The sequence below is a fragment of the Gorilla gorilla genome, chromosome 11 (genome assembly GCF_029281585.2).
Source record: "Gorilla gorilla gorilla isolate KB3781 chromosome 11, NHGRI_mGorGor1-v2.1_pri, whole genome shotgun sequence".
Taxonomy (NCBI): Eukaryota; Metazoa; Chordata; class Mammalia; order Primates; family Hominidae; genus Gorilla; species Gorilla gorilla.
The window spans coordinates 121,769,351-121,902,627 of NC_073235.2; the positions used below are offsets into that span (position 1 = coordinate 121,769,351).

General features: G+C 45.3%; 4 protein-coding genes across 10 annotated transcripts; 1 reads left to right on the forward strand and 3 right to left on the reverse strand.

The window, feature by feature from the left end:
* Nucleotides 1–2,504: 2,504 nt before the first annotated feature.
* On the reverse strand, nucleotides 2,505–87,696 carry NHEJ1 (non-homologous end joining factor 1). 3 transcript variants are annotated; one of them, XM_004033244.5, is made up of 8 exons: nucleotides 87,558–87,696; nucleotides 85,084–85,260; nucleotides 84,386–84,598; nucleotides 74,577–74,715; nucleotides 73,600–73,658; nucleotides 5,264–5,381; nucleotides 4,423–4,541; nucleotides 2,505–3,643 (listed from the first exon to the last, which is right to left on the reverse strand). In XM_004033244.5, the coding sequence occupies exons 2-8, from the start codon at nucleotides 85,258–85,260 to the stop codon at nucleotides 3,569–3,571; spliced, it is 900 nt and encodes a 299-aa protein (XP_004033292.1). In that variant the 5' UTR covers nucleotides 87,558–87,696; the 3' UTR covers nucleotides 2,505–3,568. The 3 variants fall into 3 exon arrangements, 2 of the variants coding, with proteins under 2 accessions (XP_004033292.1, XP_018877723.1); XM_019022178.4 differs by lacking the exon at nucleotides 87,558–87,696 and adding an exon at nucleotides 87,348–87,394; XR_010129709.1 differs by lacking the exon at nucleotides 2,505–3,643 and adding an exon at nucleotides 27,626–27,729 and having other exon boundaries at nucleotides 4,424–4,541.
* A 46-nt stretch (nucleotides 87,697–87,742) lies between these two features.
* SLC23A3 (solute carrier family 23 member 3) lies at nucleotides 87,743–98,565 on the reverse strand. 2 transcript variants are annotated; one of them, XM_004033241.4, is made up of 12 exons: nucleotides 96,643–98,565; nucleotides 96,341–96,498; nucleotides 96,129–96,226; nucleotides 95,849–95,922; nucleotides 95,472–95,653; nucleotides 95,015–95,138; nucleotides 94,750–94,864; nucleotides 91,973–92,226; nucleotides 91,049–91,154; nucleotides 90,226–90,393; nucleotides 89,137–89,232; nucleotides 87,743–89,042 (listed from the first exon to the last, which is right to left on the reverse strand). In XM_004033241.4, exons 1-12 carry the CDS (start codon nucleotides 96,802–96,804, stop codon nucleotides 88,747–88,749), a joined length of 1,833 nt encoding a protein of 610 aa, XP_004033289.1. In that variant the 5' UTR covers nucleotides 96,805–98,565; the 3' UTR covers nucleotides 87,743–88,746. The 2 variants fall into 2 exon arrangements, with proteins under 2 accessions (XP_004033289.1, XP_004033290.1); XM_004033242.4 differs by lacking the exon at nucleotides 91,973–92,226 and having other exon boundaries at nucleotides 87,850–89,042; nucleotides 94,750–94,798; nucleotides 95,015–95,107.
* A 138-nt stretch (nucleotides 98,566–98,703) lies between these two features.
* On the reverse strand, nucleotides 98,704–105,068 carry CNPPD1 (cyclin Pas1/PHO80 domain containing 1). 3 transcript variants are annotated; one of them, XM_019022181.3, is made up of 9 exons: nucleotides 104,922–105,068; nucleotides 103,556–103,643; nucleotides 103,020–103,128; nucleotides 102,387–102,468; nucleotides 101,786–101,906; nucleotides 101,576–101,704; nucleotides 100,944–101,005; nucleotides 100,148–100,265; nucleotides 98,704–99,926 (listed from the first exon to the last, which is right to left on the reverse strand). In XM_019022181.3, the coding sequence occupies exons 2-9, from the start codon at nucleotides 103,622–103,624 to the stop codon at nucleotides 99,384–99,386; spliced, it is 1,233 nt and encodes a 410-aa protein (XP_018877726.1). In that variant the 5' UTR covers nucleotides 103,625–103,643; nucleotides 104,922–105,068; the 3' UTR covers nucleotides 98,704–99,383. The 3 variants fall into 3 exon arrangements, with proteins under 3 accessions (XP_018877726.1, XP_004033288.1, XP_004033287.2); XM_004033240.3 differs by lacking the exon at nucleotides 104,922–105,068 and adding an exon at nucleotides 104,499–104,642; XM_004033239.4 differs by lacking the exon at nucleotides 104,922–105,068 and adding an exon at nucleotides 103,900–104,495.
* Nucleotides 105,069–105,146: 78 nt separating this feature from the next.
* RETREG2 (reticulophagy regulator family member 2) lies at nucleotides 105,147–111,561 on the forward strand. 2 transcript variants are annotated; one of them, XM_004033238.5, is made up of 9 exons: nucleotides 105,147–105,427; nucleotides 105,716–105,822; nucleotides 106,530–106,560; nucleotides 106,907–107,042; nucleotides 107,467–107,551; nucleotides 107,859–108,002; nucleotides 108,166–108,260; nucleotides 108,437–108,572; nucleotides 108,811–111,561. In XM_004033238.5, the coding sequence occupies exons 1-9, from the start codon at nucleotides 105,147–105,149 to the stop codon at nucleotides 109,425–109,427; spliced, it is 1,632 nt and encodes a 543-aa protein (XP_004033286.2). In that variant the 3' UTR covers nucleotides 109,428–111,561. The 2 variants fall into 2 exon arrangements, with proteins under 2 accessions (XP_004033286.2, XP_063551293.1); XM_063695223.1 differs by lacking the exons at nucleotides 105,147–105,427; nucleotides 105,716–105,822 and having other exon boundaries at nucleotides 106,543–106,560; nucleotides 106,995–107,042.
* The last annotated feature ends 21,716 nt before the right edge of the window (nucleotides 111,562–133,277 follow it).

The following is a 133,277-nucleotide window of genomic DNA, read 5'->3' on the forward strand; positions in this document are numbered from 1 at the left end:
AAATGAGAAACAGAATAAACAGAGAGAGGAAAATGCTCCTAGTGACAATGTAAGGAACGAAACCGGGAGGAGCAGCACAGCCTTTTCCATTCCCCACTCCTCCCGCCAGCTTTGTACAGAGTACACAAGGGGCCCCTGCTTATCTCCCAACAAACGTGGGCTAAGGAGGAGGTAAGGGCTTGGGAAAATGGGAGGTCTAAGTGAAAAGGAAGGAAAGAAAAGGGAGTCCAAATGTACCGCTGGATAAAAACGAGCAGCAGTAGGGCTGAGTATCAAGAGATGTGAGCATCTCTCCTTCCCCCAGTGCTCACCGTGGGTGCGCTGCACCAGGCATGTGGAAGGATTTTGGTCTCAACAGGCTAGACTCTTTCCAGTTCAGAGCATAGAAGCACAGATCTCACTCTTCGCCACCTTACACCATAGGAATTCGCTTCTCAGGAGTCAGGGAAAGATGGAGACTAGAAGCTTTCTTCCTGCCTTCTCAATAACTTTACTATCCCTTGGAAATCCTCCTTGATCTGGGAGACTGGCTGCCTGGTGACAAGAGAAGAGAATGACCCTAGTGATATCTTTTAGGACCCAGCCTGAGTTCTGCTTTTAAGGGTTGCTGGGGAAGCCCCCACTGAGGCATGAGAAAAGGAGGTGCTACCCAGCTAGAGTGGAAAGGGATGAGGCTTTCTCTCCAAGCAGTGAGCACGCCTGTCCTAGCTAACTATGGGGGACCAGCCAGCCGGCAAGGCCAAGTAGGCCTTGCAATCTAGGTGGCGCTATTTCTCTACTTTTTAGGTCAAGTTCCTGCAGGAACTTCCTCGAGGTCCCAAGTCCTGCTCCTGGTTTGCTGGCTTGCTCGTGTAAACCACCTTATATTATTTTTTTTTCTAAAAATACTCCAAAGCAATTGAAAGAGTCCCTTCTCCCACCAGCCAGCCCTGGCCCCAGCCCCAGCCCCGGGGAGCGGGCGGGTAGGTGGGGAGGTGGGCCACTGCTTTATTAAACACAGGGAAAACTAATATTTACGGAATAAAATTTATGGAGCAGCCACGAGAATTCGACCCTTTTATGTGCATGTAGAGTGGGGGTTGGGCCAGGCTGGGGGCCTCAGGGAGGGGCCCAAGCCAGGGGGCAGGGCTGGAATACAGCCTGGCTAGGCCAATTTGTCAAAGCAGGGATTTCCCTGGAGTTGCCTTAGGATGAATGATTCTCAACCACTACCCCTAGCTTTGGGGGGTAAGGGCTTCGGGGCAAGAATGCCTGTGGCAGGGCCTCTGGTAGCAATGTTTCTCTAACAACGTATTTAAGCAATACCCCCATGGAGACAGCAACCTTTGGGGATGATGGGGGCAGTGGATGGAAGGTTACTAGCTGTATTCTTACTTAACCTTTTTAGAAAGTCACACATTCTTTTTGAGAACATCAACAAAATTTTGCTCTTAAGATTTTACCTACAATTTTGAGGGATTCACAGGCCTCTGGCCCCGCTGTGATGAAAAATGTCTTGAGTCTGTGCTCTTACAGTACAGGGAATGCCCAGGGTGAAGAACCCGTATTTTCTCCAAGCTTGCAGGGGAAGCCTTTCCATTTTCCATGTGCCTTGTAGATACTGAAATCTGACTATCTAAATTATGCTGAAAAGAAACGAAAGATCGGCCAGGCACGGTGGCTCAAACGTGTAATCCCAGCACTTTGGGAGGCCGAGACAGGTAGATCACCTGAGGTCAGGAGTTCGAGACCAGCCTAGCCAACATGGTGAAACCCTGTCTCTTCAAAAAATACAAAAATTAGCCCGGCTTGGTGGCGGGCATCTAATCCCAGCTACTCGGGAGGCTGAGGCAGGAGAATCACTTGAACACAGGAGGTGGAGTTTGCAGTGAGCCAAAATTGTGCGATTGTACTCCAGCCTGGGCAACAAGAGCAAGACTCCATTTAAAAAAAAAAAAAAGTAACGAAAGAGCAAAGTAAGCCAGCTGATAGGCTGTTTTTATATAGTTCCCAATTCACTTCGATGACAGTCACTACCACACAGCACACTCTAGGGTCCTGTGGTCTGGGGGTAAAGAAAAGTTATCAGCAGTGACTGGGAATGAGCCTTGGTGGAGCTCTCAGACTCTGCTAGCAGGAAAAAGCATGAGGGTAAGTCCTGGAGTCCTCAAGAGCTCCTTCCTTGAAGAGCCCCTGGGGAGCAGAGCATCCTATTGAAAGGAGGCAAGGTCATGGGATAAGGAGGTTTACAGTGGGAGACTGGAAAGAAGAACCTAACGTCCTTTCTGGAAAATAAATGTTTTCATTAGTGTATATAATAATGCTGTTAAGAACTCAGCTGTCTGGGCTTAAATTCTGGCTGTCACTTATTAGCTGTATGACCTTTGATAAGTCACTTACTCACTTCAAGATCCAATTTCTTAATGGGTTAACAGCATCTTCCTCATATGATGCTATATGAGGATCAATGTCAAGTGCTCATTAGAGTAGCTGGTATACATTAACTGCTCAATAAATGTTAGCTATTTATTATTGTTGTTCTTATTATAATTAGTTTATTATTGTTTGATCATCTTCTCTCGAGACTTGACATCAGGACAGAAACACCAGTATATATACAGGATATTTGAATAAGGAGGCATTTAACCATCAAAAGTAAATAAACCAGAAATGGGATAGGTGTGGTGGCTCATGCCTGTAATCCCAGCACTTCGGGAGGTTGAGGTGGGCAGATCACTAGAGTCCAGGAGTTCAAGACCAGCCTGGGCAACATGGCAAAGCCTTGTCTCCACACACAAAAAAATACAAAAATTAGCTAGATGTGGTGGTGTGTGCCTTTAGTCCCAGTTATGCAGAAGGATGAGGCGGGAGGATCGATAAACTACCCCACGTGGTAGTTTAACCTGTTGCCTATACTTTGGAAACAAAGAGAAAAATGCATCCAAGTTTGGCAAAGGAAAGCATCAATCATCTATCTGTCTTGTGCCCACCATCAAGAGAGTTCTTGAGATCGAAGTTTCCAAATGGAGACTTAGCTCTGGCAACTGCAGAAAAGTTTACGAAGAATCTGAAGGACAGGAGTGATGGCTAGACTTCATCCAGAGACAACAATGGGGTGGGACCCAGTGAAGGAAGTGAATTGGGTTATGAGTTCCACAGCATAACTAATCCCAGAAGCAGGGACTGTGAGTGCTTTTTATTCCATGCAAAAGAGAGAAGTGGGTCTCTGAGGAGTATCTGGGGCTGGCTGGCTAGAGACGCTAGGGAAAGGTAGACAAGGCTTCCTGAGTGTGTGGTGCTTTCTTGCTGACTTGCCCTATATACCTAAAGTCCATGGTAGAAACCTGAACCTACAGAACCTCCACCAAAAGAGAGGAGAGCACGGGATTCTCAGAGAGTGGCTTCCACTTGAACAGGGAAGGCCAATTCCCTGTGGGCCTGTCAACATGAACTTCAGTTCTCTCGCCCTTACAGGAGGCCTCTGACTGTATCACTATTTTAGAAATACTGCTGCCATGTAAGCTTCTTTCAAGGTGAAGCTTGGAAGCTATTCTCCAAGTCCATCCTCAGCAGCTGAGGCCACAACAGATTAACTGAAGAGACCCCTTGGCTTCTTCCTCTTGACCTTTGACAGCTGAGGTCTCTGCAGAGGGCCTGAAGTACCCTAGAAAAAAGGGAACCCAAGTTAGTAGGGGTTTTGAAATAGTTCCACTGAAATTAGGAAAGGAATTTTCTTCCTCTCATGGCTCCTGATTAGGATGAGGCTTTTTTTTTTTTTTCACCCAGGCTGGAGTACATGGGCACAATCAGAGCTCACTGCAGCCTTGAACTCCTGGGCTCGAGCAATCCGCCTGTCTCAGCCTCCAAAGTAGCTGAGACCACAGGCACATGCTGCCATATCTGGCTAATTTTGTTTTTTGTAAAGATAGGGTTTCACTTTGCTGCCCAGGCTGGTATCAAACTCCTGGCTTCAAGTGATCCTCCTGCCTTGGCCTCCCACAGGTTGTGATAACAAGCATGAGCCACCATGCCCAGCTACAAAAAAGAGGCATTCAGGAAGTATCTGACATAGGTATTTTGAAGTCTATGTCAGACAGCAAATGCGATAGAAGACCCTAAGCAGGAGATGTAGATTCCCTTCTCCCCCAAGGAATAGCCTCGCTGACTATCACTGGTCATCACTGGCCATCACCGGAAGTGGGATAAGGTGAAAGAGGAGTCAAGGCACATCATTCGTACAAGACCTACAGAGAAGGGACACCAAGGGAAGATGTGCAAGACCATGACTCTCCATCTAGACACCTACAATTTGGAGACTGGTCACAAATATCCCTCAATATTTTTGAGGCAGTGCCAATGAAGCAGCAATTCCAGGGACCACTGGCTTGGGGGCTATAGGTGCCAACTCTCAGAACACCATCCAGGAAGCTGCTCATGACTCACCGTGGACTCTTTCTCAGGTGCTGAGAGGGTTGGGGCTGGGGAGACCAGTTGTTCTGGCTGGTTTACACATTGGCTATCGATTCCTTGCAGGGAAGCACTGTTTGAGGTATGAGGATCTCCTGAAATCAGAAAGATCAAGAGAAGATAGTGATAAATGCCTTCTTCTTACCAGGAAGATATTAGCATTCACCAAGCATTCTGATAAAGACCAGGGTTTGGTACAAATATATAAGCAGACGGAAGTAGCCACAAGTCCAACTTCCAGCTGACTTTCAGAAAGTCCTGTTTCTGCTATGAAGATTTCCCCAGGCCCACTTTCAGCAGGTAGGATGAGAGTTTCCTCGACTCAAAATAGCCAGCTGTTCTTCTACATATTCCCTGACATGTCTCAGGTATGGAGATTAATTTTTTTTTTTTAAAGAGATGAGGTTTTTGCTGTGTTGTCCAGGCTGGTCTCAAACTCCTGGCCTTTCCCACCTCGGCCTCCCGAAGTGCTGAGGTTACTGGTGTGAGCCGCTGCGCCCAGCCAGGGAAACTAATCTTTCTCCTGGTTCTTTTGCTAACCCTTCTAAGTACCTAGACCAGTGCTACCCAATCGAACTTTCTGCAATGATGGAAATGTTCTGTGTCTGCACTAACTTGGTAGCCACCAGCCACATGCGGCTACTAATCACTTGAAATGTGGCTACTGCAAAAAAGAAAATGCATTTTTAGTTTTATTTCATTTTTATTAATTTAAACTTAAATAGTTATATGTGGCTAGAAAACTATCATATTGGACAGCATAAACCTAGATCCTAATTGTATCCTCACACAGACCGGGTACCTCTGGAGTGCTCACCAGTGCCTTGATGCTTCTGTCCCACTTGGACCTCTTGTTTGGTGACTGCCATATACAGATTCTGCAGATTCATGACAAAGGGCTTTCCATCACCAATGCTGCATGCCTCTGGCAGTTTCTGTAAGAGAGAGGAGATACTGTCATTGGTTACACTGTATTGCTAGAGAAGCGATCTAATACCCCACATGCAGAACTGGCATCAACCCCAAATGAATTAATATAAAGCAGTTAGATCCAATAGGGGGCGTCCATATCCAAGCCTGGTGGCAACCAATACAAAGATTTCTTGGGACATCTCCTCTGAAGGGCAACTCCAAATGTATATCTTATTTCCCCTAATCCTTAGGTCTATTATGTTTTCCCATGAATACCCTATAGATTTCTAGGCTCTTTTTCCAAAGGGATGATTTCTTAGAAGGCTATTTTAGGAAATTATTTCCCCTAAATTTTCCCTGAGCTGAATAAATTACTATTTTCATTAAATTCATTCATAAACTAGAGAAAAATGATAAAATTCAGGATAAAGGAGAGAGAGCAAAATGGTAATGACAGACTGAGAGGCAAGAAACAATTATGGAGCTGTGATGTTCAGGCAGAGGAGACAGGAAAAACAAAGCTGACAAAGCTTTTGAGGCCCCCGGCCATTTTCCATTCCCCACTGCTGTCCCACCCTCCTTTACTATCACCCACATGCTCACAGTGGGCTAGCTGAGATTCCCCCAAGGGAGTGAAAACTGTTCTTGAGGGGTAAAAAAAACTGACTCTTTTAAAGTATAAAGCATGCACACACACACACACACACACACACACACACAGTACATAAATAGATTTTTAGGTATACCTGTGGCATTAAAATTTCCTGACAGGGAGTGATTAGGCAAAAAATGTCTTAAAAGGTTCCTTAGGGAAGTGATAATTTTTAAAAGGCTGAGAAACACTGCTATGATTACATTATATTTATCTGTTTCCTTCACTACAGAATGAACTGTGGACTTACATCCACAGCAAAATACTTTGCCTAGTTGTAGTTTCATACACTTGGCTGAACTGGGTTGAGGTAATGGCTGAAGACTGAACAAAGTGCGATAAAAATGAGATGAAAGAGTAGAGTATCTAGTGGTCCCAAACCTGGCTGCACTTCGGAATCTTGGAAAGGGCCCAGAACTATTTCACCTGTCCCTAGGCGTGCAAATCACCATGGTTCCCAGCCAAGTTAGCAGGTCCCCAAGAGCAGCCATGCCAGCAACTCACATGGGAACCAACCCAAGAATCCTGCATTGGCCCATACCTTGGATCAAGGGCACCTTTTTGTGCTGTAAGGGCATTCATTTCTGAAAGCCCTCTCATGGGAGAAGAATAGAAAAGAGAAAGTGTGAGAAGCAGGAAAGCAGGTGCTGAACCAGTCAGGATAGCTGAAAACCTTGTTGATTACCAGGAAATGTCACATACATTTCTACTCCAACCCTATCCCCATAAAGACTATATCAGGCCTGGACTTTCACTGGAAACCACAGGCAATGAATCAGAGCCCCGAGTCCAAACTTTGCCTCTAGCCAGTAATCACACTAGAGTCTAACAGCCCTCTGGCAGCATTCCCTGAGGAATGAACTGAAACAGGGAAGGTAAACTATCAGGCCACACCACCTCTACCCTACCTCACTCTCCTTCCTAAGTTCAGCTCTCTAACTCCCAAGACACCGCCTTCAAAAGAGGGTTCTCTCCTCCATAGCCAGAGAGCCCTGATGGTGGGGAGGCAAACAGCTGCCCTCCTTCCTTATATATTGACCTCTAGCATCTCCCTTCATACTACCCAAGAAATGAAGCCTCTCTTAGGGTCACTCATACATGACTTGGTAGGCACTGTGCTGTCTACACAAATGGGTTAGGCAGAATGAGGCAGAATGAGGCAGTCCAGAGTCATTTCCTCCTGCCCTTTCCATGGAATCAAACAGATTCATCAATTTTTCAGGGCGACCTTCACTCAGCTCAAGTATTTAACCTCAAAACGAAGTGCCAGAAATGCTGCACCTGGGTCTAAATGTGGAACCTAATCTAAGCCCTTCCGCTGTCCTTCCCCTTCTGAGAGAGATCTGGTCCTGCAGTTGCTGGCAAAGTTATTCCACCTGACTATCTAGTCTCAGAAAAGTCCTAGGAACAGCATATTGCTAGAATTGTCGAATACTTAATATATGCTAGACATGGCCGGGCATGGTGGCTCACACCTGTAATCCCAGCACTTTGGGAGGCCGAGGCGGGCGGATCACAACGTCAGGAGAACGAGACCATGGTGAAACCCCATCTCTACTAAAAAAGACAAAAAATTAGCCGGGCACGGTGGTGAGCGCCTGTAGTCCCAGCTGCTCGGGAGGCTGAGACAGCAGAACGGCGTGAACCTGGCAGGCGGAGCTTGCGGTGAGCTGAGATTGCGCCACTGCACTCCAGCCTGGGCGACAGAGCAAGACTCTGTCTTAAAAAAAAAAAAAAAAAAAAATATATATATATATATATATATATATATATATATATATATGCTTTTATATATATACGCTTATATATATGCTTTTATATATACGCTTATATATATGCTTATATATATATGCTAATATATATATATGCTAGACATTGCTCTAAGTACTTAAAATGTATTAAAACATTTTTGTGTTTTCTACTACTATTTCCCTGGCATCTAGAAGAACCCTGAGCTCACGGTAGAGGCTCAGTACTATGTGTGAATGAATGAGCATGGTAGGCACTAGCATGACCCCGTTTGGCTGAGATGGTCCCAGCTGGTAAGTGGTGGCACAGGGTTAGAGGCCGGGCAGTCTGGCTTCAGGGCCCACACATATAATTACTATCCTATTTACTTCCCTGAACAACAGAATTTTGGTCAAAAGAGCAATCCAGCTTCTCCCAGGATCACAACCTGCAATCCTTCACATCCCAGATCACCTGCCATCCAGCTGAGGAACAAGCTCCCCAAGGTGACAAGAAAAGGGAGCAGATAAAAAGGAGACAGGTGGACCAGATTGGACCCCTTGGGGGCTGACAGACCATACTCTTAATTCCATTCTAGCCATTCCCCATTATCACGGATTCCTTGGGTCTCATTCTCAGAATATACTAGGGAAGAGAGGTGGAGAGGCAGGAGCTTGGGAAAGAGAAACATTAGCTCCTGGGGCAGGACAATGGTAGTGGCTACCTGGGGCAGGCGGCAGAGATCAAACGGAGAATGCTGGAGTCAGGAGTAAGTAAAGTAAATAGTGCCCCCTGCTATAAGTGTGACTGAGCCAGGAGCACGATGTACCGGCCACAATGCGGGTCACTGCCCAAAGTGGGGAGGGAAAGAAGAGTCAGGTCAGCCTACCTGTAGAACGTGTTCACCTGATTAACCCAGAATCAATTCTAGTAAGCAAAAAAGTTACTGAGAGTCTACTATGTGCCAGGCATTACAGGATTCAAGGCAGGGGAAACAGATGCATCAATCCTTCCCTCATAACAGGTCTGAGTTAATACAAAGATAGTAACTCAGAGTCCCTACTTTGAAGAGTTCATATTTGCATGTGGGAGATAGGCAGACATATGTTGTTTTGTTTTATTTTTCAAGTGATTTGCTCTAACAGAATTCTCAACAAAGGGTAATAGGGAACCAGAGAAGAAGAAAGGGATGAATTTTGACACAAGAGTTCTGCAAAAAGCATCAGAGGTGGTGACATCAAGACAAACCTTGCAAAGTTAGACTTTGGATGTGCTGGAAGTAAGTGAAGCATAAAGGTGTGAAGACAGGGTATGTGGATGTGTCTCATGGGAAGCAAGACTAGAAGGCTAAGTTCACATTCACTAGTTTGCAAAGGACTTCATTTTCTGAATTAAGGTTATGCCCATGGGAATTTCTTTTTGTTTCATAAAGTGGCTTTCTCTACTCTACAACTGTTTGCCAAAGCTTCCTTGGCTCCAAACTAGTATTGATGGAACAATGAGGCATCCAGAGCTGCTTCCAGGCTTCCCTTTTTAGACTCTCTGTTACATTTACCTAAACTCTTAGTACTTCCTCATTACTTACTTATAGTAGTGTGATTTTTCAACAGCCACAAGAGCTATATTACTCTTCCATCTCCAATGCACTGGGACTTTGGACCCTGGTATACAGCCATATCAGAAACTTTAGGCAAACCAAAGTGACAGAAACCCTGTAGGACATTTTATTTCACCTTCTTGTCCCTATTGCAGCCCATCTTGGTTCTGAGGGTCCAACCTCCCCTCTTTAGAGGTAACTCTCATCTTCATGAGGTCTAAACTCACTCCCAGTGGTCCAGAAAGCCCAAGACTCTCTCAGGATTTGCTGGAGAGCTTCCAATTAGCATTTTCAACTACAAATACGTAATCTGCCTCTCCTCCCTGCCTCACCCCTCCTTTCCTCTGAGACTGTTTCAGAAAAGAAACTTCTAGAATCCTGGGTAAGAAAGGCTAGATCTGATCTACTGCTCACCCTATAAATATGGGCCCACAGTCTGAGGATACAGGTTTAATGAAGAAAAAGGGAAAATGAGCTAACTGGAGCTCTCCAGAATCAGCCTTTGAGCATGTCTTTGGTTCTGGCACCCGCCCCAGAAACTGGCACAGCCCCAAGACACTGGCACTGACCATCACAACATCACAAGGGCAGGGCCCACAACACGTGACTTCCCTAAGAGTAAGAATTCCGCTCCTCCCTCTTGCAATGTGGTAAACATTGCTGGTCTAGATACAAACTTCCTTCCCTTGGGAGCCCAGGTCTCCATTCAAAGGGAATCATGGCAATGTTCACCATCAGCTTCCCTTAGGAATAAGAGCATATTAGAAAACTCTTCTAAGGTCTCAAATGGCCAGGGGGTTTGCCAGAATAAAGAGAAAGGAACAAGAAACGTAATTTAGGAAGAAGACTCTAATGAGAAGGACTCAAGAAACATAACTCCCCCTTCGCCAATCCATTCATATTTAACAAATATTTGCTGATCATCTACTGTGGTGTTTGGGATTATTTAGATGCTGGGAATATGGTAGTGAACAAAAGAGATAAAATTCCCTGCCCTCTTGAAGTTTACATTCTAGAGGGGAGATCACCAACAAATATATAGCTAATTAAAATGTATACTCTGTGAAATGGTACTATTACCATCCAAATGAAATCCCTAAATCAAAGATAACCTGAAATGGCCCTGGGTCCATGACACAGACCCAACTGCAGTAGTAAAAGGCTGAGAGTCAGAAGGAAAGATGAACCCAACGTGCGAGGATAGTATCAAGGTTTAAAAAAGAAAGTCCAAAGTAGGTTCTCACTCAAAGAGGAAGAAGCAAGGCTATTCAGGAATTAGAAAAAAAATTACTAGAAAAAAAAAAAAGAAATACACTTTAAGTTCTGGCCTTAAGGTCTCAAAGATGTGGATTTGTACCTAAGGTGGTCTTCTATTTGCTAGCTGTGACACTGTGGGAAAGCCATCATACTTAATGGTTTATTTTAAGAGAGAGAGGAGGGAAAGGAGAGAGACATTGGGAGTCAGGCACTGAGGGATCAAGACAAACAACATTTACATCACTGAATGTGTGAAAGGATTAAATGAGAGAATCGAGTAAGTGCCCAAGAAATGTCTGTTCCTTCCCTTTGCAAGGCACACTGAGACTTCTCTTGCCTGGCCCTACTCCAATGAGTGCTAAGTGGACTCAAGAAGTGCCCTAATGATAAAGTACATAAAGAAACTAGGTCTGATCTAATTACAGATGGTTCCTGACTTAGGATTTTTCTATTTTACTGATGATGTGAAAGTGACAGGCATTCAATACACTCCTTGACCTATGATGGGGCTATCTCTGGATAGTCTCATAAGTCAAAAATGCACTTTCAACTCAGGATATTTTCTTTCTTTGCTTTTTTTTTTTTTGAGATTAAGTCTTGCTCTGTCTCCCAGGCTGGAGTGCAGTGGTACAGTCTCCGCTCACTGCAACCTCTCTCTACCAGGTTCAAGCGATTCTCCTGCCTCACCCTCCCGAGTAGCTGGGACCACAGGCACCTGCCACCACGCCTGGCTAATTTTTGTATTTTTAGTAGAGATGGGGCTGCACCATGTTGGCCAGGATGGTCTCAAACTCCTGACCTCAGGTGATCCACCCGCCTTGGCCTCCCAAAGTGCTGGGGTTACAGGCATGAGCCACCATGCTTGGTTCTGCTATTTTCAACTTAGGATGGATTTATTGGGATGCGGCCCCATCATAAGTTGAGGAGCATCTGTATTAACTTCTCTTCACTGGCGTCCCAAAGCATACTACTATCTAGTAATACAGTGACCAGTCAAGGTCCAGATCAGGGAGACACAGAAATCTACCCAGTAACCTGTGGGTAGTTCACTGTCCCCCATCACCACACTAGCCAACTCCTCGGTCTCTAGTAATGACTGAGGCAGCATGGCTTTTGCATCAGAAGGTCCTGGGTTTAAATCCTGGCTTTGCCAGTTACCAGGTGTGTTACTAACCCCTTTTAGCCTCTGTTCCCTTACCAGAAAAATGAGGAGACCAACAGCTACTTTGATGAGGCTGATGGAAGGATTCCATGGGATGATATGTTAAAGGGTGCCTACTCAGTAGGTATTGTCTTCCTACCTCCCCAAAATAGCCCCTGCTTCTCAAAGCTCTCCTTTACTCTCCAATTCTTCAGGACCTACCCAAGAAGCCAAGGTTTCATCTTCATTCTCTCCACCCTCTTTTTTGGGTGACAAGTATAACAGTGAAGAGTAAAGCTGCTACTCTCTCCAGAAGCACACAAAGCACAAACAGCTTGCTTCCAACAACATTTTAGCAAGACTATTCTGCACAGCCCAAATGATCCTGCAATGCTTGAACCAAGAACTCTCTCACCACCATTTCCTGCTTCCTAATGTGGCTTGTGCAAATGCTCTGCTATGTCATTTCCATTTTTAAGTAATATACACTCAATAAGGGCTATCTGGAAAACACAAAAATATGACCTGCAGATATAGGCCATAAAAATAGCTAACAGTCAAATGGTTTTTGATGGGATTAATTTCACAGTTTCCTCAGAGTCTGAGAGAAAAAACTACTAGGACAGAGAAAAGAGATAGGGTGGTGATATCTAGACTTTTAGAAGACAACTGTTTCATTCTCCTTTCTCCTCATTTCAAATTTTCCACAGCTCATCACTTGGATGAGCTACCTCTGAGTTTCAGGCAATATCCAACCCTGATACGGGGTCTCTCTCTTTGTCCTCACAGAATACCCCTCTATCAGTTCACTGATCAGAAACCTTGGTGATCTGGGAGAAAATATAGTACCCTAAATACACAAGGCACACTGCCCTTGAAGGTCCGAATGTGAAACTGAAGACAGAGCTAACACTGCCCTGTGTTTGGTCTGATTTAGCTTTGTTTGGGTCTGTGCCTGCAACAAGGTCTTCCCTGATCATTCTGCCCTGCTGCTGCCGACCTCGCCATGCTCTATGATTAGCCTCCAGCTCCTGAGCATCCACTCAGTGCTGGGCTATAAGGAAAAAGAACACAGAGAAACCCAAACTTAATCTTGTGTTTAGGGACCTTGCAAATTAATTAAATCATAGTCAACTCACCCCCACCCCCGCCACCTTTTAAAACAAGATGGGAGAATAGATGCAGCCATACAGTCATATACGCAAACATCTACGTATGCAATCTAGTCAAGTTACTGAATCACTTTCTTTGTGGCCTCCCTTCAAAATGAGATAATTTTGCTGCCTCTCTCTCACGATGCTGGACATGCAATGGAGTAAGATAGGTGCAGAGTTCAAAACAGTTTGAGACAAAGTCCAGGTCCTATGTATACTATTCAGATTTTTCTGATTCAGTCTGAGGTCTGGCTAGCTCTCTGGACTGCAGGGTCAGAAGAGGAGGGAGATGTGAAGAAAGACTATAAAAAGAGGTCCAAACAGAAGGCTTGAATAATATTAGTAAAAGTAACTTTGTAAATGCTTTCTATGTGCTAGGTACTAGGCTATGCATTTTGACACATTACTGCAATTAACCTCCACTGTTACCCTATCAGTTGGGCTCTAAAATCATTCTCACTTTATTTATTTTGGGGTTTTTTTCTTATTTACTTGTCATGACTTGAAGCCCAATCTCATTTTATATATAAGAAAACAAAGGCTTGAAGAGATTAAGTAACTTGACTAAGGTCACAGCAGAATGGGGAAACAGAAGGCCCAGGAAGTTGAACTCTAGAACCTACACTTGAATCTCTACACTATAATGCCTCTTACCAATGAGACATCCATTTCTCCCTCCCATCTCCTACCCCTGTAAGGAAGTTGGTCCCTGTTCTGAGGTCTAGTGGTACTAGAAGCTGGCTCTCACTTCCCTTCTTAAATCTCCAAAGAGCTCAAGAGGCTGAAAGAGGGAAAAGACAAAATGCCCTCTAGAAAAGGAAAGCCTTACTTCACCCCTTGAGTGTCATCCAAGTATACTGGAAAATAGGAAAAATGAATCTCTGGTATGGGAAGTCTCTAGACTTGAATCTCCTTTTAAAATAAGTACAGTCCCTCAGAGTCATAGCAGGAAGGCCCCTCAGCTCTGCCCCCAAAGAAAAATAATGGTAAAGGGAGTGGAAGTGAAGGTGGGGGCGGGGCAGCTGCTCTCATAAGAGCCCTTTGTGGTGGCTGCCTCTGAAAGGAGGTTTTGCTAGACAAGGTGGAACTTCTCAAGGTGACAAGCAAATGGTACAGACTGAGCTGTGACCCTCTGCTTGCTCTATAACCACCCCCTCCCCTTTGGAGGGCCAGAGCCTAAACTGTCCCTGGAGCCCCACCCAGCCCCAGCACAAACCATGGCTTTCTAGTCTGGAGGGCAACTAACGAGCAGCAGAGGGGCTCGGGGAACGCAAGTGGTTTCCTGGGGGGGACGGATCCTCAGAGCCCCTCAGAAAGTGTAGGAGCAACTCTCATTCCTTCTTTTCTCTACTCCCACTCCTCCAAGAAGAACAAGCAGCTCCTGTCAGCTCTGGCTCAGGGAAGGGGCTCCGACCAGCCTAGCAGGGGAACAAGCAGTTTGAACATTATTTTAGCACCTCTCTCAAATTCAGCCACCTCAACATCCTCTTCCCAAATGGAAGTGAAACAATGTGGTAGACACTGGAAAGAACAAAAGCATTAGATTTAATAACAAAAAGAAAATCACAGCTATAAGGCAGATAGTCTGGCTCTGAAAGCTCTTCATCCCTGCCCTGTGCTACTAGCACTGTGCAGGAGTGCAGATTCCTTTTTTTTTTTCCCTGACTTAGTGAGAAGAGAGGACAGTCAACTGGGTGTGTAGGGCACAAAGTTGATTTAGAGTACCCTGCAGTATTCTCTGTAGGACCTCCACCACCAAAAGGATTATCTTTCACTCCAGATTACACGCTTGACAGCTGGGAACACAGCCCACAGCAGCCAGGTTCTCATGGACTCCCTGCCCCCATCCCGCCTGCTGCCTGCCTCTCTGGAGGGTGACAGTGTCTTCTCTGCCCTGAGAAATCGTACTCTATAGGGTGATGCACCACCTCCCCCACCTGCCACACACACTCGAAATAAGGTACTGATCTTCATGACCTTGAGGAGGTAAAGATTTCTTAACAGGACACAAACCATAAAGGAAAAGATTGATAAATTGGACTAGATTAAAATTAAGAACTTCTGTTCATCTAAAGAGACACTTAAGAGAGCAAAAAAGCAAGCTATAATGTAGGAGAAAATACTTGCAATACATATAACCAACAAAGAACTCATTTCCAAAATATATTAAAAACTCTTAAAAATCAGTAAGAAAAAGACTTAGTCATACCTAAGGCTTAGTCATATTTAAATGGCTGATAATTACATAAAAATGTACAGAATCTCATTGAGAAAATTAAAACCACAACCGGATATCTCTACATATTCATCATAATGGCTAGAAGGAAAAAGGATGATAATATCAAGTGTTGACAAAGACACAGTACAACCAGAATTCTCCTAAACTGCTTGTGTGGTTATAAATTGATACAGTCATTTTGGAAAACAGTTTGGCAGTATCTATTAAATCTAAAAATATACACAACTATGACCTAGCCATTCCACTTCTATGTATTTCCCCAACACAAGTAGGTAAATAAGTTGTGGTATAGCTTTACAATAAAATATTATACAGAAGTGAAATGTTAGAAGTATGGCTACAAAGAGCAACATAGATGAATTTCATTAATATTTCGGGCCAGGTGAGTGGCTCACACCTCTAATCCCAGCACTTTGGGAGGCCGAGGCAGGAGGACTGCTTGAGCCCAGGAGTTCAAGGCTACAGTGAGCTCTGATCATGCCACTGCAAGCGAGCCTGGGCGACAGAGTGAGACCCTGTCTCAAGAAAAGAAAAAAAAAAAATTAACATTTTATTGAGTAAAAGAAGTCATACACAAAAGAGTATATAATATATTATTCCATTTCTATGAAGCTCAAAAACAAGCAAAATTAATGATCATATTAGAAGTCAGGATAGTGGTGTTACCCTTTGGAGGTGGTAGATATTGGTAGATAACAGGGGGGTACTTCTGAGTACTGGAAATTTTCTAGCTCTTGATTTGGGTGCTGGTTACACAGCTATGTTAATTTTGTAATAATTCTTGAAGCTGTACACTTCTGATATGGGCACTTTCCTACATGCATTTTATACTTCAGCTTTTTTTTGTTTGTTTTTTTTTTGAGATGGAGTCTCACTCTGTTGCCCAGGCTGGAGTGCGGTGGCGTGATCTCAGCTCACCGCAAGCTCCGCCTCCCAGGTTCATGCCATTCTCCTGCCTCAGCCTCCCGAGTAGCTGGGACTACAGGCGCCCACCACCACACCTGGCTAATTTTTTCTTTTTGTATTTTTTAGTAGAGACGGGGTTTCACTGTGTTAGCCAGGATGGTCTCGATCTCCTGACCTCGTGATCCGCCCGCCTCAGCCTCCCAAAGTGCTGGGATTACAGGCATGAGCCATTGCGCCCAGCCTATACTTCAATTTTAAAAGTTTATTAATAAAAGATGAATCACTATGGAAAACAGCGAGGTAGTTACTAAAAATGTTAAGCATAGAGTTACTATTTGACCCAGCAATTCTACTCCTAGGTACCTACCCAAGAGAACGGAAAACATAGTTAACACAAAAATGTGCACACAAATGTTCACAATAGCATTATTCATAAGAGCCAAAAAGTAGAGACAACCCAAAAGTCCATCAACAGATGAATGGATAAACAAAATGTGGTATATCTGTACAATGGTATATTGTTCTACCATAAGAAGGAATAAAGTACTGATATTCGCTTTAATACATGAACCTTGAGAACATAATGCTAAGTGAAAGAAGCCAGACACGAAAGACCACATACTGTATGATTCCATTTGTATGAAATATGCTGAATAGGCAAATCCATAAAGACAGAGAGTAGTGATTTCCAGGGGATAGGAGACAGGGTGAATGGAGAATGACTGCAAATAGGTATGGCATTTCTTTTTGGGGTGATGAAAATGTTCTGGAATTAGATAGCAGTTATGGTTGCATAACCTTGTGAATACACTAAAACCACTGAATTGTATATACTTTTGGTATATACTTTTTGGTATATTTCATGGTATGTGGATTATAGCTCTAATTTTAAAAACAAGTTTTAAAATAGATAAAGTCTCTATTCTCCCCATCTTTTTTGCCTATTCTCCACTCTATTTCCTCTTTTAGGAATAGATGCTTAGGCTCCCAAAAGGCTTGGACAACTTTTAAAGAACTTTAAGGCAGTCAGTGGAGCAGATACCTACCAGTGGCTGAGAGACTGGAGGTGGCATGGAATGTTGAAAGACCACAGGATCTAGAGTCAGACAGACCTGGTTTTGAAAATAAGTCCACCACTTACATGTTTGTTTTATGATCTTGATCTTGGCCAAGTGACTTAATTTTTTGAGCCTCAATTCTCTCTCCATGAAATGAGTAAAGGAATTCCCACTAATAAGGGCTGTCCAAGGATTGTTAAATGAGACAACGTAGGTAACATATTAATTCTGTTCCCTTGAGAGTTCCATGCACTCTCAACTGTTTGAAGGCAACTGGGAAAATCACTTTATTCCAGCAAAAACAGTGTGGGCTCTGGAGTTAAATTGCTTACACTCAAATCCCTGATCCACTACTTCATCTTCATCTCTAAGCCTTAGTTTCTTCAACTGTGGAATGGGAATGATATTACTGCCTGCACTATGGAGTTATTATGAGGATTAAATGAGATAATGCATGTAAAGTTCTCCCTATAGTGCCTGGCACATAGGAAGGGCTCAATAAATATTAACTGTTATTATTAATTCAATCATTAAACAAAATTGCCAAGGATACACTATAGCATGCTGTGTCCTAAGGATAAGACAGGGTTCACTGCCCTCAAGGAGCTCATAGTCTGGTTGAAGAGTGAGACACATAAACAAATAATTGTTCTTCACCTCTAGCCACACACGGGAGCCTTTGATTCCGAGTCAACAGCACTAGGTCTGAGGCCTTACTAAACAAAGCTGGATATGTAAGGAACGGCGTGGGGTGGGGACAGCAGTTAACAGACTAACCGTGAATCAACAGTAGGCCCTTCTTTTCCCACAAATAGCCTACAAAAATCTAGATTGGCATAATGACTTTCTCCTCTGAATTACTACTAAGGGGCCATCTGTGTCCCCCAACTTCTTCAAGTGACTGGTTTCTTCTCATCTTTCAAGTCTCAGTTTAAATGTCACTTCTTCTGGCCCCCTGACCATATCATCTGAAGTGCTTTTACAGCACTCTATTCATTTTCCTCAAGTGATTATACTTTTTATTTATTCATTCACTCATTTCCTGTCTTCCCCATTAGGCTGTGAGCCCCTAGAGTTCAGGGACCATTCATCTAGCAAATATAAGTATCTACTATGTGCCAGGCACTGAAGTATGTGCTAGGAATTCAGTTTGGGGGTAGAGACATGGCCACTGCCCTCATAGAGCTTACAGTCTGTATCTGTGGAAAAAGTTTTGGGATGCAGGTTTATCCCAATTCCAGCTGAGGACTCTCTTAGGACTAGCCCAGTTAGACAGGAGCCTTTGGCTGCCAATCTCTCACTGAGTTCAAAAAGCCAGAAGCTGAAACTTGGGCGACTTCTCAGTTCTTTTTTCCGCAGTCCTAGATTCCTGTGGAGTTTAAGCTAGGGTAAACAGCATAACCTCAGAGCCATTTCTGCAAGTTCTTTCCTTATAAAGCTATTTCTATCAGCATTCTAAGGGCAAGCATGGTCGGTATCAGGCAAGAAACACATTGGCCGGGGTGGAGGGTGGGGTAGGGCATGGGGATAGGGAGGCAAGAGTCTCCCTAAGTCCTGTAGAGATGAAATGACTGAACTGGAAGTGCTGAGCCCTCAGCGCCTTTCAAATTCTATGCCCTGAATTTCTCAGATGGCTCCTTCCCACAGTCTAAGCTTCTCTACCATTGAGTCTGACTTTGTCCTAAAGGCTACTTCCTGCTAAGCCAGCCTGAGGCCTAGCAATGTTGAATTCGACTCTAGGAAATATATTCTGCTGCAAACTCTGAGGAAACGCCAAGGGGACACTGTTTTCCAGGACTGGGAGATAACAAAATTCAAAGGATTGTTGAAAAAGCTTCTTTAAATTTGTTATTAAATGAACAAGGGTATGTGTATATATGAGGTATGTGTGTATATAAAATTAATGAATAAATCTTTGCTTAATAGCAGGAGATAATGTCCTGAGAGCAGAATCAGGGACAAAGTTTCAAGCCACATAAGCAAACAGACCTATTCATTCAAGAACTATTTACTTGACACCCTCTCTGAGCCAGATTATTCTAGGTACAAAGAAATAAATGACTGATTGTGGGTTTAGCAAAATATGTTCAGTTCTATGATACAGGTCTATGTACAGTCTGCTTTGAGAGAAGAGCAGACCAGCCTGGGCAACATAGTAAGACTCTGTCTCTATAAAAAATGAAAACTTAGCCAGGTGTAGTGTGTGGCACGTGCCTATGGTCCCAGCTACTCAGAGGCTAAGAAGGGAGGATTGCTTGAGCCTGGGAGTTCAAGGCTGCAGTGAGCTGTGATTGTGTCACTGCACTCCAGCCTGAGTGACAGAGTGAGACACTGCCTCAAAAAAAAAAAAAAAAATTATAGGATTACAAAGGAAACCAATTAACTGAAATGTTATTCAAATATTTTAAAATAAATCTGTAATATTATAACATATGAGCTTCTTTATTAACACATTAAATCATGAGATCTAGCAATGAGTCTAATAACCATAATTTCAAGTAGTAATCAGCAAAAGCTGTATTTCAAGATATCTGCAGCAGTATAAAATGATATGAAAGTATCTGTGATTTCTACTGGTGACAGATACTTCTAATATACAGTGTCTTTTGCTTACATTTACAATTGAAGGAAATGCTAAATTTCAGTTACAGGTTAACGAAATAAAGATGCAACTTTCCCTCTCATTCCATTCACGAAACCCTGAACTCACGAACCCAGGGTAAAAACCCCTGCTGTAAAGATGTAAAGGCTCTCATTGGGTAACAGTGGATGCATAATCAGAAAGACCATGTAGAGCCAGTTCAGAGTTAGCAGTAAGGGGAGCCAAAGCCACATGCCAGTCAATGGTCTGCAGGAGTAGAAACAAATTGGCTGTGGGGGGCAGAGATAAGAGATCTTGAGATCCCAGAGAAAGAAGCTGCCTGTCCAGTTTCTGTGAGGCATGGGTAGCCATCTGAAATTAGGTACCAAGAGACCTCCCTGTGCCTATTCAGTAAAACCCGTTTTTACTTAAGCTAATTAAGGGGATTTTTCTGCCTTACAATTAATTGCTGAGATAATACTTTAAACAAAAGTGCTCACTGAAACACGTTTGTAATAGACTATGTATATGTGTGTATATTAACAGCCTTCCAGATGAGAAATTCCTTAATTTATAATCGGTTCAGGGTATGTATACTCTAGATTCTGTAAAGCCCACAGCTGCTGATTTCCATAAACCTGCTGTAGAAGGTACCACTGTCGAATACCTTAGGGAGGAGGGAAAGCCACCTGTCCTCTACATAGAGGGCTACCCTGGCAGGCAGGGTGACTAATCAACAGGTAGACAGTGAACTCGTAGGAGCCAGAGGAAATGGAGCAGGATGAACAATCAGTAAAGAAGTCAGGGCACTATCTGAAACTGTGCATCTTTAGGTTTAAGGAGGCAAGGACAAGAGGGATATATAAATGGCCAGAAGAAGAATCCTAAGCTATCAGAGGTCCTCTTGCAAAATGTGTCTTAAACAGATTTTCGATATTACTGGCAGGGGAAAATTGAGAGGGATAAACTGTGCCCTGAACACAGAATGGTCAGTGCCTAAACTCCCACAAGACAGATGTAGATCTGGGGCCACTTCTGTGGAGAAGGGAACAGAATGACCTTCCAGGCCTCTCCAGCTGCTCTTCCCACTGTTTTTAATACCACTAAGGGCAAACAGGAAAGGAGAAGTGACTGGGAAAGGAACTGAATGTTACTATTAATTAAATGTTTAAAAATGCAGTTGAATAGTGGGTATATAGTGTTTGTTTTATTATATGTTCTTTTGTGTGTATTAAATATTTTATAGTAAAAATATTTTAAAAAGACACAGTGAAACCAAATCAAACCAAACACACAAATGGAAAATGAAATTACTTAACACAACATCAGCAGTGACTACCGAAGTCCAAGCACGGAACGTGCGTGGAGGAAATCTCCAGCCTGTGTCAATGCCTGGTCCCACTAGACTCCAAGTTTAAAGATGGGCAAGGATTCTGAGGAGAGGCTCTAGAGAAAAATTAGTCAGTTCTGGATACAAAGTCACTTTCCAGGAAATCAAGACTGGCAGGTTTTGAGGTGAGGAAGTCGAAGGGACAGAAGGTCAACTGCTAGGCTTGAGTTATCAGCCACCAGTTTAACTTAAAAGACTCATTCTCAACAGGGTACCTGCCTAACCCATGGCTGGGGTGGTGATGGAGGGATCTGATCTGATCTAAAATGTTAGGATGACCCTAACATCCAGTGCCTAGGGAAAATTAAGCAGGACTTACTAGCCATTAAAAAGATCCCAGAAAAAGATGGAGGGTAGGGAGAAAAAAACAACTGGAAATTAAGATATACTTCAATTCAGACCTCCCACTCAGAGCAGGAGTCTGGCAGTACTGTGGAAGCAGAGGTTGTGGCTGGGTGCTGGGAGAAGGGGACTGGAAAAAGAGAGAAGTATGAATCTGCAGAGGAGTCAAGACAGGCTTGATTTGGAAGAAGTTTTCCTAAATGGATATGATCAGGCTTGAGGCTAAGAGCTACTTCCTGAGACTTCTAGTTCCCCGGTTCAGAATTTCTTCATCCCTGTCCTCACTCCTGGCTATAGTCCAGGTACTCTAAAATGCCCAGATCATTTCTAGGTGTAGTACATCTCACACTCTTTTGGGTCTAGGTTTCACTAAGCAGGAGAGAATGCCCTGGTTACTTAATTTAGCATTTCCTAACTGATAATCTCTCCACTTCCTTGCAGGAAGTTATAGCTGTGGGTGTAGGATTCCCACTGAGTGTGCTAACCCCCTATCCTCAGGCTCACTTAGGAGGCACAAACAGGCAGCCCTGACACCAGGCTGACCCTACGCAACAGAACAGCACTCCAGGGTTCATCTCCAGGTGAGGGGATGAAGGAAAGACCAAATCTAGGCTCTGGTTACAGGGCATCTTGAACACCTGCTAATAATAAAACATTATCTGTCAAGGCCTTGACCCTCCAAACCACCAAAACAGAGGAAGAGGGTGGGAGAGGAATTTAGTCCCTCTGATTTTCACCCCAGGTAATAACAACACCCCACTCCATCCCAAAGGCCACTAGCCAGAGTAGAAGAGCACCTAGGAGGATCTAAAGAAAAGACTGACCAAGGTATGTGGAAGACTGTATTGGTCCCATCCTAGAAGGTGGGCAGTGGGTGTGGCTAAGGAAACACTCGGCTAAATCAGCTTTCTTCCTTTCCCACTTCCATTCAGCCTAACTACCGAGGTGGCTTTTGTAAGATCTGTGAGACAGTATGTCAGGGAAGACAATGGAAACAAAAGCTTACCATGATAAAAAGAGACCGATGCAGCGTGTAGAGTTCTAGGCCAATATGCCGGGTGTCCAGTTTTGATGGGTTTATCTTTTAACTGAGAGATGATAAATTATTTAGTTAGTAGTAGTCCTGACTGTTAAAAGATCTCACCATCAAGTTCTTAGCATGTGTTTCTGGGTGATATTGTACAATGCTTTAAACCTAATGGTCACTTAATAGCTGTCTCCTTCCCATATCATTCCCCATATAACTGAAACCTAAGTTAAAGACTCCTTAGCCTCTGCCAACTTCTTGTGGCCAGGCCTGGACTACTTCAAGGAAGCCCTTACCACAGGGATGAGAGCTCACAGCCAATGGGGAGAGCACCATCCATAGCAGGGATTAGTTTCTTGATTAAATTCTTAAGAGCCTAGGATCTAGTTCAGGGAGGAGGGGTATGGGTACTATTATAAATGCAATCAGAGAGCTAAGGGGCAGGTTTCAAAGTACACAGGAAATTCAAAACATTTTCCAGGAGGTAATGAGGAGGACTGAAAGCAGAAAACCAGATAAAAGCTGGCAAAGCAATAAATGTATCCATTTGACAACATCTGAATTGGGCCTAGGTAGAGAAGCTTTAAAAAAAAAACTGGCAAAGGGTAAGAGGCTTGATAAACCAAAATTTAGATTCAGGGAAAGAGGTGGAGACTCATATTAAGGGGCTCCTAGATACAAAGCATTCTACATCATCAAGAAACATTTCCTAAAACTCAACATCAAAGCCCAGAAATCAAGGAATCAAACTTAGAGAGGGCCACTTGGAGAAAGGATACATGGCTTTCTAAGATTTCCTTCTTTCTAAGTAATTCAAGGCAGGAGGAAAGTGAGAGGACCTATCTCTTGCTATTTACGTATTTTTTAATTCTTTGAATTTTTATTGTATAAAGTTGATAGAACTTTGCAAGACTAATCCCTCAGGAGAAGAATACTTGAGGACGCAGGAGAAAAAGAGTTGGCAATGACCTGGGAAAGATTCTGTAAACATAAAGTGCTGTAGAGATATATGAAATTACTACTCAATTGACTCAGATTTTCAGTCATTTTTGCTCCGCAATCATGCCTAAAAGTAGACAAGTATTAAATCAACAGGTATTTATTGAGGCCCTGCTATGTTCCAGGTACTGTTCTTGGCTACTGAGAAACAAAAGTCAACAGAACATACAAAAATCCCTGCCCTTGAGGAGCTTATATTATAGCAGTCAGACACCATCAATATTACAGTTATGTTAAGAAATGTTCAATGCAATGGGGGAAAAAAGAGTAGGGTAAAGGATTGGGAATGTAGGGATGAAAAGGTGGGATGCAATTTTAAATAAAGTGATCAGGGTAGGCTTTGATGAGATGACATTTAGCAAAGATTTGACAGTGTGGGAATTAGCCTATGGATATCTGGGGCACAAGTGTTGGGAGCAGAGGGCATAAGACAGGAGTGTGCCCAGGGTGTTAAACAAAACAGTAAGATGACCAATGTAGCTAGAGTGAAGTGAGGGAGACAAAGGAGGTAAGAGATGAGGTCAGAAAGATTATAGGGATCAGATAAGAAGAGGCCTTGTGAGCCACTGTGACAACTGTTTTTACTTAGAGTAAAATGGAATCCCTTGCAGAGTTCTGAGCAAGGAAGTGGCATGAACTGACTCAGAACTTTAAAGAATCACTCCAGCTTCCAGGTTCAGAAGAGATTATAGACAGTTCCTGGCTTATGATTTTTCTGGCTTTACAATGGTGTGAAAGTGATATGCATTCAGTAGATATTCAGGGATATTCAACATTTCATTATAAAATAGGCTTTGTGTTAGATGATTCTGCCCGACAGAAGGCTAATATAAGTGTTCTGAGCATGCTTAAGATAGGCTAAGCTACAATGTTCTGTAGGCTAAGTGTATTCAGTACATTTTCAACTTATGATATTTTAAACTTATGATGGGTTTATCAGGATGTAACCCCATCATAAGTCAAGGGACATCTGTATAGGAGAACAAGGATGGAAACCCAGAGACAACTGCAGTCCCCTAAGCAAGAAATGATGGTGGCTCAGACCAAGGTATTAGAGCAGAGGCAGATTCTGTATTTATTTTGAAAGAAGGGCCAATAGAATATCTTGATGGATTGGATGTGGGGTATGAGAGAAAGACAAGAGTCAAACATGACTCCAAGATTTATTTGTTTCAGACACAGAATCATGCTATATTGTTCATGCTGGATTCAAACTCCTGGGCTCAAGAGATCCTCCTATCTTGGCCTTCCAAGTAACTGGGACTACCCATGTGCTCCACTATGTCTGGCTCAACTCCAAGATTTTTAACCTGAGCAAGTCTGAAAGGATGAAGTTGCCATTAACCAAGGAGAAGGCTATGGGATGAGCAGGCTTGATGTGGGGGTTGGGGGTAGGGGAGAAGAAATGAGAAGTTCAATATGAATATGCTGAATTTGACCTATTAGACTTCCAGGTGGAAATGTTGAACAAGTAGTTGAATATACAAGTCTGGGGTTTGGGAGAAAGAACTGGGCTGAAGATACAGGGATAAAGATGATGTTTAAAGCCATGAGACTGAATGTGATCACCAACAGAGCAAATGTGGGTAGAGAATAGAAGAGGGCCAAGGACTGAGCCTTGGAGGTAGTGCAGAAGAGAAGAGATCAGCAAAGAAGATTGTGAAGAAGTAACTGATGAAGCAGAAAATAAAGCCAGGAAAGTGTATTGCTCTGGAAACCAAATTAAAGTATGTCGAGAAGGACTGGGCGACCAACTCTATCAAATGCTGTTTGACCAAATAAGATGAGAGATGAGAACTATTTGCTGGATTTTGCAATGAAAAAGTCATTAGTAACCTTTTCAAGAACAATTTCAATGGAGTGATGGGACCCAAAACCCCATTTAAATGGTTTTAAGACAGAACTGGAAGAAAAGGAAGGTAAGATCACAGTAAAAATAGACAACACTTGTAAGGAGTTTTGTAGTGAAGGGGAGTGAAGATGTAGGGTGGTAACTGGTGGGCAAACTGGGGTGTCAGAAGGATTTTTAAGGTGGAAGAATAATAGCACATTTGAATACTAATATAACAATCTTATAGAAAACAAAAACTTAGGGAGAGGAGAATTACCAGAGCAATTTCCTTGATAGGTGAGATAGAATCTAATGCACAAATAGAGAGACAGCCTTTAGACAGAGGCATGGCTACTTTATCTTTGCACACAGGTGGCAGTGTCTGAGGGTACATATGTTAGTAGGAAGTAGAAGTATGGTTTAAGTCTGCAAAAGTTCATTTCTGACTGATTCTTCTTTTTTAGGGAAATTTAATTGCCTGGCAGCATTAAGGCTGCATTTGAGAGGCAAGGTCAAGAACTTACATTGAAACTAGGCAGGCTGGGTGCAGTGGCTCACTCCTGTAATTCCACCACTTTGAGAGGCCGAGGTAGGAGGATTGCTTAAGCCCAGAAGTTCGAGACTAGCCTGGGCAACACAGCGAGACTCTGTCTCTAAAAAATTTTTTTAAATAAATAAATAAAATGAAGAAACTAGTCAGCATGGTTTTATGTTTTGCTTTCTGACTACATTTGACTGCATAGGTATGGAGGAGGTAGAAAGTTGAGTTTAACTATACACAAGAAATGGGCAATAAAATCAGAAGTGTGTGCAAGGGAGTGATTACAATTGACCATAGATGCTGGGTAAGGAAGGGAGGCAGAATATCACAGGAGTCAGGACAATGAAAAGGAAGGTAAGGTCAATGGGCTGGAGCTCTCTGTAGGATTAAAGGAATGTTGAGTCAAGGTAGAGGAAGAAAGCCGGCAAAACAGGATGGGGATGTGCTCGGAAAGTGGGATGTTTAAAACTGAGAATATGGAGGAGTGCAATGATTGGTGATTACAAGGCCTAGAGCGGACTCTAGAACAGAGCTTCTCAACAGTGGCACTACTGCCACTTTGCACTGGACAATTCCTCATGCTGGAGGGCTATCCTGTGCACTACAGGATGTTGAACAGTGTCCCTGGACTCTACTCACTGCACCAGATGCCAGTAGCACTTCTCAAGTTATGAGACCCAAAAATGTCTCTGGACCTTGCCAAATGTTCCCTGTGGGCAAAACCTCCCCTTGTTGAGAACCACTGCTCTAGGGTATGTCCAGAGAAGTCACTGAATGAGATACGGCAAGAGTCAACATAATTAGAGAAGTACTGGAGAAGGCAATAGTGAGTCAGGAGCTAAACTCCTCAAGAAATGAGTAGGAATTACTCAGAGTCAGTGCATTTCATAACAGTGAAGAGTCCTGGGTGATAGGTTCAGATGCATTGGACTCAAAGCTGGGCTTTTTAAAGAAGAGGGAGGGGACATGGTCAGAAACCAGCAATTAGAAATAAGGAAGACGTGCATCCCAGCTCCATACTCACTAGTAAGAGGACTATGAAAGAAGAAACAGCCACCGTGTGAGAGTGCGGCAGAAAAGACATGGGAAAAGGCAAAAAAGACATGGGAAAAGTCTTTAGGGGAAGGCCAGGTTTCTGATCAAGAAGGAGAAAGTAATGCTCGAGGAAGAGACTGAAGATAAAGAAGATTTTGCTGATTATAAACTATGAATTTCAGAAGGTACAATGGTAGGGCCCAGAAACCGGGGAAGGGTAGGAAAAGAGGACAGAATAGGGAAATGCAAGCTGTATTTCTGAAACTGGTAGGTGGCATCCAGTGGGAGGTCCACTGAGGGGAGGGGTGGTATAGTGGAGGCAGATCTTTAATACAGGAGAAGAAGGAAGCCTTCGGTTATTGTGGCAAGAAGGTGGACATAAAGTAAGAATCTTCTGGGAACATGGCACATGACATATTCACACAATAGTCAAGAATCACTCTGTAATTACCAACCCTAGGCTAGAACTAGTTTAGAACAAAAAGGATAGTTTTCTAAGCTTCAACAGCTTTAATATGAGGAAGTCGACCAAACAGATACAAATCTATCAGGACGTGAGAACAGGGTCTTTGAAGGTCCAGGAGCTAAGGAAACCTTTAAGAATGGTGAAACTTGGCTGTGCATGGTGGCTCACACCTGTAATTTCAGCACTTTGGGAGTCTGAGGCAGGTGGATTGTTTGAGGCCAGGAGTTCGAGACCAGCTTAGCCAACATGGCAAAACTCGATCTCTACTAAAATGCAAAAAAAAATAGCTGGGGATGGTAGTGCACACCTGTAATCCCACCTACTTGGGAGACTGAGGCATGAGAATCACTTGAATCCAGGAGTCAGAGGTTGCAGAGAGCTGAGATTGTGCCACTGAACTCCAGCCTGGGCGACAGAATAAGACTGTCTTTAAAAAAAAAAAAAGCAGCAATGAAATATGACTAAGAATCCAGAGAATCTGATCTAGTGCTTATACACTCTGGAAGAGAATTAGAATGCAGATTCCCACAGGGACCAAGAATCCCACCAAGCCAGACAGGGTTGAGGAAAGTAATCTGGACCCAGGAAGCTAACCAATTGAGCTAAGAAGTGGCAAAGAACTCTATCAACATAAAGAATTGGTGCTGGGAAAATTCATCCATTCATATTTCTTCCTCTATGGGCATTTTACAAAATTATTTTTTAAATACTAATCAATGTAAACACTATAGATGTATATAAATAAAAGACTTCTTCTCTTTAACTCCAATCCCCACTTCAGAGGAAACCACTGTGAACAATTTGATGTGTATCCTCCCAGACTTTTTTTCTATTTGGTATAAACATCCCAAATGGGATCACATTACATATATTCTTATGCATTTTGCCTTTTTTGCGTAACAGTGTATCATGGCCATCTTTTCAAGGCTATTTATTTTCTTATTTATTGGGGATGGAGTCTTGCTCTGTCGTCCAGGCTGGAGTGCAGTGGCACCATCTTGGCTCACTGCAAGCTCTGCCTCCTGGGTTCAAGCAATTATCGTGCCTCAGCCTCCTGAGTAGCTGGGATTACAGGCGCGTACCACCACATCTAGCTAATTTTTGTATTTTTAGTAGAGATGGCATTTTGCCATGTTGGCCAGGCTGGTCTCAAACTCCTGACCTCAGGTGATCTGCTTGCCTTGGCCTCCCAAAGTGCTGGAATTACAGGGGTGAGCCACCGCGCCCGGCCTATTTATTTATTTTTGTGACACAGGGTCTTGCTCTGCTGCCATGCTGAAGTGCAGTGGTGCGATCATAGCTCACTGCAGCTTCAAACTCCTGGGCTCAAGCAATCCTCCCACCTCAGCCTCTTGAGTAGCTGGGACTACAGGAACTTGCCACTGTGCTTGGCTTTTTAATTTTTTGTAGAGATGGAGTCTCGCTATGTTTCCCAGGCTGGTCTTGAACTCCGGGCCTCAAGTGATCTTCCCGCCTCGGCCTCCCAAAGTGCTGGGATTACAGGCCTCAGCCACCACACCCGAACTACCTCATTCTTTTTTTTTTTTTTTTTTTGAGACAGAGTCTTGCTCTGTCGCCAGGCTGGAGTGCAGTGGCGCGATCTCAGCTCACCGCAACCTCTGCCTCCCGGGTTCAAGCAATTCCCCTGCCTCAGCCTCCCAAGTAGCTGAGATTACAGGCATGTGCCACCACGTCCAGCTAATTTTTTGTATTTTAGTGGAGATGGCATTTCACCATGTTGGCCAAGATGGTCTCGATCTCCTGACCTCATGATCCACCCGCCTCGGCTTTCCAAAGTGCTGGAATTACAGGCGTAAGCCACCGCACCCGGCCCTCATTCTTTTTAATGGCTTCATTGTATTATATTATATGGATAAGCCGTAATTTAGTCATATTTCCATAATGATAGACTTTTAAACCGTTTCCAATTTTCTGTATTATAAACAATGCTGCTGGTGTTTTTGCATGTTTAATAATTTTATAGAGTACATTCCCACTGGCTAGATTAAACGATATATTTGACACTGCCAAAAAAACGCCCTCGAAAAATGTACCAATATATCTTCCAACCAAAATTGCATAAAGTACCCAATTCCTCAAACTCTAGTCAAAGCTGTAATAATCTTCATTTTTGCCAACTAATAGGAGAAGATCAACTCATTCTTGTTTTAATGTGAACTCTTTTTTTGGTTTTCTATATTTTAATGGCAGGGGATATTTCAGTTTAAGAATACTGAAAACTTGCTGGGTGCAGCGTGTGCCTGTAGTTCCAGATACCAGGAGGCTGAGGCAGGAGGATCGCTTGAGCCCAGGAGTTCTAGGCTGTAGTGCGCTATGCCACTCAGGTGTCCGCACTAAGTTCAGCATCAGTATGGTGACTCCTGGGAGCGGGCGACCACCAGATTGCCTAAGGAGGGGTGAACCAACCCAGGTTGTTAACAGAGCAGGTCAAAACTTCCATGCTGATCAGTAGTAGGATTGTGCCTGTGAATAGCTACTGCACTCTAGCCTGGGCAACATAAAAAAAAAAGGCTGGGCACAGTGGCTCATGCCTGTAATCCCAGCACTTTGGGAGGCCAACACAGGCAGATCACTTGAGGTCAGGAGTTCAAGATCAGCCTGGCCAACATGGTGAAACCCTGTCTCTACGAAAAATACAAAAATTAGCCGGGCGTGGTGGTGGGTGCCTGTAATCCCAGCTACTTGGGAGGATGAGGCAGGAGAATCTCTTGAACCTGGGAGGCAGAGGTTGCAATGAGCTGAGATCGCACCATTGCACTCTTTATTAAAAAAAGCAAAAACGGGAAAAAAAAACTGAAAACTGTTTTCAGATTAGGTTATATGCATAAACACTGAACCAAGAGGATACTATTTTTATTTATTTATTTATTTTTAACTTTTTTATTTTTTCTTTTTTCTTTGAGACAGAGTCTCGCTCTGTCGCCCAGGCTGGAATGCAGTGGCGCCATCTAGGCTCACTGCAACCTCTGCCTCCCGGGTTCAAGCAATTCTCCTGTCTCAGCCTCCCAAGTAGCTGGGACTACAGGCACACACCACAACACCTGGCTAATTTTCGTATTTTTAGTAGAGACGGGGTTTCACCATGTTGGCCAGGATGGTCTCCATCTCCTGACCTCAAGTGATCCGTCCGCCTCGGCCTCCCAAAGTGCTGGGATTACAGGCGTGAGCCACCGTGCCTGACCACCATTTTTTTAAAAAACAAAATGACTGCTAAATGGAAAGAAACCTAAGAATAACAACATTACACATATAACTAATACTTTCAAATGCTTCTAATGTGCCAGACACTATGAAAAGCACTCAAGTATATCTCACTGAGCTCTCACAACTCTAAAGAGAACATTATCCCTATTTTACACCAAAATAAACTGGAGCCAGGTAGGTTAAGTAAGTTTCTCAAAGTCACACAGCTAGTAACTAAGTAGAGCCAGGTTTCAACTCAGATCACCAGACTCTGGAGCCCCCATTTAGACCAAAGTCAGCTCAACTGAAGTCAAATAGCTAGTAAGTGGTACAGTCAGGATTCAAACCCAGGTTTGCCTAACTCTAGAGCACACATATGTAAGGTGTTTAATAGAATTTATATTATCTGTATGAATAACGTTATGATAGTGTTGGGAAGAATTTATTCTTACCCAAACATTTTTTTTGGTTCTGGTTTTTTTTTTTTTTTTTTTTGGTTTGTTTGTTTTGTTTTGTCTCAGGTTTAAAAAACAAAATGACATTGCCTTGGTTGAACAAAGTCAGGGTCACTGCACTGCATGAATCCAGGAGCATCCTACTTTATGAGAATGGAACTCACTGGAGCTGTGCCATGCACAACCTGCAGGGCCAAACATGGTGGCCCCAGGACCAGGTACAGACTGAAGGAAAAAGGGGATTTCTGCCTGCAACTATGCCAAAAGAGCTAAGGGAAACAGTGTGTCCCCTAGTGGTTGAGAACAGTATTGACAGCTGCAAATGTCTAGCTAGAGAGCTCCAGAACTGACAGAATTAGGGTAGTTGCTGCAGTGAGATCAGCACACATGAAAACTTTAATTGCTGCTCTCTCTACCCAGGGTGTTCCCTTACAAGAGGGTGCAAGATCTATCAAGGCTACTCTTTGAAGAATCAGAGGTTCCCTAGGAAACACAGAGGAATAGAGGAGAAGTATCACCCAAAACTTAAGTCTCAAGAATAAGATGCCTACATAATAAACGAAGAGAACAACTTTTACTACATGACAGAAGGTGGTAGAGAAAGAGGGATATACATAAATAGACTCAAGACTAGATAATCAATGCTGGAAACTTCGCAGTAATCTTCCAAAAGGCACCCCCCGACACACACAAAAAAGAACAAACCACTAGAAAATTAAGAAAACCTTGAAAATGTTCTCAAGAGGGAAAATGATGCTAAAAGAAACCCAGATGTGGTGAATATAAAATGAATGGAATTTTGGACTCATTCCTACTGTCAGCCTCTCTTAGAATTGAGGCAAAGGCAATTGCAGACTTGGGAAGAAAGGCTTAACTTGACCAAATTAAAATGGCCTAAAGCCATGAAGAGACCATGGGTAAAACAGAAACATACATCAGCTGGGGTGGAAGGCAAGAACTGAGATGTATCACAGGAACTCAGGGAAATGAAGAGGATTCACCAAGGTAAACCTGATTATAGTTGAGTGCTGTCACTGCTTGATTGAGAGGGGAATATTCTGGTTAAACATATCTTCTAGTTTAGTATTTACCATTTGTTCTGTAAGTAGATTACTAATTTTCAAATAATTAGAAAGTATATTATAAAATAAAAATAACACACCTCATAATCTTCCAGTAACATAGGGTGTTAATCATAAGTATCAACTGTCACTATAGTCTAAGGTTTGTGCAGAATCTGGTCTGTTATTGACTTGTCAAAGATATTTCTAAGAAGAAATATCTAGAAAGATGTAGGTGGCACCAGATTTCCACTGGCCAGACAGGAAAGAGACTTTTTTTAGTTCAAAGAACTTGTACAGTAAGACATGTGGTTAATTATAACAGCAATGGGACAGAAGGGAAACCCTGCCACATCCGTTTTGACAGCTCACTAGACTGCAAGCTCTATGAGAACAAGGACTTTGCTTCGGTCGCTGCTCTGCCACTGCCTCTAGAACAGTGACTGGCACATAGGAGGTGTTCACAAAGTATTTAAAGAAGAAATATTAACAAATGCTGTTCCATTTAATATGCCCTTTTCTCATTCTTTCAAGAAAACCTCTTGAAATAAAGAATGAATTCTGTTCATTCTGTCTAATACACTGTCTTCCTATCCTCTAATTAGGGAAATCTCATTTATGAAGGTCCAACTCAAATTTCTTCTCTTCCTTAAAGTCTTCCCTGATCCCTTTCTACTGCCTACAATCCTCCCTCCTTCAAATGGCCAGAATTAAATCTTCCTTATTCATTTTCCCATGGTACGTTACTTGGACCTATATTTGCTCTCATTTCGTTCTATACTGTATTTCAATTCAGTATTTACATGTCCAATTCTTCCATGGGGTTATAAGCTCCTTGAAGGCAAGGTTTCAGTTTCAGTTTTCCTTGAAGATCCATCTTCTAACATAATGCCTTGCAAATAGTAATTACTTAAATGTCTTTTAAGTTTAATAAAATAGAATTATATTCTTGGTGTTTAATAAGGCACCAGCATATACTAAGTGCTCACTAAACGTTCATTCCATGAATGAATGGAAAGAAAGGTAATACCAGCAAAACTAAGCTGCCTTAGATCCCAGGACTAGGAGGCATCATGCCTTGAAGACAGAGAAATGGTCTTTTTCTCTTGGGTCTAAGAAGACCTTGCCTGGCCCCTGCGCCCAATGTCAGGCACCCTGGCACCAAAACTGTAGAGATAAGTTTGAAGAAGTTCCAGGGAGGGTCACATAATTGACTTGGGGTGGGGGAGGAAAGGATAAAAAAGGAGCGATTAGGGGCTTAAGTTAGACAGATGGCCTAAGTGACGTCTGAGACTAGACATGATAACCTTCTGCTAACACTGGGAGAGTGTAAACACCCAAGAGGGGAGGAATTGTTTAGCCTGGTCCAGTGGGCTCAAAGTAGGAGAAAGGATGAGACAAGGGATGGGAGATCAAAGCCCTGTGACAGAAAGCCAAGCAAAAGAGACACTGCTCTCCTTGGACTCAGAGAAAACAAGGCCATATACATTTTCACAGATATCTACAAGTGTTATATCCTCATCTTCAGGCATAAAGGAGGCCTACAACAGATGGATTATTGAAACCTAATACAAAAAGCCTATGCTTGGAACAGAAAGCCCTTTTACCATTATGCAAAATGTAGCTCCATACTCAATGTTATTAAACAGTGCCCAAAAAACCCACAGATTCAGACTGTGCTCATCTTCAAGAGAAGATGAGAAAAGAAAAAGTACAGAGAGTCAGCAAAGCAGTGAACTGGAATCCCACAGTTTGGTAAAATGCATGAAATTTCTAACCTGTGTTCTCATTTGCTGTTTTCCATTTTACTCTAACAAAAACACCTCTCAAACTGGCATTTGCTGAAAAAATATTCATTTTTTCCTGTTTCCCATTCTACTCCAAGTCGGCCTACCTGCCTTCTAGTACACTTGAGTGGGCTTCAATGGTGCCCACAACATTGATAGCGAGTGCTGAGAGAGCGATATAGAAGATATGGTGTCCTGCTTCAACAAGCTTCTAATCTACTTGAAGAGAAAAAAGGTAAGTATGTAAAAACAGCAAGAAAATAACTGCAAAGAAACATATGATATATGCAAGAGAAAGGAGGATAAATGAGCTATATAACTGCTAATGATCTGTCAAATCAGGGGAAGATAACTGAACTGATCATTCAGGGAGGGCTTCCCAGCAGAAGTGAAATTTTCTTCCTAAAGAGGAAAAATAGAAATCGATTGATTGAAACCAATTTATGGTTTACAAAAGCTAGAAGGAACCTCAGGGTGTATCTGATCAAAATTGCTCGTCTGACAGATGAACCCCAGGGAGCATAATAATATGCCCAGGTGACAAATCAAAAAAGTGGAAGAACTGGAATTCAAATCAAAGTATTCTGATTTCAAAACCCAGGGCAGATGACAGGAACAAATGCAGAGAAGCAAGAAACAGCAATGTCTATCAGGAAGAAGGTAAGCAGACTGGCATCGTGGGGACAGAGGAACTGTTTCATAGAGTAAGGAGAAATAAGAAGCCCCAGGCTGCTCCCAAATAATCTTAGTTGCTCCATATGGACCCCATTTCTCTCTCTCTCTTCAGGAACATCCACCATACCTTAAATTAGTGGCATGTGCCCTGCAGGACTTATGTATTTCCCATACCACATGCCCTGCTCTGGGGCCTAATCTCCCTCTAAGGGCCACAATTCTCACTCCCAGAGTCCATACTGGTTCTAAGGGCCCTAGAAGCTCCAAGATACACATATGGCAAAACTAACCAAGAAGTTACTCCACATACGAACTTCTTGTTCTGCTTACAGCCCCACCCTCCTCCCTTGCCCCACCAACACTAGGAAACCAGATGTACAAATGGTTAACAGAGAAAAAAAAAAAATCCCACCCAGACCACTTGAAACGCGGCTAGTCTGGCTGGGCTTCGAGTCCGCTCAGCGACTGCGCCATGACTGCTATTTATAGCTTCTGGGTGCCCAGCCCAGCTTCCAGGTCACTAATTGTGGCCCAGCCCCGAGCCAACCCCCACACCTCCTCCCCTGCCCTGTAACACAGGGAACAAGAAGAAAATCTAGCTTTGTCCAGCCCAGGAAGAACAGCCAGGAGTGAGATCTGAATCCAAGACCCTGTATTATATGCCTTGTGAACAGTATCAAAACTGTCAGAAGGCTCTGCCCTCGTTCCACACATCTTAAAGAGCTGAGTGTCCCTCCTTCCACAGCAGCCTCCTTTCCTGAATTCTCTAAGTTCATCCAGAGTTGAATCCTGAGTTCAGTCTAATCCATCCAAATGCTAGAGAGTGAGAGACAGGTTTTGGCTATCAAGGACACCAGCCAACAGTTAAGTAAAGAGCATATGTCTTTGAGCAAGCATCTAAGCACCCTTGGATTCATGTGTTTGCCTTTTCCTAGGGTCTATTTGTTAGATTATCTGTCCATTTATTTGTGTTACTACTCTAGTCATCCACAAAAAAGTACCCAGGCAGGAGGCACGCTCAGAACTAAACTTCTAAAAATTCTTTTCTAGCACTTACCAAATACATTTTAAGTTCCACATATTCTTAGTTTCAGACAGAGGACCTGAATAAGATAGTTTTATGAGAGTGCTATAAATAATCCCTTCTGATTCCAAGATGCTATTATTTGAGTATTATTCTATAATACTGTTTTCCCCCTAGAGATACAGATTACTGAGATGGGCAATGACCCTTTTTTGGCATATGAGGCTTTGTGAAGTTATCCTGGGTGGGAAAAAAAAAAAGGTTTTTATAAGGTATAAGAGTTAATGGCAAAAAGACTCAGTGAAGCTTACTGTTAGTTCTATACCTGCGCTACAGTGGGGAAACCACCATGGGCCACATTCCCCTGTGAATTCTACATCTGAACCCTTGTTCCCATCCCAATTAAACTTAATCACTGTCAATGACATCTATATTCAGAACAAAGGATTGGGACTAGAGATGAAAGAAGAGTTAAGAGATTTAGAATTAGAGTGAGATATCTCTTTCTTTTTCCAGTGCCCCAGCACCTGAACTATGGTTACCATTCTCAGACAGAACAACAAGCCCCCAACCCTCTACATCCTTGACTGATGCTGCCTAAGACTACACATCTCAATGCCAGTCTTTTCCTTCTCATTTTGGGGTTCATTTGGGCAACTGGATAATATGCCAGGGATTCTGGTTATTGGAGCCAGAACCAGAATGCTGCTGTGCTATCTCATCATCACCCACAAATACCAATTCCCAGCCCCAAATGGTCCCAAATCTTTCCTCCCAAGACCACAAAGGATAAAAAAAAAGTTTCCAAATTAAAAAACTAAAACTGGCAACAAAGGTGCCCCATGGCAGTAACCTTTAAAACTGGCCATTAAAGTTTATAAGTCAGACGGGCACCAACGTGAAGGATCAAGAAGAGAAAAACAGCCCCCTCCCTTGGGGACCCGGAGCCACAGCCTTCCCCCTAAAGCCACAGAGCTGATGTCACAAGAAGCGCTTGCTGCATCAAGGGCTCTCTGTGTCCCAACTACAACCATTCACAATGCAGGCAGACTCTGCGTGCTGGAGGCGGGCTGGTGTCTGGCAGAGAATAAAGGAAAGGGGAGGGGCAAGGAGGCGTGGGCTGGGAGTATATATGAGGTAGGGAAAGGTGAGAAAGGAGAGAAAAACATCAAATCTCCTCCTAGCCCTCAGGACTGCCTGCAATTCACAGGCCAGGAGGAAACAGGCCCTGTCAGACTGCCTAAGATAGTGGTTCTCTTTTTCCACCTAACACATAAAAGGCATGCCACAGATTTTCATCAGTAATGACAGTATATTATGCAATAATCCTTAACTATCTTGGGGTGGATAGTTTTTTGATATGTGCATATCAAAAATTTTTTGGTAAGGGTATGAATAGTTTGAAAAGGCTTCCAAATAATTCTAACCATCTCCCCGATTGGGTATGTACCCCCTATGAAGAATCATGAGCTTGAAGAGCCTACTTTTCCTTCCCTCCCTTCCTTCCTTCCATGTATTCAACAAATACATTTTGAGAGCTTACATGTGCCAAGCATTGTTCTATTGACACTGGAGAGACAGCAATGAACACACAGACAAAAATCCCTGCCCTCATTGAGAATCCATGTCTTCACATGGGGTAAAATCAACGTAATTAAAAAGCAGAATCTAAGGGGTGCCCACTGCACCCTGTAATCCCAGCACTTTGGGATGCCAAGGCAAGAGGACTGCTTGAACCCAGGAGTTCAAAACCAGCCTGCGTAACATGGAAAAATCCCGTCTCTACAAAAAATATATATATATAAATTAGCCAGGTGTGGTAGGGTGCACCTGTAGTCCCAACTACTCGGGAGGCTAAGGTGAGAGGATCGTTTGAACCCCAGGAGGTTGAGGCTGCAGTGAGCTGTTTGCACCATTGCACTCCAGTCTGGGCAACAGAGTGAGATGCTGCCAAAAAAAAAAAAAAAAAAGTAGAAATGTGTGGTATATTGGGTTATGGTAAGTGCTATGGAGAAAAGTACAGCAGAGACAGAGACAGAAAGTGCTGGTGGGGTGGGGGTGGAGGTGGAGCTGAAATTTTAGATGGGGTGGCCGGGAAGTCCTCAATTAGAAGGTATCACTTGAAAAAAGACCTGAAGGAAGTGAAGGAATGAATCATGCAGATATCTGGGAAAGACCATTCTTAGCAGAGGGAATGGCAAGTGAGAAGGTCCTGAGGTGGGGCACCGGTCTCAGATGTTCAAGGAACAGGAAGGAGGCGGCCACCGTGGATGGAGTCCATATGCTACTGCTCATCACAGCGCTCCTCCTCCATTTCAGATCCTTTGGCTCTGAGGAGTCTGGGCTGACTGCATGTTGGACTGAACTGTCCAAGCCAGGAACATGCTCGCAAGCAGAAAGAACTTAAATAGCTTGGTGAAAAGGGACATGGGTAGATAAGATGAGCTTAGTTTTAAAGTATTTCTCTTTACTGAAACAGCTCAAAGTTCCTTTAAATAAAACATCACCCATCCTCACAAAATCCTTGTAAGGAACAAAGGTCATATTCCTTAACTAAGGACCAGAGGGGGGAAAATCATTTTAAAGATGATTTTAGAACTGGAATAGAATTTACTCGTGATACCCAGACCAATGCTCTATTATTCATAAAAGCATAGACTACTAAAAGGTGGAAGCCAGATTTACCTCACCCATTCTCCTCATTTACTCAAAAGGCAGCTGACAAAATTAGAACCCAGGTTTCTTGGATAAGGGGTTAACACTCCTTAAAAAGCAAAGTAGGGGGATGGTACAGCTTTTAAAAGAGGGGACCAGCTCTCAAATCCTGCATTCTAGAAACTCTCCTACAAGGGAAAGATATGGTGATGACATTAGCATTACAGAATACTAATAAACAGTCTTCTCTGTCCCCTGACCCCTAGAAAAAATCTAGTTATCCCACACGCTTGGCCCACTCCCCTTATCTAGATCCCTTTAGCCCCAAATGTCTTTCATGAGACAGTGTGGCCAAGCCAGTGGGCTGCAGGTTCTGAAGACCAGAATTAAGTCTACAGTGTGAATACAGACACACACACACACACACACACACACACACACACACACACACACACACACACAGAGAGAGAGATACATACAGTCAGTGGGAAGGAAGGGGAAAGGAAAGCACACACAACACAACACACCAGGGCAGCTGCAGAAAACAACTGCTTGTTAAGTTAAAATTAAACTCTGTACAAATATTGACCTTTGGAGGGGACAGAAACCGGTCCCATATTTACCAGCTTTATAAATGGGACTGACCACAGCTGCCCCACGCGCTTGGCCAGCATCATGGCAGGATGGGGCGAGGCCATGCTTTAGGGGTGGGGGGATGAATGAGAGGGGCAGGAGACATTTTACACACTCTCTTAAATGTAGTTACTACTGGTAGGTCAAAGTTCCCAAAAGCCTTAAAAGGGGAATTTCTAGGAAAGCAAATAAGGCAGTCTCTGAAAGTGGGGGTCAGAGAAATAGGAATAGAGTGGAAAAGGAAAGCTTCAGCAAGGAAAAATTGCTAAAAAGAATGAGAAATATAACAGAGATTGTAACTAAATGGTGAAAGCACTGGGGAGCTTATCCTTTTGAACCCTGGCCCTTGGTCAAAGCAAGAGTCATAAGGTAGAAGACCAGGTGACCAATTTAAGTAACCTAATGGAACAATTTAAACTGACCTGGTTTGAGTTTTGGCTCTGTTGCTTACTTGCTATGTTACCTTGGGAAACTCAAGGACCCCCAGTTTCCTCATCTATAAAATAGGGATAATAATACAAAAATATTGTCCTAATTCACAAAGACTAGGACCAACCATAAATATCACGCATATATAAATCATCATTATAATTAATTCTATTCCAGCTAACTGTGCCTTTTACACTCCAAACTGGCCAAGAAACTGCAGTCTCTCCAGGAACAAAGTCAAGGGCTAGAAAGGAGAGCTTGACCTTGCCTTGAACTTGTAAAAGTCTCCTAGGGGCACACACCTAGACCCTTCTCTTGTTGCAGGATAACAGGGAGGCCAACCTGCTGAAACAGGCCCCAAAAGTCATACTCAGGTTGCAAAAGGTCCAGATATGAAGGAGGAGAAAGGACTCATCAGTACTACTTCCCTGAAAGCTGATCTCTAGCAACCTGAAGTTTTTCAGGAACAAACATCACAGATGCTGGGCAACTTAGTTCTGTTCCAAACCCCTGAAACTTCGCCCTCTTTTACGCCCTCCTTTACACTCATGACTTTCACAATGAATAAGAGTAAGCAGAAAAAGACCGGATCCATCTCCATATGATAGGACATGTAACATGCACACACACACATACACGCACTGTGCCACCGAGAATCACAATTCTGAAAGTATTTCCAGTAAAAACACATGAAAAGATTTTGCTGAAATTAGTTGCCCAGATTTATAGAAAGCTCTTATGCCTTTATGTGGTATATTGTTTATGCTATACATCTTAAAATCATGGGGTAGGCAGGCAACTATCACGGCATATGAAAAAGGCAACGACTAAGTCAAAGTACTTTACCTCCTCAGTGCTAACCAACCATGTGTCACCAGCATCTCTCGACTCTGCTTCACTTGTTCAATGTTTTACCTTAATATATTACAGTTTATATTGTTAAACGTGTGTCATAAAATATAAACAATGTACAGCAGAACCAGGTCAGCAATTCAGGAAGAATTTCCAACGCTGCAGTCTCTGTGGTCACAGGGCAAGATGATTTGCATTTGGTGCACCAAATACGTGCTGAAGCACAAACTCAAAACAAATTGAGGAGGGAGAGATGGACAGGAATAGAAAAGGGGAGGAAAATGGAGAAACTATCCTCCAGGTAGGGACCAGCTTCCTTGAATTCTGATTCAATATATATATATATTTTTTGTAATCTGACATTTTTACCATCAAGAACTTATCTTAAAATGTAATCATTATTTATCTCTATAACCCGCTTTCTCTGGCTTTGTCCTTCTTCAGAGGCTCCAGATAAGTGATAAGCCTCCAAGTTTAGCCACTCAGAGCCTCCAAGGCTTTTGTTCTGACATAGAAAAGAGCCCTTACCTCAGTCCACTCTCATTTCTCTCCCCCTCCATAAGTCTTCGTGTCACCTTCTATAAACTATAGAGAAGTGGAGTTAGCTGGCCTTACCCGTATGAGCCTAAGATCCTTGGCAAACCTATTAAGCTACAGCCAGAACTGCTATCATTTCCAAGGTATTCCATACTTGGAATACCTTTCTAGAAAAGGGAGATTTATCATAATGATGACCATCACCCATTTAATACTCCAAAAAAAGTTCATCCCTCTCATTCTCAGCAACAACGCTCACAGGAGAAGCCCGAAACAGAACTCAGTCTATCACTCTTCAGGCCTCTTCCCACAATATTCTCATCCAAACAAAACTAATGCCTTAGACAGGGAGGTTTCTAGGCTAGGAAAGTGGGGCAGGGGCTGAAAACAAGCATCTTCCAAAGCAAAATATTCTTAGGGAGAAGTTCACGGCTTTGAGCATGTTAAGGAAATCTCTGAAAACACACACACACAAGCCCACAAGAGGACAAACAATTGTCATCCAGCAATTAGAAGTGACATGTCCAAGGACACTTTGCTTATGAAGGGGTCTCCTGACTCTCCACCCATAGCTCCATCTGTGAGACCCTGCTGATTACCTCCCAGACTAAATTCAGGCTGCCTACATTCAACTCGATTCAGCAAAATGCAACCCCACAGAGGATTTCTAGTTGAATATTGTTTGTTTCAGTGATCTCATAATCTCTCCTACCCAAACTGGTATATCAATCTCAGAGAAGTCCCTAAGCAGATCATGTGCCTGGACTGATTCCTTTTAGAATGTCTTGGCCTAAGCAAGCAAAATGTCATTCTCAGGGGCTTCCAGACAGAAGGGCACTCCAATATTGAAGATGACAGCAGCATAAGTACTCCACAGGCCTACAAGAGGTAATGCTTACACAGGCCTAAGAAATAGAAAATGGAAGCCAAGATCCCAGGAAAATGCTCTGATGCAGCCCAACAAGAAGGACGAGAAGGGGACTCTTACACAGAAACTGGGTAAGGCTGGGAGCAGACTGCAAGCACGAAGTGACCCACAGACCTGGAGACCAGTGCCCATCTAATTCTGTATCTGGGGCCCAGACATGGCAGAGGTTTCTGATTTTATAAGAACTATATCTGTAATCCAGAAACAACTAAATTTCAAGCATGCTAGGAAGCATCCCTCTACTGTAGTCTCTGAAGCCCCTAGAGAGGCAAATAAGGAAACATTGCTACCGGGTACCAGTGAGTGCTGCCGACTTACCAGGCCTAAGAAATGTCTGAACAGAGTCTTATTCAAGCCAAGGGAAAACGCTGTTAAAACACACAAAACTCCTTTGACTAATGTGAGAGGGGGAAAGAGCCTCTATAATTAACAGAAACTGTCACAGGCATTGGGGGCCTCCGACGTGTTCAATGCAAACCACTTGAAAAGACCCGGTCTTCTAGGAGGTTGGGGTTTGTGAGTGGGGCTCCAACAGACTGGGGACAGCTTTTCCAAAAGAATCCCACCGTATTTTAAAAAAAAGAAGAAGAAGAAGAAAGGGGGCAGGGGGAGGAAAAACCCAAACCTCAGCTTAATGTTTTTCCACCAGTGGAACTAAAAAGCAAAAAAGAAGAAGAAAAGTCCAAATGTAACCAGTTTTCAATTAGGGCCTAATTAGAAAGAAAAGTGGCCATGCTATTACAGATCTAGGAAGGAAGAAATGCAGTCAATGACTTTAGTTTGGGCTGAGCCATCCACTTGAAAGCTATGATGATTAGAGGGATAATTTATGGTGAGAGATGGTAGAGGGGAAGGGAAGAACAGAAGAAGAGAGCCTGGGGGGCTGACTGATCATGCAAGTCAAGAGCCTGAGCAAATAGTCAAAAATATGTATCGATCAGCCACAATCTGCAAAGCATTACACAAAGGGCTAGAAGGAGAAACAAAGATCACAACAGATATAACTCTGACCTAAAGAGGCTTATAAACACTGTCCCTGCAATAAGCACCCACCTCTTAACACTCAGCCACTGTATACACATGCACGAGTCTTCAGAGAAAATTCAACCTCAACTTCTTTTCATACACAAAGTCCACTCCGACAACTCGTGGGCTGTCTCCGCATTTTTCCCAGCTCCCTACTCGTTTGCAATTATGACATACAGAGACCCCATAAGAAAAAGATGTTATTACATCAAATATAATTCCTGGCCTGGCCCGGTGGCTCACACCTGTAATCCCAGCACTTTGGGAGGCCGAGGCGGGCAGATCACGAGGTCAAGAGATCGAGACCACTCTGGCCAACATGGTGAAACTCTGCCTCTACTAAAAATATAAAAATTCGCTGGGCGTGGGGGCGTGTGCCTGTAGTCCCAGCTACTCGGAGGGCTGAGGCAGGAGAATCACTTGAACCTGAGAGGCGGAGGTTGCAGTGAGCCCAGATCATACCATTGCACTCCAGCCTGGCAACAGAGCAAGACTCCAACTCAAACAACAACATCAAAAATATATAATTCCTGAATGAAGTGATTGGATTTGCCTCTGCCCTCAAAAGAAGCCAGTCAAGGCCTATGCCCTGGCTCAGGCAGGCTGAGACACTGCATCAAAACGGAGAATCTGAGAACAGCTGAAAGAGCATTTCTTGATTTCTTTTTTCTTTTTTTTAATTAAAAATAAAAGAGATCCAAGTAAGGTTTACACATTGCAATTGGTGGATATATCTCTTAGGATTTTTTTTTTTCTTTTTGAAACAGGGTCTCACTCTGTAGCCCAGGCTGGAGTGCAGTGACGTGAACACAGCTCACAGCAGCCTTGACCTCCCAGGCTCAAGCAATCCTTCCACCTCAGCCTCCTCAGTAGCTGGGACTACAGACATGCACCACCACACCTGGCTAATTTTTGTCTTTTTTTGTAGAGATGGGGTTTCGCCATGTCGCCCAGGCTGTCTCGAACTCCTGGGCTCAAGCGATCAGCCTGCCTTGGCCTCCCAAAGTACTGGGATTACAGGTGTAAGCTACCATACCCAGCCTTTCTGCTTTCTTTATGATCCCAAAGGATTCAGGTCCATTTTCTGTGTAAAGGCCATAATACATGAGAACAAGCGGAAAGAAACTGGGGATGGGCACCCTTGTATATGGCTATAGGAAGGAAAGGATCAGCTGGTTCCATTCCACATTTGCAATAAACAAACCAGTTTGATTGGGAGAGGCATGGAATACTTTCTTCCCCTTGCTCTGGGGTACCCTCTCCTTTGTTGATTTAGTTCAGGCAACTTGGAGGAGGGACAGGAAGGGCTAGGGCAAACATGTCACAGCCTGCAGTGAATAGAGCCAACAGAAAGGAGAGGCAAAGAACAGAGCTGAGAGGAGAGGAAAAGAGGAGAGGCCTCTCTTCCCATCCCACAACCTGGGCTCCATCCAACACAAAGTTAATTCCTAACCTCGGCTTCACCACCCTGCCCACTGCTTGCATGATTTATCCCCCTATCTGCCTGCATCGCCTTTACAAGCCTCCCAGCCCTGCAGACCATTATAAAAGCTGTCTGTGCTACTGGCTCGACCTGGCCTGGCCCAGGCTCCTGCCACGGTAACCCTTCTCCACCCCTTCATTTTACAAGCCTTCCACCATCATGGAAATCTGAAATCCCACGAAAGAACAGTAAACATCACAGGGAAAAGAAAATACCTAGCCAGGCTACTCTGGACAGCAGAGTCCCAAACAGACTGATGTCTCTAAGCCAGGGATGAAGGCCTCTAGGCAACAGTGAGCTACCTTCTTGCTTGGACTCACCTGGTCAGTAACAAAGAGATGCACACACAGATGCCAATCCTTCATGGGGCACAGCCAAGTATCCTGGTGCCCTGGGAGTTCCCAGGCTCAGAGAATCAGCCAGAATGTTGGGGAAACTCACAAGTAAACACAGGTGTCAGGTTCAGAGAACCATGTGGAAATGTGAAATTTTAAATAACAGAAAGAGACTAAACATTTTTCAAACCACGAACTCAGAATCAGCTCTGTCGCCTTCTTATGGGCTCCAAAGGGAAGTGACATGGTGTAGTGGAAAGAGCATAGGCTTTCAATTCAGCTGACTGGGTCTGAAAGCTGGCTTCATCACTTATTTATTAGCTGTGTGACTTTGGACAACTCATATTTTCTGACTCTCAGTTTTACTCTGTATCATAGAAAAATACCAACTTGTAAAAAGGTTGTGAAGATTAACAATAAGATTTATAGCCAGGATGCCTGGCATACAATAGGTACAAAAAGTTGTAGCTATTACTGTTATTTGGGATGTTAGACATCCTAAAATGGGGGTGTGGTAAGGATGGACAGGTCCTATTCCTTCTCCATGCAAATACAGCCTTTTTAATAGGTTTCCCCTTTATTCTATGCAGTTCCCTTTCTACACCAGATTCCACTGTTTGATCTCCTGGCCAGGGAAAGAGCCAAAGATAATTTCCTAGGGGAGTATTCTTTCCTACCCACTGCCATGAGGACCCCTGCCCCTTCATGACTTTGAACTCACATAACCTAGCTCTACTCCTGGCCCTTCTTACTAGGCCCCCATTGGCTTCTTCAGCCTCAGTTTATAAAGGCTCTTCTTCTTTCTCTTCAGACTCCTCAAGAGAACCTGCCAGCACCCAATGGATTTCATTCTTTTCACGAAATGTTGGGCTGCCCTATTACAACAGACCCTAAGCCAGAAGTGAGGGTTCATACCTTCCTGAACTAACATAGTGGAGAATGGACACTAAGGAATTCTCCAGTCTCTGGGGGTCCAAAATGCTCTGCCAAGGAGACTGAGTGTTCCCCAGAGCTCCGTTATTCACTTGGGGGTAGGCAGTGGGAAGATGGAGGGGGAGGGATGGGGAGGGCAGGAAGAGAAGAGAGCCTTGATTCAGGGGGCCAGACTGAGTCCGCTACAGGCCAGGCTCCGCTGAGGTTTCTCGGGTGAAACACGCCTCTGTGATGGCTGTGTCTGTAAAGCGGATGGAAATGCCCATAAAGCCGTATCAAACCCTGTGCAGAGAAGGACAGGGATATATATAGAACCAGGAACCAAAGGGGCCACAGGGGATTCAGGCGGACAGCTCCGCCCAGCCCTTAAACCCGCCCCAGGGAAGGGGGAGGCCCAAGGAACAAGCTGAAGGAATGAAGGCTGGAGACAGACCGGCGGGCTTACGAAGGGAGTGGGGAAATTAGGGGCGTCGGAGACAATGCTGGAAGAGAGCTAACGACTGAGCTGTGGGAATCAATGGCGGCTGGTGGGAGCTGGGGCTCGCTCCAGCACACAGACAGATGCTAAAGGGCAGACTCTGAGTTTCAGCAGATCCTGGGGGGACTTGAACCATCTGCTTTGGTGTCCCACAGTCTTGACAGTGCTCTGCTTCCTTCTCAGGACCAACAAACCTCTAACAAACCACTTTCCCTGTCTTCCTCTGCATCCCAACCAGTACCTGCAGTTTAGTCGAGGAGCCGAGGTTCTCCATGCCTCACTCCCTTAACCCCACTCCCAGTCTCCCGGAGAAATAAGAGTTGGGGGCAAGTGAAAAAAAGAAACCTATCTGTAAAGAAGTGCCCTGAAGCAAGAAAAGTATTTCAAGATGGAAATCTGTCAAAAGACAGAAACAAATTCACAGAAAAGAAAAAGAGGCTCACAGAATGAGACAATAGTGTAGAAACTATGGCATCTGGTGGAATTGGCCCTAAAGGAGTCTTGCCAGGGACAGAAAGTGAACAGTCTTCCACTCTGGATTGCTGGGATCCCCCTCTCCCCATCAACCTTCCTGTCAAATCAAGACGTTAAGGGTAGAGATTCCAGTGATGGGGAGCTAGAAGACATTAAGCCCACAATAATTTCTTACCTGAGCAACAGCCAGCGTAACCAATCCCCCACTCCCCCATCCCTATTTCAGAAGAGAATCCCTCCCCCTCACAAACCTGAGTCCTCCCCGCCACCCTGCCCCTGGCCCAGCACAAGTAGGACAATGTTTTGGCGCCACCTGCTGTCCTTTCCTGACAACTGAATAGAACAGATCTTTGAACTGAGTGGACCTCAAGCTACCTTCCTTAATTCACCATAAATCCTAAAGGAATTTAATCTAAGAGAAGAGAAACCATAATTTCTATTAAAGAGAGTATTCCTGTGGAGCACACTGGAGAAATCCAGTGCTCCAATCTTCTCCTGTTTCCTTGGACCCTAACTAGCCAGAACATTCTCATAGGATTTTTATATCCAGTCCTACAGCTCTTTGTGACGTTCCTTCTCCAAGAGTCTGGCCAATTTGAGAAAGACAAATACTCAACAAACCCTTTCTCTACTTAATAGAGTCCACATATTTTGAAATTACTATATCACACTGTTTTGGCTTTCTTGGTTTGGTGCAGAAATTCGAATTTAGCACCGATAGGACATGATCTAGCGTTTGTCATCAAACACTAATGAACGCAGTATCACCCAAAAAGCAATGACTTAGATATATTATGCTGCTGTATCATTCCTATGGTCTTCACTGTGGGCAAACATTCTAATATTTAGTAAGTTCATTGAGCAGTCACTTCATCTCACAAATATACTTTTTCATTCATTTAACAATTTCTACAGCCCCTATTATATGCCAGCCACAAACTGGAGGTACAGTGGTGAGTGAGTCACACAAGGTCCATACTCTCAGAAAGGCTACATTCTAGGATCATTTATCTGACTCAATAAGGTAGTGTAGCAATTTCTCGTTCATCTTAAAGAAAATCTAAGTGAATAGCAAAGATCAAGACAAAAATATAAACAGGCTTTGGAAAAAGGCAAAATGAAGAAATGTAAGAAGAAGGAATCAGAATAGGGGGCAATAAATGAGTATATAAAAAAGTGTTAATATTATTCTTTCTGGCTATGTTTTTTCCCTAAACCCCATTCCTGGACCTAACTCTAGGAACTGCATGCCAGTGTCCAAGGTCAGCTTCCTCAGACCTCAAGATTTACAGGTCTTTGTAGAAAGAATGAAGAAGAGGCGATATTTATTCAATACCTAGGATTGCTAGCTTAAATTATATGCAAGTATTTCCCCCAAATGTCAACTTGGGAAATATGTGGGGCTCCATCAAGTATACTGCCACTTGTAGAAGAGAGAAAAGTCTCTGATCGGCCCTAGTATGAGCCAATAAATCTAGGGAAATAGAGAGCCACCAAATCTTAGGACTAGCCATGTCCTCTCCTAACCTCGTCCTCTAATTGTTCCAAGCAGGACTCTACTATACTGATCATTATGTAAAGAATCTTAAGGAAACAGCTCAGGCACAGTGGCTCATGACTGTAATCCCAGCACTCTGGGAGGTTGAGGCGGGTGGATCACTTGAGGTCAGGAGTTCGAGACCAGCCTGACCAACATGGTGAAACCCCATGTCTACTAAAAATACAAAATTAGCCAGGCATCGTGGTGCATGCCTATAATCCCAGCTACGTGGGAGGCTAAGGCACCAGAATCACTTGAACCCAGGAGGCTGAGGTTGCAGTGAGCCAAGAATGCGCCATTGCACTCCAGCCTGGGCAACAAGAGCAAAACTCCGTCTCAAAAAAAAAAAAAAAGAAAGAAATCTAGGAAAGGAGTTCCCAAAGCTTCCCTAGTAACATAATCTAGTCAGCTAAAAATTCTCTCTACTTCAACTACATCCTTATAATTCAAGTTTATCCCTTCTTGTACTATCTTGAGCAAAATGCAGGAAAGCTATTTACTATCCTATATGTGTTAATTTTCCATATTTAAAAGAATGAACTACCATTCAATCTACTCTCTGAATTAAATAATTCCATTGTCCTTGGATTTTTCTTATTTATTCTATGTCCACCTCTTTTATTATTGTTCTGATTTTTTTCTATGGGCATTAAGGCCCCCGTGCATCTTTCACACGTGACATCAAAACCTCAAGAGCAGCTGGACACAGTGGCTCATACCTATAATCCTGGCACTTCGGAAGGCTGAGGCAGGTGGATCACTTAAGTCCAGGAGTTTGAGACCAGCCTGGGCAACATGGTGAAACCCCATCTCTACTAAAAATACAAAAAATCAGCTGGACATGCTCCTAGCTACTTGAGAGGTTGAGGTGGAAGGATCAGTTGAGCCTGGGAGGTCGAGGCTGCAGTGAGCCCTGATTGCACCACCACACTCCAGCCTGGGCAATAGACCCTATCTTAAAAAAAAAAAATTAAATTAATGAAAATTGTTTAAAAACCTGAAGAGCTCAACTAATGCTAAATACAATAGTAGGGTGGCTTGGGGTTTTCATGCTATTCTTTTAATTATAGTCTGGAATTATATTCATCTTTTTAAATACCCAAAATATACCAAGAACTATATCGCAACTGGGAGCTCTTACTAGTTAAATCTTTCAAGAAAAAAGGTGGGGCAACATCTCCCACCTAAGGAGTAGAAGACAACTTTATAAGCAAGAAGTTCTATTCAACAAGAGACTAGACCACAGGGGAACCATCTGACAGCAGGAGCAGCAGCCACTGCTGGTAAGTAGGGAGCCCAGGAGGGTATTTACAGCCTTGTGGAGGGTTATTCAAGAAGTCACAAAAATTTTACTTTACTTTCCTTAGATCCACGCACCTTTCAAGAGCTCCCTGGGGATCTTTCACTAATTTCCCCACCAGGGAATGACTTCCTCATCTGTCCTCACTGAGCACTTCATGTTTGTCTTTATTACAGCACTCTTACTTTGGTAAGATAAGTGTGTGTACACCTATCTATCTCCTTTTCTGAGCCATATGCTTCTTGGGGGCAGGAATCATGTTAGTTATCTCTGTACCCTTGGCACAGTAAGTACTTAAATATGCTAGTTTCCTATCCCCCATAGTACTGGTACAAGAAACTAAACCCAGTGGTATTCAATAAATGCTGGATAAGGATGATAACATTAATAACAGCCATTCAGCACAACTCCACTAAGTTGTCAGACCAGTTTAGGATATTGGCATGAAAAATGCTTTTTCTCCTGGCCCAGACATTTACTCTTAAGATTTGCCTCCTCCTCAATAGACTCCAGGAAATAGGGTTAGTTTTAAGTTCTAGAAACTCTAATCATTCCTGTTTTCTCCAAACTAAGGGCCTGAAGGAAGACTGCAGATACCTCATGAATATTGATGAGCCTCTGCGGTCACATGAATATTAACAACACCCTGTGGCTTTCGGGAACAGCAGCCCAGCTAGAAGTTCTAATATTAACCTTGGCTAGGCCCAAAAAGTAGAAAGCGCATATGCCCATACATCCCCATGGGGAGTAAAGAGTGGATAGCGGAGGCCAGTTTGGAGCTTGGCCCCTATGCAAACACTGGGCACACAGGCAGTTAAGAAAGAACTAAACATTGTGTCCTACGTCCCTGGCACTGGGGGGCTCTGTTAGTAGCTACCCAGGCAGGAATCCCCAATTCTCAAGCTTTGGAGAAGTTAGGATGTAGAGGCTAAATCATACTCAATTCAGAAAAACACTGGTAGGGATACACTGACCTAGTTCAATAGCTACAGTAGAGGGGTAGGAAAGATTGACAGTCAGATCACATAGGACAAAAACCAGAATCAAATTACAAGGCTCAATTAGGCAACAAAGACATATTTTGTAGATCACACATTAACAGTAAGTAAAGTTCTATAGACTGGAGTTTCCAGCCCCATACCCTCCCATGAGACTAGTGGACACAGAGAACAATGACTGAGACTTAAGCGGAAAGCTATTCTACGACTGATGCAGTGAGAGACAGAAGGAGTCAGATTCTTTTTGCACCTACAGATCCTCAACCCAGGAAACATCAGAAAGAATGGTGATCATTATTAAAAGCAAACAAAAACAACAAAACAAAAAGTACTGTGAATCAGAGTTAACCAAAGAAACCCATGTACTCCTAGCCCTGGGTCTAAGTTCAAAATCTACTTCTATGTCACATGACAGAACTATTAAAAGGAAAGGCAGGTTAAGTAACCCCATGCAGTGGCTGGAATTAATGCTAATAAGATTCCTGCTGTACTCAACCACCAAGACAGACTACATTTAAAACTAGAAAAGTGCATCTTTACTCCTCTAGCCTGATCCTACTCAAAGGCCTTCACCCCTTAGCTCTGCCTGAAAAGCTGATCCGACCCCCTTTACCCACACTAAGGAGGAACAGAGAGGCCTGTAGGCCTAGCCCACGCTGAGGTGGTGAGAGGCCACACCTAGGAAGAGGGTGGGGGCTACTCTCAGGCGCTGTGTTCTGTCACACAATTACCATATTATGTAGCTCTAATAAAAAGAAATACTTGAAGTTTTATTAGTGCCATATAATAAAGTATTTATAGAATCCTGGCGGTGGGGGCAGAGGTAGAGAGAGGGAGAAGGAAATAGGAGGAATCGAAATTGTTAGCAATAACCCTAGCAATGGCAGCCCCCAGCATTCGCCACCCTGGGTAAACCTCAAAGACTTCAGCCTGGGACATCAGGCCAGCTGTCATCAACCTAGATCAGCATGGCTTACTGTTCACTCCCTCTACAACAGTCTGTCTCTGACTTCTTCCTGGTTAACAAAGAAAGAGGTGAGGAACTGGGAGGAGTAGGGAAGAGGAATAAAGAATTGATATCAGCGAAACTGTGGAGCCTAGGCCTGAAAAGGCTGGGAAGCAGAGGAAAGCGGGCATCAGTTGAAAGAATGAGTGGAATGTAAGCTTTAAAAGGTTCCATTCTGGAGCTAAATTTGAGTTCTCACCATCCAGCATATCTGACCGTTTTGAAATTTGCCCAAACAGGGTTTTCCATTACTGCACTGGCCCCTTCTGCACACCTCTCATACACCCACTCCAACCACACTCTCCACTCACCACCACCACCACGAGAGGAGTGCACCCCACACCTACTCCAACCACACGACACACACCCACAGCTTCTCCCACACCGCCCCTCCTCACGCATGGTCCTCACAGCCACAGTGCACACACATACAACACACTCACCACAGCACACTCCTTCTTAAGGCTACAGGCTGCCTGCATTTCCTGGGCATCTTCCCAACTTAAGACACATCCTAGATAAAAACATTTTCGGAGTCTACAACACTCTTTAACATTTTAAAATTTTCTATTACCCAGAAAATCTCCCCAAAGAGAGAGAGAAGTGAGGGCTGTGACATTATTACAGAGAAGACTATAAACAGAACAAATATAGTGCTGCTTTATTACAAGGCAGTGTGGGGTTGGTGGCTGGCTGATTACAGGGCCACTCCCCAGAGCTCTCTGCAGTCCCAGACCTCAATAAAGGCCAGACTTGAGCTGCCTTCAACTGAGGGGCCCCCTAGAATCCCTTCAGATTCCAGTCCAGGATGTGCTATCTGCCTTGGTTGAAGATAAGGAGGAAAGCAAACACAATCTAAGAACAACCATGCTTGGCAAAGAGCCACTTGACCATCTTCTCAAAGGCAAACACAATTAAGATGGTTTGGGTTTCTTGGAATCAATAGATTCCAAACTTTGGAAATTAAAAAAAAAAAAAAACCTAGAGAGATCAAGAACTGATAGACTTAAAAACCCATACACATCATAGATAGTGCAGAGTAAGGGGGAGGAATGGATTAGAGGACAGAAAGAGAAGCAACGCAGCTTGAGTGACTAAAGCAACCCATATTACGCATAAAATCATAGAAGGAAAGAGTGGGAAATCCACAAGTCCTCTCTTCTGGGCTCTGGGCACACAGCGTCCCTTCTTGGGTGACTCACACTGGGATCACCTTCACCCCTGCTTCATGTGGTAAGGGCCTCTTTATAAGGAGACACACCACGAGCCTTCTCCTCCTCCACCCCTGCGAGCCAGGGCAATTGCGTCACTGACCTCCACACACACTCACTCCCTCCTCTTTCCAGCCGGCCACCACACAAGGGATCTTGTCTTGTGGTCCCTGCGATCCTTTCATCTGGGCTCCAAACCCACTGTCACCTTGGCCCTGAATCACTCCCCAGGAGACACTGGGAAAACAGAGCTGGACAAAGAGTGTCTGGGTCCTGTATGGCTAGAATTTACTGATCCCTGCTGGTGAGAGAACCCAGGCTATGCTCTTCTCTGCCCAAAGGCAGGGCACAGGAGTAATTTTTAACTTGGCCTTGTGGCCAGCCCTGCCTACAGACTAGGTGTCCACTGATTTGGGTGATACCCAGCCCCCAACAGCTGAAGGATAAACAGGGCTGAGAGGCAGTCCTAAAGGTTCCAGCTCCTCTGCCTTACTTGTTCAGTGGCTGAGGAATTGCTAGAGTTGAAAGAGTGCCAGCAAGTATCCCCCCAGTTCTGCTCTCATCCCACTTGGCTATTCTGTTCTGAGGGTAGCCCCAAGGAAAACATTTTGGCAGCTGAAAATGTCACTGTTTCTTAGATCCTTCTCCAAGATAGAGGATTCCCTCCAACTGTGTCTTAGCTCATTTCCATGTTTCATGGTCCTAACATTTTTCCTTGACCTTCTGTGTAATGATATTCCACTTTGGGACTTTGCCATTTTTCTGTAATTTCAGAACCTGTGGTTCAATGGGCAGATTTTAGGATGAGTTACAGGAATGCTATTTACTGAGTTTTCTCCCTTTTCAAATATATTTCATTACAACAAAGCCTCTAAGATAGCATGGGATAATGGGGAAAAGCTCTGCACTAGAAAGTCAAAGGACAAGGTTCTGTTTTCTACCTATTACTTGTGCAACTCGAGGCCATTCAATTTCTCTGAGCCAACCCATCTACCTCCTCATCTTTAAGTGGCCCTAGTGGGCTTTCAAAACAAACAAACAAATCCTCAAAATAATAATTATGTCAATTTGGTCTTCTTTTTATCTGAGTAGGTGATCAATATATTTGTGTTGAACTTTACCCAAGGAAGCCTGCTCATTTTACCAGGCAGTTATGCGAATCAAATGAAATCAAAAAGGCAAAAGTTCTCTGCAGAATTCATAGTAGCACAAACATTTACTGAGTGTTTACAATGGATCAGACAAGTTAAACAAGACATAATATCCCTGCCCTTGGGGAACTTACCACCTAGTAGGAGGAGCCAGAAAAACCAGTAATTATAGTACAGTGTTGATATGGCCTACGATAGAGCAAACAGAATAGCACATAAGAAGGGCAAGTAAACTGAACTCAGAGGGCCAGGGAGAATTCCCTAGAGGAAGTAACATATTCACTGAAATCCAAACAATGAACAGGAGTTACCCGAGTGAAAAGGTGGAAGGGGGTTTCCAGAGGGAAGGCATGTGCTAAGGACTAGAGGTAACAGAATGACGGGCTCTAGCAACTGATAGCAGTTCACTGTGACAGAAGTGTAGATCTAAGAAGCAAGGTGGAGAGTGTGGATGGGGTTGGGGAGGAGGGGGTTAGTGTGGCCTGGCAGAAGAGTAGCAGACGAAGCTGAAGATGTAAGTAGTGGCCAGATCATAAGGGCCTTAACGATCTTTTTAAGAAGTTTGGACTTTATCCTAAGGACAGCAGGAAGCCACTGAACAGTTTTAAGCAGGGACACATGACCAGATTTACGTTGATCAGCAGGTTCCATTTGGCTTCTTTTCCTGATTGTAGATCCCTGGGGCTAGGGAGGTGTCAAAAAGAAAAGAACCACAGGTTCAGACGTGGCCTACTTCTTCTCTTTCCATGGAACCCAGCAGGTTCCCACTCCCTTCCTCATGGGACTCTCCAGTCCTTTAAGTGCTTAGCTTACTTTCCAGTCTTCCCTCTCAGTCAGTCCCCTTACTCCTCCCTCTTTCTCTGGCAAAGAAAAACCTTTTATGATGTGGCAAGTCCTTTCCAATCAGCTGTCCTATTGACCTGGGATATTAGCCTCTTTTCTTGAATATTATCCCCTCACCAGCAACCTCCAAAGAGGGCTGTCAAGTAACCCTGCCAGTAATCCACATTTCTAATCCAAGGCCCATTTCTTATCTCTTACTTAAATTCCACCAACTCTGCCAATATTTACTTTTCTCCTCAATCCAAGATCTCTCAACCTCTAAAAACAATTTGGTGGCCTCCTAACAGAAGACCAAGATATGCTGACCAAACAGGTGATCAATCTGAACGGCCTCCTAAGAAAGACCTTATATCTAGATGATAATGATAAACTAGCAAATGAACTCTATGAAAACATTCATTCCTTTTCTTGCTTCCTTATCTCCTCTTAAACTGCAGTTTAAGGTTCAGAATCAATCCCATACAGGAAAATCATCATGGTCATTAATTTCATCTCTTGGCATTACCATTTAACCTTAGAATCAAAGAACCTTGGCACTGGAAAATAAACCTTTAGTCCAATCTTCTACCTCAGTGTCAGAGCTCTTTGGTACGACTTGGCAATTGAGATCAGATTGCTTTTTACTGCCTGAAATTTCCTGAGAATTCCTTTTCCTACTCATCCCCACTGAACAGGTTTAGAGCAAGACCTCTATATCCATTAGGAAATAGCTCAACTCATCAGGTCTTAAGGTTCTAGAACAATGCTATTCAAAGTATGATCAGCAAACTGGTGAGTGCTGGTCTGTGAACTCTTTGTAACTAGCCCATGATGCGATAAGTATAGAAATTGAGTGTAAGCATTTTAAAACTTTTAAAGCAACTTGACATTACCAGGACATCAAAACATGTATTCAGAGGACTTATCTCAATGAACAGCGTATCAAACAGTTTGAGTACTATTGAACTTGTATGGTAAGTCACATATGGTACATGCTGCATACTAGTTAGGCACATTAAGACCATATGTCAGATTACTTTGAAAAGCACTATTCTAGAAAGTTTTCAGAAGGGAAGAGGATAGGTCTGGTGGTAGGGGGGCTAGCTCTCTTCTTTTTTTCCCCCTTCTGGGTACAATAGATAGTGAATCTGCTACCTCGGATGAGGAACAGGAAGCTGCTCCCACCAAGCCACTGACTGTATGGGGTGAAGAGGAGGGCAGGAGTTGGTGGCCAGGTTATCAGGCAATAACAAACTCAGCATCCAAGCACGCGACTTCCAGCAATGCAAGGAGCTTCCTTTGTTTTGGGAAAACAAGAGCTGCAAGAAGCCTCTCCTTGACACGTTCTTGCCTGGCCTCAGGAGAAGCCCAACCACCCCTGACACACAAATAGGAGAGTCCTGGCCAATGACCGGCCAGCCAGAATCCTGACCACAACCCCTGTTTGCTTTTCCTTTTCCACCACTTCCTCAGTTCGAGGGCCACTGTGGGGCCATAGGTAGCTGCCAGCCTAGGTCACCCTTCAAGAACTTCACCCCCAATGACCCAGTACCTAGTCCATACAACTCTTCCAATGCGCTTCCTATAGCCTACTTTCTATCCCCCATATGGTTTGGTCTAAAAGCAAGGGCTTTTGGCCCCTTCCCTAGAGTTGTAGGTAAAATTAAGTCTCGGAATACCACTCTAACAAAGGCCACGGTATGCTGTACCAAACTAAATCCAAGAAGATCATCATCTAACCAAGTGCCCAAGAAGAACAATATTTGAGGCTTCAATAGAATATTCTGAGCAACTATTTTTACCTAAACAGACTTACTTGATTGCATTAGATCCTCAACTTCAAGAATCCAGTTATCATCAAGACTAAAATATGTAAAACAATGAGCCTATACATGATGCAGAATGTCAAAACTAAACTTCCAAGGAGTTAGCTAGGAAGTTTAGAACCAAAGGCCAAAAATCCAACACCTGGGAGCCTAGTTCTTGGAGGTATAAACAGAGTAAGAGTCTCAACTCTCAGACTCACATGAAGGTGCCATCTAATCTAAGACGAAAGACTTTGGGACATTTTCTCCAAGAGCTCTGAGAAGTGGGACTAGCAAGTCCCACCTATGACTTTGCTCTGATAAATCAAGAACCTTGGGGACCAGCAAACCTTCCTCCCTCTCTGATTAATCAAGGGAGCTTACTCTTTATCCTGACGGTCCAAGAGCCCAAGTTTCTATGAAGACTAATTTGTCCTGTAAGGGGAGGGGTGTGGGGGCGGGACTCCCCCCACTCCAGGCCTCCTTCATGCCAAAGAAGGAGGAAACAGAATAAGCAAAATAAAATTCATAAAGCGAAGCAGTAATTATGGTGTGGTCAACAAGAGGCTGCTCCTCAGGCCCATCATTATGTGGCTAAATTTAACGCCCTGCGCGGCCAGGAGAGCCGTGTGCCCCGGGCACCGTGTGTCCACACAGACGCCAGCTCCGCCACCTTCACCCGTTCGACAGCCACCAGGGCTGCCAGAAAGCAGGTCACAATTTTTTTTATAGTCTGTTTACCAAGATGCTGTTTTTACTGCCGAGGTTTCTCTCATTTTATCTCTTTTTCCCTTTTCCCCAAACAGACTAGCCTGTATTTTCTGTCCTGTTTTTTTTTTTCTTTCTCCCTCTCTCAGTTCTATTTTCAGAACTCTAATTTTATATGGTATGTCCCTTCTTTTTTTTTTTTTTGGTAAATATTTGCCATAACTAAGCCAGGCACATCCAGTTTAAAAGGCTCCGTCCCACAAAACATCAGGCTTTTAATGATATGCATCTCATTAGCGTGTCCTATGAAAGGGGGTATAGAAAAAAAATGCAACTTACAGACTTTCTCACTTTTTATATCTAGAGAGACCTATATTTATATATGAGGACAAGCTGAAAACTGACATTCTGAGCCCCAATACAAGGCTAGTACAATGGTCATTTGATTCAGGCTTTGAGACCTCAGAAGCAGTTTCAGGAGAGAGGGGCTGTAATACTGCTGGTCCTCCCAGGTGGTTCTGACAAGGTAAGTACAGCTAGAACCAGTCCTCAGACCCAGAGGTATTAGGGCTCTCTAGATCAGAGGAACAAAACTCTGGGAAGTCCTCTGACACAAAATTTCCAAAAATGGCTGTAAGAAAACAGAGCGGCAATAGGGCATCAATATTTCCCTCCTTCTCTGGCTGATAAGTTAAAGAAAAGAAAGTTATGAGTTACGAGTGCTTGGAGAGATCCTTTCCAAGCTAGAACTTCCACATCTCCAATTTACTGTCCAAAGGCTTCTCCAGCTGTGCAAAGCCCCAGAATTGAAGGGAAGATTTTTCTGTACATGTTAGGTTGGATGAGATGGGTTGTATGGTTGAGTCCACTTACGGTACTGAACAAAAGACACAGCATCAAATAAGCACTCTCCAAATACTAGTCTGTGATGTGCTTTTAAATCCAGCGTGAGGCTGGTTGCAGTGCCTCAGGTGTGTAATCCCAGCATTTTGGGAGGCTGAGGCAGGAGGATCGCTTGAGGCCAGGAGTTCAAGACCAGCCTGGGAAAAATAGTGAGACCCAGGATCTACTAAAAATAACAAAAACATCAGCTAGGCATGGTGGTACATGCCTATTGTCCCAGCTACTCGGGAGGCTGAGGTGGGAGGATCAGTTGAGCCTGGAACATCAAGTCTGCAGTAAGCAATGATCACACCACTGCACTCCAGTCTGGGCAACAGAGCGAGACTCTGTCTCAAAAAGAAAAAAAAACAAACAAACTGCAGCTTGACATTCTAAGATGGTGTTAGAGGAGCCCCCAGCATTCAGTGTTTTTGATAAGACATGTTGGGGGAGGGAAATAGATACATGAATTGAAAGACCCTGCATGGCTGTTCAGGTAGCACCTCCTGGGGACTCTATACATTGCGGGGGTCACCAAAGGTCCAGAGTCTCTAACTCAGTTTTTATTAGTTCATTTAGGGATGTTCAGAGTTTAGAAGACTGGCTGATGTTAACTAAAAATTATAAGAGACTAATTTCAAAATTAAAATGCCAATTTATTAGTTTACAAGGTGAAGTCTAGTCCAGTTACCAAAATATCTTCGGCTGCTTTTTCCTGGGAAGCTGAATAAATATTGAGAGTGCTACTTGTTAAACACAGGAAAAGGGCAAAAATCGGCAAACAGCTTTAGGGGGTAGTTTACATACATTGTGCAAGCTAGACATTCATCTTGTTCTACTGTATCACTGTTTTGGCATTGTGCTAGATAAATTAATAAATAGTTACTCCTTGCTTTTTCTTTTTTTGGATTCTATACAACTCTGTTCCTCTGTTAGTACATTTCCTCACACATCATTAATTAATTACATAAAAGTTTTTCTTTAATTGCTTGTAAGAGTCTAGAGGTGTACAAGACTAAAAGTGGCAAGAAAGGAATGTGGAATAAGAAAAGAGGCAGTACTTGGGGCAGAGCGCTCTAGCTTTGAACCATTTTCCTATATTTTAAGTTAGGTCTCTATACTGCTCACAAATTGGTCTCAATCTTGCCTACTGCCCACAAAACTTCCAACAGGTGTAACACGTGGCAAGGCAATCTGACATGATGGAAGAATACTGGACCGGAAGGTCAGAGTCCTGGGCTCTGGTGCCAAATTCTACAATTGTTTGTCTATGTAGAGTTATTTTATCCTTATGGACCCCAATTTCCACATAAGTAAAAGAGAGTGGCTTGATATAGCGTTAGACTGATAAAGTCACTTCAAAATTCCGTGGCTCTAATCTGGACAAAATATTTAAGAGGCTATAATTTCCTTCATTGAGATACTGGCCCAGGCCCTTGAGATTTGTAATCTAGTTTCATGAGCAACGTATTTATAAACTGTTGGATAGATTACTCAGTAGATAGCTAATCTTATCCATTTTATATTGATTCTTCTTTATATCTCAGTATGAGAGGTTACCCCAAATTTAGGGGGGATACTCTGCTTAAGACTTGCATTTCCTATGTACTCACTAAACTCAGCAATTTCGCTATGCTCTTCCCCTAGCTGCTGGGGGCTGCAGAAAACAGAATGCAGTTGCCATCAACTATTCCTTCTTTAAACCAAGCAGTATTATCCCATCTCAAAATTTCTCTTCATTGTTAGCTTTACCCATATCAAATCAGAAGGGGTTCTCCGGAGTAAAAGATTCTAAGAGAGCAATCCATAGCATCAGAATTGCTCAGGCTTCAAGCATAAGATTAACAAAAGCCAAAGAGCTTTTAAAGGATTCCCTCAAACCATCACACTTCAGGAAAGCCCCTTAGATTGTGTAACTCAGTGAAAGATCTAGCTGTGTCTTTTCCTTCAGCAGCCACTCTCCATACAATATTCCTCTGAACTCTTACCTCAAGAGTAACTTCTTCCAAAAATACTTTTCCCAAACTGGCCTGCTATGAACTCCAGATCCCATCCAAATGAATCCATTTCTTCCTCCTCTCAGGTACCATATATATAAATATATTATGTATTTAGAATATTCTTTGTAGATATGTAAATTCCAGCAGTTTAATCTCTATCAAAAGTCCATTTTTTAAGGGCAGAAAACATGTTTTAACTTTTCAGTATAATTCCATCAAGTTTCATATCTTCAACGGGCTTAATAAGTACTGTCCATAAACAGTTTAAACTTCTAAATAGAAAAACAAATAGACCAAAGATCTCCCACACTGAATGAAAAAAATTCTTCTGGGACCTTCTGGCAATTTCTCCCTTCATAATTTCCTTATGGAAGATAACAAGGATGTCCGTGAATCCTGCAGTCTCATTTCCTAAATACTGGACAGCTAAGCTGCCAACCTACAGGACTCAGCCTTTATAGATCTCTCACTTTTCAATGTGGCCCACTATGCAAAAGAAATATCACCCGTAAGTGAAGGATATAAGAGAACGTTTTGGGTATATGGTTAAAATTATGAAGCCAACAGACCAGGTAAAACTTAGAGGTCAGTCGTTTGATACTTTCTTTTCTCCTAATTTCTATAACCAGAGACAACATGTCCCAATGTGAGAGAGTCCTCTCATGCCACGACCTTTAAAAAGGCTACAACCAGGTACCTCCTATCTACAAGGCCCTGAGATAGAGTTAGAAGAAGAAACAAAATGAGCAAGACAGTTCTGCTCTTAAGAACTCTAAGCTAACAGGGAGAGAAGTATAGCAATTCTTAGAATACAAGGCAAAAGTGATAAGTGACACAGGAAAGAGAAAACATTGAGAGTTCAGAAGAGGAAAATAATATAGCTTGTGCTTTTACTACTGTCCCTTTCACTATTTCTGTCATAACAGAAAGGTCATTGTAACCATCTGACTCTCTTTTTAAGTCAGGGAAATTAAATGCCCTTGGAAAAGACTTTAAAAATTATTGGATGAAAAGGCTGCATCTCCTGGGGGAAAGAAGCTGGAAGTATGCAGAAATCTACTAATCTATCTTCAAAATATCACCCATCCCTTCATGACATCCACAAATCCCACAGAAAGAACTAATCCTTCCCCTTGGCTCAACTCCACAGGTCCCTGCTTCCACACCATTCCTTTCCCTTCATCGGCATAAGTTTTTCCTTTTCCGCTGGTTTCTCCTTTGCCTTCAAACACATATGCATCTTTCCATCTTATTTCGTTTAAACTACTTCTAGCTCTCCAGCTATCTCATTTATTTCCTTCTCATTGTGAAACTTCTCTGGTGAAGAGTTCTACACTCATTGTCTCCATTGCCTTATCCATTGATCGTTCTTTAACAGCCTGCTTTCTTCTGATATTGCCCAAGACCATGAATTGCCTAATGGTCTTTCCTCTGTCAGTTACCCCTTCTCTTTGGCCTCTCTCCTGCACATGACTGTGCCCACCCTTGGTGACGGAAATAGCACAGGATTTGAGTCAAGACAAATATGGGTAAATCAACGGAATGGCCTTAGGCAAATTAGTTCACCACTGAGCCTCTACTTCTTTATCTTTCAAATGAAGATATCACCTAGCTCATAGGTTTGTTGTAAGGATTAAATTATAACTTAGATAAAGCACCTGTGTCTAGCACACACAGAGTATGAACTTTATATTTGCTAGTTACCCTTTCTTGGCTAATCTACTATGCTATTCTGATTATCTTCCTGTCTCACATTTCCATCACTGGCTATTACTCCTTCCAGTTATGACTATTCCCCATATCTCAATCTTCGGGCCTTTGCTCTTTTTTCCATACTCTTCCCAGCTAAAGATCCATCCATTCTCATGGCATCAAATATCATTTCTTTGTAGAAGATTCTCAAATCTATTTTCTGTAGACCCTTTTTTTCGACCTGAGCTTCAACCCTAGTTTTTCAACTGTTTCCTAGGCATTCTCACTTGTACTTCCCATAATCAATTTAAATTCAACATGTGGCCAGGCGCGGTGGCTCACGCCGGTAATCCCAGCACTTTGGGCAGCTGAGGTAGGTGGATCACAAGGTCAGGAGTTCGAGACCTGCCTGGCCAACATGGTGAAACCCCGTCTTTACTAAAAATACAAAAATTAGCCGGGTGTGGTGTGGTGGGCTCCTGTAATCCCAGCTACTCGGGATGCTGAGGCAGGAGAATTGCTTGAAACCGGAAGGCGGAGGTTGCAGTGAGCCGAGATCGTGCCATTGCACTCCAGCCGGGCAACAAGAGTGAAACTCCGTCTCAATTTAAAAAAAAAAAAAAAAAAAAAAAATCAACATGTATGTGAAAAAAATCTTCATCTTATGTTTTTAAATTAACTCTAATTATAAATAAGCCACTGATTTTGTAAAAAAAATAGGCTAAGGCATTGTTAAATTACCATACTGTAACAAATGGATTTTTATGAAACCCTTCTTCTACTAGGGGAAAGAGGAGGGAGACTCAACTGTGTAAATCTTCACAAAAAGCTCTGGAGGTACATGACGCTTATAGGTTAGGCCCAAAAGGGCTAGGTATTTGTCAGAAGTAAGACATCAAGGCCGGGCACAGTGGCTCACGCCTGTAATCCCAGCACTTTGGGAGGCCGAGGTGGGCGGATCACTCAAGGTCAGGAGTTTGAGACCAGCCTGGCCAACACAGTGAAACCTTGTCTCTACTAAAAATACAAAAAAATTAGCCGGGCGTGGTGGCAGGTGCCTGTAATCTTAGTAATTCGGGAGGCTGAGGCAGGAGAATTGCTTGAACCCAGGAGGCAGAGGTTGCAGTGAGCCGAGATCACCCCACTGCACTCCAGCCTACAGGACAGAGTGAGATTCCGTCTCAAAAGTAAAGAAGTAAGACATCAAACATCAATTATCACTGCCTCATAAATCAAATCTGAACCAAATGGATTTCTTAGACTGGAGATTTAAAGCAAGTAAGTGTGGCTCATGCCTGTAATCCCAGCACTTTGGGAGGCTGTGGCAGGCAAATTGCTTGAGCCCAGGAGTTCAAGACCAGCCCTCGGCTACGTAGTGAGATCCTGTCTCTTTTAGAAAACAAATAAATAAATAAATAAACCAAATGAGAGACTAATGGTGGATTTGATGGAGCAAAACAGAGGAAAAAATAGTTTTCACTTTGGCAGAGTTGGTAACTTCCTTTGAGTAAAGTAAGATATACAACCCCCTGGAGCGCAGTCTGTTAAACTGTGCTAGCCTATCCAGGTCTAGATACAGGGACATGCATGATTTCGTTTTCCACAGGCCCCTACAACTCTCTGTTGTCTTCTATCCAGCCTGATATACATGTTTATGTAATATGACTGGCCCCTGTAGATATCTGATTTTGTAATATCTGGTTTTGAGATTTTTTAGGATAAGAGAATTTGAGATATGGGAAACTCCTTTGCTATTGGGATTCTTAGAATCAGAAACCCAAAATGGATAATTTTTACCCCCTTTGTATTCTTTCTTTCTTTTTCTGAGACAGTGTCTTTCTCATAATGTATTCCCACTTGGTTTCTTTTTTTTTTTTTTTAGAGACAAGGTCTCGCTTTGTCGCTCAGGCTGGAGTGCAGTGATGCAATCTTGGCTGACTGCAACCTCAGCCTCCAGAGTTCAAGTGATTCTCCTGCCTCAGTCTCCCAAGTAGCTGGGATCACAAGCCTGTGCCACCAAGCCCAGCTAATTTTTGTATTTTTAGTAGAGATGGAGTTTCGCCATGTTAGCCAGTCTGGTCTCGAACTCCTGACCTCTGGTGATCCACCCACCTCAGCCTCCCAAACTGTTGGGATTATAGGCGTGAGCCACCACACGTAGCCCCTACTTGGTTTCTTTATTTGTTTGTTTCTTTGAGATGGAGTCTTGCTCTGTTGCCCAGGCTGGAGTGCAGTGGCACAATCTCGGCTCACTGCAAACTCCGCCTCCGATATTCAAGCGATTCTCCTGCTTCAGCCTCCTGAGTAGCTGGGATTACAGGCACCCACCATTGCACCCAGCTAGTTTTCTTATCTTTAGTAGAGATGGGGTTTCGCCATGTTGGCCAGGCTGATCTCAAACTCCCGACCTCAACTGATCTGCCCGCCTCAGCCTCCCAAAGTGCTGGGATTACAGACCTGAGCCACTGCACCTGGCCCCATTGGTATTTTCTATATTGATTTCCTTTTTTTTCCTCTCTCAAAATTTTAACAATTTTTTTTAAAAATTACTTTAAAATTTTTAATAAATTTCCTTTTGAAAACATAAGCCCTTATAAGTCTTTGCAAAAGGAAAATAAAGAAAGAGGTCTTTTTAGCTCTTCTTGAGAAAAAAAAAAAAAAAGAAGTGGTAACCCCTGGTTACTACAGGATTCACAGTGAGAAAACCCCAAAGAGAAGGTGAAATTCAGAAAAAACAAAATATAGTTGAGAAACATGCACAGCCATACCTTCCTCCCTGGAGATTTTCATTCCAGAGCTCAAATACTGGTACATTCATATTTTCAGTAAGGAAAACAATTCTTTTATATGCCCACGGTTAAACCGACCCCACCCATGATCTTCCTAGTCTATCAATGGCATCACTATTCTTCAAATCATACAAGCATATGACCAAGAGCCTAATATTCCTAAAGATCACCTTCATATGTCAATTCTCCAGTCAAAACTTTCAATGGCTTCCCACTATCTGCAACAGTAATTAATAAGTGCAAGGAGAATGTGCCCCATCTCCTTCCCAGGAGATGTGTCCCCACTTGAGAATCACAGCACATAATGACAGTTGTTAACAACTGAACTAAATAGAGAAATAAATGTGTTACAGGTAAAAAAAAAAAAAAAAAAAAACTGAAAACTACCTTCAGAATAAAACACTAATCTGCCAGCCCAACATTTAAGGCCCCCACAATTTAGCCTCAAGTTATTATCTTGCTAACTTTATTTTCTACTAATCCTCATCCATTCTTATTCTTATTTTCCATCCTTTGCCCACGTGCTTCCCACCTAAAATGTCTTCCATGTAGTTTTCAATCAAAGCCTAAATCAAAGCCCAGTTCAAGTCCTGCCATTTATAGAAAGCTTTTTCTAATCACTCCACTACTATGGCCCTTATTATCATTCACTAAGCACTATAAGCTCTTTGATGGCAATATTATCATACCTTATATGCTCACAGAACCTCATTCAGCCCGCGTGCACCTGACCGAATACCGAAAGGATGAATTAACTGCAAGTTTTTCTAGGTCGGAGAACTGACACACATAATAAGAGGGAGCATATTCTCATGCATCTAGACTTATCCTTTTTTACGATGCCCACATGGACACTAAAAAAAAACACCCTGAATCCTATGACTTGCTCTACATATTGAACAACAGGTACATGGTAAAAGGGTAGCCCTAACTGTGGAAGTGGAGCCCTTGTGACTCTATGACTAATTTTCTTTCCGGGATTTTGTTAGGTACTTATTCTTTTGACTTTTGAGGTGTTAGTCTCTTAACTGGCTCTAAAAAAAGAGAGGTTCTGGGATTTCTCAATAATAAAAGATTCAAGGTTTATATACACTTCATCCCGAAGTTGGGACTGCCTTTCAGAAAACATAAATGTCAAACAAATAAGACAGGTAGTAGAATGGGAATATAGGCTACTCATCTATTTACATGTAAGGCTGCCTATGTCTAAGGCTACCAATAGGTGATTATTTGATGGCCTATTCATAAGAGGAGGAAAATAAAAAAGAGTGGGAAGATATGATTCCTTCATCTATTCAACAAATACTTATAGAGTGCCTACTATGTGTGGAGGCACTGTTCTAGGCACTTGGCCTAGACCAGTGCACAAAACATACATCTTTGTCCTTGTTGAGCTTACATTCTAACAGACAGGAGATAGACCATAAACAGTAAGTATAATAAAATAAGTAAATTTTATGGCAATATGTTGGAAACTAGGTGCTATGGAAAAAATAAAAAGTAGAGGATGGTAAGATGAAATGGGAGTGCTAAGGTGCAGGGAGGACAAATGGAGCTTACAACTTTAAATGAGTAGTCAGGGTAAACTCTATTGGGAATGTAACATTTGAAAAAAGACATTGTTGTAGTCCATGTAGATGGATGTAGTCTATGTAGATATGTCTCCAAATTCTTTGACACAGCTCCCCTTAAGAGGTGAAGTTTAATTAATTACCTTCCACTTAAGTGTGACCTAGACTAAGTGACTCATTTCTAATAAAAAGAATACAGTGAGATAGTGATAGAATGTAACTTCTGAAATTAGGTTATAAAAGGACTGCAGGTCCATTTGGTCTTGGTTTCGTTTCTCATTTTCTTTTCTTTTTCTTTTTTTTTTCAGACAGAGTCTCATTCTGTTGCCCAGGCTGGAGTGCAGTGGTGTGATCTCAGCTCACTGCAACCTCTGCCTCCCGGGTTCAAGCAATTCTCCCACCTCGGCCTCCTGAGTAGCTGGGATTACAGGTGCATGCCACCATGTCCAGCTAATTTTTGTATTTTTAGTAGAGACGAAGTTTCACCATGTTGGCCAGACTGGTCTTGAACTCCTAACCTCAGGTGATCTGCCCGCCTCAGCCTCCAAAAGTGCTGGGATTACAGGCATGAGCCACCACACCTGGCCTTGGTCTTTGTCTCTTGGATCACTGGCTCTGGAGGAAACCAGGTCCCGTGAGTAGCCCTATGGACAGGCCACATAGCAAGAAATGGCACCTCCTGCCAACAGCCACATGAGAAAGCTTGGATATGAATTATCCAGATGTTACAATGACTGCGTTACCAGCTGACATATTGACTGCAACTTCATGAGAGACACTGAGCCAGAATCACACCCACTAAGCTGCTCCCAGATTCCTGACCCTCAGAAACCATGCAAGATAATAAATGTGTTTTTGGTTTTTTTGGGTTTTTTGTTTTTGTTTTTGTTTTCTGAGACAGAGTGTCGCTCTTTCGCCCAGACTGGAGTGCAGTGGCACGATCTCGGCTCACTGCAAGCTCTGAGACCTCCCAGGTTCACGCCATTCTCCCGCCTCAGCCTCCCAAGTAGCTAGGACTACAGGCGCCTGCCACCACACCCAGCTAATTTCTTGTATTTTTATTAGAGACAGGGTTTCACCGTGTTAGCCAGGATGGTCTTGATTTCCTGACCTCGTGATCCATCTGCCTTGGCCTCCCAAAGTGCTGCGATTACAAGCGTAAGCCACCACACCCAGCCTGTTATTTTAAGCCATTACATTTTGGGACAATTTGTTACACAGCAATGGATAACTAATACAGACTTTAAGGAAGTGAGGAATTTGGCCACACAAATATCTGAAGAAAGAACATTCCAGGCAGAGGGAACAGCCAATGTAAAGGCCTAAAGGCAGGGCATGCTTAGAGTGTTAGAAAAACAGCAAGAGGCCAGTGTGGCTGCAGTGGAGTGAATGAGGGAGAAAGTTGTAGGAGATGAGGTCAGAAAGGTAAGAGAGTTCTATAAGATCATATAGGGTTTTATAGGCCATGGTAAAGTCTTTGGATTTTACTCTATAAATGAAGTGTTAAGCCAGTGAAGGGCTTTGAGCAGAAGAATATCATGATGTGCCTTGCAACTTAATAAGATAGCTTTGTTGATAATAGGCCAGGAGGGGGTAGGAGTAGCTGCAGGATACAAATAAGGAGGCTTTTGCCATAATGCAGGTAGGAGATGATGGTGGCTCCAGTATGGTAGCAGCAGAGGTGAGATTATGGGCATAGTTTTAAGGTAGAGCCAACAGGATTTCTTGATGGACTTTGGCTGTAGGAAGTGAGAGCACAGCAGTCAGGATGACTCCAAGGTTTTTTTCACCCAACTAAAAGTGAAAGAATGAACCTTCCATCAACTTAGATGGGAGGGGGTTGTTGGAAAAGTAAATCTGGGCATACGACTGGAAGTTCAATTTTGGATGTGTTGAATTTAAGATATTTTTTAAACTTCTTCATGAAAATGTTAAACAAGCAGTCTGGAGTTTCAGGGTAAGACCTACAGTGAAGAATAAATGTGAGATTCATCCACAAGGTGGTATTTAAAGATGCTGTAGTGGAATGCCAGAGGAGCAGGCTGAAGATGTCAAAAGGATCAAATCATAAATGATCACGTGTGGTGTGCAAGGAGTTTGAACTTTATCCTGTAGGAAACCGGGAGCCACTAAAGGACTCTGAGCAAAAAGTGTCATAATCAAGTTTCAGTTTCAAAGACATCACTCTGACAAAACTACAAGTTCAACTGCAGGGGAATAAGAACTGACCAGGAGACAAGTTAGGAGGCTGTTGCATGGTCAAGCCAAACAAGGGACAGAAAGGCCAGGAACAGTGGCTCACACCTGTAATCCCAACACTTTGGGAGGCCAAGGCAGGTGGATCACCTGAGGTCAGGAGTTCAAGACCAGCCTGGCCAACATGGTGAAACTCCATCTCTACAAAAAATACAAAAATTAGCCGGGCATGGTGGCTCAAGCCTGTAGTCCCAGCTACTCAGGAGGCTGAGGCATGAGAATCTCTTGAACCCAGGAGGCAGAGGTTACAGTGAGCCGAGATCATGCCACTGCACTCTAGCCTGGGCAACAGAGTGAGACTTGGTCTCAAAAAAAAAAGCAGGGGAGCAGTGGGGGAAAAGGGAGAGAAAACAGCTAATTTCAGACAACGGGAGGTGGAATAGAGAAGATAGGCAGATTCAAAAGACGGTCAATAAATTAGGCTTTGAAAGTAAGGACAAAGAGGAAAGTGAGTGACTCCTAAATTTCTAGCTTAGAAAACTGAATGGATGATGGTATAATTCCCCAAGATAAGGAATATAAGAGAAATAGTCTGGGGGAATAGATAATTCATTTTGGACATGTTTAGGATGTGCTTTATGTGGGACATCCAGGTGGAAATGCCAAATATGCAGAAAGAAATATGGGCCTAAAACACAGTGGAGATATAAAATTGTTATTCAGCGATGTACCAACAATAGTTGACACTGGGGTCTAGATGAGACGACCCAGAGGAAGGAAAGTGAAGTCTCAGAGGATCAGGGACCTGATCCTGGGAAACACTAACCTTTAAGAGGCAGGCAGAAGACGGTGAGCCAGCCAAAGAAACCAATTAGAAGTGTGAACAAGCTTAACAAGATGGCAATTTTCAAGTTAAAGCATTGTCCATCTTCCCCAGGCGATATAAGCTCTAGCTTCATAAGAGCAGCAGTGACTCTCTTCATAGTTTAAAGTATCTGCTCTAGAATCAGGCTGCAACCAGACAGGAGCTGAAGACAGTAACTAAAACTAGGCAGAATATAACAACCATGGCTGCACTTAGGATGCTAAGTCAAATCAATGTTAACTATAGCCCCCTAATTTCTTAGCTAAGGTATTATACTGAACAGATTAAGACTTATAAGGCATTCAGAATGCAGCAGTAAGAACGACTGCAGGGAAGAGAAGAGAAGAGGAGAGAATTGCAAAATCTCCATCTCTGCTAAGGGACCCCTACCAAAGGAAGCCAACTTCAAGCAACTGCCCAGGTTTTGGTGTCAAGGGCTGATTCCTAGCCAGGGGTTGCCAGCTGTAGAGGGCGGGGCTCTATTTTGGGCTGCCTGCTGTCCCTGAGCCTGGCCGCGTCTGGTTTGAGCAGCATGCAGCCCCAGTGACTCACACACCCATGCAAACTGCCTGTGGCTCAGTGGCATGGCCTTGGAATGCCAGCCTCAGGCCAGCTCCCTCCTCACCCCATTACACTGGGATAAATAAATAAAGAGCCCGCCAGCAGCCACACAGCCTGATGGCAACCAGATGGAGAGAGCGAGGCATGAACAGGGCCAGGGGAAGGAACTCCCTCCAGTGGACTAGACTGAGAGTGGGCTCTGCCCAGTCATCCTAAACTTCCTTTTTCATACAGTTCCTACTGCCGTGTAACAATAGTCCCTAAGTCCCTGACTCTTCTTTCATTCCTAAAGATGCCTCTCAACCCCCAGTCCTACAAAATGCCCTATATAGGGTTCTTGGCCTCCATGAAGATCATGCCAACAGGCACCCCACTCAGGCTTGACTTGAGTCAATATTGTCAGTATCCCCCTCTAGTTAGGCCACTATCAATTGGCTCCTTGGGTTCCCCAGAATTGAGAAATCAGAGGCTCTTAGACAGAGTGGAAAAACAAAAGGACCAAATAGGGAGAAGTAACCCCTGTTCAATTCTTATTTTCCCGAGCCTTAGTATCCTAGCCACCTGCCTGGCCTACTGTCCCCTGTGCCTTATTGTCTATAGCCTCTTGCCTAGTAATAATCCCAATGAGAATTTTAAAAACTGACCCCAGGCAATGACCGCATGGCCCTCTGACACCAGCCCTGGCCCCACTGCGCCTTCATCTTGAGCTCTCTCCCTGGTTTGTTTATCTTCCTATTCCATCTTGCTTATTTTGATGGCACATCCTTTCAGTTCAGTCTTGGGTGACCCCATGACCCTTCTGTGTCCTGTTTGTAGGACCCCGGGCAAGCAGAGTAACTAAAAAGATGCAGTAGTCATAAGAAGTTCTACAGCCCCAGTAGGAAACCTTTCAGTTCCAGCAGCTATACAGGACATTCTGAGGACAGTGCAATGACCCCAGAGGTCACAAGAATTCCATATTACCCCAGCCCTTATGTCTCCCCTAACAGGTGTGTACAACCAGTTAAACTAGCAAAACAAAACAGGGATAATCCTAGACTATGTGTCAAGAAATGTGAGAAGTCCTAAACATAAAGCTACAGCTATATGACCTTAGGCAAGTCACTTAACCTCTCTGAGGCTCAACTTCTTCATCTATAAAATAGAAAGCTGTAACTACAACTACCTATCTCTCACTTCCTTTCCAGATATAATAAAATTCTACAAGTCTATGAGGTTGATCCACCCAGAACCTACAGGACCAGTATTCTTGAAGTAGCTGGTTCCAAAACACTGATACTCTTCCTGTGCTGCCACCTAAATTCTGTATGCTTTCTCATTCAATTCCGCAGGGCTCCTCCCAACCCCATAGTATGAAAATGATGAGCCTCTAATTTTACAAATGAGAAGTGATTTATCCAAAGCTGCAAAATGAGCCATGAGAATAACTGAAGACCCCAAATATAGGTCTAATAAGCAACACTGAGCCAGGTACAGTGGCTCACGCCTGTAATCTCAGCACTTTGAGAGGCCAAGGTGGGCAGACCACATGAGGCCAGGCATTCAAAACCAGCCTGGCCAACATGGTAAAACCCTGCCTCTACTAAAACTACAAAAATTAGCCAGGTGTGGTGGTGCATACCTGTAATCCCAGCTACTCAGGAGGCTGAGGCACAAGAATCTCTTGAACCCGGGAGGCAGAGATTACAGTGAGCCGAGATCACCCCACTGCACTCCAGCCAAAAAAAAGCAACACTGTATCCACAGGCCACAGTGTCATAATCTGTATAAAATCCCCCTAGCATAGACTTATCAAAATATTAATCCAAACTTATTGAAGACTTACTACCTGTAGGCACCACGCACAGTGCTGGGGATATAGAAATGCATTCAGCATGGTCCTTGCCTCAGGGAGTCCACAGATCAGTGGAGGAGAAAGCCATAGTCTTGCAGGCATACAAACAGTAATATTACAATGTTATAAGTGGTAAAACAGAGGTATAATCCAAGGTACTGTAGTAGCAGGGAAGAAGAATAGTCTTTACAAGCAGAGTACAGAACGGTCTCCCAAACAAGGTGAAGCTGACATCTAGAAGATTAATAGAAGTTTACAAGTTAGATAAGGCCAGAACATTGGACACTCTAGATCATGGGAAGAATGTCTATCTAAAGATAAGATGAAACAGCATTGGGGGAAATTAAAAGTCATTCCATATAGCTAAGGCATAAAGTACACAGAGAAAAATGTCAAGAAGTCAAGCTGGAGAGGTATGCAGGCACTAGATCAGGAAGAGACCTCTCTACTGAGCTAAGAACAAGCCTTGCATTGTTTAACTAAGGGGATGAGGCAGGGAACCAGCATGTTATCCCCAGCCTTGATACCTAAACTTATAGACAGGGGAAGCTATCTAAGAGAAAAACGGCCTAAGAAATCTCTCTTAGTCACAAGTTTAGGTTTAACGGTCTCTCTTTACCCATAAAAACTTGAAACCTTTTCTAGGCTAGGCATGGTGGCTCACATCTATAATCCCAGCACTTTGGGAGGTCAAGGAGGGTGGATCACTTGAGGCCAGGAGTTCAAGACCAGCCTGATCAACATGGCGAAACCCCGTTTCTACTAAAAATACAAAAATTAGCTGGGTGTGGTGGTGCGCACCTGTAATCCCAGCTACTTGGAAGGCTGAGGCAGGAGAATTGCTTGAACCTGGGAAAGGGATGTTGCAGTGAGCCAAGATTGTGCCATGGCACTCCAGTCTGGGTGACAGAGCAAGTGAGGCTTCGTTTCAAAAACAACAACAACAACAACAACAACAACAACAACAAAAAGACTTGAAACCTTTTCTCTTTCAGGGCTTAGCAATACAAGTTTTCCTTCTTCTTCAGACTTACAATTGCTTCAGTACCTGGACTGAGCACCTACCTCACATTTTTTGCTTTTAGTGTTTAGACCCCAAGCATTGTAGCTCAGTCAATGCACAGAGGCAGAACAGGAGGTTCCAAATAAAGAATACCTGCTTTATGCCTAGCCCTTTAAAAAGTGCTAATTTAGGGTTCAAAAGAGGTATGGGACACAGACCCTGTCCACAAAGAGCTTACAAATTAATCTAGAAGACAATAAAGAAATACAAATAATCTATACATAATACCAGATTATAATAGCATTATTTACTTACATGATAAAGTACCAACTTGGGTAACATATATAATTAGAAAATGGGGCAATAGGCCGGGCGCAGTGGCTCACACTTGTAATCCCAGCACTTTGGGAGGCCGAGGTGGGTGGTCACCTGAGGTCGGGAGTTCCAGACCAGCCTGACCAACATGGAGAAATCCCATCTCTACTAAAAATACAAAATTAGCTGGGTGTGGTGGCACATGCCTGTAATCCCAGCTACTCAGGAGGTTGAGGCAGGATAATCGCTTGAACCCGGGAGGCGGAGGTTGCTGTGAGCCGAGATCGCACCATTGCACTCCAGCCTGGACAACAAGAGTGAAACTCCATCTCAAAAAAAAATAAAAAAATAAAAAAGAAAATGGGGCAATAATACTAAGGTACTAACTGTACAACCAACAAGTCACAGAAGAGGGAGGGAAGGAGAAGATCAACATTGACTGGCATTATCAAAGGTCACTATTATTAATACTTTCCCTATTTGGCATTTAATAGATGTTTCTTTTGGCTGAGCTCAATCCTTAGAAGGGAAACCTAGGCAGGAGCTTCTGACAGGCCACAATTATCTACTCCCCATTCATTCCTTTGCCAGTCCCCTTGTATAAACACTGTGATTTTCCACAACCTACTGTGCCCACAAGACAGCCCCCAAATGGTAGCCCTAAGCTTTTTACCTTCCTCTCCTGCAGGATCCTGAAAGGGCCTAGACAAGTAATGACGCCTACCCTTCTCCTCCACAGTCCAGACCTTACGACCAGATCTCAACAAGCAAAAATTTAATAACTGGTCAACCAACCTTTCCAAGGTTAGCGAATTCCAAATGAAATCCCTGGTACTTTAACAGAGATGTTTTATAAATATCAATCAGCCCACTTCCGCCTCTTACGTTCTTTCCCCGTTTTTTCCCTCATCCTCCCTAAGTACATCTCAAGCCTTATCAGACTTTCTATGGGCAACTTTTTCAGACAAAGGGCATTCCAACCACACAAGCCACCTAACACCCAAAACACAAATGGCCACTCAGGCACCTGGAAAGAGGAAGTAGGGTAAAGACACACAAGAAAATAACAAATACCTTACCTCTATCATAAATTGTTCCAAGAAGGAACTTTCTTCAAATGGTTCTGTCTTCAATCGATCTGTAGTAAGAAGGATCAGAAAAAAGAAATATGAGTCATACAGGATGAGTTTCTTACCTGATGGAAAGGGAACAGAACAGGGCTACTTAGGAAAGAGGAGGAAGGTGCATCATGCAGAGACACCTAGTTCAGTGGGAGAAGAAGGGCTGAGAGCATGTGGGCAAAAAGTAGTGGGAGAGGGTGATTAGCAATAAATGGCAGGTTTGGTGGCAGCATCTGCTCTAGGAGTTTTTCCTGCCACAAAAACAAAGGCCAAATTGAATTTTTATTCTGAAGTTGGAGCCATGAAGCTTCCTAAACTCCCAAGTCCATGTTGCTCTGGTACAATTCTGTATAGCTATTGGCTCCTTTCCAAAGTCTTTCCCTGCCATTGCCTAGGGCATGTCTGGACTTGGTTACAGCTTCTATTGGCCACTTGGGCTCCAGCCAGGTACTCAAGGCAGAGAAAAGTGTCACCTAGGCCAGGCACGGTGGCTCACGCCTGTAATCCCAGCACTTTGGGAGGCCAAGGCAGGCAGATCACTTGAGGTCAGGAGTTTGAGACCAGCCTGACCAACATGGTGAAACCCCGTCTATATTAAAAATACAAAAAAATTAGCCAGGCGTGGTGGCGTGTGTCTACAATCCCAGCTACTCGGGAGGCTGAGGCAGGAGAATCGCTTGAGCCCACGAGGCGGAAGTTGCAGTGAGCTGAGATCATACCACTACACTCCAGCCTAGCTGACAGAGCGAGACTCCGTCTCCAAAACAAACAAACAAAAAAGAGTCACCTAATATCAAGACTCCAGTTTCTGGTTAGTATTCAGCACCCATCCTGGGGGAGGCACTTCTCTAATGCAAATGAGTCTCCCTCTTTGCTAAGACCCTTTGACTATTTTTAACACGCCCCACCCAACTCCTCCAAGAATGTCCTCTCACCTCGAATCAGCGTAGCCCCACTCTCCTGGTAGTCTTGGATCTCTAGGTCTTTCATATGAAGTAATGTTGCTAGCTCCCTCACTTGGCACTGTAATGCCAGACTCATGCCCATCAGAGGACGAATCAAATGTTGGGAGACCTTTGAGGGAAGAGATATCAATTAGCCAAAAGACTCTTATAAAGTACTTTCCAATTCAGTATTAGGTACCAGAAAAAATACTGAAAAATAAATGTTCTTACAGAAACTTATAGTTTCATAGGCAAGTAACCCATTTACATGAATGTAAACACAAATACAATAATTAAATATATTAAGAAGGTGGCTGGTGCAGTGGCTAACGTCTGTAATCCCAACACTTTGGAAGGCCAGGGCGGGTGGGTCACTTGAGGTCAGGAGTTTGACACAAGCACGGCCAACATGGCCAAACCCTATCTCTACTAAAAATACAAAAATTAACTGGGCTTGGTGGCAGGCGCTTGTAATCCCAGCCACTCGAGAGGCTGAGGCACAAGAATTGTTTGAACCCAGGAGGCAGAGGTTGCAGTGAGCCAAGATTGCACCACTGCATTCTAGCCTGGGTGACAGAGTGAGACTCTTTCTCAAAAACAAGATCCCACCAGCTGAGATGGCTCATGCCTGTAATCCCAGCACTCTGGGAGGCCGAGGTAGGAACTCACTTAAGCCCAGGAGTTCAAGAGCAGCCTGAGAAACATAGTGAGACCCCATCTCTACCAAAAAAAATTTTTTTTAACATTAGCCAGGCACAGTAGCATGCATCTGTAATCCCAACTACTCGGGAGGCTGAGGTGGGAGGATCACTTGAGCCAAGGAGGTCAAGGCTTCAGTGAGCTGAGATCATGCCACTGCATTCCAGCCTGGGCAACAGAGCAAGACTGCATCTCAAAACGACAAGAAGAAAACAAACAAACAAACAAACAAGAAAAGCCGAAGATCCAAGTAGCCCTGAAGAAAATAAGTGTGGCAAAAACAGAGTACACTAGCTAAAGTGTAACAGAAGACAAAAATCAACAGAAGGTAAAGACTCTTGAAGATCAAATTAGATCCAGACACTAAGAGCCATTTCAGGGCTCATGATAGCCCAGAAGGACCCTGGAGTTTCAATCTGTTCCCACAAATGCAGCATAGTCTAAGGTTATTGTTATAATAGAAGCAAGCCAGCTACCAAGAACTAGCCTAGGAAGGTATAAGCCAACACACTCTACACACAACCCCCCCTTTTTTTTTTTGAGAAGGAGTTTCGCTCATGTTGCCCAGGCTACAGTACAATAGCACGATCTCAGCTCACTACAACCTCCACCTCCCAGGTTCAAGCGATTCTCCTGCCTCACCCTCCCGAGTAGCTGAGATTACAGGCATGCACCACGATGCCCGGCTAATTTTTGTATTTTTAGTAGAGATGGGGTTTCACCATGTTGGTCAGGCTGGTCTTGAACTCCTGACCTCAGGTGATCTGCCTGCCTCAGCCTCCCAAAGTGCTGGGATTACAGGCGTGAGCCACCGTGCCCAGCCCACACACCCCATTTTTAACAAGAGGTAAGAGAATGCAAATGCAGCCATACTGCCATACAAATAGGGTGATACTCTCATATGATAATGTATAGCTATATAGAATAATCATTTAATTCACCTACACAAGGTGTCCATTAACCTGTCAAAAAAAATAACTAGGCCGGCATGGTGGCTCATGCCTGTAATCCCAGCATTTTGGGAGGCCAACGCTGGAGGATTGCTTGAGTCCAAGAGTTCAAGTCCAGCCTGGGAAACGTGATGAAACCCAGTCTCTACAAAAAATACAAAAATTAGCCAGGCACATGCCTGTAATCCCAGCTACTAGGGAGACTGAGGCACAAGAATCGCTTGAATCCGGGAGGCAGAGGTTGCGGTGAGCCAAGATCATGCCATTACACTCCAGCCTGGGTGACAGAACAAGATCCTGTCTCAAAATAAAATAAAATAATTCAAATTAATAATCTATCTGTGACTAAGGGAAGTTATCAGACTTCCTTTCCCTTTCCTTAAGGAGATGAACTAAAGAAGGCACTAAAAAGAAGAAATGCCCTAGATCAGAGGTCAGCAAACTTTTTCTATAAAGGGCCAGAGAGTTAACATTTTTGGCTTTGTGGCCTATCCAGTCCCTGTTGCAACTACTTGACTCTCCTGTTGTAGCACAAAAGCAGCCACAGACAATATGTAAACAAATCAAGTGGCTGTGTTCCAACAGAGCTTTACAAAAACAGGCAGCAAGCCAGAATTGGCCCATGGCCATAGTATGCCAACCCCTGTCCTAGACCTGAAAAAGAAGTACTTTTAGACAAAATACCCCAACAAGCTTGAAATGAGGAAAAGGTACTAGAGTGTCCCATAATATGTGCAAGCCAGACTCATCTGGATCCAGATTAGACGTCTGGACTCTTTCAGACCTTTGTGTTTTCATTTTCCATTCATTTTCTAGGTAAAAGTTACTACTAAAAGTTCTAATTGTGCTTTGGCTCAAATTAAGAGGAAAAGACTTTTTTCCACATTTCTGCTAGATTAGAAAAGACTGGATGTGGGGAGGTGGGAAGAAAGGAAGTTAGTGGCGGCAGCTTTTGTACCAAAACCAAGGACTAAGAAATGGAAGGGTTCTGGCACAGAGGGGAAAGCCAGAAATAAAGTCCAGCTATAGATACTAGAGTCTTCCTTCTATCACACAGCACATCCCAACCTGGCACTGACTCCCAATTGAGGTCCTTAGCAAAAACTTAACCCTCTAGGAAGTACTGTTCAGAATGTGGCAGAAGTTCAGCTTTGGAAAAATTTATCTGCTCTACACTCGATCTTCTTTCCTAGGAATTGTTTTGTTAAATTTGGTCCTGCTGGGTGGGCATGGTGGCTCACGCCTATAATCCCAGCATTTTGGGAGGCCAAGGCAGGCGGATCGCTTGAGCTTAGGAGTTTGAGACCAGCCTGGGCAACATGGTGAAACCTCATCTCTACTAAAAATACAAAAAATTGGCCGGACGCAGTGGCTCACACCTGTAATCCCAGCACTGTGGGAGGCCGAGGCAAGTGGATCACCTGAGGTCAGGAGTTCAAGATCAGCCTGGCCAACACGGTGAAACCCCGTCTCTACTAAAAATACAAAAATTAGCTGGGCATGGTGGCGGGTGCCTGTAATTCCAGCTACTCGGGAGGCTGAGACAGAAGAATCGCCTGAACCCAGGAGGCGGAGGTTGCAGTGAGCCGAGACTGCGCCATTGCACTCCAGCCTGGGTAACAGGGTGAGACTCCATCTCAAAAAAAACAGAAAAAAAAAAATTAGCCAGGTGTGCTGAGGCATGCCTATATTTTCAGCTACTTGGGAGGCTGAGGTGGGAGAACTGCTTGAGCCCAGGAGGTGGACGTTGCAGTGGGCTGAGATTGCACCACTGCACTCCAGACTGGGTGACAGAGTGAGAACTTATCTCAAAAAAAAAAAAAAAAAAGTTTGGTACTGTTTAAGGTAGATCAGGAGGAAAACAGGCAAATACTTGTATAAATGACAGTGAATATTTGATGAGTTGAATTGAAATAATTGTCATTACTACCCAAGCAGCAACACCATCCAATTGGCGGCAGCACTGAAACAACAGAAACTCCTAAATTAATAACCAGCTTCCCTCTGGATGGCTACCTCAATAGCAATTTCCTCGAGTGACAGTAAATATTATATAAAAACATGAAACATGACAAGGAACAGCTTTTAATTAATGTCATGTCTAATTAAATATGATAATGCCACACCAGGCAACTGAAATTATCTATCAGATCCCAATGTCTATTCGGTTTAAAGAAAGTTTTTTTACCAGTAAATATTGTAACTGCTAAAATAATTTCATAGGATTGGGTTACAGCATTTTGAATTATTGAGGTATAATTCATTTCAAAGTTAGATGAACACCAAAATGATTTCTCTTAGACCAGATAGCCTTAAATTAATGCTCAGTAGAAATTTTGAAAATATGTGTTAATGGGCATATGAGAGACTAGATAAAATGTGTAAAAAAGTCCCAGCACTTTGGGAGGCTGAGGTGGGCAGATGACCCGAAGCCAGGAATGCAAGATCAGCCTGGCCAACATGATGAAACCCTGTCTCTACTAAAAACACAAAAAATTAGCCGGACATGGTGGCACGCACCTGTAGTCCCAGCTACTCAGGAGACTGAGGCACAAGAATCACTTGAACCTGAGAAGCAGAGGCTGCAGTGAGCTGAGATCATGCCACTGCACTCCAGCCTGGGTGACAGAGAGAGACTCCATCTCAAATAACAATAATAATAATAATAATGTGTAAATAGTTCAAAGCAAATCCACAGACACTATAAGGAAAAATCTTGAAGGGCTTTAGGATGTCAGGGACACTCCCCGTAATTTATAGACAGCAATATATGAAGATATACAGTTCATCAGTCAATTCAACAGATATCTACTGGGTTCCTAATATGTACTCTGACCCTATGAGGCCTCTGCCATCAAAGAGCTTACAACAGTTAAGGAGGTTAGGAAGTGTAATAGATATACAAACAGGAGTTGCTAATCTTTTTCCGAGGAAAAGCTATTTATAATTTTCTCCAAAGTCTTCAGATTTTCCATAGAAATGTTCATAAGTCATGAGCAGGGGAGCAGAATGATAGGTCTCAATCTCAAGATGAATCAAGCTGGAGGCTAAAGAGGGAGAATCACTTAGACCCAGGAGTTCAAGACCAGCCTGGGCAACATAGTAAGACCCCCATCTCATAAACAAACAAACAAATAAACAAAAAAGATCAAGATGAATCATATCAGGAGATCCAGTGAAGGCTGGAGCACAGTAGCACAATCACAGCTTACTGCAGCCTTGAACTCCTGGGCTCAAGTGATTCTCCCACTTCAGCCTTCCAAGTAGCTAGGACTACAGGCACATGCCACCACACCCACCTATTTTTTTTATTTTTTTATTTTTTTGTAGCTATGGGTTTCACTGTGTTGCCCAGGCTGGTCCCAAACTCCTGGTCTCAAGCAATCCTCCTGTCTTGGCCTCCCAAACTGGTGGGACTACAGGCATGAGCCATCATCCCCGGGATCTCTTTCATTTATTTATTTATTTTTATTTATATATTTATTTATTTATTTATTTATTTTGAGAGAGTCTCGCTGTGGCCAGGCTGGAGTGCAATGGCGCAATCTCATCTCACTGCAACCTCCACCTCCCGGGTTCAAGCAATTCTCTTACCTCAGCCTCCTGAGCAGCTGAGATTACAGGCATGCACCACCATGCCCGGCTAATTTTTGTATTTTTAGTAGAGATAGGGTTTCGCTATGTTGGCCAGGCTGGTCTCGAACTCCTGACCTCAGGTGATCCGCCCGCCTCGGCCTCCCAAATTGTTGGGATTACAGGCGTGAGCCACTGTGCCTGGCCCCAGCATCTCTTTTAAAACGAACAGTTATGGAATTGAAATATTTGCCCTCACAGGTCCACTATAATGCTAAACATAAGTAATATTACATATGTTCTTTTATTTAATCCTTACGACTAGACAGTAAGGTTGTGGTTGATTTATTTTACAGATGAAGAAACTGAATCATAAAAATTCAGTACTTATCCAAATTAATACAAGTAGTCTCAAAGAGGTGGAGTTGAGTTACAAATTCAAGTCTGCTGGTTCCAAAACCTATCTCTTTCTGCCACTAAGAAACCTTTGGATATAGCTCCTAGGAATCATAAAATGTCCAAAGATATCACAAATCTGAAAGCTAAAATGTGGAATATCAAGAATTATATTAGATACTAGAAAGAACAGAAAACAGGAAAGAGTAAGAGATGAAGTCTGTCCTAAATGAAGATGGACTCAGTGTTAGAACCCAGAGACCTGGGGCCAAGCATGGAGGCTTACGCCTATAATTCCAACAATTTGGGAAGCCAAAGTGAGAGGATCACTTGAGTTGAGGAATTCAAGACCAACCTGGGCAATATGATGAGACTTCATCTCAAAATAAAAAGAAAGAAAGGGGCGGGGGAGGGGGGGGGTGCGGAGAGAGAGAGAGAGCAAGCAAGCAAACAGAGACCCAAAACCTAATATAGTCCATAATACCCTTGCAGACTTAGAAACCACTAGCTTGTTAATGTGAGTATGTTATGCTGGAGAAGTATGAGGAACAGGTATTCTCCTCTTTCCTGTACAGCTGGAAGGAGTTAAGCTGCATAATGTCTCTGAAAGACAATTTGGCATTATGTTATGTGGCAAGATTAAAAGATACAAATATTCCTTGACCCAGCCATTCCACTTAGGGGAATTTACTCACACATTTACATGCAGAAAAAGTAAATACAAGGATAGTAACTGTATACAACAACAAAAGACTTAGGTGTCTACTGATAGCAGATCAATTAAATATATGATACATTCATTAAATACAATGCTATGTTGCAATTAAAAAACACAAAGGCAGGTCCTCTGAATGTGTTGATATGAATAATCTCTAAGTTCTTTTTTTTAAGGCTCATCAAGTGAAGCAGTGGGTAAGTTCTACAATTAAGTGAAAAAAGGAAGGTACTAAACAGTGCGTACAGCATGATACTATTTGTCAAAAAATACACATATACATAGATATATATTTGGTCGTATGAAGATATATATACAGTATATACATATATAGCTTTAAGAATTCACAAGAAGCTGATATTGGTAGCTGCTTTGCAAAAGGAAAAGGAGGGACTAGGGAACGGGGTAGAAAGATCTATTTTTTCACTGTATACACTTAAATGCTGTTTGAAATGTTTGCCTTTTTCAAGAATTACTCATTCAAAAAAATTAAATGAAAACGATCACAAGAATGAGTTACAAACAAAAATTATGACTGTGTGACCTTACAGACATACACACAAGCCTGAAATAGTATCCACCTACATCCTTACCCGTGTCCACTGGCTCTAACTTTTTCCATATAAAGTTCTCTCAGGTTCAGGCGTTTCCCTAGGAGGGCATTCTTCTTTTAATGATGAGTATTTTATTTTAACTTAAAGCACAATTGTTCATGAATTGCTCAAATCTAATTTCTTCCTATGGCAAACCAAGACTCATCCCTCCCTAAACACTGTTGTCTCTTTCCTTTAATGTAGTTCCCCAATTAGAGAAATTTGCCTAGAATAGCTAGTTTTTCTTTACATACTTTTATATTATATTGTATTATATATTATATAATATATAATACATTATATTATACCATTACATATATTAATATAGACTAATATAACATATAATATATGTTAATATAATATATATTATATATTACATATATTTATATATTAATCTATAATATAAATATACTATATAATTGTAATATCATTATATTAGTGTTCCTTACTGTAGTCTTTTGAAAGAAGAAACTATTAGAGCCCATCAGCCTCCAAGGAGAACTGTCTCCACAATCACACTACATATTCCGCATTTCTAGGTCCATGTAATGCAAAATGAGATTAGCTACTGCTAGGGATTCCCAAAGGCCGCCCAAATGGTTTGGTCCCAGAACAAACATTATTGAGGAAACACTGCCCCCTGGTGTTACTTAGAAAGCTGAAATGTTTTAAACGAAATAGATAAAGTATGGGATGGGGCCAGGCTCCTGCTTGTAATCCCAACACCTTGGGAGGCCAAGGCAGGAGGATTGCTTGAGGTGAGGAATTCGAGACCACCCTGGTCAACACAGAGAGACCCCCCATCTCTACAAAAAAATTTTTTAAATTTTATTTATTTTTTAATTTTATTTTTTTAATTTATTAAATTTTATTTATGTATTTTTATTTGCAAGATGGAAAAGTTCACAAGAAATTAATTTAAAATAAACAAATGTGAGTATATGCTAAGTACTGTTGATAGACCTTAGAAGTTAATAAATAAGTAATTCTCTCAGCACTCAGTTCTAGTTTTACTGGGCTCCAGATCAAAAATAAACATCAGGGCCGGGCGCGGTGGCTCACGCCTGTAATCCCAGCACTTTGGGAGGCCGAGGTGAGCGGATCACGAGGTCAGGAAATCGAGACCATCCTGGCTAACACGATGAAACCCTGTCTCTACTAAAAAATACAACAAAAATTAGCCGGGCGTGGTGGTGTGCGCCTGTAGTCCCAGCTACGGGGGGCGCTGAGGCAGGAGAATGGCATGAACCCAGGAGGCGGAGCTTGTAGTGAGCTGAGATCACGCCACTGCACTCCAGCCTGGGCGACAGAGCGAGACTCCGTCTCAAAAAAACAAAAAAAAATAAAAATAAAAATAAACATCAGGCCGGGTGCGGTGGCTCACACCTGTAATCCCAGCACTTTGGGAGGCCGAGGTGGGCGGATCACGAGGTCAGGAGATCGAGACCATCCTGGCTAACACGGTGAAACCTGTCGCTACTAAAAAATAGAAAAAATTAGCCGGGCATGGTGGCAGGCACCTGTAGTCTCAGCCACTCAGGAGGCTGAGGCAGGAGAATGGCATGAACCCGGGAGGCGGAGCTTGCAGTGAGCTGAGATCACACCACTGCACTCAAACCTGGGCGACAGAGTGAAACTCCGTCTCAAAAAAAATAAATGAAATAAAATAAAATAAACATCAGCAAACAGTTTCTCAAAAAGTCTTTCTATCCAGTCATCTATTGATGCCAAAGCATCACATCCCCTGTGGGAAACTAAAGAAGAGAGAAAAAAATGATGTCCTCTTGTCTTCAGATCCCTCTGCTAACAAATCTATACTTTTAGGCTTCCCAAAGAAGACCCTATCCCCTAAGTGCTACTGACTAAAACTGTGTCTGTTATTCCAGAAAACTAGTCTTTAACGTCCACTCTTAATTTCTAATAAAATCTCCTGGGAAATATAAAGCTATGAGTGAGTAGAGGATATTATCCCCCTAGTCTCTGAAAATGAGGCTTTGGACCAGACTAATCTGGGATTCAAATTCCAACTCATTTATTCATAAGCTGATGGCTTTGGACAAGTTATTTTCAATCTCAGTATTCTACTCTGAAAAACAAGGATAATAGTACTTATCCTGAAGGACAGTTGTGAGGATTAAATGATGAGATAATGTTTAGAAAGGTACCTAACACTGGTACATATTCTACCCTGTTGCCAGAATAATCTTGATAAACCACGAATTGGATCATGTTAAATTCCTGTTTAAAGTTTTTCAGTGAATCCTGTTGCCTTTGAGATAAAATCCAAACTCATTAGAATCCTTCAAGATCCACTGCCTCCCTCATTTCTCATGCCTTCCTATCTACACAGCAGTCATGAAGTTCCCGAACTTGCTCCTCACTTACACATCTCTACATCTCTTGCCTACAATGACTTTTCTATTTATTTTCTCCTACTCATCTTCAAAACTTAGCTCAGTAGCAGTCTCTTCAAAGAGGTTTTCTCCAATCCTCAACCATCCAGGGTCTACCTCAATCAAAGAACCTATCATACTTTATCATAATTTCCTGTTTGTCTGTCTTCTTACTAGATTATGAACTCCAGGAAGAGGCTATATTGTTTTCGGTCTGGATAACCAACAATTAGCCCATTGTAGATGCTTTTAAAATGCTGAATAAATTAATTAATGAATAAAGACACTCAATACTCTGCTCCTTTTGCAAGGAAAGGATTTAACAGTCAAGAATCCTTTTTGCCTTCTGTTTAGTCAAGGAAAGTTTTCTGATTGGAGAAGAATTTCAAAAAAGGTTTGCAAAAAAAAATAAAAGCACCTAAAGCTTCCTCTCAAAGCAACTGGCATCCCTCCCCCAACCCCATATTCGAATTACACTTACCAGGGAAGGACTAGCTAGGATGCAGTGGAAATTCCAATAGAAGGGGAGGCCAGAGAGCTCACTTCGCACCCGTAGAATCAGTGCATCTGCCACACAATCACAGGAGAAGGTAGCTTCCCTAGGGTGAGCAGCGTCCTTCAACAATGGGCGAAGGAGATTATCCAAATGACAGAGGAAAGCTGCAGGAGGAGCAGTGAGCCGCTTGTTCAGCTCCTAAAGAGAGAGCAGTGGTACAGAGTAAGGGTGCTAAAAGGAAACTAATTCCCTCATAAGTAACAGCAAAGGAAAGCCCTGGTTAACACGAAGGCAATGGACATGAGAGGAAGGGGAGAGAAGATAAAAACATCACAAGGGGAAAGAAGAAAACAAAAAGAAGAGAGTCACAAAGACCAATTGGCCTACTTCACAATTCTGCCTTGGGCAAGAATAATTCACAAAAGGCCTATCTAGATCAAATAATATATTCATTATCATGCATACGGTAGGGAAACTAACTTTCTTTCTCTCTCTCTCTCTCACACACACACACACACACACACACACACACACACACACACACACACACAGATTCCAGGCAGAAGTACAGGACATTAACTGGAATTGTCTCAACCCGATTCATCCTTCCTTGGGAAACTACAGGCCAGCAAGCTGGTTGATGTTCACATCCCCGACACAGCAGTACTTCTCCTCATACTTACCTTGGCTCGCTGGCTGACCACACTAGTGTCCACCTGTTCATGCCACACCTGTTGAAGATCTGAAACCAACAAGGCATAGCCCTGCTTGGTGATAAAAACTTTGGCCAAGAGGGAGTTCTCTGCAAGCTGTAGCCACGCCCACGGCTGCATCAACAGGCCTTGCTCCAGTTCTTCCATCTGCAAAAAAGTCCTCATTTAGTAAAGAGCCTCAGGGTCATGCTGGCCTAGGGAGGGCACCACCCAAACCAGTCTGTATCAACTAAAATCTCACGAAAATCCTCCCTGATAAAATAGAAGGCATGGATTTACGTTCTCCCAGTATACAACCAGCTGAGCACTGACTTTACTACCTCCCGGCCACTAAAAGTATATTTAAAATCTTGAGGGTTTTTTTTTCCCATATTACATTCCTAGAGGACAGAAAATCTTTCTTCCATAGTGTTTAAGCCTCAGCATATTGCTGTTAGTATTTCTGCTTTCTAATACTATAACATAACGTGGAAACCTAAACCCTTCTTGTTCCATCTTTATCACATTCCTAATAAATATGTCACTCCTATCCTTTCCCAGAACTAGAAGAGAAGGAATAGTTCTTGTCTTATAAAACATCGTAAGTCATAGTGTCAGGGCCAGGAAATTCGAAGTATTTGATCATTATCTAAAAACAAAGTTTAGGAAGCTCTCAGGATTTTTTTTAAAAATCCCTAAAACAGGTTCTTAATCTAGAGTCAATGCATGTGAATCCTCTAGAATTATATGAAAATGTTATGTGTACACGCATATATGCACGGGGAGGGGGAAGAGGTCTACAGCTATCATCAAACTCTCAGGGATCGATGACACAAAAAAGAGCTAAGAACCTGTGTCCAGGAGCAACAGAAAAGACCTAAATTTCATTTCAACAAGAACCAGAATGACTAGGAAATCATGAATACAAGGCAGAGCACATCACAGAGGTAAAGACTGAATTAACTTCCACTTAACTCATCCTCCACATTCCCACTCCAGTGCACTGCCACCAATGACAACATGCCCAGCCTGGAACCCCTGCAAAACAACTTTTCTATCTCAGCAGCTAAAGTAGTAGGCTTAACCTAGTAGACAATCAGAACTACGGCTGCTTGACAGAGAATGTGATTGTTTTTCCTGTGGGGGAGAAAAAAAAGATGCCAATTTCCTTCATTATTCCAGTCTACAAATATAAAATGAACAGAAGTACCAGGAAGGAAAAATTTAGAATGTAAATAATGAAATTCCTTATTAAGTCTGATTAACACAGTCATTTCCCCTAGCTTTTGAAGTGTGCCCTTGTGACTTGTGACATAACTTTATATATATATATATATATATATGCATATATATACATATATGTGGTGATCTTTCTTTAGGGCATCCTCAAAGCCTTGTGTTTGGAGGATGGTGTTTCCGTCACATTTCCCACATGCTGCTCTTATGGGGACAGAAGTGGTCATGGGATGATTAAGCTAGTCCTAGCCGGACAAGAGCTCCACAATGCCAAAGGTCACAAACGCAAATAAAGTCGCCAAACACTTTCATCTCCCTTATAGGCACTCCCCAGTGTACTCTTTAACAGTTGCCAAAATTGGGTTTACTATTCTAGCCCATTCCTTCGGAAAGCCCGGAAGCTCAGAACCCTCAAATTGATGGGTTTTGTTTGTCTGTTGGGTAAAGGGGGAGGAGTTTAAAATGTGGCCAGGAGTAACCAGCCCTATAAAAAGGCCTGACACATTGGGCACCAGACCCCGGCTGCCTGCTCCCACCACACGCGTCCCGTTCTGCGTCCAAGGCTTCTACACTTCACCCTTTTCTTTTTTCCTTCAAGGCTGCCTTTAACATTCACATTAACGAGATTCACGGGTTTATTTCTCTTGAGTGGAGGGGCGCTGAGCGGCATCCCGGCGGAGGGGTCCTTTGAGAACTTTTATCTGCACCGAGTTCCGCTCCTCAGCAGTGACCCCTCTGGGCAGTTCCTCCGACGCCCTGCAGAGGGCGGTAGAGGCCCAGAGAGCATCCCGGCTGGGCCCCGCCCGGTCCCCCTGGGACAGCGCGAACCCTAGGTCCCACAACCATAGCCCCACCCCAGGAGCCGCCAGGCGTCCCGCTTCCACCCGCCCCAGCTAGAACAGCCTTCGCCGTCCGCCTTCCCATTTCTACAGCACTGGCTGCACTGGGGCACGGCTTCAAGGGGCAACAAAGCCGGCCACCAGCGGCTTCGTCGCACCAAACAGGCGACCAACGAGTACCTTCACTCGAGCCCTACCATCCACGCCGGGCAGCAGCCAGCGGACTGCGCACGCGCGGCCCCGCCCATCCCTCCCCCGGAGGCCTGCCCTGGACCCCGGCAGCGCGCGCTCCCTCCAGGGAGAAAAGGCCAGAGCCAGGGCCAACCCGCAGCGTCTGAGCAGCTCCTCGCTGGCTTGCTCCTGTCGGGACTCGAACGCGATTCCACCTACCGTCAGCGGCCGCGAGAGCGCCCACCCTCTTAGCCGCACGCACGCTTTCCTGCCCGCTCGCGCAAACCGAAAGGCCTAAAGTAAGAGGCCGCTTTCCCCCCACCGCAAGAGGAGGCAGGGTCTTGGGATACAGGGGCGGGGCCTATGCCTGGCGTGGGCGGGGCTTCTGGGCCTGGGACGCTGATGAGAGGAGCGCCGCAGTGGCCAGGGTAACTGGAGGAGAGGCCGGGCGGCCGGCTAGTAGAGGGGTAGTGGCGCGTCTTGGAGTCACGCTGGCCGAGTAGAAAGAATAGCGGGCGAGGCGCAGGAGAGGGGAGCCCAGGTTTGGATTTGTCAAACTTGAGTCACTTCTCTTCCCTCCCCTACCTATCCGGTCTCTTCTTAACAAAATAAGGGATTGAACTTCTGTAGATGATCTCTCAGGTCTTCCACCAGCACTAGAGTTGTTGAAGGAAGGAGTCTCCCAGGCATAAGTCCCATAGTCCGACCTCATCCTTTACCTCTCCTGCTTCATTTCTCCATCATCCCCGTACTTATACTCCCTCACTACTGAGAAATTTGAAACCCCTCAGCTATCTTGGACTTTGTACAACCCATGGCTTTGCTCAAGCTGGACCCCGAACCTGAAAACTTCTCTGCATCCATTTTCCAAAACCAAAAATCCTCATTTGTCAAGGCCATCCTCATTGCTTCTTGCATAAAGCCTTTCCCACTGTCCCCAATCAGAATTCATTATCCCTTCCTCTTTGCTCCCACGGCATTATTTTAATCTTTATTACAGACTGCTTTCTGCTTTGCACTTTCGTTAGTAATTACAAAGGTCTTTTTAAACCGTAAATGCCTTGAGACGGCATGGACCCTGTCTTATCACTGTAGTTCCAGGACCTTGCACATGGGAGATGCTCAGTAAGTATTAAAGTGAATGCTGGGGTTCAAGTGGCATTGATAGTACACAGGCAAAATCTCATTCATTCATGGTCCACTAAATCATGGCCTCTGCTCTGGAACAGTTAGGCCTAATTAAGACAAGGAAAGGCAACCCACCCTATTGGGAAATGGAACCTCTAGACAGGCCCATGTAATACACACACACATACCCTCTGCCTACAAGAAAGAACAGTTTGGGAGCTGACTCTCCAGCAGATGAGAGTTAGGGCTAAATTAACCAGGGCAGAAGTAGGCGTGCTGGTCATTTCTGGGACCTAAACCCTTCTGTGCTAGATTCAGGGCATGGCTCCCCTGAGCCAGGCAGCAAGTCTGCCATCTCTTCTGGCTCAGAGGAGCCTCCTTCCTCATCCCCAGGGTCTTCAGGCAGTGGGCAGAGGCAGCGGAGAGGCTGGGGGATGCAGGGACAGAGGTTTTGGATGGGGAAAGGAAGTCTGTACACTTGAGCAGCCTTCTCCCTGGGCTTCTGAGGCATTCGAGCCTCTTGGGCAGTGAAAGGAGATGGTAGCCCTTGACCTAGGCCTCGCTCAAGCTGTGTGCCTGCAAAAGAGAGGTTTGTCAGGCTATTGCCCATCCCAGGGAGGGATGGCTTCCTGGCCACTCCCCAGTCTGCTAGGGCCTAGCCTCAACTTACCAGGAATTGTGTTCTCTAGTAGGAAGCCTGAAAGTCCAGCCAGGAAGATGGGCTGTGTCAGCAGTGAGTGCAGTAATACATCCAAGGGGCTCCAGCCTATGAAGGGTTGGGGCCAGGCAGGAAGGGAACTCTGATCCTATATCCAAGCCCAGGAGTCTTACCCTCCCAGACCTAAACCGAAGCCTTGGACTAAGGACAGATCTTTCTGAATTGTCATTTCATCCCTCTCACCCTTTGTCTTTCTACTCTCCACTTTCCAAATCCAGGCCTTTCCCACAGGATTCCTGCTCAACACCCTGTGTTCTGATCATCCACACACCCTCCATATATGCTTTGACTATTCCAGGTTCCCTTTCTCTAGAAAGCGTAATATTTAAGCCCCAACCTCATCTCCCATTTTTTACCCTCTATGCTCTATCCTGGGTTTTTCAACCTCAGTCCTACTGACATCTTGGACCAGATAATTCTTTGTTGGGGGTGGTGGTGCAGGGGGGATGTCCTGTACAGTGTAGGATGTTTAGCAGCATCTTTCTATCCACTAAACCCTAGTAACAACTCCCTCTTCCTCCATTTGTAACAGCCAAAAATGTCTCCAGACATTGCCAAATGTCCCCATGGGGGCAAAATCACCCAGTTGAGAACTGGGTGAGACAAAGTAAGCAATTTACTGCTCTCAGAACATATCCTAAGACTTCCCATTTCTGTGTCTTTGCATAAATGATGGTTCCTCCATCAGGAATGACCTTCTTCTCACCAAAGATGTTTAAAACTTACCATCCTTCAAGACCAGCTCTGTTACTGGATCACCTCAAACAGAAGCTATCTCTCTTGCCACTGAGCACTGTAGCTCTTTATCTGAACCTTTCCTGTTATTTTCCTACACATCTCATCTCTTGTACTATGCTGTAATAACGGAAGGCATCTTTGTATTCCAAATGGCTAGCATAGTGCTCAATAAATATCTGTTAAACAGATGGATGAAGTATTTACACCAAAGCCCAGAGAAGGCTGTGGGGCCAGGAGTCCGGGCAGCCTGAAGCCTCAACTTGCTTTCCTGCTACTGAGCAACGCCTCTTCCCTTCCACCTACCTGTGCTGAACAGGACTGGGGCTTCCCGAAACCATCTTGGCAGCAGCAAGGCCATGAAGATGGAGAAGCCCACAATGAAGATATTTCGCCCAGAGTCTATGTCAGCCAGGTAGAAGCTGGAGAATCCAGCAGACAAAACCACAGCCTGGGTCACCCCCAGCACCCCACCTGTCTCATACAGAAGAAATCAAGGGGGTCAAGAGGAGTCAAGGGGGCTCACATAGCATGGAGTATTGCAGGGCAAGCAGGTTGTAATGGGAAAAAAATAAAACCCAAGAGAATGATTTTTTTTTTTTTTTTTTTTTTTGAGAGCAAGTCTCACTGTGACGCCCAGCCTGGAGTGCAGTGGTGCAATCTCGGCTCACTGCAACCTCCGCTTCCTACTCCCGGATTCAAGCGATTTCTCCTGCCTCAGCCTCCCGAGTAGCTGGGATTACAGGCATGTGCCACCACGCCCAGCTAATTTTTGCACTTTTAGTAGAGACAGGGTTTCATCATGTTGGCCAGGCTGATCTCGAACTCCTGACCTCAAGTGATCTGCCTGTCTGGGCCTCCCAAAGTGCTGGGATTACAGGTGTGAGCCACCATGCCCAGCCTGAGGCTGATTTCTGATTCTTCAGGAAGCCCAGAAGCCCAATCAAGAGAAGACCAAAATGTTGGGCTGAGAAATTGAGGCTGACACATGCTCATATCCATCCATCCATCCATCCACCCATCCATCCAGGAAAGCTATTTAGAAGGAAAGGGTGCCATCCTAAAGAACTGATCGGGCCACACTGGGGAGTAGCAGCTCAATACCAGCCCTGTTGATACATCCACTCACCAACCACAGGCAGTGGGATGGTGGTGAGGAGCTGAGCCAACCTGGGGGAGAGTCCAAGCCCCACGCAGAGTAGCCCCACTAAGTGAGCCACTTGCTGAGATCCAGCCTGCATGAAGAAAACACAGCCACTTCCTCAGACTGTCCCAGGTCTTTGCCTTACTGGTTCCTTCTCATCATTTGGATCCCAGCTCAAATGTTACTCTTCCAAGAAGCCTTCCTGGCCAGTCTATCTAAACGTGCCTCCTTTCCATCCCACTACCCTGATTTTTTTATATAGCACTTATTGCCTTCTGAAATTTTCTTCACTTTTCTTTTTTTAATTTTTAATTTTTTGAGATGGTGTCTCGCTCTGTTGCCCAGGCTGGAGTGCAGTGGTGCGGTCTCGGCTCACAGCAACCTCTGCCTCCCAGGCTCAAGCGATTCTCCTGCCTCAGCCTCCTGAGTAGCTGGAATTATAGGTGCACAACACCACGCCCAGCTAATTTTTGTATTTTTAGTAGAGACAGGGTTTCACTATGTTGGCCAGGCTGGTCTTGAATTCCTAGCCTAAGTGATCTGCCTGCCTCAGCCTCCCCACGTGCTAGGATTACAGGTGTGAGCCACCATGCCTGGCCCACTTTTTTAAAAAGATACTTTTTTCCTTCAGCTGTCTGCCTCTCCCTCTATGAAGTCCCCAAGAGAGCAGAACTTTATGTGACTGGTTCTTTGCCCCAGCCTTGATACAGTGCCTCATGCACAGGAGTTCCGTGGTGATTTGTTCACTTCCCCACTCTCTTAGCCCAAAGTCTAATCTTAGGCACCTCCCCAAGTAAGATAGTTGATGTGAGGTGCTAGGCACACCTGGCAATCAATCGGTGTAAGTTCCTGTCCTTCTTCTTCCCCTCTAGCTCCATCCTACCCCACTCCCATCCCAGGTCCACGTACCTGGATAAGACCCACTTTGCCCACGTTGGGGAAGCTGGATGCAGTGCCCATGGGGCTTCCCAGCAGCCCAGCCAGCACACTGCCCAGCCCCTCCAGGCTCAGCCCTCGACTGCAGGCATGTGGAGGTGGGGGAGGCAAATGCAGCAGCCGGCCACACAGGGCATAGCAGCCCAGGGAACTGGTGGAGGCTGCCAAGGCCATGGAGATGCCTGCAGCCAGAGCTCTGGGCGTCAGCAAAGGCCAATTCCACTCACCTGGGGAGGGAGAAGAAGCCACTTTGGGGCCAGACTCAAGTCAGGAGTACCCCCTGCCTCCAACAGCCTGTGCCACAAGAATCCTAGATGCCTCAATGTCTTTGAAGATAATGTCTTGGGACAAAACTACTGAACTCTAAGGAGAAAGACCCATCCCTTTACCATGGTCTACAAGGTCCTCTTTGGTCTGGCCCTTCCCTCTCTCTGCAGCCTTATCTCCCAGCACACTCTGCCTCACTTCCTTCACTCCTGCCACACTGGCCTTGTTGTAGGCCTTTGTACATGCTCTGCTCCCAGCCACCACAGGGCCTTTGCATATGCAGTTTCCTGCAACTAGAATGCGCTTCCCTCCTGCCTTTGTCTAGTTAGCTCCTACTCATCTCTTCCATCTCAACCCAGTGGCCACATCCTCAAGAATATCTTTACTTAGGCGGGGTGCAGTAGCTCATGCCTGTAATCCCAGCACTTTGGGAGGCCGAGGCAGGTGGCTCACCTGAGGTCAGGAGTTTGTGACCAGCCTGGCCAACATGGTGAAACCCCATCTCTACTAAAAATACAAAATTAGCCAGGCATGGTGGTGCATGCCTGTAATCCCAGCCACTTGGGAGGTGGAAGCAGGGGAATCACTTGAACCCGGAAGGCGGAGGTGCAGTTAGCCAAGATCACACCATTGCACGCCAGCCTGGGCAACAAGAGTGAAACTCCATCTCAAAAAAAAAAAAAAAAATTTACTGACCTCCCTGATAAATTCAAATTCCCTATTATAAGTTTTTTGGTTTGTTTGTTTTGAGACAGGTCCTTGCTCTGTTACCCAGGCTGAAGTGCAGTAATGCAATCATAGCTCACTGCAGCCTCAATCTCTTGGGCTCAAGCGATCCTCTCACCTCAGCCTCCGAAGTAACTGGGACTAAAGGTGCATGCCACCATATCTGGCTAATTTTTTATACTGTTAATAGAGACGAGGTCTCACTATGTTGCCCAGGCTGGTCTCTAACTCCTGAGGTCAAGCAATCCTCCCACCTCAGCCTCCCAAAGTGCTGGAATTTCAGGTGTGAGCCATGGTGCCTGGCTATTTTATTTTATTTTATTTTATTTTATTTTATTTTATTTATTTTAATTTAATTTATTTTATTTTATTTTATTTTTATAAACAAGGTCTCACTCTGTCGCCTGGGCTAGAATGCAGTGGTGCAATCATAGCACACCGCAGCCTCCAACTCCTGGGCTCGAGTGATCCTCCTGCCTCAGTCTCATGAGTAGCTAGGCCTACAAGCATGTGCCACTAGGCCCAGCTAATTTTTTTATGTTTTGTAGAGTGGAGTCTTGCTTTATTACCCAGGCTGCTCTCGAAATCCTTGCCTCAAGCAGTCTTCCTGCTTCTGCCTCCCAAAGTGCTGGGATTATAGGTGTGAGCCACTGTGCCTGGCCTCCATTATAAGCTCTTAGGACACAATGTATCTCCCTTTGGTTACACTTCCCACAATGGCAATTTTATATTTCCTCGGGTGACTCTTTAATTAGTATCTGTATTCCCCAATAGACTGTAAGCTCCCTGAAGGCAAGTACTGTTTCTGTCATGTTCATCACTATGTCCTCTACCATGTGCCTAGCACATAATCAGCAGTCAACAGATCCTTATTAAATTAATGAACAACCAGCCTGGACAACATGGCGAAATCCCGTCTCTACAAAACAACACAAAAATTAGCCAGGCATGGTGGTGCACGCTTGTAATCCCAGCTACTTGTGGGGCTGAGGCACAAGGATAGCTTGAGCCAAGGAGGTTGAGGCTGCAGTGAGCCATGTTTGCATCAATGCTCTCAGCCTGGGTAACACAGCAAGACCGTGTCCCAAAAAGTAAATTAAATAAATAAATAAATTGAAGAATGAGCAAATTTCACATACAATGCCTCAAAAGCAATCTTTATACATAGGTTGCCAAGTCAAATGCCCATAGGGGCTGGTAACATAAATGTGTTCATTGGGTAAGGAGTACTGGTAGTGAGTATCGGGGGTTACAGAAACAACAGATGTCTGTCTCCTAACACTGACCCAAATAAAACACCTGCAGTGGGATGGGGCACAGTGGCTTATGCCTGTAATCCCAGCATTTAATCAAGCAGATCACTTGAGCCCAGGAGTTTGAGACCAGCCTGGGCAACATGGTGAAACCCTGTCTCTACAAAAAAAAAAAAAAAAAAAAGCACACCTGTAGTCCCAGCTACTCCGGAGGCTTAGGTGGGAGGATCACCTGGGCCTGGGAGGTTGAGGTTGCAATGAGCCATGATCACGCCATGCACTCCACCCTGTATGACAGAGTGAGACCCTGTCTCAAACAAACAAACAAAAAAACACCTACAGTGAGGGGCTAGCATTATCTGTCTCTCAGACGGATAATTTCACTCTCCTATATGTTTTCAAAAAACACAGGATTTAACTCAGAAATAAAATCCATTAAGTTCTTTGAGTTCAAATAGATACCTTCATTTGAACAAGAGAATGGAGGACTAGGAGAAAACCTACCTGGGTGAGGCAGCCAAATCCATGGTGCCTTGGTGGGGGCAGACAGCTCCTGGGGGATAACACTGAATCCCACAAAGGCAGAAACAATCCACACACAGGCCACTGGGATCAGCACCTGAGGGGCGAGACTGAGAAAAGAACTCCTCCCCCAGAACCTTCTGAGCCAGCCTTGCAGGGGTAGACAGAAGCCAAAAGGGAGGGGATGGAGTGAGCACTCCAGGCCAGCCCTTCTGACCTCTACTGCCCTGCCCAGACCCACACATACCGAAAGGAGCCGGAAGACAGGGAGAGGAGTGTGAGTTGATGACGTTGAAGCTCGCCTCCAGGGGCACACATGAAACTGGCAGGAGCCCAGGTGCTGAGAACAGACCACCATGAGCAGGATAACCCTAGGAGACAGAAGGCTTTAGGAGCCAGAGGCAGTGGGTATCCTGAGGGATGGGAAAGGAGGTGGGAGTGGGCAGAATATCATAAAAGCGGGGGGTGATACCAGAGAAGGAAACTCCCATGGAAGGAATAGGAAGTGACCTTGGGGGACAGCAGAAAACAGTGTGAAATTCAAGGAGACCAGATGAATCAAGGAAAAGTCTTGGATTCCAAATATAAAATATGTCCCTATTCCAGTCGCTGCTGAATCTGATAGGACCAGCAGTTCTGCCCTCCCCTAGTGCCCCCATACACCCCCACTGGGCACCATCCCACGCCTCTCAGGACTCACGTACAGCAAGGCCAACCCCCAGTGTGTGAAGCAGAACTGGGCTACCTCCCTGTGGGCAGAGAGCCCTGCCACAACCAGGCTGGGAGCCAGCACCAGGGGCCCACAGTGGGGGAACACGTGGCCGGGACTCCCCAGCAGCCCCATCGTGCCCTGCAGCAGCCCAGATACTACCACTGCCCCGGACACCTGGTAGAAGAGAGGAGAGGATGGAGAGAAAACATTCTGCTCAGTCAAACTGGCCTCAGCCTGGTCTTCCTAATTCTAGGTATGGGTTCCTCCCAAATCTCCTTTCCAGGAGCATCTCAGTCTCTGCATAATGGAAACAAGAGCCCCCCGCAAGCCTGGCACCACCCTTATCCCTTCTCAGCTCCAGACACCCACCTCCTGGAGAGAAGTGTTCCAGTGCCCCAGGCCATGGCAGCTAGGTCCCCTACACAGGTGCAGCATGAGGGAGGCTAGGAAAAGTTTGGGGCATAGAGAAGAGAAGGGTGAATGGAATGGAGACCCATTGCTCTACAGTCCCACTCCTGGTACAGGTCCAAGCCCCCTACAGTGTCACAGTCTCACCACTGCCCAATCTCAATTCTGCACCCACCTACACCTGCACGCTCAGATGAGAACCCAGCCCCACCCTTACCCCTTGCCCTTGCTCTGTGCTCACAGTTTCCAGGTGTCTGGATGGCCAGGGGTAGCTTCTGGCTGGTCAGCACCAGAGCAGGGATAAGGAACTCTAAGGATGGAGCCTGGACAAGAGGCAGCCTGTAGGAACAGCAGCCCCAGCAGGTCTGGGACTATGTGGCAGCCAGCAAGCCTCCCCCAAACCTCTCCTACCCTCCAGGACTCTGCCCCTCTCTCCAGGGAGGTTCCTCTCACCTGATGCCCATCCAAGTTTGCAGGATGGTAGACATACCACATGAAAAGAAGCTGGAGGCCAGGAGCTGAGAAGGGGAGTAAGAGAGTCCTCCTGGGGAGAGACTGCAAAGCAGGAGCAGGTGGGAGACACAGAGCAGAGAAGCCATGACCAAGACATGCTGCAGGTGGAGGAATGGGGAGGGCAGTCTTCAGAGAAGTGGAAATACCTACAATACTTCCAGAGGCTTTCACATGCCACATCTATACCTACTTCCCCACACACACCATCAGGCAGCACCAACTCCTGCACCTCTGCCTCCTACCTGCAGAGCCAGAAGACAGCTGAGGCTCCAAGGCAGAGATCCACACAAAGGGTCCCAAGAGTGGGTGGAGGGATTCTGGGGAGCAGGTGGAGGCAAGGGGGCCAGGGCATCCTGGGAGCCTACTGATCGGAGTTGGCTGGGATTGAGGGGTGATCGGCTCATGCTGCCTTGCCTTTCGCTTTGTCTTGGCTGCCCGGGACCAGAGTTAAGTAGAGAGAGTAAGAGGTCAGAGTTTGGGTGAAGCCTGGGGTGGGGAGAAGGTGGGGGTGTCAATGAAGCGGAGCAAAGGTATAAGGAATTTGGGGCAGGGCACCACCCTTTCACCTTTGCCCAGCTGTTGTGCAAATTCCATCAGCCATTAACTGGGGAGCTGAGTTCTGGGGCCCTCCCCCGAGAATCTTCCAGATTTCCTGCCCCTAGACCAGGCTGTAGAAAGTAGGATAGGAGGGGTGGGGAGGAGAGGAGCTCTTCAAAATAATCTGGGGAAATTTTGCAGACTTTATTCCCTCCCATTTAAAACCATCACTATTTGATCCACAGTCCTCACCCCTTTCAGAACCAAGGCCCCTGGATTACTTCAAAATGAAACTTGTGGGCTCAGTATGGTGGCTCATGCCTGTAATCGCAACACTTTGGGAGGCCGAACTGGGTGTATCACTTGAGGTGAGGAGTTCAAGACCAGCCTGGCAACATGGTGAAACCACCTCTACTAAAAATACAAAACTTAGCTGGATGTGGTGGCACATCCCTGTAATCCCACCTACTCGGGAGGCTGAGGCACAAGAATTGCTTGAACCCAGAAGGCAGAGGTTGTAGTGAGCTGAGACCGTGCCACTGCACTCCAGCCTGGGTGACAGAGTGAGACTGTGTCAAAAAAAAAAAGAAAAAAGAAAAAAAGAAACTTGTGGACAATATATCCTACATCACATGTGACAACCACAACTACCTGAAACGTGCTCACTGTAAAGAATAAAATTTATAATAACATGTATTTCATTACGTGAAGGCTTAAGCACAACTAAACCAGAAGACAATAAAGTACAATGAAGTAGTCCAATCCCACACCCTATGAGAATTGCTGTGGTTGCAATAGCTGCAATGCCAGCTGATATCGGTGCTTTATCGGTGACTCTGATGTTGGTAACCCGATTTTCCAAAATGGCAAACAAACTCTTGGTTAAGGTGCCAAGCAAAACAAAGTCGTCTTAATTTACATGGGAAAGAATTCCTAGCAAACTGAGTCTTTTCAAAACGCACAAACACTATTTCACGTTTACATGTGCAAAGACAGTTCTAGGCTCAGATAAACAGGGTTTTCATATACATAAAGCTGGTCATTCAAAAGTTGTCTTGGGAATTCTTCACAGTAAGGGAGGTCTGAGCATTTCATGATGTCTAGCATCCCGCCCAGGTTGACGAAATGCCAGTAGCACCCCATCCCCTCGAATCCTTTTGACAATGAAAAAATAGCCCATAAATTTCCAAAATGCCCCCTAGGGGGCAGAACCACTTCTTCCGTGAAGGATCCTCAGCAGTCCCAAATACCCTCAGCCAAGCTGCCCAGACTGTTTTCCTTCCTCCAGTGATGACCCAGCCTTGGAGTTCTTCAAGTTCTTGGAATTGTTAAGCACCATGTGACCATCACCATGTGTCAGACCAGTGAGGAGGTCAGGAGAGAGAAGTGTCCTCATGGCTTGCCCTCAGGAGCTCACAAGGCTCTGCTGGTTACAAGGCCTGGCCCCTCTCCACGAGATGTGCTTTGGGATCCACAAGGAGAGTGCTTACCAAGAACAAGTGACAGACAGGGCCAACTCAGGGACAGGACAGTCACCGTGTGTGTCCCATGGCATCCCAAGTTGAGCAGTGCTAGGGCCCAGGGTCCTGGGAGCAGGAACAAAGTTGGAAATGGAAGCCTATACCTATCAAACGATAGGAAAGTCCTGGGATGAGGCTGAGAAAACAGTTTGTGGGATGACAGGAACAGGAAGCAGGGAGGCTTGGAAGGCAGATACAGGGAGGAAAAATCTTCAAGGGCTGCCGCAGAAGGAAAAGTCCAGGCCATGCAACTGAAACTGTTTATTGAAACCTCAGTTCTACAAAAGTGTGAAAAACCCTGATACAAAGCAGTGGCCAGAGAGGCCTGGGAAGAGAATACCTGGGAGAAGAACCAGAAGAGAGGGAAACCTAGGAGCAGGACACTAAGAGAAGACTGGAAGACAAAAGGTCAGGGTTGAAGGTCCCAGCAGTCCTTGGCTCCATTAGACTAAAGCTAAGGAATGGGAGTGAAAAGCGTTCCCTGCCTCACCCAGCAGCTCCCACCTGACCCCATCAGTCCCCGGCTTTTCTGCCTCAGGGACATCACACAGGCCCATGCCAACATTTCCTTTCTCCTCTCACCCCACTTCCCTTATCTCCCACCTATACTCTTCCATCCTAGGGAAATCAAAAGTCTAAAAAATCCCAGGGAGGCAGAGAGGAGCTTCTATGTCCATCTGGGACATGTCCCTGGTCACCAAGCGGAAGCTCTCCCTGGCGGTATCACTGTCCTGGCCAAGCAGCCAGCCACTGAGATCTAGGAGTGAATTACCTTCAGTCCTCCTGCCCCACCACCCCATAAGCTCCCACCCAGGACAGGGGACCTGCCAAGGACCCAGCGAGGCAGACAGGATCTGAATCAAGCTTTGCTCCTCCAGGTTCTCAGAAACTCCCAAACCCTCTTAATGCATTCCTCGCAGCCCTACCTAGCCTGGGAAAATGAAAGACTTGAGGCGAGCCAGCTCCATGACACTGAAAAGGGAACATTGCTGAGGCTGAGGAAGTGAAAGGGGCACCGGGCTCCAAGGCCAGTGGGGAGCCAGGCCATAGGTATGGTACCAGGGGCTGGACAGCGCAGTTGGGACTGTACGGTTGGGGTGGAGGCAGGCATGGCAGGTTGGGGAGTCTCTCTGGAGCTTCTGGCAAAGGTGGCAGTTATGAAGAAGAGTGGGAGGGGCAGGGGGGTCTGGGGGAGGCAATGGTGGAGGAGTCAGTGAGGCCAGAAGACTGCCCCAGAGTGACCGCAGCCCCATGCTGCCTTCCAGGCAGCTGGAGACATTAGCAGGAGACGGCAGGCATTGTGGCACAGAAGGTATGCAGGGCTCCAGGAGGCAACGGGAGGTCAGTCCAAGGTCAGGCGGCCCAGGTGTAGGGGTGCAGGACAGCCCCAAAGACTGATGTATTACGGCCACCGATGCCACAGCCAGGGCCACACTGCTCACATATGCCACAGCTAACAGGCAAGACAGCTACAGGAGAGGAGGTAAGAAAGAAGGATTCTGTCTTTAACACATTCACCCCTTGTCTCTAGAAATTTGTGTTCCAGTTGGAGGTCTCTATAGCCATTTACACCCCACTCTGCCCATCTATTCCCAACCCCATCTCCTGGGCTTTTCAGCAATCACTTCACACCATCCCACCCTACACACCGGCCTGCTCAAGCTCCCTATCCTTCCGAGCCCCTCCTCACCTTTACCAGCCGCTGGCAGAGGGAGCCCAGGGCCAACTGCCAGGTCGGCTGCTCCAGCAGCACACACAGGTCTGTGTAGGTGTACCAGCCTCGCCGCCGTCCCTGCTGCTCAGCCACACTGGGGGAAGTGGAGAAATGACAAGAGTATGCAACTGTCCTGCAGCCAGCCCAGTGGCACCCTCATACCACTCAGGACCCACCAGGAAACACTGGGAAGCCTGTTAAACCCAGATTCCTAGGTTATCTGCTGATCTAGAAACTAAGGGTGAGACCAAGACTTATATTTTATTTATTTTTATTTATTTATTTTGTTAAGACAGGATCTTGCTGTCTCCCAGGCTGGAGTGCAGTAGTGCAATCATAGCTCACTGCAGACTCAACATCCTGGACTCAAATGATCCTCTCATCTCAGCCTCCTGAGTAGCTGGGATTATGGGTGTACACCACTGCATCTGGCTAGTATTTTTTTCTGGTAGGGTCAGGCATCTTGCTATATTGCCCAGGCTGGTCTCGAACTCCTAGACTCAAGTAATCCTCCAGCCTCGCCCTCCCAGAGTGCTAGGATTATAGACATAACTACCATACCCACCCAATACATGTATTTTAAATAAGCTGCTTCTCACCTTCCCAAAGGTGATGAAGAAGAGGACAGATGGGTCTGGGAACCACTATCTGGGCAATTCTCTTTCTTGTCTCCTCCCTCCCCCAGTTACACAGACTCTCATCTCTAGCTCCTATGGCTGAGGCCTCAGCCCCCACATCCCTCGAGCCCTTCTTCCCAACTCCTAGAACCTACCAGCTCTCCAACCAGCTCAGCACCTCAAAGATCTCCCGAGGGTCAGTGTAGAGATGCCAATCCTGTGAGTACGGAGAGTGGACATCAAACCAGACTTGGATGAGCCACAGTCATTTAATAATAAGAGCCACAGCAGCAACTACAACCGCCCCTATGGCTAATGCATATTTGGCACTTACCATGTGCCAGATACTGTCTCAAAAGTTTTTACACATTAACTCATTGAATCACCACCTGCCTGGTTTCACATTATACTCTCCACTAAGCAAGAGGGGAGAAAATGACCCTGAGAATGGTTCGTGTCCATAGGGAGCTAAACATCTAGGGGAAGAGAAAGTATGGACACAAATATTCAGAACCCAATAGGATAAACTCTGACTCAGAGTGTACCCTGTGGGGCCCTGGAGGAATAGAGGAGGCGAGGAAATGTTCCGCTCTTGGCCTCACTGCTCTACGAATCTCCAAAAACTGGTTAGTACTGAAGAGATAGGAAAGGAAGACACTAACACAAAGGCAGGAGGAGGACAGGAAGAGAAATGACGAACCAACAGAAGACTGAGAGAGAACAAAGGACTAAAGGACGGTTAAAGATGGGCCAGGGAAACTGAGCAAGAGAGAGAACAGCTGCTCACCATGGCACTCAGGAAGCCCCTCTCCAAGGCATTGAGAGTGGGCACGGCCACACCCCCAGCAGCTCCCCATTCGTCATTGAAGACCTCCTCCTCCTCCCCTTCATCATAGAGGTACTTACTGGCCACCATCTGCAGAGGAACCAGAAGTGGTGGAGCAGAGCTCATAGCAGGCTCTTGGCTCTTTAGGGAGATGGGGAGGGGGTGTCTTACCATGGAGATCAGGAACAAGTCAGAGGATGACACATGCTGCAGGTAGTCTGGGTTTCGGTGCCGGAGCCGTTCAATGTACACCAGAGCCAGCATCATAGCACACGGGGAGATGCATGCCTCCCTGGGTGGTAGAAAGGATCACTAATTAAACCCAAGGGTCCTTCAGCTCTTGCAAGTCTTATGATGCTTGTTCCTGTCTTTACCTCTTATCTTTGGAAAAAAACTATTCCTGGCTGGGCACGGTGGCTCATGTCTGTAATCCCAGCACTTTGGAAGACCGAGGTGGGTGGACCGACACCAGGAGTTTGACACCAGCCTGGCCAACATGGTGAAACCCCGTCTTTACTAAAAATACAAAAATTAGCCAGGGGCGGTGGTGTGTGCCTGTAGTCCCAGCTACTGGGGAGGCTGAGGCACAAGAATCACTGGAACCCAGGAGGCAGAGGTTGCGGTGAGCCGAGATTGTGCCACTGCACTCCAGCCTGGGTGACAAAGCGAGACTGTCTCAAAAAAAAAAAAGAAAGAAAGAAAAGAAAGAAAAGACGATTGCCCTTTCTCTAGGGCCCAAACACTCTCATCCTATCCTCATTTCCAGGCTCACCGGGACACATGAGCTACGTATTTCTTCTGGAGTCGGCGAATAGGGCTGGGGGCTGCCTTCTGGAGCAGTTCGACAGCAATGTCTGCAAGGGACAGAAGGAAGGCCGAGTGAGCAAACAAGCACCCACACCCAACACACCAGTCCCCACTGCTAGCAGAAGACCCAGATCTGTATTTTCTGAGGCCTTGGGGACAGGACCATAGTAACAAAATAGAGATCAAATTCTCGCACACTGAGACAAAAAGCCCATTCCAAGTTTGAATTTCAGCTTATTCTAACAGGAAAGCTTATTGCCCTGTCACGTCAAACTATCCAGATTTGTCTGTCACTGCTATTCATCTGTGGCATAAACATGCCTTGTTTACTTGGGGAACATATGGTGGGTATCCTTCGAAAATTAACTTTTCAATATATAAATCAAGAGTGATTTGTATAGATATATGTGGCAGCAATGTTTTTTATTCATTTGGGCTAAAAGAATGGGAAATGCAAACTGCCCTCTTGAACCAAGTACCAACAAGCTAGCAATGAAGAGACAGTGCAGCCACGGGGCAAACCTCGAGCCATTTTAGTGCCTGATGACAATCCCATTTTCATGCTTCTCACTTGTCCAGTCACACAACACTGCCTAACCTGCCACCGGGCTGGAGAGCTCCTCCAGGCTACAGTCGGCTTCCCAGTCCCAGCCATAGTACAGCCTCCTTCGGATCCGGGCACTCAGCTTCTGGTGTCCTGGGAGGAACTGAAACAGGGCAGGGGCAGCGGAGGGTGAAGGGCAGGGAAAGGTATGATGCAGATCCTGGCTCTGGGCTGGAAGGCGGGGCGGGGGACAGGCCGGCCTCGCTGCTAGGGGGCCCGTGCCTTACCCAGACCCGCGTTCTGTAAATCCCTTGCCAATGGCAGCCTGGTCCATAGAGGGAGGAATGCCCCCACCCCCATCGAGGGTTCCCCGGGAGAAGTTCTCCGAGAAGGGTCCTCGTGTGGCCACCCCTACGCCCATTCCTATACTCCGCGGCTCTCCCTCCCGGCCCAAGCAGCCGCGGCCTCAAGGAAGCACTGCTCCAGCAGCTGCCGCCCAGTCCCGGCACAGCAGTCAGGCGAGCTCGCAGCGCCGCTCAGGCCGGGAGGGGCGCGCCGGGAGGCTGGGAAGGGGGCGGACCCCCACTCACCGTGAAGTCCTGGAAGCCGGCGAGGGAGAAGGTGCCTTCTTCGTCCAGCAGGAGCCCGGTCAAGTCCATCGCGCCGCCAGTCGCCGCCCTGCGAAGGTGAACGGAAGGAAACGAGTTGTAGGGGGCTCGCGGAGCTGTCCTTGCCCGCCTGTCCACCTGCCCGCCTGCCTCCCCGGGGCGGGCCGCCGTCCTCGCCCTCGCCCTCGCAGCTCCCTCCCCCCGGCGGCGGAAGGCGGGGCCCGGGCTGAACTGGGCGCCTCTTCCTGTTCCGCCCCGGGCTTGGCGCGGCGTGCGGGGGCCCTAGGCCCGGGAAGGGAGGTGTCAAGCGTCCGTGCGACGCTCACCTCGCGGAGCAGAAAGGAGACGCGGCTGCGAGGCGCGTACTCCGCCTGTGCCGCGTCCGCCCGGCGTTTACAAGCCGCGGGGGTGCCGCCTGCAAGTCAGCGCCTGGCACTTCCTGCCGCCCGTCTAGCCCAGCCTCCCGCCCCGACCCGCGGGCGGGAACCGGACTCGCACTCCTGGTCTCACGGAACGTGGCCAAGCCCCAGGCGCCTCTGTCTGAGAAATGGGGACAATTCGTAGGGGGGGACCACGCCGCACTGAGGATGAACAAGCCAGGCGTAGCAATGGAGAAGTTAATGTGAATAAGACGAAACGCACAACAGGAAGTTGTTCCCAGTTGCTTTTTAGGAGAGATATTATACATACTCAGCAATGCATATGAAAAGCGTCTGAAAGGACACACAGGAAATTTAGCAGTGGGTGAACTATGAAAAGGAAGAGAAACTCGGGTTTTTTTTTTTTTTAACTGTAATTTGAACTTTTAAACCTAAGGCTACTGAGGAAATTCTGTGATCTTAAGCGAATGTGAGGCCTCAAAACGTGTCAACACGTCCACCCAAAAGTAAACTGCATCTACCCAAGGTTTTGTTTTGAAACCCACCTCCCGACTCCGATCTCATGCTTGAGTAGGCCGAGGTGGGAAGAAGCTCCGATATGTGGAAGTGGGAAAGTTTAAGGAGATAGGAAAGAAACAACTTTTCTGAGTAGATGTTGTTTTCGAGTCTGTCGAGTCAAGCGCTGGTGTGTGTTTGTTTACCCACTGAGGGGAGGGAACTGGGAGGACCAGTGCGTTGAGGGTTGGTTGAGTAATGGGACGGCCACCGCCCTTCCCGAGCGAGCAGAAGCAGACCCTCCCGGGGATACTGGGAATCTGGAAGCCCACTTCCTGCCCCACACGGGGATACCGGGGCAACACCACACTCCCTAGCCGCCCTGCCTACTGTGGGATACGAAAACGGGCTCGACTGCCTGGACCTAGACCCGGACTCGGAACCCGGGATACTTCGTCAACCAGAAAACGAACCTGTGTAGGCGCAGAGTCAGTGTCAGCCGCCAGCGCGCATGCGCGGGCCGCCCTATCCGGGCGGTTAGGACGCGTCACGTGACGGGCTCAGCGCTCCGCAGTCACGTGACGCCCGTCCGCAGCCTCTGCTGTCCTCCCCGGCGCCCCCTTCCGCCTGACGCGCCCCCGGTGGCGGCCGCGCAGCCCTGGCTCCTCGCGGGCTCGGGCGGCGGCTGCGGCGGGGCTATGGCGAGCGGCGGTGGCGGGGGTAACACCGGCGCGGGTGGGGGGCCGGGGATGGGCCTGAGCCTGGGCCTGGGTCTGGGTCTGAGCCTAGGCATGAGTGAGGCCACCAGTGAGGCAGAGGAGGAGGCGGCCACGGCCGAGGCGGTGGGACGCCTGGCCACGACGCTGTGGCTGCGGCTCCGCGGCTGGGAGGCGGTGCTGGCGACGGCGCAGCGGTTGCTGGTGTGGGAGAAGCCGCTGCACAGCCTGGTCACGGCTGCCGCGCTCAACGGCCTCTTCTGGTAACGGCCGCGGAGGAGGGGGCGGGGCCGGGATGAGCGGGGGAGGGAGGGGTCGAGAGCACCATTCCCCTTTCTGGGTTATCACTTGGTCTGGGGGCATGACCCATCCCCAGTTTTTGCAGGCTGACATCCGCTTGAATTGCCCGTTTTTTTCTATCTCTGAGTCGTGAGTCGCGAGTTAGGCCTGGAGGTGCCATTACCCCATCAGTAGGCGCCTTTCCACCTTCTGAGATGGATGCATAAGCCTGTCTCACCCACTCACTGCTGAGGTGCCTGTCTCTCCCTAAGGTTGCTGTCTTCCTCGTCCCTCCGGCCCTTCTTCCTACTCAGCGTCTCACTTTTGGCCTATTTTCTGCTGGATCTCTGGCAGCCTCGCTTTCTCCCTGACGTTTCAGGTGAGTGTTTCTTCATTGAGTAAGCACCCATTGGGTACTTGCTTGGTGCCTGATTCCGCTGGGTGGGGTTAAGTGGAGAGGGGAACGTATAGCAGGCCTCCTGCCTCCCAGGCATGGCCCACTTCCTTTTTGTACGGAATTCCCTAAAATGAGAATTGCCCCTTTCCCAAACTAATACTACTGTAGGTGCAGTGGTTAAGATGGTGAAGTCTGCAGCCATATTACCTGGGTTCCATTCTCTGTTCTGCCACTTACCATTGCTGTGACCTTGTAAAAGTAGCTCAATTTCTGTTTGTCTCAATTTCCTTATCTGTAAAACACAGATGATAGAACTTACTTCATAGAGAGGTGAGGAGAGGATTAATGAGTTAATACACATGCTATGCTTATGATAGTGCTTCACATATAAGCCTTATAAATAGAATGTCAGTGTTGTTTTTCTTGTTATCCATATAATTTACTTAGTAGGTGACAGGCTGTGTGTGAGTTGCTTGGGAGATAAGCATGAGTAAAATCTAGTTCTTATGTTGGAGAAGGGTAATGTCTAAAGAAGGAGACAGACGCAAACAAAAACATGTAACAGCTCCCCCACTGGCATCTGAAGAAGGTGCTCTGGGGCTGCAGAGGAGGGACAACTATTTCTGCCTTGGGGAATGTCTCCCAGGGCCCCTACCACTCAATAATTTGCCCCCCTCCTCTCTCTCTAGCATCATCCCCAGAGGAGCCACACTCTGACAGGTGAGTACAGGCCACCTCTTGAAGACAAATGCCCACATTCTGTCCTGCTTGCTGGTGTCAGTGTCACCATGGAGCAGGGCAGTGCCCCAGCATTGTGAATGAACTGGTAACAAGCCATGGGTTTTTCATGGTCCTAGGCTCCTGTGTAGGTGTTTGAGTGCCTGCTCCTTTTGGGGCAGAGGGTTGGGTCCTCCTGGCTTTGCTTGTAAGACCAGGACAGCCTCCTTTTGGGAGGTGGGGTCATTTGCTTTTTTAGACTAAAGGTATCTTTGGCATTCTCAGAGGGATTTAAGTGTCTAGGAAGCTGGTATCTGAGGCCTCCAGGGGTCATGTCATGTCTCCCCAGTGAGGGTGCGGGGTCAGGCGCCCGGCCGCACCTGCTGAGTGTGCCCGAGTTGTGCAGATACCTGGCTGAGAGCTGGCTCACCTTCCAGATTCACCTGCAGGAGCTGCTGCAGTACAAGAGGCAGAATCCAGCTCAGGTAACCTCCCCTACATCATACAACAGTTCACTACACTGAAGGGGAATAGAGTTGGCGGGGCATGGGAGTGGAGTGATATAAACTCCCCGCTTGGAGACCCTGAAAGAAGAGGCCTGGGCGCCTTCTTGAGGCAACATTCACAGCTAATCCCTGGTGCAGGAGGCAGTCTCACCTCAGGAAATAAGCTTTTGATAGCCTGACACTTTCTCCTGCCAAGGCAGACCAGTGTGAATTACAGGTGGTGGGCATTATGTATTGCCAGCTTCCTGAATTGGTGGTCTTGAGCATCCTCTTAACCAAACTGGACCACCCCATTCCTTGAGTACATACCCATCCGTCTACCAGCTGAGCAGTAGTTTCTTACCCAGCTGAGCGGGGCGCATATCTCAGTGTAATGTTCTTAGACTTTTGCTCTTCTCTGCAGTTCTGCGTTCGAGTCTGCTCTGGCTGTGCTGTGTTGGCTGTGTTGGGACACTATGTTCCAGGGATTATGATTTCTTACATTGTCTGTGAGTAGGGTCTGTCCCTGCCCTATTTAAAGCCCTCTCCTTTCTTCTTTCCTTGGACTGACCCAGAGGGAAGACTATGCTCTCTCTGCTTAGTTTCTGATTTGTGGAGATCTCCGGGGATGCTTTAGTATTAGTAACTGTGGAAGACTTACCTGGGGAGGAGGGCAGTGGATGTGGCAAGAAGAGGTTGGCACAGCCTTGGGAAAGAACCTTGCCTACCTTCAGCACTTCAGTTTAGGGACCAGTTGAGTGGGGGCTCTTAGGAAATTGGCGTAGGGAGCTCTTAGTTCACGTTCTTAACCCATAGTGTTGAGTATCCTGCTGTGGCCCCTGGTGGTTTATCATGAGCTGATCCAGAGGATGTACACTCGCCTGGAGCCCCTGCTCATGCAGCTGGACTACAGCATGAAGGCAGAAGCCAATGCCCTGCATCACAAACACGACAAGAGGAGTAAGGGACTGCCCTAATCCAGGAGGGTGAAAGAGCGGGAGGGCCTTGGCTTGGGGTTCATGAGATGCCCTGGAATTGAGATCTTCTCCAGTTCTTTAGCTGTGTTTGTCTCCCCTCCCATCATTCATGCTTGGTCATTGCTCTACTCCTCTTGCTTTTCTAGAGCGTCAGGGGAAGAATGCACCCCCAGGAGGTGATGAGCCACTGGCAGAGACAGAGAGTGAAAGCGAGGCAGAGCTGGCTGGCTTCTCCCCAGTGGTGAGGTCCAGGGAAAGCGGGGGTGTCAAATAGAAAGCCAGAGGAAAAATCTTTCTGCTTTGGAGCTGCCACCTCCAAAAGAGGTGGAAGCCAGAGGTTTTGGGAGAGGGGATGCTCCTGATAAATTGGTTCTCTTATCCCTTCACATGTCGTGTTCATCCTGGTTCTCCTGCCAGGTGGATGTGAAGAAAACAGCATTGGCCTTGGCCATTACGGACTCAGAGCTGTCAGATGAGGAGGCTTCTATCTTGGAGAGTGGTGGCTTCTCCGTATCCCGGGCCACAACTCCGCAGCTGACTGATGTCTCCGAGGGTATGGGGAGCCCTTTGCTGCCCTCCTCCCCGCCACAGTCTTTGTGTTCCCTACCATGGGTACTTACTGTGCTCTCTGGCCCACTCACTCTCTAATTCTACTCAGCTCCTAAAAGACCTTAACACCTAAGGCTTGGCCCAGCTTTCCATGTCTTGAGTTCTCATCCTTGAACTCATTGTCTGTTGTGGCTAATCAGAGCAGCAGCAGGCCCATTCTTAATTCTTTGTTCTCTGCACAGATTTGGACCAGCAGAGCCTGCCAAGTGAACCAGAGGAGACCCTAAGCCGGGACCTAGGGGAGGGAGAGGAGGGAGAGCTGGCCCCTCCCGAAGACCTACTAGGCCGTCCTCAAGCTCTGTCAAGGCAAGCCCTGGACTCGGAGGAAGAGGAAGAAGATGTGGCAGCTAAGGAAACCTTGTTGCGGCTCTCATCCCCCCTCCACTTTGTGAACACGCACTTCAATGGGGCAGGGTCCCCCCCAGATGGAGTGAAATGCTCCCCTGGAGGACCAGTGGAGACACTGAGCCCCGAGACAGTGAGTGGTGGCCTCACTGCTCTGCCCGGCACCCTGTCACCTCCACTTTGCCTTGTTGGAAGTGACCCAGCCCCCTCCCCTTCCATTCTCCCACCTGTTCCCCAGGACTCACCCCAGCCCCTGCCTGCCCCTGAGGAAGAAGAGGCACTCACCACTGAGGACTTTGAGTTGCTGGATCAGGGGGAGCTGGAGCAGCTGAATGCAGAGCTGGGCTTGGAGCCAGAGACACCGCCAAAACCCCCTGATGCTCCACCCCTGGGGCCCGACATCCATTCTCTGGTACAGTCAGACCAAGAAGCTCAGGCCGTGGCAGAGCCATGAGCCAGCCATTGGGGAAGGAGCTGCAGGCACAGTAGGGCTTCCTGGCTAGGAGTGTTGCTGTTTTCCTCCTTTGCCTACCACTCGGGGGTGGGGCAGTGTGTGGGGAAGCTGGCTGTCGGATGGTAGCTATTCCACCCTCTGCCTGCCTGCCTGCCTGCTGTCCTGGGCATGGTGCAGTACCTGTGCCTAGGATTGGTTTTAAATTTGTAAATAATTTTCCATTTGGGTTAGTGGATGTGAACAGGGCTAGGGAAGTCCTTCCCACAGCCTGCACTTGCCTCCCTGCCTCATCTCTATTCTCATTCCACTATGCCCCAAGCCCTGGTGGTCTGGCCCTTTCTTTTTCCTCCTATCCTCAGGGACCTGTGCTGCTCTGCCCTCATGTCCCACTTGGTTGTTTAGTTGAGGCACTTTATAATTTTTCTCTTGTCTTGTGTTCCTTTCTGCTTTATTTCCCTGCTGTGTCCTGTCCTTAGCAGCTCAACCCCATCCTTTGCCAGCTCCTCCTATCCCGTGGGCACTGGCCAAGCTTTAGGGAGGCTCCTGGTCTGGGAAGTAAAGAGTAAACCTGGGGCAGTGGGTCAGGCCAGTAGTTACACTCTTAGGTCACTGTAGTCTGTGTAGCCTTTACTGCATCCTTGCCCCGTTCAGCCCGGCCTTTCACGATGCAGGAGAGCAGGGATCCCGCAGTACATGGCGCCAGCACTGGAGTTGGTGAGCATGTGCTCTCTCTTGAGATTAGGAGCTTCCTTACTGCTCCTCTGGGTGATCCAAGTGTAGTGGGACCCCCTACTAGGGTCAGGAAGTGGACACTAACATCTGTGCAGGTGTTGACTTGAAAAATAAAGTGTTGATTGGCTAGAACTGCTGCCTCCCTGACTGTGAGCTGCCTTCCACACCCTGCACTGCACTGTGTTCTCTCCTCACCCTTAACCTGCTTCACTCCAGTCTGTTCTGGCTGTTTATTACCTTGTTGCAAAACAGGGCCGAAGCAAGGATTACCTTGACAACCCTAGCTTCTCCTTAGCCATCTTCCTTGACAGTGTGATCTGTTTAGTGAGATTTAGCATGTGTGAATAAAGTGTATACAGGAGGAAATTGCTTTGTCTTCCCAATCGGTAGAAATTCAGGACCATAAAAATTGTGTTTTACCATGTGGCCCACAACCTTAACACTGCTTTCTTAAGAAGTCTTCACCCATCTACATGCTAACAACTCACTCAGCCTGGATTTATCTTTACTGGGGAAGCCAAACAAGCAATAGAGGACCTTTACCTGTGTTAGAAATGAGTTGGAGCCAAGGAACACTGAAGAAATAATATCTTAACAGTTACTGAGTCCATTGTATGTGCTTGGCTCTGCTCTGAGTGATTTATATGTATTAAGATTTTTGTTCACAGCTCAGATATATACTGTTACTAACTTCATTTTATAGACAGGTTAAGTTTCCTGAAGGCCACGGGTCCCAGTAAATTGTGGAGCCAGAACCCAAACCCAAGAAGTTTTGGCTTCAGCAAATGCATCAAACAGCCCCTGTCCATTAATAGGGCACAGGTAGGAAGATGCACAAGGATGTGGGAACTATAGAGAACCAATCTGATGCCTTGGCTTAACAAAGAGTGGACATGGCAAGCCTTCCTCTTCGGGGAAGAAAAGCCCAGAACTGAGCAGATGGCCTCCTTTATGAGTTCATGTCCTCCGCCTTCAGCTGGAGGTACCATATGGCGATGCTACCTGTCTTTCTGCTGGAGGTACCATATGGTAATGCTGCCTGTCTTTCTGCTGGAGGTACCATATGGTAATGCTGCCTGTCTTTCTGAGGTTGACTTTTATGCCATGTCTTTCCTAAGTGTGTAAGAATCTTTCTGTTTGCTTCATATTTGACTGAGTATCATTCCAGGGTTTGATTGAGCCCCTGTCCTGTGCCACTGAAGGAACTCGAACTTTTCATCACTTAGAGATTTCAGAGGGGAATGGAAAAACAGTTCTAATCAATAAGCAAGCAATTCAAGAAAAATAGAATTAATCAGGCAATGGCTGCAACATTCCTATCTTTAATCCATTTTCTTATTAAGCTTGGACATTGACAATAGAACCAGAAGCTTGTAGCTGGATCAAAATATTCTCCATAGTCCTGGAGTTTCATGAGGGTCTATTCTTTTGCTGTTGTTTTGTTTTGTTTTTTTGTGTGTGTGGTTTTTTTTTTTTTTTTTTGAGACGGAGTCTTGTTCTGTTGCCCAGGCTGGAGTGCAATGGTGCAATCTTGGCTCACTGCAACCTCTGCCTCCCAGGTTCAAACAATTCTCCTGCCTCAGCCGTCCAAGTAGCTGGGATTACAGGTGCATGCCACGATGCCTGGCTATTTTTTGTATTTTTAGTAGAGGTGGGGTTTCACCATGTTGGCCAGGCTGGTCTCGAACTCCTGACCTCAGGTGATTCACCCACCTCGGCCTCCCAAAGTGCTGGGATTACAGGTGTGAGCCATGGCGCCCAGCCTCATGAGGGTCTATTCTTTACATTCACCATGGTCTGATGGTTGCTACATGTTTGTCTATGATTTTTTTTTTTTCTATTATCAGGTGTCTTGGCCGGTTCATGCCCCATGATGAAAGGGCCAGAGGTTTTCATATGAGTAAAAGAAAAAAGCAGAAATGTGAAACCTACAATTAGGCTAAACAAAAATCAACGGGAAAAGTACAGGCTGAGGGGAGAAGAGTTGGCTACATGTTTATGTTAGGGGAGGAGGCAGTACATTTTAGCTATGTATTCAAACAGCTAATAGTTTAATGTTGCTGCTTATAAACTTAATTTTAGGCTGCATTAATAAAAGTGTAGTCTCCAAAACAAGAAATGTGATAATTCTAGTGTCCTGTGCACGAATATTCTAATACTTCCAGAGGATGGCTTGCTAGGCTTGTGGGCAAATTGTAGTATGTCCAGGAGATGACTGCTAGAAATGAAGGCTGAAAATCATCATAGGACAAACTGTTGGAGGAACTGGGAATCTCTAATCCAAGGAGAGAGCTGAGTTGGTTCACATCAGCTGGCTTCAAACTTCAAAGGTTTGTCTGCAGGACTTCAGAGGGCAGATACGAGTTGAGTTTGGTTGATAATAGTGCTAGGTAGAATTTAATTTTCTAGTCACGGGAATATTGCAAAGCAGATTTAAATGATCTTCAAAAGTATAATGATCAAGGGCGGTAATTCTAAGAATAATTCCATCATGGAAGGACAATATTATCACCATGTTTTGCTTTTAGTGTCCAACTAAAGTCAGCTTGGACTTCTCTTCCTCTCTCTGCTCCCTTAAAAGTTGGTATTTTGGACCGGGCGCGGTGGCTGACGCCTGTAATCCCAGCAGTTTGGGAGGTTGAGGCAGGCGGATCACAAGGTCAGGAGTTTGAGACCAGCCTGGCCTACATGGTGAAACCCCATCTCTACTAAAGTACAAAAATTATCCAGGTGTGGTGGCGCATGCCTGTAATCCCAGCTACTGGGGAGGCTGAGGCAGGATAATTGCTTGAACCCGGGAGGCGGAGGTTGCAGTGAGCCGAGATTGCGCCACTGCACTCCAGCCTGGGTGACAGAGCGAAACTCTGCCCCTCACCCCACAACCTAAAAATGTTGGTATTTTGTTGGGTGTCAGTGGCTCACTTGTCTTTGCCCTCTGCTCACTCATCATGGACAATTTCATATATTCACCCATTTAGTTCCCACTCAGATGCGGATGCCTTCTAAATCTTAGTTCATTTACTTTCCCAGAACTCCCAACTAGGCATTTCCACTTGAATGTCCCATGGGTACTGCTATGATTTGAATATTTGTCCCCTTCAAAACTCAGTTGAAATTTAATCCCTAATGTGGCAATATTGACAGATGGGCCTTTAAGAGGTGAATGGAGGCCGGACGCAGTGGCTCACACCTGAATCCCAGCACTTTGGGAGGCCAAGGTGGGTGGATCACTTGAGGTCAGGATTTCGAGACTAGCCTGGCCAAGATGGTGAAACTCCGTCTCTACTAAAAATACAAAAATAATCCGGGTGTGCTGGCACATGCCTGTAATCCCAGCTACTTGGGAGGCTGAGGCAGGAGAATTGCTTGAACCAGGAAAGTGGAGGTTGCAGTGAGCCTAGATCATGCCATTGCACTCCAGCCCAGGCGAAGAAGTGAGACGTCTCAGAAAAAAAAAAAAAAAAAGGTGAATGGATAAATCTGTTCATGAATTAATGGGGTGATGGAGTAATGAGTTATCATGGGAGTGGAACTCATGGCTATATAAAAAGAGGAAGAGAGATCTGAGCTAGCATGCTCAGCCCCCTCACCATATGATCCTCTGTGCTACCTGAAGACTCTGTAGAGTCCCTGTCAGCAAGAAGACCCTCACCAGATGCGGCTCCTCGACCTTCGACTTCTCATTCCCCATCACTGTAAGAAATCATTTTCCTTTATGAATTACCCAGTTTCAGGTATTCTGTTACGATATAAACAACGGAAAATGGATGAAGACAGGTAACCTTCTGCTCATTATATCCAAAACTGAACACATCCTCTTTCCACTCTGCACTCCACTCCCCCACCTCCCCAAAACAGAAGTCTTTTTCTGTAATTTCCATCTCACTTGCTGGTATACCAACCACGAAGGCCTCCTTCTCCCTCATCTCACACTCAGTTGATCACCAGTTGCTGCTGATTTCTTGACTGTCACCTCCATCACAGCCCTGACTCACATCCTCCTCATCTCATCTGGCCCAGTGGGACAGTTTCCCTGCCATATTCTTGTCCCCCCACCTGAAATTTGTGCCCAAGAAGGTGGCTGGATTATCTTAAAACACAAATCTGATGACCTCTCTACTACTTACCGTTAACTGAAGGCTCTCCTCCTCTGAGACATAAATTCAACCTCCCTGATACAGTCAAGAAGTCTTCTGAGGCAGGGCACAGTGGCTCACGCCTGTAATCCCAGCACTTCGGGAGGCTGAGGCGGGCGGATCACCTGAGGTCAGGAGTTTGAGACCTGGCCAACATAATGAAACCCTGTGTCTACCAAAAATACAAACATTAGCCAAGAGTGGCGGTGCACACCTGTAATCCTAGCTACTGGAGAGGCTGAGGCCAGAGAATCACTTGAACCTGAGAGGAAGAAGTTGCAGTGAGCCGAGATCATGCCATTGCACTCCAGGCTGGGTGACAGGAGCAAAACTCCCTCTTGGGGAAAAAAAAGGGAAGTCTCTGAGGCTGGGTGCCAGGAGCAAAACTCCCTCTTGGGGGAAAAAAAAAAGGGAAGTCTCTGAGGCTGGGTGCAGTGGCTCATGCCTGTAATCCCAGCACTTTGGGAGGTCAAGGTGGGCGGATCACCTGAGGTCAAGAATTTAAGACCAGCCTGGCGCCACAACATGGTGAAACCCCGTCTCTACTAAAAATACAAAAACTAGCCAAGAGTGGTGGCGTGCTCCTGTAATCCCAGCTACTGGGGAGGTGGAGGCATGAGAATCACTTGAACCCAGGAGGTGGAGGTTGCAGTGAGACAAGATCGCCCAACTGCACTCCAGCCTGGGCGACAAAGTGAGACTCTGTCTCAAAAAAAAAAAACAAAAGTAATCCCAGCACTTTGAGAGGCCGAGGATGGATCATTTGAGGTCAGGAGTTCAAGACCAGCCTGGCCAACATGGTGAACCCCGACTCTACTAAAAATACAAAAATTAGCCAGGTGTGGTGGCGCATGCCTGTAGTCCCAGCTACTCAGGAGGCTGAGGTGGGAGAATCGCTTGAACCCGGGAGGCAGAGGTTGCAGTGAACCGAGATCATGCCACAGCACTTCAGCCTGGGCAGCAGAGCAAGACTCCATCTCAAAAAAAAAAAAAAGTATTCTGAGATTTGACCCTGGCCTGTCTTTACAGCAACAGCAAACCCCAAACAGCTTGTCCTCCACACTGCTCAGTTGTGCTGCCCTCCCCCACCTCTGCTCTACACACACACCCCCTATCCCTTCACTTGGCAAATGTCTCACTTACCTTTTTATTTTATTTTATTTTATTTTATTATTTTTTTGAGATGGAGTCTCGCTCTGTCGCCCAGGCTGGAGTGCAGTGGCATAATCTTCAGCTCACTGCAACCTCCACCTCCCGGGTTCAAGCGATTCTCCTGCCTCAGCCTCCCAAGTAGCTGGTACTACAGGCTCACACCACCATGCCCAGTTAATTTTTTTGTATTTTTAGTAGAGACATGGTTTCATCATGTTGGTCAGGCTGGTCTCAAACTCCTGACCTCAAATGATCCACCCGCCTCTGCCTCCCAAAGTGCTGGGATTACAATCGAGAGCTACCATGCCCGACTTTCACTTAACTTTTAAGATGCACTTCAGGCCACACCTCAGCTACCAATGTCCCCTGATATCCCTCACCATGCCACCCCCCACCCCAACGTCAGTCCTGCTCTCCTAGTGCTTTTGTAGTCTATTGGGCATACTTCTGTTTTCCCACTTACCACAGGGAATCCTTATACCCTCTCTGAAAGTATGTGGATATAGAGTATATAGGTCTGTGTGTGTGTGTGTGTATACAGATACATATATATGTATGTATACTCTCCACAATACTGCTTATTCTTGAAGGCAGAGACAATGTCTTATCATCTGAATATCCTCAAAGCCTAGCATAGTGTCTGGCACATAGTAGGTGCTCAAAAAATGCGTGTTAGACTAAACTGAACTAATACTAGAGTAACCAGTTATAGATTTTGAAGCAACTAGTGAAAAGAGTTTGGTGATTGATACATGCCTATGTTATTGGTGCATGCCTTTGCTTGTCCGTTACTGTTCTAGAGGGAATAGTAGCTAGGTTAAAATAATCGGCAGATAGACTTGTGAGTTCTTTTTCCCTGGACTAGGTTAAAGGCAATTCAAACAATCTAGAGCTGGAGATTCGTATTTGCTGGTTTGGGAGCGGGGTTTTCTGAGTTTAAGGTAAGATTGCCCAACTAGCTTGATTATCTGTGATTGCATCAAATTATTATGTTATTTGGAAAACAATTTTGGATTTAGACTCTTTTTTGAGACAGAGTCTTGCTCTGTTGGCCAGGCTGGAGTGCAGCGGTAAGATCATAGCTCACTGCAGCCTTAAACTCCTGGGCTCAAGTGACCCCTTTGCCCCAGCCTCCCGAGTAGCTGGGACTACAGGTGCCCACTACCATGCCCAGCTAATTTTTTGTTTGTTTTGAGACAGAATTTCACTCTTGTTGCATAGGCTGGAGTGAAATGGTGCGATCTCAGCTCACCACAAACTCCACCTCCCGGGTTGAAGTGATTCTCCTGCCTCAGCCTCCCTAGTAGCTGGGATTACAGGCATGCACCACCACACCTGGCTAATTTTATATTTTTAGTAGAGACAGGGTTTCTCCATGTTGGTAAGGCTGGTCTCAAACTCCCGACGTCAGGTGATCCACCTGCCTCGGCTTCCCAAAGTGCTGAGATTACAGGTGTAAGCCACCGCACCTGGCCCAGCTAATTTTTAAAGTATCTTTTAGAGACAAGGTCTTGCTTTGTTGCCCAGGCTGGTCTCAAATTCTTGACTTCAAACAATCTTCCCACCACAGTCTCCTGAGAAGCTAGGATTACAGGCATGAGCCACTGCACCTGTGATATGGTTTGGTTGTGTCCTCACCCAAATCTCTCACCCTTTAGGAAATGACTAGATCATGAAAGCTCCACCCTCATAAATGGGATTAGTTGGCTAGGCATCGTGGCTCACCCCTGTAATCCCAGTACTTTGGGAGGCCAAGGCCAGTAGATCACTTGAGGTCAGGAATTCGAGACCAGCCTGGCCAACATGGTGAAACTTGGGAGGCAGAGGTTGCAGTGAGCTGAGATCACGCCATTGCACTCCAGCGTGGGTGACAAAGTGAGACTCTGTCTCAAAAAAAAAAAAAAAAAAAAAAAAAAGGCCGGGCACGGTAGCTCATGCCTGTAATGCCAGCACTTTGGGAGGCCGAGGCAGGTGGATCACCTGAAGTCAGGAGTTCGAGACCAGCCTGACCAACATGGTGAAAGCTTATCTCTACTAAAAATACAAAAATTAGCCTGGCATGGTGGTGCACGCCTGTAGTCCCAGCTACTCAGGAGCCTGAGGCAGGATAATCACTTGAACCCAGGAGGCAGAGGTTGCAGTGAGCCAGGATAGTGTCACTGCACTCCAGCCTGGGTGACAGAGAGAGACCGTGTCTCAAAAAAAAAAAAAATTGGGGTTAGTGCCCTTATAAAAGGACTTGAGATAACCTAACCCTGTTTGCGCCTTCTACCATTTGAGGATACATAGAAGGTGCCATCTATGAGGATGGGCCCTTACTAGACACCAAAGCTGCTGGTGCCTTGATCTTGGACTTCCCAGCATCCAGAATTGTAAGCAATAAACTTTGATTGTTTATAAATTATCTAGTCTCAGGTATTTAGTTATAGCAGCCCAAATGGACTAAGACAACACTTCAGTAAAAAGTGTCAATACCAAAGTGTACTGATAATTTACTTCTGCATAACAAACTACTCTAAAGTTAGCAGCCTAAAACAACAAACATTATCTCACACTACTAAGGATTAGGAGTCTGGGTAGTTGGCCAGGTGTGGTGGCTCACGCCTGTAATCCCAGCACTTTGGGAGGCTGAGGTGGGCGGATCACGAGGTCAGGAGTTCGAGACCATCCTGGCCAACCTGGTGAAACCCTGTCTCTACTAAAATACAAAAATAAGCTGGGTGTGGTGGCATGTGCCTGTAATCCCAGCTACTCAGGAGGCTACACAAGAATCGCTTGAACCCAGGAGGTGGAGGTTGCAGTGAGCTGAGATCGTGCCACTGCACTCCAGCCTGGGCGACACAGGAAGACTCCGTCTCAAAAAAAAAAAAAAAAAAAATCCACCTCTTGAAGGGAGAAGTATCAAAGAAATTGTAGGTATAGTTTTAAACTACCACACAAAATTTACTCGGAAATTATATCAAAGGATTTGGACTGACAATATACTAATTTTTTAAAATTAAAAATACAATTTATCAACACATGAGAAATGAACAAATTTAGTAATAACTAAGAAATATACAAACAAGTCGGGCGTGGTGGCTCATGCTGAGGTGGTAGGATCACTTGAACCTAGGAATTCGAGGCTACAGTGAGCTATAATCGTGCCACTGCATTCCAGCCTGGGTAACAGAGTGAGGCCCCATCTTAATAAAAATAGGCTGGGTGCAGTGGTTTACGCCTGTAATCCCAGCACTTTGGGAGGCCAAGAGTTCAAGACCAGCCTAGGCAACATAGTGAGGCCTGCCCCCTGATCTCTACAAAATATATATAATTAAAAAATTAGCCAGGTGAGGTGCTTGTGCCTATGATCTCAGCTACTCTGGAAGCTGAGGCAGGAGGATCGCTTGAGCCCATGAGGTTGAGGCTGCAGTGAGCCGTAACTGAGCTACTGCACTCCAACCTAGGCAACAGAGCAAGACCCTGTCTCATAAAAAAAAAAAAAGCACAAACAACTAATAATATACATTTGTTAATTATTGAGTATGTGTCAGTCATAGAATTCAGTGCTTTACATGCATCATTTTATTTAATCTTCATCACTCCACATTGATGTAGGAACTGATTTTTATAGATGAGGAACTGGAGGTTTATTGAGGTAAAATGACTTGGCCAAAGTCACGCAGCTGGTTGTGATCACAATACTGTTTTTCAGTATTCTGGTATTCCCACATATCCTCATATTTTAAAGTATCAAAAAAGAAATTTAGTTGAAGCGAAATAATTCCTTTTATTTATTTAGTTAGTTTTTTTGAGACGGAGTATCGCTCTGTCACTCAGGCTGGAGTGCAGTGGCACAATCTGGGATCACTGCTACCTCCGCCTCCCGGGATCAAGAGATTCTTCTGCCTCAGCCTCCCGAGTAGCTGGGACTATAGGCGCGCACCACCATGCCTGGCAAATTTTTGTATTTTTTTAGTAGGGACGGAGTTTCACTACGTTGGTCAGGCTGGTCTTGAACTCCTGACCTCCTCCTGCCTCAGCCTCCCAAAGTGCTGGGATTACAGGCATGAGCCACTGCGCCCAGCCCTAGGTGAAATAATTCTTTAAGCATTAAAAAAAGAGATCTGACTTCTAGATCATTTGTAAATGAGGTATAGCTGCATTAAAAATTTGAACACACAAGGGCTTATTTGTTTAGAAAGCATTGTTGCATTCCACAGACTTCAAAAGGAGAAAAAAATGTCAATGGACAAAACAAGCTTCTGTTGCGACAACAGTTATTCTAGTTCAAAGACTCTTTAAACAAGTAGACCTTAGAAACAGGACATTAAATTTTAAATGAGTTTTCTGCATCAGAATCTCAATCTATATTCAATGAAATTGAAAAAGATGGATATAGGGCTCTGCATGGTGGCTCATGCCTGTAATCCCAGCTTTTTGGGAGGCTGAGACAGAAGGATCCCTTGAGCCCAGAAGTTTGAGGCTGCAGTGAGCCATGATCATGCTATTGCACTCCAGAATGGGTGACAGAGTGAGACCCGATCTCTAAAAAATAAATAAATAAATAAAAAATAACTGAGAAAAGAAGATGGATTCAAACCAAAAATATGTCCTTTGAAGAAAAAACTAGAGCTCACCAGAATTTAAAACAAAAAAACACATCTATGCAAAGAAACAAAATAATTGTTCAAAAAGATCTCATCCAGCATCATGAGAGCTATTTTTTTTAAAAAGGAAAAAAATTAAAACTCCTCAAAGTTACCAAACAAGAGATGAGATTATTTAAACAAGAAATAATGAAATAACTATGTGAAGTTAAATTATAACCATCTCTTTACCATTCTCCTGAGTAGTATAACACCAGAAAGAGCTTTTTAGAAGCTAGCAAAATTTGCACAAAAAATACATTTGCAACTTAACAGTAACACCTTTATATATTTTAAGAGATCTCTACGCCTTTTTTTTTTTTTTTGAGACGGAGTCTCGCTCTGTTGCCCAGGCTGGAGTGCAGTGGTGCCATCGTGGCTCACTGCAAGCTCCACCTCCTGGGTTCACGCCGTTCTCCCACCTCAGCCTCCCGAGTAGCTGGGACTACAGGCGCCCGCCACCACGCCCAGCTATTTTTTTGTATTTTTAGTAGAGACGGGGTTTCACCGTGTTAGCCAGGATGGTCTCGATCTCCTGACCTCGTGATCCACCCGCCTTGGCTTCCCAAAGAGGTGGGATTACAGGTGTGAGCCACCACGCCCAGCCAAGAGATCTCTATTCTTAAAAAAAGCAGGCCAGGAATGGTGGCTCACACCTGTAATCCCAGCACTTTGGGAGGCCGAGGTGGGTGGATCATTTGAGGTTAGGAGTTCGAGACCAGCCTGACCAACATGGTGAAACCTCATCTCTATTAAAAATACAAAAATTAGCTGGGCGTGGTGGTGCGTGCTTGTAATACCAGCTACTCAGAAGGCTGAGGCAGGAGAATTGCTTGAACCCGGCTTGAACCCGGGAGGCAGGGGTTGTGGTCAGTGGAGATCGCGCCACTGCACTCCAGCCGGGGCAACAGAGTGAGACTCCGTCTCAAAAAATAAAAAAATAAAAAGAGCAAATAATTTTATTTTCAGTTATTTATGATTACATTTTCATTTTTATTAGTTTAATTTTTTACTTTAACATGTTATTCTGTTGATTTATATTAAAATAATTATATTTAAGTCATATTTTTACACTTAGTTATATATAAATATATACATACATGTTTGTCTTTCAAAGGTATTAAGCATTTTGTTTTTAATGCTGAACATTTTGCTTTAAAAATAAATTACCATTTTATATAAAATAAATACTGAAATACTAGTGAAGTCACTGTGCACTGGTCTTTCCATTTCTAACCGCTGGTAATTACTGGCAGTGGGATTTGAACTCAGAATAGCTCCAGTTTTACATTTCGTCTAAATCAGGGTTTCTCAAAGACTGTACTATTGACATTTTGAGCCAGATAATTATTATTTGGTGGTAGGTGGGGCTGACTGTCTTATTCATTGTAGAATGTTTTTTGTTTGGTTGGTTTTGGGTTTTTTTGTTTTGTTTTGTTTTGTTTGTTTTTTAGACAGGGTCTCACTTTGTTGCCCAGGCTGGAGTGCAGTGGCATGAACACAGCTCACCTGCAGCCTCAACCTCCTGGGCTCAAGTGATCCTCCCACTTCAGCCTCCCAAGTATATGGGGACTACAGTTGTGTGCCACCACACTCAGCTAATTAAAAAAAATTTTTTTAATTTTTAATGTGTGCGGGTACATTGTAGGTATATATATTTATGGGGTACATGAGATATTTTGATACAGGCATGCAATGAGTAATAATGACACCAGGGCAAATGGCGGTATCCATCACCTCAAGCATTTATCCTTTGTGTTACAAACAATCCAATTATACTCTTTTAGTTATTTTTAAATGTACAATTAAATTGTTTTTGACTATAGTCACTCTGTTGTGCTAGCAAATACTAGGTCTTATTCATTCTTTCTAATTTTTAAAATTTTTGTAAAGCCTGGGTCCCGCCATGTTGCCCAGGCTACGTAGAATGTTTAGTATCATCCTTGCTTGCTTGCCACCCATTTGATGCCAAAAGACACCCCCCTCCTACCTCCCCACCCCCCAAATATCCCCTGGAGGCAAAATTGCCCTGGTGGATCACCACTGATCTAACTGATAGTACCCTCTGGTTATATGGGAAAACTGCTAAACTTGGAAGCAAGAGGTGAGTTTGAACCCTAGTTTTTGCCACCTGAATATAGATGTTTATACACACACATTTCAAAACAATACAAAAATTACCTGGCTGTTCAGCTTCATATCTCTCCCCATTTCCTTCCTCTAATGGGATATTCCAACCCCAGAACAGCAGGTGTTTATAACCCTCCCTTCTCATTCCTCTCTTGTATTTGCATCTTTCAGTCAGGACCACTTTTTTGTCCATCTCACCTGGACAATCCTGAGTCACTCTTCAAGACTGAGCTCAGACAAGCTAAAGGCAGGCCCCTGAAAGGCAGAGGTGGCTAGCCCCATAGCAGGAGAGGGCTTAAAGGCTGTGATTAAAGATTCAAAGCCACTAGGACCTTGGTTTTAATGTTAAGGGACCACCTAAACTTTCCTGAAGATGAGGCTAATTCTGGCTGAGGGAAAACAAAAGAAGCCAGGAAGCTTCTCAGGAAGTAAAACTGAGGAACAGAGCTCGAATCTGACTCAAGAAAGCAGGTTTGAAGAGACAGAACACAAATAAGCCTTGCATTCCTTGAAAACAGATTCCCAACAAATGATAGGAGGTGGGGTTCAGGAGAAGGTCCAGACAGCCTCTCCATTTTTTTTTTCTTTGAGACAGAGTCTTGCTCTTGTTGCCCAGGCTCTAGTGCAGTGGTGCGATCTAGACTCACTGCAACCTCCACCTTCCGGTTTCAAGAGATTCTCCTGCCTCGGCCTCCTGAGTAGCTGGGATAACAGGCGCCTACCACCATGCCTGGCTAATTTCTGTATTTTTAGTAGAGACACGGTTTCACCATGTTGGCCAGGCAGGTCTCGAACTCCTGACCTTGTGATCTGCCTGCCTTAGCCTCCCAAAGTGCTGGGATTACAGATGTGAGCCACCGCACCTGGCCGCCTCCCTTATCTTAACAAACTCCTCAGACTGTGCAGGGTTTTTTTTCGTGTTTTTTTGTTTTTGTTTTTGTTTTTGAGACGGAGGCTTGCTCCGTTGCCCAGGCTGGAGTGCAGTGGTGTGATCTCAGCTCACTGCAATCTCCGCCTCCCAGGTTCAAGTGATTCTCCTGCCTCAGCCTCCTGAGCAGCTGGGACTACAGGCATGTGTCACCATGCCCAGCTAATTTTTGTATTTTTAGTAGAGATGGGTTTCTCCGTGTTGGCCAGGCTGGTCTCAAACTCCTGACCTCAGGTAATCCACCCGCCTCGGCCTCCCAAAGTGCTGAGATTACAGGTGTGAGCCACTGCACCCAGCCTGTTTTGTTTTGTTTTGAGATGGAGTCTCCCTCTGTAGCCCAGGCTGGAGTGCAGTGGTGTGATCTTGACTCACTGCAACCTCTGCCCTCTGGGTTCAGGCAATCTCCTGCCTCAGTCTCCCAAGTAGCTGGGATTACAGGCGTGAGCCACCATGCCCAGCTAATGCCCAGCTATTTTTCTTTTTCTTTTTTTTTTTTGAGACGGAGTCTCCCTCTGTCGCCCTGGCTGGAGTGCAATGGCAGGATCTCGGCTCACTGCAACCTCTGCCTCCATGGTTCAAGCAATCCTCGTGCCTCAGCCTCCAAGTAGCTGGGATTACAGGCGTCCACTACCAAGCCTGACTCTTTTTTTTTTTTTTTTTGAGACAGAGTCTCGCTCTGTCGCCCAGGCTGGAGTGCAGTGGCACAATCTCGGCTCACTGCAAGCTCCGCCTCCTGGGTTCATGCCATTCTCCCGCCTCAGCCTCCCGAGTAGCTGGGACTATAGGCACCCGCCACCACGCCCAGCTAATTTTTTGTATTTTTAGTAGAGACCGGGTTTCACCATGTTAGCCAGGATGGTTTCGATCTCCTGACCTCATGATCCATCCGCCCACCTCAGCCTCCCAAAGTGCTGGGATTACAGGAGTAAGCCACCGCGCCCAGCTTCTAACCTCTACTTTTTAAAAAGTAATTTCCTCCCATCCAGTTTCTGTTTTGGGCACTCCTGTTCATAAAATCTTGAAACTCCTGGACTGATATTCTACTTTGCTTATTTTCCATTCCTTTACATTTTTTTGTTCTACTTCCTATATTTTCTCAACTTTATGTTGTACCCATTCTTTGGAATGTGCTATATTTCTGTGATTATATTTTTAAAAATGTCTAAGAGCTTTATTTTCTGAATACCCTTCCCCCTGTCCTCCCCACCCCCCATTTTATGAGATAGAATTTCACTATGTTGCTCAATCTGGACTCCAACTCCTGGGCTTGAGCAAACCTCTTGCCTCAGCCTCCTGTGTAGGTGGGATTACAGGTACACACCATCACACCTGGCTTGAATATCCCTTTTTATGTTTTTTTGCTCCTGTGTGTTAAATGAAAAATCTGCTCCCTGAGCTGGGCACAGTGGCTCACGCCTGTAATCCCAGCACTTTGGAAGGCCGAGACGGGTGGATCACCTGAGGTCGGGAGTTCGAGACCAGCCTGACCAACGTGGAGAAACCCCGTCTCTACTGAAAATACAAAATCAGCCGGGCATGGTGGTGCATGCCTGTAATCCCAGCTACTAGGGAGGCTGAGGCAGGAGAATCGCTTGCACCTGGGAGGTGGAGGTTGTGGTGAGCCGAGATCGTGCCACTGCACTCCAGCCTGGGCAACAAGAGTAAAACTCCATCTCAAAACAAAAAAAAAAATCTGCTTCCTGAGTACACTGTATTAATATTAATCATTTTTTTTTTTTTTTTTTTTTTGAGATAGAGTGTTACTCTGTCGCCTAGGCTGGAGTGCAGTGGCACGATCTCAGCTCACCGTAACCTCTGCCTCCCGGGTTCAAGTGATTCTCCTGCCTCAGTCTCCTGAGTAGCTGGGATTACAGGCGCCTGCTACCAAGCCCAGCTAATTTTTGTATTTTTAGTAGAAACAGGGTTTCGCCATGTTGGCCAGTCTGGTCTCAAACTCCTGACCTCAAGTGATCCAACTGCCTTGGCCTCCCAAGGTGCTGGAATTACAGGCGTGAGCCACCACGCCCGGCCTAATCATTCTTTTTTTTTTTTTTTTTTTTTTTGAGACAGAGTCTCACTCTGTTGCCCAGGCTGGAGTGTAGTGGCGCCATCTTGGCTCACTGCAACCTCTGCCTCCTGGGTTGAAGTGATTCTCCTGCCTCAGCCTCCCAAGTAGCTGGGACTATGGGCACCCACCACCACACCAGCTAATTTTTGTATTTTTAGTAGAGACAGGGTTTTACCATGTTGGCCAGGCTGGTCTTGAACTCCTGACCTCAGGTGATCTGCCCACCTCAGCCTCCCAAAGTGTTGGGATTACAGGCGTGAGCCACTGCCCCCAGCCCTGAGCATTCTTAATAAGTTATATTATTATATTATTAGTAGTCTAGTTATATAAATTATATTTTTATATTCCCCGCATTGTACTTGTTTTCCTCCTCACCACCATTTATGTCTTTATTTTGGCTTCTGTCTTTCATGGAAGAGACTTCCCTCAAACCCTGGTTTGCTCCTTCATATCTGAGCAGAGGCACTTAAAGGCCAGCTGAATGCTCTCTAAAACTCGAAGATTTGCATCTTCCCTGCAGGGTGAGGTGGCAGAGACAACCATTGTGTTGAGATCCCTCAATGCCCAGAGAATTTTTAGGCTGCTCGGTTCTTCCAGAGAAGAACCCTGCAGCCTCTGGCCTGGGGACCATGAACCTGGCTGCTAGTGCTCTAGAGTCAGGAGAAAATAGCTGCGGTTTCTCTCCCTCTCCACCCTCAGCTGGCTGATGACCTGAAGCCCAGGGACCCATTGCTTCATTCTCTCCAGAGAGCCCAGATACCTCCTGCCTTTTCTGGGGGGGGCAGTGGGAGAGGGGCAGTCACCCAGCTGCCCAGGCTGGAGGAGGGAACATGAGGGTCTAACGGCTCCTTATGTCGAGTTTAAACTCACCCTTCATTTCCAGCCCCCTCCTTCCACCCCCACCTTTGGAAAGCTTGATGCTCCCAGTCCCAAGCCTTTCGGCGGCAACGAAGTCAACACTGGCCTGCTGCTTGTTGTTCCCACCGTTTCAACTTCCTCGGATCCTAGTCAGTTTTCCTTCTTCATCAGATGTTTAGCTCCCAAAATGTTTTTGTCATATCTTCATGTATTGTTTTCGCTTCTGTTCTCCTTATTGTTTTACTGTTATTTTCCTGGGGTTTGGGAAGGAAGCAAACATAAAATCACATGCATTCATTTTACCACATTTAGCAGAGTCTCTTTCACCTCTCACCTCTTGCACCCTCAGACTCCTCTGAGCTCTACTTGAAGGTCATCCATAACCTTTGTGCTGCTCTCCCCAGGCCCCGCCTCTGGCTAGAGAGCATTTGGCATCTTGTCTGCCTGAAGCACTCTCACTGTGCCTCCCCAGCCTCACTCTTGGCCATTACTGGCTCCCATTTCCGTGTCCTGCACCTTCCCATTAGAGCATCGGTTTCAAACGTGGAGTTATGAAATTAGTGGGCTGTGAAATCAATTCGGTGCAGCTTAAACCACATTGATTTTGTATTTATATACATTGGGAGGAGATGTAAGATACGTTTCTTACTGTAGGTCAAAGCTGAAAAACTTGGAAAGCCACTGTATTTGGTCCTTCTCACTTTGAACTAGTTGCTGCATCTAAGACCTGACAACTCCAGTTGGTATTTAGCAGATTGTGGCCAGGCGCGGTGGCTCATGCCTGTAATCCTTGCACTTTGTGAGGCTGAGGCGGGCAGATCACCCTAAGTCAGGAGTTTGAGACCAGCCTGGCCAACATGGTGAAACCCTGTCTCTACTAAGAATACAAAAATTAGCTGGGCGTAGTGGCAGGTGCCTGAAATCCCAGCTACTTGGGAGGCTGATGCTGAAGAATTGCTTGATCCCAGGAGGCGGAGGTTGCAGTGAGCCAAGATCATGCCACTGGATTCCAGCCTGGGCAACAAGAGCAAAACTCCATCTCAAAAAAAAAATATATATATATATATACACACACACACACACGTATACTTTGGCAGATTGAATATATATGAAATCACTGTATAACCTGTAAAGTTTTATGAATCTGAACTATTTGTCTAAACTAGGCATCTAAAATGAGCTTGTGTCCGGAATTGGTGGGTTCTTGGTCTCACTGACTTCAAGAATGAAGCCGCGGACCCTCGCGGTGAGTGTTACAGCTCTTAAGGTGGCGCGTCTGGAGTCTGTCCCTTCTGATGTTCAGATGTGTTCGGAGTTTCTTCTTTCTGGTGGGTTCGTGATCTCGCTGGCTCAGGAGTGAAGCTGCAGACCTTTGCGGTGAGTGTTACAGCTCTTAAGGTAGCGCGTCTACAGTTGTTCGTTCCTGCCGGTGGGCTCATGGTCTTGCTGGGCTCAGAAGTGAAGCTGCAGATCTTCGCGGTGAGTGTTACAGCTCATAAAAGCAGCGTGAACCCAAAGAGTGAGCAGTAGCAAGATTTATTGCAAAAAGCAAAAGAACAAAAGTTCTACAGTTTGGGAGGGGACCCCAGCGGGTTGCCAACACTGGCTCGGGCAGCCTGCTTTTATTCTCTTATCTGGCCCCACCCACATCCTGCTGATTGGTAGAGCCAAGTGGCCTGTTTTGTCAGGGCGCTGATTGGTGCGTTTACAATCCCTGAGCTAGATGCAAAGGTTCTCCAAGTCCCCATCAGATTAGTTAGATACAGAGTTTCCACACACAGGTTCTCCAAGGCCCCACCAGAGCAGCTAGATACAGAGTGTCTACTGGTGCATTCACAAACCTTGAGCTAAACACAGGGTGCTGATTGGTGTGTTTACAAACCTTGAGCTAGACATAAAGACTCTTCACATCCTCACCAGAGCAGCTAGATACAGAGTGTCGATTGGTGCACTCACAAACCTTGAGCTAAACACAGGGTGCTGATTGGTGTGTTTACAATCCCTGAGCTAGACATAAAGGTTCTCCACGGCCCCACCAGACTCAGGAGCCCAGGTGGCTTCACCTAGTGGATCTCGCACCGGGGCTGCAGGTGGAGCTGCCTGCCAGTCCTGCGCCGTGCGCTCTCATTCCTCAGCCCTTGGGTGGTCGATGGGACTGGGTGCCGTGGAGCAGGGGGTGGTGCTCGTCGGGGAGGCTCGGGCCGCACAGGAGCCCATGGAGTGGGTGGGAGGCTCAGGCATGGCGGGCTGCAGGTCCCGAACCCTGCCCCACGGGAAGGCAGCTAAGGCTCAGTGAGAAATTGAGCGCAGTGCCAGTGGGCCGGCACTGCTGGGGGACCCAGTACACCCTCCGCAGCCACTGGCCCGGGTGCTAAGTCCCCCATTGCCCGGGGTCAGCAGGGCTGGCTGGCTGCTCCGAGTGCGGGGCCCACCAAGCCCACGCCCACCCGGAGCTCCAGCTGGCCCGCAAGCGCCCCACACAGCCCCGGTTCCCGCTCGTGCCTCTCCCTCCACACCTCCCTGCAAGCTGAGGGAGTGGGCTCCGGCCTTGGCCAGCCCAGAAAGGGGCTCCCACAGTGCAGTGGGGGACTGAAGGGCTCCTCAAATGCCACCAAAGTGGGAGCCCAGGCAGAGGAGGTGCGAGAGCAGGCGAGTGCTCTGAGGACTGCCAGCACGCTGTCACCTCTCAAGCTCACGGGAGAGCTAGTGCACCTGAGGACAAACGGCTGAGCATTGTCACAAAGATTGTGTATCACACACCCAAGGGAGCAAGGCAGAACTCAGGGAAGGCAGTCATGCCAGCCGACTAATCTCCTAGGATCTGAAACCAGCTTTAATCAGCTTCCCCATCCTGGTACTCTCACTTAAATATTTAAATACCTTGCACTGATAAGGTGTTTGATTTTTGATAACCCACGGAGAGATTTGGGATTTTCCACAAACACTCTGAGAAAAATCATCACTTAAGATTCCTTTTTTTGACTTGGGCATGGTGGCTCACACCTGTAATCCTAACACTTTGGGAGGCAGAGGTGGGTGGATCATGAGGTCAGGAGTTCTAGACCAGCCTGGCCAACATGGTGAAACCCCATCTCTACTAAAAATTAGCCGGGTGTGGTGGCGGGCGCCTTGTAGTCCCAGCTACTTGGGAGGCTGAGGCAGGAGAGTTGCTTGAACCCAGGAGGCAGAGGTTGCAGTGAGCTGAGATCACGCCACTGCACTCCAGCCTGGGCGACAGAGTGATACTCCATCTCAAAAAAAAAAAAAAAGATTCCTCTTTTCAGTAGTTAAGGAGGGTCCAAGAGTACATTTTTGGGAGGCAAATTTGTATGATGGAAAGAACATAGAACTGAAGACAATACAAAAATTTAGGTCCAGATTCTGACTTCGTAGCAAGTAATTTAATCTCTCTCAGCTTCAGATTTTTTATCTGCAAAATGGGGATACATGATATCTTCTTCAAAAGATTTTCTTTCTTTCTTTCTTTCTTTTTTTGAGACAGAGTCTCACTGTGTTGCCCAAGCTGGAGTGCAGTGGCACAATCTCGGCTCACTGCAAGCTCCGCCTCCCAGGTTCACACCAATCTCCTGCCTCAGCCTCCCGAGTAGCTGGGACCACAGGTGCCTGCCACCACGCCCGGCTAATTTTTTGTATTTTTAGTAGAGACAGGGTTTCACCGTGTTAGCCAGGATGGTCTCGATCTCCTGACCTTGTGATCTGCCCACCTTGGCCTCCCAAAGTGCTGGGATTACAGGCGTGAGCCATGGTGCCCGGTCTACTTCAAAGGATTTTCACAGGGGATTAAATAAGCTAACACATGAGGAAGAGCAGGACACAACAATAAGTGCTAGTTTTTCTTTCCATTTCTTTTTTTTCCTGTTTCTTTATTAATTGAGACATAGTCTCGCTCTGTTGCCACCATGCCTGGCTGATTTTTGTATTTTTAGTAAAGACAGGGTTTCACCATGTTGGCCAGGCTGGTCTTGAACTCCTGGCTTCTGGTGATCCGCCCACCTCAGCCTCCCAAAGTGTTGGGATTATAGGCATGAGCCATCGTGCCTGGCCTTTTCTTTCCATTTCTATATGCACTGTTTCACTAAGAGTCAATTGAGAGGCGGAAAACCACTGAAACAAATACCATTAAACTAATATTCAAGTTGAATTGGAGCCAAGACACCTTTTCTGGCTATCCTCAGTTTGACCTTGTCTGCTTTAGACCTGCTAAAGCTAAAATAACTGGCGTCTGGCTATGACTATGCCTGCGAATTTATAGAGGAACCTATGTCTACTGTCCCAATGAGAGGCTGCAGCTCAGTTACCCACAGCTAAAGCGCAAGGCTGCTTAGCAGGTCTGTGTATGCTTTGTTGGTCTACAATAAAAGAGACTTAAGCAATGCTCAGTTGTTAATTGATATCTCCTAAAATAGTTTATTCAAGTTGCAAAATGTTATTTGATTTCTCTCTCAGTGTTCTCCTGGCTTCTTTTATTCAGGAAGCAAGGAGGCTACATTGGGGAATGATGACTTTGGTTTGTGCAGGCACTCTTTTTAAATCGTGGGATGAGAGCATCACCCAGTGAGAAAGCCCCTGGGCTGGTAATCAGCACAGAGAGCTTAGTCAGGACTATAACCCATCAGTCAGAAAAATGTTTGCCTGGGAAGAGAGATACTACTGTGAGAGCTTCATTCACTTTCATTGTGGTCGCTGGGGTCTCTGAGGTAAGTCTGGTATGGCATGATATGGTCTGGATATGTGTCCCCTCCAAATCTCATGTTGAAATGTATTCCCGCCGGGCGCAGTGGCTCATGCCTGTAATTCCAGCACTTTGGGGGGCCGAGGCAGGCGGATCACGAGGTCAGGAGATCGAGACCATCCTGGCTAACACGGTGAAACCCCATCTCTCCTAAAAATACAAAAAATTAGCCGGGCATGGTGGCATGTGCCTGTAATCCCAGCTACTTGGGAGGCTGAGGCAGGAGAATGGTGTGAACCCGGGAGGCGGAGCTTGCAGTGAGCTGAGACTGTGCCACTGCACTCCAGCCTGGGCGACAGAGTGAGACTCTGTCTCAAAAAAAAAAAAAAAAAAGAAAAAGAAAAAGAAATGTATTCCCAATGTCAGAGGTGGGACCTGGCAGGAGGTGATTGGAACCTGAAGGTGGACCCCTCATGAATGGCTTAGTGCCATCCTCTTGGTGATGAGTGAATTCTCACTCAGTTCACACCAGATCTGGTTTTGAAAAGACTCTGGGACCTCCCTCTTCTCTCTCTTGCTCCCACTCTTGCCATGTGACATGCCTGTTCCCCCTAGGCCTTCTGCAATGATTAGAAGCTTCCTGAGGCCTCACCAGAAGCTGAGCAGATGCTGGCACCATGCTTCCTATACAGTCTGCAGAACCATGAATAAATTAAACCTCTTTTCTTTATAAATCAACCAGCCTCAGATTTTTTTTTTTTTAAAGACAGGGTCTCACTTTGTTATCCAGCTGAAGCACAGTGGTACAATCATAGCTCACTGCAACTTCGACCTCCTAGGCTCAAGCAATCCTCCCACCAAAGCCTCTCGAGTATTTGGGACAACGGGTGGATGCCACCATGCCCGGCTAACTTTTTAAAAAATTTTTTGTAGAGAGGGAGGTCTTACTACGTTGCCCAGGCTGGTCTCAAACTCCTGGGCTCGAGTGACCCTCCCACCTTGGCCACCGAGGGATGGGATTACAGGCATGAGCCACCATGCCTAGCGAGGTATTTCTGTATAGCAACATAAGAACAAATGACTACATTTGCACTTCAAGCATTCTGGCTCATGCTCAAAAATGAGATCCGAAGATTTTTATTTTTGAGTTCCACAAGGCTTTGGTTATCTGAGCATTTGTAAAGTGGGAGTGGGGAGAGAGGCAGTGTTTATCTTTGTTTAGTCTGCTCCATACACGTTTCTCCAAACTGAAAGCCTACAATTCTTTCTATTTTTGTAGAGACAGGGTCTCACTATGTTGCCCAGGCTGGAACTCCTAGGCTCAAGCGATCCTCCTGCGTCAGCCTCCCAAAGTGCTGAAATTACAGGCGTCAGCCACCATGCCGGGACTGGAAGCCTACAATTCTAAATTGTACTGATGAATATAGAGAAGAAAAAAAATGAATAAACAAAATTCTTAGAACCAAATGATTATCATGAGACTAGGAAAAAATTATTTGAAATCTGACAGTTATATATTGAAACAAAATAAAAGCATTTATAAAGTCCTGGACGCAATTTAAAATAAAAAGAATATTGGCTGGGAGTGGTGGCTCATGACTGTAATCCCAGCACTTTGGGAGGCCGAGGCGGGCGGATCACGAGGTCAGGAGTTCGACACCAGCCTGGGCAACATGGTGAAACGCCATCTCTAAAAATACAAAAATTAGCTGGACGCAGTGGTGTGCACCTGTAGTCCCAACTACTTGGGAGGCTGAGGCAGGAGAATCGCTTGAACCCGGGAAGCAGAGGTTGCAGTGAGCCGAGATCATGCCACTGCACTCCAGCCTGGGTGACAAGAGTGACACTGTCTCAAAAAAAAAAAAAAATTATATTGGTCAGGTGTGGTGGCTCACGTCTGTAATCCCAGCACTTTTGGGAGGCCAAGGCAGGAGGATCACTTAAGGCCAGGAGTTCGAGACCAATCTGGGCAACAAAGAGAGACGCCCCCCCCCCCCATTTCTACAAAATTAAAAATTAGCTGAGCACGGTGGCTTGTGCCTGTAGTCCTGGCTACATTCAATAATCACTAAGAATATTCTAGGCTAGGGTTTTTCAGAGTGTGGTGCATGGCAATCTGTGTCAGAATTCCTTCAGGTGCTTCCTACTGAATTAGAAGCTCCAGGGCCCGGAAATCCGCATTTTAAACTAGCTCCGTAGGCGATTTGGATTCACACTAAAGACTGAGGACCACACTGTTCTAGGCACTGTTAGGTGCTGGGACCTAACACGAAACAAGGTAGACGACGTGGTTCCTGATTTCCCAGTATACTCATATAGGGGCTGGGCGCATTAGTGATATGGGTGCTAGAATGGAAGAAGTAAGATCACATAGCAGGTGCGCCTAGTTCAGACTGAGGAGGGATCTGCAGCTCTAGAGACGTCTGTACTTCAGAGAAATACGGGAGCTGTCAGCTCGTGGAGGCGAAGGGCAGCTGTGGCCGTGAACAAAATGGCCAGGAGGAGGGCATCGTGTGTGAAGCGGC

Bases quoted from the DNA above. Each gene is read 5' to 3' on its own strand.
- NHEJ1 (XM_004033244.5), bottom strand. From the start codon at position 85,260: ATGGAAGAACTGGAGCAAGGCCTGTTGATGCAGCCGTGGGCGTGGCTA. The intron at 84,599-85,083 runs GTAAGTATGAGG...CTCTCTCTTTAG, and splicing joins TGGTCAGCCAGCGAGCCAAG to GAGCTGAACAAGCGGCTCAC. The intron at 4,542-5,263 runs GTGAGCACTCCA...TTCTGATTTCAG, and splicing joins ACAGAAGCATCAAGGCACTG to GAGATCCTCATACCTCAAAC.
- SLC23A3 (XM_004033241.4), bottom strand. From the start codon at position 96,804: ATGAGCCGATCACCCCTCAATCCCAGCCAACTCCGATCAGTAGGCTCC. The intron at 95,923-96,128 runs GTGAGCACAGAG...AACTTTTCCTAG, and splicing joins CATCCAGACACCTGGAAACT to CCTCCCTCATGCTGCACCTG. The intron at 90,394-91,048 runs GTGAGTGGATGT...TGTATGAGACAG, and splicing joins CATCCCACTGCCTGTGGTTG to GTGGGGTGCTGGGGGTGACC.
- CNPPD1 (XM_004033239.4), bottom strand. From the start codon at position 104,261: ATGTATAATATCTCTCCTAAAAAGCAACTGGGAACAACTTCCTGTTGT. The intron at 103,129-103,555 runs GTGAGTGGGGGT...GCCCTGTTTCAG, and splicing joins CCGGCTTCCAGGACTTCACG to TTCCTCCCAGGACACCAGAA. The intron at 101,705-101,785 runs GTAAGACACCCC...GTTCCTCTGCAG, and splicing joins ACTTGTTCCTGATCTCCATG to ATGGTGGCCAGTAAGTACCT.
- RETREG2 (XM_004033238.5), top strand. From the start codon at position 105,147: ATGGCGAGCGGCGGTGGCGGGGGTAACACCGGCGCGGGTGGGGGGCCG. The intron at 105,428-105,715 runs GTAACGGCCGCG...TCTCTCCCTAAG, and splicing joins GCGCTCAACGGCCTCTTCTG to GTTGCTGTCTTCCTCGTCCC. The intron at 108,261-108,436 runs GTGAGGTCCAGG...TTCTCCTGCCAG, and splicing joins TGGCTGGCTTCTCCCCAGTG to GTGGATGTGAAGAAAACAGC.